Source organism: Stegodyphus dumicola, chromosome 3, assembly GCF_044657685.1.
Source record: "Stegodyphus dumicola isolate Sdum_Otavi_A_Nest chromosome 3, ASM4465768v1".
NCBI classification, from domain to species: domain Eukaryota; kingdom Metazoa; phylum Arthropoda; class Arachnida; order Araneae; family Eresidae; genus Stegodyphus; species Stegodyphus dumicola.
The window spans coordinates 252,647,540-252,791,718 of record NC_140770.1 but is presented as its reverse complement, the minus strand read 5'-3'; the positions used below and the strand labels follow the sequence as shown (position 1 = coordinate 252,791,718).

The following is a 144,179-nucleotide window of genomic DNA, read 5'->3' as shown; positions in this document are numbered from 1 at the left end:
GAGAATAACACATACGTATCTGTTATTACGAGAATAAGTATTGCTAATGTATGCGATAGGGCTTGAAAACTAATTTTGATTCACCTTTCTTTTCTTTATGAATGACGAATATCTGTTTGCCATACACGTGATCAAATAGGGAATAAGTGTTTAATCCGTAAGATTATAAGTATTGATTAACATTTCATATAACTACTTTTAATTGAGGCTTTCTAAGAGCAACCCCCTTAATTTTGACTCGCAGCTTTTAATTTTAGACTAGGATATGAGCATAGAATCTACCTTTAAACAATGGGATTTTTTTTTTTTAAACACTGTGGCATGACAGTGCCTAATAATAATAGTTTTAGCGTCACTAAGAATCATTTTCTGGATTCTCATATTGATTTTTTTCCAAAAGATATTAAAAGCTGCAATTGACGAGTATGAGCAATGCATAATACATACATATATAACGTAAGCATACCATAAAGAAAAATGAACCCCAACAAAAGCTGATCGACTGCTATTAAACTCTAAAGAGCGGTTTATCAGAGGGAAAATGGCAATTAAAATCAATTAAAATTCCATTTAATTGATTTTAATTATTTATTTACTGTATCGATTTATTATTAATTCTAATGGATTGGAATATTTGAATATGAATTAGCTGAATATTTAAGAAAAATATTATGACTGCGAGAATAGGGAAAAAAAAAAACATTTTTTGAATATTTACTTTCTTATAGAATGCAGATAAATTCATTTTTACTCAATGAAAATCAAAATTTAGTAGCTAATTAATCTGTCTTGTATCGAGCCCTTTAGTTCAGTGATCCGTATTAATGTGCGCTTTTTTTAAAAAAAATTTTAATGTTTCAAGAATAATTAGAAAAGGGCATAACTCTCTTCTTACCCTTAAATTCTTCAATAAAAAAACTGCATTTTCAGCTATAACCAAGTGAAATAATTTTCTAAATATAATTCAAAGCATGAAAAATAAGGTACATAAACAGCTTGGAAATGGAACTAGCATTGAGATTCTCTTTAAGAAATATGGTGAAACTTAGCAGAAAGTCTACGAAGTGAAGTAATTCCGTAGAATATTTTCTCTTTATGATTAAATTGCACTCAATTATACTTTATATACGACATGTAAATACTATTTAATGTATATGTGTGGATGTGTGTGTGTGTAGCTCACTAGCGGCTGAGCTGTAAAACCTGGCAGGTCGATCCGGGGTTCGAATCCGGATCGACGGGGATGGCTGTATTGGCGTTTTCGAGGTTTTCCCCACGTGTAACGTGCATAAGAGTCAGTTTTGCTTCGAAAGTTCTCCACGAGGCACCCTTACCCTTAGGCAAATAACAGTCGAATGCTTTGCTATAATCAAAGAAACCAGACCAAACAATAGATATAAGTAGCTTAAAAACTGCTATATTTTACGTATACTTATCAAGTAATATTTCAATATATATAATGATTAAAAGAAAGGAAAAGTAGGATTTTAACTGATTGTATATAATGTAATCCCTATGAAGGCCCTAACAATTCTTTCTCACTTAAAGTCCTAACCCAAAAAGAGAACAAATTAAACTTCAGATACGTATACAATATTGAATCTAATACAAAAAATACAAAATATAAAAATAAATTATATATGTACGAAACCTAACTAACCATTTATATTGATATTACGTAAATATACGTATGGTAATGAACATTGTATAATAAAGATATTTTATACCTTGTTCTATATTTGGTTCCATTTATACATATATACCTATACATAGATATATATAATTTAAGGATTCCATTTAAGGATTATAGTAGTAGTTAATACTACTACATATAAAACACAAAAGTGCATCAATAATGTATCTTTCAGTATTATTTAACTTCCTTCTTAAGAATTTTCTGCATTATAGTTTGCGTTATTTTATTCTAAGTCTCAAATAAAAACAACTATTGTTTATATGTCATTAGAAAATTAACCAAAAAGCAGCGACCACAATGTAATTGAGAAACAGTCCTTAGCCGTGAAAAGGTTGAAAGCCATTCGGTTATGACTATTATCTCACATACTCAGCTACTTCGCATACATGGAACATAGCATTCGAAATGAAAAACTCAATATTTACTACAAATTCATTCGTGTAACAAATATCTGTCTTTCTACACCCATGGCTTTAAAAAAAGATGTTATTTATCTTACAGTTTATCATTAAGTAATACATTTTCAATGTACCAAATTGCATTCATTCGAAGAATTCAATTTGTATTTTCCTCTGTATAAAACTGAATGTAGAGAAGTTAGATGTTTAAACGACCCCCAAGACCCCGAGCAAGATTACTCCCTACTTTTCAGCCCCCCTGTGAAAAAAGGGGTTCTAAATTTACGACCTGACCGCATATAAGGGTATTTCGATCTAAGTCGTTAAAATATTCGTTGTATGTAACTGTATTCTTATCAAAAGTATTCGAGATATCAAGCAAAAGCATAATATCAAATGGAAGTAAAATATACGCATGAAATTAGAACCGCATTCCCTCTCCTTGCTTTTTTATTTCCCAATTCATCATTTACATTTGATAATTCTTGACTTTTACTCTGCTCCTTTTTTGTACGAATATGGTAGGTCTTTAAACTTTTTTGAGACATATATTTTTTCTAAGTTTTGAGTTCTATTGCTACAATAACTGATAACTGATACAGCAGAGTCCCTCAAACTCGACAACTTTTTAGAAACATTTCTAAGATCCATTCCGGACCAAACAGAGCAAATATTATGTACACTACATATAATTATTATTCATGCGTATATCTTTCCTGTTCTGTTCAAAGATTTGAGTGTTCTTTTTCTGTAATTTTTGCCGTTTTCAGCATTGTGCCATTATTTCTTACGTTCTTTTGTTTTCACTGCTATAGAAAAATTACATAAATGTTTATTTTTAAATTTTTTCTAACAATTTACTTTGTAAAATAATGTAAAAAATTTATACATAATGCAATCCTTAAGTAAATTTTCATAAATTAACAAATTTCGTCATTTATTGAAAATGCGCACGTAAAAAAAAAGGCAATTCCCGCCCCCCGTCCTATTGCCTCAGTAAGTTTCGAAGTCGCGCAAATTTCACAGAGCGACCACTACAGATTAATGGGCAAGAGTAGATTTTTTTAAAATTCATATATTGTCTCTAGGATCATAATATTCGAATTCTAAAGTTTTATTTATTTATTTATTTATTTATTTATTTATTTTAGTTAAAACATTATAAAAATAATATCGCGCGCATCGGGTTAAATAATTGCAAGGGTTAAATATTAAGAGTTCTGGAAAACCTACACCTCATTCCGTAAAACTCAACTTTTCGGAAACTCAACAGTCTCTCAGTCCATATTATGTCGAGCTTGCGAGACTCTACTGTAGTAGCAAAAATTTTTGAAACTTCATCTTACGAAATGATGATATTAATCTAATTCTTATAAAATATACCAAGCTTTTTAATGGATCTGAAAGTCCATTGATAAAATTCTATATATTACAAGCTTTACCACCTGCAATCCACCGCTCTGCCAACTGAGCTATCGACAGACTTATATTACTATCTGCTTGAATTTTAAAAACCAGTACCCACAGTGGCAAGTGGTTAAGACTGTTCAATGCTGGTAGTTCAAGTCTGATTCGATTCTAGGCAAACGGCCTAGCTGCATGGTTACGTTTCGTGGTTTTATCTAAGTGTAACATAAATACGAGCAACTTAGATAAGTCCGTCATGAAGGCATGCCTTTCTTTGACAGAAAGCTCTTGTGTGCTCTGCCACATTCATATAACTTAATCTGAAAAACCAATCGCATCCTTTAAATTTGTGCTTTCTTTATAACTTCGAAGGCCAGCATCAATATAAAAGCAAAATTTTACATTTCCTCTTCAGTCAGTTCCCCCTATCAGACCTTTGAGTATAATTTAAGGTTGTATGAGTAACCAAGATTTATGGCATTTTCATATAGAACGTGACATGACTATTCCAAAAGCTTTTTGACCACGTGGTTATTTATTTTTATCCACTTTACTGCTTTTAGTTCAGATATATTTGAAAGTAGTTGCAATAATGATGCAGCATATGGCCTATAACCTTTTTATTTATATTCCGTTTACAGGGGATCAGCAGACCCTCCGCAAGTGGTATTTCTGAATGTGACAAGAATGGAAAAAACTAGTACTTCGTGTTCGGGTTCATTTTCCGTTATCTTCAACAAATTCTCTAATCTCACGAAGAAACATTTTTCAGGATCAATCCGTGAAACATTTCAAATTGGACTGAAAACTGGACTGAATCAATTTATTGAAAAAATGTACTCATCAAGAAATAAGGGATAATTAAATGCTGTTTCTATTGCAGGATAAACATTTATATGTTTTTTGTTTTATGATATATTTTATGGTTTATTTCATTAGAAATAAATAAAACTCTTGTATAGAAGTATAGAAGGTTTCATTCTAAAATTTATTAAGTGTTAAAGTTTTCAAAGTGCTCTGCCTTTCTCATTCGCCAAGTTTTTCATATTCCCACCACTCCCTCCTGAAACAAGCAAAACTATTCCACTGTTATGATGTTTTATTTATTATTAAATCATTAAGAGTTTACAGTTACTCACAGAAGTATTCGAGCATTTTACATTTAAAAAAAGAATGGCAAAACTTTAAATCCAATAATCTGAAACTATAAAACATGTCTTTAAGTATACATTTATGCAATCTTCGCTTTATACTATATACTCCCCCCCCCAGAGAATAAGTTATAAAGCTGAAAAACTAATACTTTCTCTTTCGATCAGAAAAGTCATGCTGAAAAATTTCTTGAAAAGATAAAAAGATAGAATATTTATTATTTTATTTAAAAAATTATACTCAATATTTTTTTAATCGATTAGGTTTTAAAACACAGAATAATCTTTTAGGCATAAATTCAACTATATGTTTGTTTCTTAAATCTGGCTATTTTTCTCTAATGACTTAATATTATGAATTTCGGTTGCTGCTTTGAAGACATATTTTGATTCCAAATTTTAAGTTCCATTTCTTGCCGAGGAAATATTCTGAGTATTTCAAGGCAAATAAACAGCAATAAGAATAACTTATCCATAGTAGTAGCCCTTAAGTTAGTTGTTATTTTTGTGTAACGTAAATATGAGCCCATTTCCCTCAGAAAGTTTTCCATGAAGACATTTGTAGGGTCATTAGAATTTTTCCGAAGTTGAGAAACTGAAGAAATCCGCAATGCCTTCACCGGAATTCGAACTCCAGACCTTCCAAATATGCGATGAATGTGCTTCAGTTACACCACGAAGGCATGCAGAAAGGAGCGAGAAAATTCCTTGTATACTCCCCCTTTTAAAGGGCGACTGGGGATGGAAATAAGGGTACCCAGTCGCCAAATTCTCGTGGTGAAGAATCATCATCCACCACCTTTTAGTTTTTTGTGACATTAGGATTTCTTTGCACGTCCTGTGGAGATATTAAGATTTCTTTTGAAGCAGGAGTATATGGAAAATGAGCAATGCCCTCGTCGGGACTCGAACCTGGACCTCTCAAATACGCGTCGAGTGTGCTATAGTTACACCATGGAGGCATGCAGGGAGGCGGAAGAAAATACCTGATAGCACGAATGGCTCTTTAGGCAGATAAAGAAGTCCGTTTTTGTCTTTTTTGTTGATTAGGTCTTTATTATTGTACACTAATTTCTATTTAAACACGATTTTGAACTTATGCGCTGCTTCTGGATCAGCTAACAATCAATCTTAAATAATAATATTCCTCTAAGATCACGCTACATTGAATTTTAAACTTCTCAATCTTGAAACTTTAAAAACTTAATCTCCTTCATAATCAGCTAAATAAAGAATTTTCTGCTGAAGAATTTCACCTGTTATTAGTGTTCAATCCTTAGAATTCTATTGTTGAATATACCATACGTAAATTCCTGACATGAAAATTCGTGGCTGATTTCATAGATTTCCGATTTGTTACTTCACTTCAGAAATGATGATTGTTCAATTCGGTTGTCTGAATTCTTGATATCCGGAGTTGTAGATCAATCTACGCCATTAAGTGTGCCAGCTAATCATTCATTCTTTTCCTAAAAATGTTCATGATTTCAATATTTTAAATAGATAAAATACGTTTAGGCATTATAAGTGAAAGCTTTTATAAAGAATATTGGAAACATTTTGCCGCTCCATACGTTCGCACTAGTTGCACCACTCTAGTGCAAACACTCCCTGATTATGACCTGTACTTCTGTGCTGGTTTCAGGAGTCCAACCATTTACACTTAGCTCCGTAATAAATTCCGATTTAAAAAGCCTAGTAATTTCATTAGATTCAAATCGTCTGTAGATGTAATATACATCGTTTCATTTTGAAAAATCACAGTTCTAGAATATTTGGAAGGTCTTTTTCAAAACTCATTGTATTCCTTCTTGACCAAATAACGATTTTATGTTAATAATTTTGAGGTTGAATAATTTAATTTTCAATATCCTCCGAAGTCATTTTCGTTTCAATTTCCGAATCTAAGGTAACCGATTTATTTATTTTTTCAAGTAAATATTTATATAAATCCTCGATTAATTCAAATTTTTCCTTTTGTGGCTCATTATTTACTTAATTCGTTTCGGTTTGGTTAGCAGTTTATTATTTAACTGCGGATCGTGTATTTTACAAATTTTCAAGTACGCTCTTCATTTTTGAAATTAAAGCACAGACTGTCGATTAATTCAGTTTTCAATGATCCCGGGTTTTGGCAACATGAAGAAAATGTGCAATAATCCGTTAGATTAACCTGCATCACAAATACTAACAATCGGAGCGTTTCCAATGCAACATTTATCTTGAAGAATACTTGGACATTGGATGTCTTATTCTGTCATTTAGCTGCATTAAGGAACTCTTACAAGCAATCTGAAATAGTCCCACTCAGAGCCTGATGTAAAAGGCAGTTTAGAAAAGTGAAATACCTAAAGAGCAATTTGAAATAAGAGAGAAAGACTTTTTCTCTCTGTGAAAGCACTAGGCTATCTAAGGTGGAAAAATTTAACCCTCGCAGATGAAATAGAGAAGCGTCTGAGCGTGATAAGACAGCATCAAGTGATGTCTCACTCATTTCATCTGACTTGAAAAAAAATTGACATTTCATCTCTTTCAAAGATTTCAACTAATGAAAATGATAATTTCAGTTTTTATATCAGCCATTTCGTCTTCTTGAACTTGTCGGCAATTTATAAAATGTTAGCAAGAAGACTATTGAGTCATTTATCCGAAAATATGTCCATCGTGATCTATTGGATCGAAACAAACACTCAGGGGAAGTTCTGTTCTAAGATGTATTTCTATACTTAGGAGCAGTGCAAGCCAAGAGTTAGTCAAACCTCGGGAGGCTTTTTTCTTTACGTTCTTTTTACGAATTTTAGGATATAATTTGCAGTTTTTGAAGGAAGCTACATATTTCGGTTTGTCACTTTTAGTTATTCGGTTTTTCCCTTATTTCGTTTTTTTTTTTTATATATATATATATAATACATGATCAGGTTTCTTTTCCTGATCTCTACCGTTTAATTATTTAAATTCAGATTCGTAATGGTTTTTTGGTTGTAGATTTTTATTCCTGCATCAGTTTGGCTTATCGAGGCGAAGAACATAGGAAGCATCTTTTTGGAGTTTTGAAGTTTTGAAGTTTTGAGTTTACCTTGAAAATGTTATCAAATTTTGTCAACAGGGAAACCCTTGTCGCAAAGCGTTTTCATAATTTCTCCTAAATCAGTCTCAGCAAGGAGACCATGGACCTGCCTTGATTGAAGGTGCCGTATTGGATATCAAACTGAATCAGCTCACTAATGCCTAGTCCTGCAAGGAGCTGATGACAAAATTGATCGAAATTGCATACCTCTAGTGAAGTAGTGGGAGTTCTAGCGAAGTAATGGGACAGACAATCTGGAGCAATATCTCCTTCTTCTATTCTGGCATAAGTTCTGGATCGACGTTCCCCGTTTCTGTTCTCCCTTCTTTTCTCCGTTCCTAGAAATGTTTGTCCTGTGTTTCTTCAGTTTCTAATTAGTGGAAAATTGATTTGATATCTCTGGTTCAGTAAATTTAATGGGAAAGGTAGTGGCTTGACGGATTTCTCTGGCGAGATTCAATCTTCGTCGGATGTGGTAAGGCAGAAGTAAGGCAATGGGAGTAGGTTCATAAATTTTAACAGTCTTGTCTGTACCTCTACAAGAACCTTCATCTCTTGGAAAGAAAAACCATCACACTTCACCAGTAGCGCAATGAGGGCATCTCCTCTTTCAGTCTCGCAATTACGGGACGTCTCGCAAGTACGAACTGTAACCTGCAATCCTTCAAATTCTGTAAACCACGTCCAAAAAATAATGGTGAGGTTCAGGATGAACTTCACTTAAAAGAAATTTACATGGCGAACATTAATTTGAAAATGCTCGGGAAGAAGCTTTTTAATAAAATCAGAGGCAAATCTTTATAAAAGGCATGATTCAATAAATGTGTGTCACACACCGATGCCAGATCTCGAATTTAACGCCCGACCAACATTCAAAGCCAACTCCTCACATATAAACAAAATATGATGTCACAGTCTGAAAACTTAATAAAACATTAAAGTCATCTTTTGCAAACTTTAGAACGCAGAATTAGAACACTTGTATTTAACATTTTAAACAGCTGAAAAATATGTTAATTCTAAAATTCGCAAGACAGTGAAGATTTTTTTTAATAAACTGTTTTGAAACCCCTGAGCCCCGTATGTTAAGCAAAACTTGTTGCTCTTTTCTTCCCCCCTCCCAAAGAGAGAAAATATTACCTTTCAATGGAAGAAATGTATATAAGCCGCATAGCGTAGTCATTGGGATTGCGTAGTTCATATAGTAGTGAGGATAAAGCATTCTTCGACCTTCAGCATTTACCACTTTTTGAGCAATTGTTGTGTGAACAAAAAGCTTGGGTATCTTTGAATCAGAAAAGTATTTCATCTTTCGTTGTTCCCTCTGTTCAAGATGATTCTGCTAGTTCAACATCTTCAGACAGTTCAAGGTTTGGGAAAGAGTCCGCAAAGCCTCTGGACTGTATAATGATTATTTCTTTTCTGTTCTTGAAAAAGATGGAAAGTTGATTAGCACTAGAGAAGAAATATTGGATGCTTTAGGTGATACATTTGCTGCTGTATCTGGCACTAGCAATTACTCAAAAGAGTTTCTGCCCACAAAGATGCGCTTGGAAAAGATTCAAATCGACTTTTCAAATCCTAATGCAGAATATTATAATAAAGTTCTCACCATGTTTGAAATAAGAAATGTAATATCTCGCACTGATAGGACTTGCCCTGGTTCTTATGGCATAAGTTATCTGATGATAAAGCACCTGTCCTGTGAATCTCTAGTGGTCCTTCTTGCTCTGTATAATAAGATATGGAAGAAACAAATTTTTCCTACTGCCTGGTGCAGGGCCTTTGTTATCCCTATAGTAAAACCCGGCAAGGACCCGAAAAATTCTTTAAATTATCGCCCCATTGCGCTCACTAGCTGCCTTTGCAAGATTATGGAAAAAATGGTAAATCACCGTCTCACCTACTATCTGGAGACTAATCATTCCCTATGGCCTTACCAAAGTGGTTTCCGTAAGAGAAGATCTTTACTTGATAATGCCCTGTTTATAGAAACCGCAGTACGCAATGCATTTGTGAAAAGAAATCATGTGGTTTCAATCTTCTTTGACATGGAAAAGGCGTACGATAGGACTTGGCGGAATGGAACTCTTCATGACCTTTGCAGCACTGGATTGTGAGGTAATCTACCCATCTTTATTCAAAACTTTTTGAAGGACCGCACTTTCCAAGTCAAGATTGGGTCGTTGCTCTCTCAAGTAGTTGTTCAACAAGAAGGTGTACCACAAGGTTCAGTGCTCAGTGTCACTCTTTTCAGCCTGAAAATTAATTCCATTTTAAGAGAACTTCCTCCCACAGTGCACGGTTCCCTGTATGTTGATGATCTGATGATCTATTGTCAAGGTCAAGATACGAGATACATTGAGAGACAACTACAAATTGCTCTTAATAGAATCATAAAGTGGTCCAACAAGAATGGTTTTAAATTTTCTAGCCAGAAGATAGTCTGCGTGCACTTCTGTCGCAAAAGAAATTTACATCCTGATCAAGAGCTGCATCTTAACGGCTCTTTGATCCGTGTTGAGCCAGAAGCAAAATTCTTAGGAGTTATCATAGACAGAAAGCTCACTTTCCTTCCGCATATCCTACATCTAAAGAATAAATGTGCTAAAGCTCTCAACATACTGAAAGTCCTGGCCAATACCTCATGGGGAGCAGAACGTTGTTCTATGCTTCGCCTTTATAGAGCTTTAATCCGTTCCAAACTTGACTATGGCTGTGTTATCTACGGATCAGCAAGACCTTCTGTGCTCCTGAAATTGGATCCAGTCCACCATCAAGCGCTACGGATTTGCTGTGGAGCCTTCAGAACATCTCCAGTCCAAAGTTTATATGTCATCTGTTTTGAACCTTCTTTGGAATTCAGACGCAAGCAGTTGTCCATTGATCTTCATTATAAAGTAATGTCACAGGCCGAACATCCTGTCCGACTCATGACATCTGATCAGTACTGGCATCTTTACCATGCCCGTCCTTCATGTATCCCACCTTTTGATCTTCGCATTCACTAACTGATTTAAGAATTTAACCTAAATGATCTGCATCCCAAAAGCTTTGACCTTTTCGGTATTGTTCCCTGGCAAGAAGTGAACATTCACCTACTTAACATTTTTGGAGAACTAAAGAAGTGCAGTACCAATGATATCCATTACCAACAAATTTTCCTAGAACATAGAAGCAGTTATTCTCTAACTACAAAGCAATTTTTACTGATGGCTCAAAGAATCATGACCACGTCGGGGCAGCTTTTGTTTGTGATAAAGAAATAAAGAGTAGTAAACTTCATAAGGCTGCATCTGTCTTTACTGCGGAAACTTTTGCCATTTTGAAAGCTTTAATCTTTATCTCTAGGCAGAATAGCAGAAAGTTCATTATCTACTCTGACTCTTTGAGTGCTCTCGAATCAATAAATAAAAATACCAGCCACCCTATGGTCTTAGAAATTTTAAAGTTCCACCTCCGTTTGAGAAACGCAGGTTATTATATAGCGTACTGCTGTGTGCCTGGACACGCTGGCGTCAAAGGCAATGAACTCGCCGATATTGCAGCAAAATCTGCTGATATTACCTCAGAAAACGATGTACCTTTTACGGTTATACGGAATTACATTAAAACAAAGTTCTTGTTCAGGTGGTAAGAATTCTGGGAATGCCAAACTGTGAAAAAATTAAGGCAGGTAAAACCCAATTTGGAGTACTGAGAGTCGAGAGGGAATCGGAAGGAGGATGTACTACTGACTCGCTTGCGAATTGATCATTGCAGACTGACACATCAGTACCTCTTGAAAGGAGATAATGAGCCTATTTGTGGCACTTGCAACGTTCCTATTTCAGTCAATCATATTTTAACCTGCTGTCCTGCTTTTAGTCAGAAACGTGAATTTTATTTTAACTCTACGAATGTTAACTCAACAGATCTCATTGGAAGAAACCCTCACATCAACCTCATAAGTTTTTTAAAAGACATCTCCTTTTATAATATGTTTTGAACTACATTTTATCCTGCTCTACCTGTTGTTTTAGCTTTTTTCAGTCACTTCTGCCTGGACATTTTAAAGTCATTTCTCCATGCCTTCATCAGTATTTCACGTTCATTTCATCAATTCACTTGATAGTTGTTTATGCATCTTGAATTTTACTCACCATTTATCTGGTGCATAATAACCCTCGAGGTTTTATGCCATTTAAAAAACCAACCAACCAACCATCAGTTTGGCGCCCTTTGGATTCTGCGCCAGGGGACAGATGCCCCCTTTGCCCCCGTCTAGCTACGCCCCTGCTGTAAAAGTTCCATATAGTTGATCTAAGTCGTTAAAATATTCGTTGTATGTAACTTTATTCTTATCAAAAGTATACGAGATATCAACCAAAGCATAATATCAAATGGAAGTAAAATATACGCATGAAGTTAGAACCGCATTCGCTCTCCTTGCTTTTTTATTTCCCAATTCATCATTTACATTTGATCTAGAATAATAAAAAAGGCCAGTCTGTGACATATATCGTAAAATATTTCCTAACAACGTATTCTTATCTTAATTATGGGAGGGGCTTCCCACAGTGGGCCAGTGGGTTTTCAGTAGTCGTCTTATAAGGTATTTCTCCCGCTTTTTTAGCATGCAATCGTAGTGTAGTGGTCTGCACGCTGGGCGCGTTTTCTAGAGATCCGTGGTTCGATTCCCGCCGAAGGTATTGCTCCTTCTTTACTCCTTCCCGTTTTAAAAATAGGCTAATTACTCTACAGTGGCGCCCGAACTAAAAGGGTGGTGGATGATGATTCTCCACACCCAGGATTTGGCGACTAGGTCCTCTAAACCCCAGTCGCCCTTTAAAAGGGGGAGTATATAAGGTATTTCTCCCGTCTCCTTAGCTTCGTACTATAGTGGTCAGAGCGCTGGGCGGGTATTCCAGAGGTCCGTGGTTCGACTCGCAGCGAGGGCGTTGCTCGTTTTTCATCACTCCTGCTTTAAAAATAACCTAATGACTCTACAGTCTCGGAGAATCAGCTGTAAAATTCTGTTGTTTCGTGAGAATTTTGCCTCTGATTGTAACCGAAAAGAAAATTTTGTTATTTAATTTTATTTGCGAAAGAATTAAACTTACAGTGATAATATACAGGAAGACTTCAGTATCTGATTAATTAAATTTAGCATATGAATGGATGTTAGATAATTTACAGAACTTCGGAAAATGAATTCTTTTTTCCTTTCTTACGTGAGCGAATTTTGCATTTGAAACACATTGGACGATTTTAGGAACCATTCCTATAGTTGCGATCCTAATGTCCGCTTAGGAAGTTCGCATACTGTAAGTACTGTTGTTTCAGCGTGTAATATTTAATATTTTATATTAATATTAATATTAATTTTCAGGTAATAATATTTTACATTTCTAACAAAAGTGCCATACTAGCTTTTCTGCAAACCTTTTGAGCACAGGAGTATGAACTGAATTATTAATTTATGGCAAAGCGCACTTGCATAAAGAAAGGTGTGCCTCCGTGAAGGATTTTTTAAGACAAGCTGGTTCGTATTCCCGTTGCTCATGGAGAAAACCATAAAAACTCATTTGGCCAGCAATTTCGCCGGGATTTGAACTAGAGGTGAGATAGCAGTGTTCAGCGATTTTACCCCACTACAGTTGGTGGGCTGATTTTAGGAGTATATTTGTTTGTTTCACAGTTTCTCCATAATTATAATCTTTCTAGTCATACTCATATTAATATCGTAAAATGTTTTGAGCATACGAATATCGTTACAGATCAGAAAAGGTGAAAGTAAAACCAAATTTGCAATTAAGTATGGAACTAGAATGTTATTGATTTCAGATATAAATCATTATTCAGAATGAATTCAGAATAAAATAGGCCTTTTAATTTATTTGCAATTTTTTAAAAAATAACATGAGTGAAAAAACAGCTCTCTCATTTGCATTAGACTGAATAATGTTTGAAAGACAATCCGATTATGCGGGATTTTTCAGATTATTATAACGTACTTTGGATAGGTAGAGTTACTTTAGATCATTAGAGTTCAATTATACTTGCTGAAAGTGGAAACACTCAGGAATATTATCAAAAAGAACTAAATTTTCCTTAGTACGTAAGTAATAGAAGCAAAATAATTTAAAATGTTTTCAACAAGAATGCAAATAATGAAACTTTCGAACAATGCGATAACGACGTTCAAGTACATGTGAGTTTAACCTGAAGAATGGGAAGATGGGAATTCCCCTTCTTAACAATGTAGTCATTCTAAAGTCGATCATAAAAATCACATAACAGAGGTTTACATATTTGGCGACTTTTCACTCCTTCAGCGATTTTCAGCGCCGAATAAAATTCCACCGGCTTAAATGGTAGAGTTACAAACTTTCAATTTACAACTCATTTATACGTAAAATTCAGTCATTGTTTTAATTTCATCATCTTTACTTTTGTAATCGTTATACGTTCTGTAAAACTGATTAGGCCAAAGGAGCGTTGGCTCTGAAGGGCTATTAATTTCGTTTTGGTATTTTGCGTCGATTCATTATAAACGGCGAATCACTTTTGAAATTGTTGCCACAAAACATTATCGCCCTGTGTTATATTTAAAGAAATTAAATAATGAAGAATCAGCATAAATATATGTATGTTTATCGCATTGTGATAAAACAGCGGTATCTAGAGTCATCAAATTTTGCATAACGTACGTCTCCACCCGAATATGGGCATCTGAAAAGCCAAATTTGGAATTTGGAATTTGTTTAATTATCTATTTTATATTTTATAAAGCACTTTTTAGTCTTTGATTAAGAAAGTCAACGATTTTAAAGCCAGCAATGGCAACAGTCATGGAGCAACAGTATTCGGGGGGGGGGGAGAACACATTTTTATCTCCAGCGCGCGAAACTGTGTATCGGAAATTCTGAAGATATGCTCTTTTAAATAATTTGCGATATTGCTGTTCAGTAAACTTGTTCAGTGAGCATGATACAAAGTGTAGGGTTCTAAATACTACTTACGCTATTGCATTTAAAGTACTGTACTTGCCCGTATATATATTAAAATTCATTATAATGATCAGTAATAAGAGTTTTATACTTAAAAATTGTGCGTTTTATACGCCGGCAAATACGGCAAATCTTCTTAGTTGATTGCAGAAAAGACCTACCAAATCTCACGCTGTAGATAAAAAAAACGGTTTCGTTTCCTTCATTGCACCTTTGGCAAAGATTTGGCGAGGGATTTGAATTTTTTCTTTTTTTTTTCTTTTCTTTTTTTTTTTTCCATAGCCAGAAAAGAAGTTTCGGTTATATTTAACCCTTTATCTACGGAAGAAGAAGATCATTTCTCATCTCTGTTGCAATACTATTCAAGGCGGGAAGCTGTTCTTCAGTTGTAAGTTATTATTTTCTTCTCATCAGATTAAATTATTCATTATAATACATTTTTGAATTCAGTTTTTAAGTTTTAAACTAAATTAGCGTAACAACTCTACTGCAAGAAAATTCATTACTTTCGGAAGTGTTTTACTTGGAACTTGCGATGGTAAAATGTGTATACGAACGTATGTTTTCACGTCTTATATTGAGAATACGAAACGTATGTTTTCATGCCTTATACTCATTTTATCAAATAGTTTAGAATTTAAATATTAGTAATAAGAAAATTATTTATTATCGCTACAAAAGTTATATTCTGAGCTGTAACGTAACATCTTTCAAAATGTCCAAAGACTTTTCTACTTAAAAAGAACTAAGTTTTAAAGTTCTAATAATCCAAAAATTTCATAAAGCATGAATAATACACTCTTTAGTAGTAAAACATACGCTTTTGCATCAGATTAAACTATGTATTTGTACACTTTAAAAGACAATCGGTTGCATAAAATTAATATCCCATAATAATATAATAATATGCACATAACAGAATAAATAAATAAATAAATAAATAAATAAAATAAAATAAAATAAAAAACAAAAAAAAAACTTCGAAACTGAAAACTAGAAAATTCAGATTGTCTAATATCTTGAAGGGTTAACATAAAAATGCTTAAAACATTAAAAAAATCTGAAAGATTTCAGATTTTAACTGTCGCCCAAAAAAGTTTGTTGAGGTTTTTTACGCTCTCGCTGAGCTCGCAGTTTACCAGTCTGTTGTTTCACTAACTCCTAATAACCTCCTCTTTTTTGGGAAAGGGGGTCTTTTTAGCTTCATTATTAAGCATTATTTACTTCGTACTTAAGTTGTATACATTATAACAGCAATATTGCCAAAATAAAAATATGAAAGTTTACAGATTTTAAATTACGTCCAAAGGGCCGTCTTTGTAACGTTTTTTGTGGTACCTTTATTTATTAAATATCATGTTCTTTGCACTTAAACCATAAAATTCAATTCAACAGCAATATTGCAAAATAATTTTAAAATCAGCATATCTGCAGAATTTTCGATACATAGTATCTTGCGCTGGAGGTTAAAATGTTTTTTTATTCCATACAGTGTTGCCATTGCTCGCCTTGAAATCGTTGAGTTTGTTAATCAAAAAATCGGTAAAGTTTTACAAAATATGAAATTAATAATAAAACAAATTCCTAAATTTGAAATTTGGAATTTGTTCAGATACCCATATTCGCAGTAGGATTACATCATTCAAAATTGGATGGCTCTAGGTACCGTCGTTTTATCACAATCCGAGAAACATACATACATTTATGCAGATTTTTCCTTATTTAATTTCTTCAAATATAATACAGGGCGATAGCATTTGGTGGCAACGATTTGAAAAGGGATACAGCCTTTTAAAATTTTCAGAGCAAAATCGCAATACGAAAGCAATAATCCTTCAGGGACAAAGCCCCCTTAGGACTAAATATTAAAGCAGCGTAGCAGAATACGTTAGAATTCAAAATACAGCGTTACATGTAGGCATTACATTGTTTTTACCACAAAGGACGTTAGCCCAGAAGGGCTATTGATTTCGTTTTGGCATTTTGCGCTGGTTCACTATAAATGTTGGTTCACTTTCAAGTTGTTGCCACCGAATACTATCACCCAGTGTTATATTTAAAGAAATTAAATAATAAAGAATCTATATAAATTCATGTGTGTTTCTAACATTGTGATAAAACAACGGTACCTAGAGCCATCGAATTCTGAATAACGTAATTTTCAACCGAATAAGGGCATCTGGAAGCTCCAATTTGGAATTTGAAATTTCTTTTATTATCGATTTCATATTTTGTAACACTTTAACGAATTTTTGACTAACAAACTCGACGATTTCAAAGCGAGCAATGACAACAATGTACGGAAAAAAGAAACAGTAAAACAACAGGTAACACGCAAAACGTTAAAAAAAGTCCCTTTGAGCGTAATATAAAAACTGAAGACTTTCAGATTTTTTTTTTCAGTCTTTTCGAAGTGTATCATATCAATGTTCAATTTTTACTAAGATGGCATTACAAAACTTTGTCTTTTAATTATTAACGTTCTGTGTGAATACTTTATTAGTTAAATATCAGGCTCTTAACGCTTACGCCACATAAATTCGATTCAACGGCAAAATCACAAAATATTTAAGAACAGGATATTTTTTAGCATTTCCGATTGACAGTCTCGCACGATGGAGATAAAAACACTTTTTTCGGGTGCAGGGCTGCCACTGCTTTAAAATCGTTGTTAAACAGAAATTCGTTAAAATTTTACTAATTATGAAATAGATAATAAAAAAAATTCAAAATTCAAGCTTCTAGGTGCCCACGTTCGGGTGGAGGACAATGTTGTTCAAAACTGTATGGCTCTAGGTGCCGTCGTTTTTTCACAATGCGAGGTGTAGATTCTTCATTATTCAATTTCTTTCAAGTGCGATAATATTTGAAAATTTATATACCGTTTATAGTGATACAACACAAAATGCTCTTTCAAGGTTAGCATCCCAATCGTGATTAAAGTCTTTTTTGGGCAAAAAGATATGCAACAATTTTTTTAAACGAAACCTACTCAAATATTTCTTTTTTGTTCATACAGAAACATAGTACCAGTGCCAACTTATAAAACCAAATCTCTTGCTGTTGAATAAAATTCTAAACCAAATAAAAAAACTTGACTAGAACTTTATTTTAAATTTATTTTTGAAACTATTTTTGAATACATTGTTTGTTTTCGCAATTTTTTTAAATATAAATAAATATAAATGAAAAATATCAAAATACTATAAATGCATATTTCATTTTCGAATACATACATACATACTTATAGCACATTGTATGTATGCATATTTAATGAATTTAGAATATCGTTGATGGCACAGATTTTGAAGCCTGCTATAGAAATACTGAAAATCGTGATGCTGGAATATGAAGCAGTATTTATCTAACGTGATACACACATGTCACAAACACCCTCAAACTAGTTTCGATTTCGGTATCATTTTGATTTGCTAATTAATACACTGGGTGAAGGCTTGTGTAAGTTATTTCCATCAGAGCGTTATGTAAAAAATCATATGAAAGTCTGTTAATTTTGAAAACGACAGAATTTAGAAATGTGTATACTCTTTTTTAGATTATAAAGAATTACTGCTCTTTAGAACAGAAATGGGAAATATTCAAATTAAAATGATGAGTTATGGGGCTATTGCAAAGTTAAATTAGAATTTTGATTTACACATTTTTTATCTTACACATTTCTCCTTTTCAGAAAGAAAAAGAGTTAGCCACAAGAAAGCCTAGCAAATGTAGAAAAATATAATTTGAAAAATACACATAATAAAAATACATAATTTTTGTTATCTTATATTTTTTAGCCCAAAGGGCCAATTTGGCCAGAAGGGCTATTAATTTCGTTTTGGCATTTTGCGTCAGTTCGCTATAAATGTCAGTTCACCTTTTCAAATTGTTGCCACCAAATATTAGAGCCTTGCATTATATCTAAAGAAATTAAATTCTAAATCTGCATGAATGTATGTAGATCTCTCGCACTGTGAAAAAACAAAGGTACATGGAGACATCAAATTTTCAATAACATAGTCTTCCATTCGAATATGGGACCTGGAAGCCTAAATTTGGAATTTGTTTTATTATTTATTTCATATTTTGTCAACATTAAAGAATTTTTGATTCCACCATTTCAAAGCGAGCAACGGTAACACTTTGCCGGGGAGCGTAATGACAAACCGCACATTGAGTTGATCAATATGTTAACGAATTTCGCTTAGTGCGCATGCTCGGTGGCGTACCACTGGCGTGGGAGGAAAACACTGGCGACTAAGCATAAGCACAAGTCTGTTCGTCATGTAGATCTTAACGACTGTTTATAATACTATGGAAATTTGTTTCTGTTTATTGCATTTGCTTCTGTTTCATTTCAGTTTGGTTTATTTTGTGCATAAACATTACATTTAATATCAGTTATTTATAATAATTTCTTTGACTTTAATTCAGTGATTTAAACTGGATTTATTCCTTAATTTGTTAAAATATATACGAATGAAACGTATGGCAAATACTCGATCGCTTTTATTCCTCAGAAGTATAATAAAAAAACATTCAGCTAATACATTTTGCAATGTTTCCTGTTTTGTAATTCTTCTTAAACGAAAATTTGCTAATTTACAATCGACATTCACACTCTAAGTAATGAAACAACTTACAAACTAACAAGTTTTAAAACCCCGAACTGTTTACGCCCAGATAACACAATATCAACAATATACCGTATTTATCTTCTTTTAAAATTCCTCCAAATTCCCCTCTCGGCATGCAGAGAGTGCAAAATTCGTTTAACATTCATTAACTAAAAGTACAGTTTGCCATTACGCTGCCGGGGGAGGAGGGAACTTTTATCTCCAGCGCGCGAGACTGTGTACCGGAAATTCTAAAGATACGCTCTTTTAAATATTTTATGATATTGCTGTTGAATTGAATTTTATGGTTTAAGGGCGAAGAACATGATATGTAATAAGTAAAGGTAACACACAAAACGTTAAAAAACGCCCCTTTGGACATATCAAATCTGAAAGCTTTCAATTTTTTTTTTCCAAGGGCCCCCCCCCCCGCATCTGTCCCCGGGCGCAGAATCCAATGGGTGCCAAACTGATGTTACGACATTTTAGAATTTCCATCCTTGGCAAGCAGTAGGAGGCGCGAAACCTTCAGTTGTCCCTAGGCGCTGAAAACCCTAGCTACGACTCTGGCGAATTCGCTACAGTCAGCAAGAGCAGTTTTCTAAGCAAAAACTTAAAGCAACAACAAACAAACTAAAATCATCGAATTGAGAGGTTTTCCTCCTTTTTATAAGATTTTTACATCGCGCGCGAGAATTTTCTGAAACTTTCTCGAAATTAAAAAGAGATACTTATTTATTAAATGTTAAATGCACTTGTTCATGTATTTTTAATTTTCCAACTTAGCTTTCCTTTAACATTCGTCACGCGCTGCACTTCACGGGGAATAAAACAATTTAATTTATAATTCAACTAACATTAGCTATTTAAATACCAAATTCGTAACACTGCCCCCTTCCCAAGGACTACACGTCCCGAGCAGTACAATCCCTGGACAGGAAGCCAAACTTACAACTATGGCATAAATGCAATAAACAACATGAACACTAAATGCAATAATTAACTTAAACAAATTAGATGTTATCAAATACTAATTACAAATCACATCAAATACACATTTAGAAACAAAAAGGACCATGGTCTTACACTATTTATAATTATTTACACTACGTACTATGGCCATAGTAATGAGCTAACCTGTCGTAATGAACGACTTTAGGTTTAGAGTTCGAAGACTTGCGGATCCGAACCACGAAGTCGTTCAGTCTGTTTAGGACTGTGTGCGGACCATCCCAAGGTGACTGTAATTTCCGACAGATTCCTTTTCGTCTAATCGGGTTCCACAACCACACCTTGTCTCCTTCGTTGAATAGAGCCAGTTTCCCTTAGAAAGTCCTCCACGAAGGCATCCCTCCTCTTAGGCAGATAGCCCTAGTGTGTTTTGCCATAATTAAATACACACCTTCGTTGAATCTGTGTCCAGTAGCTCTCTTGTCGTATCTGATCTTCTCTTTCTCCTTCGCCAAGTTGACTCGCTTTCGTGCAGAACGGTGCCTCACTTCAAACCGGGCTTGGACGTCTTATATGTATTCTTCAGGCGATGAAGGCGTATCCGTAGGGCGAACAAACAGGCTGCCCTGTCACAAGGCATACGAAGGTCTCGACCGAAGAGCATCTGGGATGGAGAATAACCGGTAGTCTATGTTTCTCTCCGACTCTAGAATGATTTCGGTAGCTTTCTGAGTAGGGTCTTTCACATAATACGCCGGCGTTTCCAGGCGATGAATCCTTTTGAGTATGGATAGTCATGTCCTCAGATGCTGAGAACAGCTTGTTGTTTTTGAAGTCTAAGGAAAAATTGTATTTCCTTAAAAAATCCAATCCGAGTATGCACGGATCTGTAATATCCACCACATATGCCGCGTGATGATAGGCGGCACTTCCAAACGTGATGTTCAGGTTTAACTTCCCAACTATGTCGATCTTATCACCAGACGCAGTCTCACAAGATGGCGTCGAAATAAGTTTATCTTTAAACTGTTGAGCTAAATCCTTCCGAATGATGGTAACATTAGCTCCTGTGTCAGTGATCATATTGCAAGGAACTCCATTGATATTCCCATTAATGGACAATCCGTTACTGTTGCCACTCACTGTAGAAATCTTAAGCGCTTTAAAACAGGGTTTTCATTATCTGGCAACCTCCGTTCCTCGATATGGCCATTCATTTGTTTCTTGCGTCGTTGCTGGGAAATGATCTTATTTTCCGTACCCTGGGGTTTTCTGCAATTCTTTCGTTCTTGGCCTTTAGCTCCACAGTAAGCACTTTGGTTTCTTGTCATACCTTTTTCGTCCCATGATATTTAATTGTCTGTTTAACTCACCTTTCTTATTTTCTGTGCTTTGGGGTGTTCTTCATTTCCATCGTATGTGGCCTTCAATACCGCAGTTCCAGCACTTTAGGGTAGGTTTCTTCTCACCAATATTCTGTCTCAAGGCATTCACTGGTCTTGTCAAATCATCCGTTTTATTATCCGTGCCCTGGGGTATTCTGCAATGCAATCATATATGCCCTTCAGCCCCATATTTCCAACACCTTAGAGCCACCTTGTTCTCACTCCTACTCCGTATCAAAGAGTCGACTTGTCTGGATAAATCATCTAAACGAGCCATGAACTGATCCACTAGCTCGTGGACTCGCACAGCTCTAACTCGGTAGCAATCTCTACGAGTTGCTTGCTGGGCTGCCTCGAATTTCATGGCGTACACTAGAGCGCTTTTTAAATCCCGCCATTCGTAGAGCCTTCTGTATTTCGCGATCACGGATGCCATCGATAAAATACTGCAGGGACAGGATTTCCCTTGTTTCTGTCGGGCACTCCGCAAAGGCGAGGTGGAACAGCCTTTCAACATCTGTGGCGAGTTCCTGGAGTGTTTCGGTGGGCTTCTGCTGACGGGATTTTAGTTGAAGCCTGCTATAGTCTTTTAAACACTTTTCTCCGAAGCGCAGCTCCAATGCGCCAGATAGAGCTTCAAAGTCTAATCTCCGGTTTTCGGAAAGAGTCTGCAGGATATCCGCTGCGTCTGCTCTCAGAGAAGTGGCGAGATGACAGGCCTTAGTCTGAGAATCCCATCCGTTCGCTTCTGCCACTATTGAAAATTGGGTCTTATACACTTGCCAGGATGTCTTTCCATCATATGTGGATAACTTCAGAGCGGGACGAGTAGGCACCGGTAAGAATTTAAAACCATCACTATTGCTCCCTGCCGTCGCTACGAATTTCTTTAAAGTATCCATTTCTTTGGCAACTGCAGAAACTCTCTCATCAATTTGTTGTTTAACGGAACAAACTCTTCCTTCTATTTCTTCTTTGACAGAATCAACTCTGTAACCTATTTGTTGTTCCACGACCGAAACTCCGTCTTCTATTTGCTCTTTCACAGAAGAAACGTTTTCTTCAATTTGTCCAACTTTAGTTTCAACCGCGTCTACTCTGCCTTCCATAGCCTCAAATTTATTTTCTATTATGCAAGTAATTTCTCTTTTCATCTCTTCTTGTATTGCTTCAATCTTTTCCTGTCCTGCTTGCATTTCTTCCTTAAACGAAGCAAAGGCTGATACCAAAAATTGTTGCGTCCGTACGGGTTCGTTATGAAATGAATGCACAAGTCCGATGAAAAATGAAGAAAATTTATTATTATAAAAAAATTAAACCAAAATGCTTAAATTTTCTCAGATATTCGAGCAATATTACAATATCTCACAGTAGTTATCTTTTAATTACTCAAACGTTCAAGAGAACTTAATTCAAAACAGCTAAAGAAAGCTAATCCGCGAATTCGCTACAGTCAACAAGAGCAGTTTTCTAAACAAACTCTTAAAGCAACAACAAACAAACTAAAATTATCGAATCGAAATCGAAATCGAGTGAATGGTTAGGCGGCATTTAGTAGCCTCTGCTACTTTAACCATCTCTGTTGAAGATATGCCCTAAGGCGTTGGGAAGAATTAAAAATTAAGGTGATTTACACCGCACCGACAAAGGTGAAGCAGGAACATGTGCTAATGCACGTGAGTTGGTCAAGTAGACTTTGGAGAAGGAGGGTTCAAGCATCTGGGCCGCCGTACAAGCTGTGATGTATCTTCACTAGTATGAAGAAAGATGATACTTCGAGGGCAGTCACGTGGGTGGTCACCCACCCAAGTACTGACCCCGAGCTCTGTTGCTGTAAACAGGGGAACCTGTGTGTTGAAAAAGTGAAAAGAAATCGTAAACACAGTGAAATTCCCTCAAATGCTTCTAAGCTGGTGATTACTCTTCACTTCAAATTACTCTTCAGCAAATCTCATCAGTGTCATGGCTGCTTTGAACCCGGCAGTAAACTTCTCAGCCGTGGTTTTTGCAGCGCGGATCTTCTCAACGTGCTCAATCATACTGTTCAGAAATTTTTTTATTTTAGGATCTTGGATCCAGTTTATGATATCCTTGTACTCTGTGGGTGGGTTTTCCAATTTTTTCTTTACTCTATCACTGTAGAGAGGTTTCATCTGGGTTTTACTGGTGTCTTCCTCTGTTTCGATGAATTTCGGAAAATCTGCTGGCGTAGGGATCTTAGCTGCTGGCTTCGCCTGCTGCTTCTTTGCTTCATATCGCTTCTTGTACACGGGGCAAACCCTGTATGAACTTACATGCGGTAGTGAACAGAAGATGCACTTAGGTTTTTCTTCTGGCTTTAGAGGGCAGTCTTTACTTCTATGGTGCTGTCCACACTTGCAGCATCGCTCGGGATTTGAGCAAAGATGTTGCGAATGTCCATATTCTTGACATCTATAGCATTGAATTACGCGTTTTTTCGGGGCAAACTTCTCGATCTTGACATTAACACTTAACATATTGTTGAGTCCATGAATTGCACGTCCTTCCTACGTTTTCTTCAGCTCCAACAGGAAAATCGGAAGTTTCTCGATAGCGTCTCCTCTTCGTCTGGAAAACTGCTTGACTTTACTTATCGGGAATTTCCTTCTCTCCAGATCTGCCTGGATTATTTCTTCCTTCATCGTCGATGGGAAGCCCTTAAGAACAACCTTAATAGGTTTTTCGCTGAGTAACTGGAAAGTATGAAAGGATATATTTCTTTTCTGCAAAACCAGAGTTGCTTTTCTGTAATCGTCTACTGACTTTAAATTAACATATAGTAGTTTTATTTTCAAATTGGCTTCGAATTCTTCATTGCAGGTATTGACAAGGATTTCATGAATTTTAGGCCAATCCACTTCGCTTTGCTGGAAAACTATTGGGGGTGGAGTTTCCTCTTTTTCGGCTCCTCCTTCTTCTTCCATACCTTCTACTTCACTTAGCTGCTCAAATCGATTTTCCGTCGCAACTTCCGTTGGAGCTTCGTTTTCTGATACTTTCGCGGTTTTCTTAGGAGAAATCCACTCTTGTTCCCTGCTGTCTGTTCCTCTTTCAGTTATCTGCCCTGGATAAAATTTTTTCGTGAATGTCTCTACATCCATCTCACCTTTAGTTCTTTTATGAAAGTAATTGCAAATTACGTCAAATCCAAATTTCGCAATCTGGTCCCGGATTTCTTCTTCAGAACATGACTTGAATTTTGGGATGTCCTCATCATTTCCCATTGATAAATCTTCTGGTGTCTGTTCATCAGTAGCTTCTCCATTTGGTGTTTGAATGTCTCTTTTTTCCTTACCAAGTTTAACATCTTTCTTCTTATTTGGTTGTTCGCTTTCTGGCGAAAAAAGGCGAAAACTATGTATCTGACATAGTTTTCGCCTTTTTTGCTTTACTTTTCTTTTCTTTGGCCATAAGGATGAAATCCTCTTTCTTCAATGGATAGGTATTGTTGGTTTTGGACGAACGCTCGCTTCGGTAGTACTCTTCATCAGAACTATCGAGTGGTGACCTATAAAAGGACATTTTTGTTTTTCAGTTTCGCAAATCAATGACTTATTTATAGACACAAAAATTTTTGACAACAGCATACGTTTAGAATTCCCAGTAGACTGATTATCGAATTGAGAGGTTTTCCTCCTTTTTATCAGATTTTTTACATTGCTCGCGAGAATTTTCTGCGGAGCTTTCTCAAAATCAAAAAGAGATATTTATTTATTAAATGTTAAATGCACGTGCTCCTGCACTTCACGTGGAATAAAACAATTTAATTTATAATTCAACTAACATTAGCTATTTAAATACCAAATCCGTAACAGTATGAAACGATTGTTACATGTTTCACACATTTCCTAGGCATTCTATAGAATGCCAAATGGCAAACCGGCAAGGTATGAAATTCATTACCGATTTGTTTCGAAGAATCGAAACTACTTACCATAAGTTAATAAATGATGTAAAAAGCCAAAATGACTACTAAGAAGGAACCATTGGACTACTGGCTGCTGAATCGCTAAGATCTGATGCTTGTGGCAAACTAAAGTAACATTGAAAGCGTCAGTACTTCATGAAATTTGACCGACGACGTGACAGAATGTTGAAAAAACTTTAAACCAAATGCAAAAACGTTACACCTAATGATATTGGACTGTACCACTACCTTTGTGACACCTGCCAGAAAAAATAAAAAGGTACTAAAAAGGACATTCTTTGTGAAACTTATGATTGTTTCTAATTTAATTTCCGTTGTCAGGTAAATCTTATTGATTCCCAGTCTCAGCCAGATAGAAAATACAAATTTATTACATTGTATCAAGATCATCTCACTATTTTTTTTACATATTTCAAATAACAGTTTTTTAATGCCACTCTTTCATTAATTTTTCAAAATAGCATTTGTAGTTTTGATGAATAAACGTCTTTTAAATAATCTTATCGTAACCTTTTTTTCATACTTCACCTAAAGAGCATTTGTCACTCTATAGAATGTCTAGGTAGTATATACAATGCCTAGGGAAAGTATATAACAATTCTCATATTTCATACTTTACCTAAAAGAGTCCAGCATTATATTCAGTGCCTAGGCATTCTATAGAATGCCTAGGCACTGAATAATAAGTTTCATACTTTGTCGCTAACATCAATATGTAAGACTATTTTTTATTTATTTATTTGAAAGGGAGCATCTGAAGGATTTGTATCAATTCTTTTTGCTTTACTTTTTAAAGTCGTCGGATTATAACGTAACATTTGTTTGTCCATTCGATTTACATAACTGGAGTGGAGGAAAAAAAGAAAAGAAAAGAAGTTAAAAAAAAAAACGGTACTTTTCCGTTTTGCCGGCGCAAACGATAAAGTCGCCAATAATGGTTTAACTGATGCCAGACGGAATATCTTCGCTGGTAACCTTTTACGCCTCAGTTTCAAAACAAGTTGAAGCCATTTCTTATCAGATTGTTTCTTTCAATACTGGCATACAATAATATAGAATTTTTGCACGATATTTAAATTTTATTCCCTAAGACAATTCACGGTAATTAAGTCAATTAGAACGCAATTACACCGCTCATCCGAAGGCGAAATCAAGTGTTAAATTCATCAATTCTAATGAGAATGCACTAGCGAAGTAAAGCACTGCGGTTTTACATAATTTCTGAGTAAGCTATTCGTACGAATTGAAATAATTCTTGCATTTAAACTTGTATTCCAAATTAAGATTTAACTTGAAATTAATGTAGATAATTACTGAGAGAATTAGATTTTAGTAGTGTAGTTTACGTGAGATGAGATCACTTGGGGTCACGTGATACGAACCGGCGAATCAGGATTTTGAACCATGAAATCATAGTAAATTCTTAAATTAATGTCTTTTTACAAATTTATTGTCTTTATTTATTGGCTTTTTACAAAATTTTAAACCATATTAAAATGTTTATGCCTTCAAAATTAAAAAAAAATTCTTAGAATTAACATTTTTTATGTGTATACTGTATGTTGTCGCCAACAAAGTCTGCTTGGCGAGATTTGCGCCGGCGAAACGGAAAAGTACCAAAAAACCATACCACGGTGTTGTATCTCAAATCAAACTATAATTTAAACAATATTAGGCATTTTCTAAGATTTTGCAAATATCAAAATTTCCCATGAATGTCCAGTAAATATACAAATAGCATAAAACACTTTATTTTTTTATCCTTTTCTATGTTATGTCATGATAGCTCATATTATTATAAAATAAAATTATGTGTATTCTATGAGATGTATATAATAAAATTACTGTGAAGAAGTCAAGATATAATTTGACTTTATTCAAAACCAAGAATGTGGTAACATTTCAAGCAAGTTTTTCTTTTAAAACTACGGTTTTTTAGATTCGTGATTGTGACATTGTGCCAAAAAAAATATTTCTGCGTGCGTACCGGTTCGTAATTGACTGAATGCACAACTCCAATAAAAGGTTAATAAAATTTATTCTTATCAAAAGAAATATAACAGAATGCTGCATTTTTCCTTAAAGATATTCGTACAATATTATAATATCACACAATATAATCAGTAACTATAACTTTAAACTACTAAAACGTTAAATAGAACGCAATCCGCAGCGCAGAAAAAGCTAATCCGCTCAACAATAATTACAGCGGCTACGTAAATAACTAACAACTGAGATGAGATGTTCTCTGTCTGGCTTTTTATATCTTTAAATCGGTCGCGAGAGACTCTGGTAATTTCTGCTTCTCAAGATTTCTGGAAAGCAAAAGAATAGAATTACGATTACAGCTAATATAGTAATCAATTACATTTATTCAGTTTAAATATAAATTACCGAGATAAACTTTTATTCAGCGTTAAATGCTCGTCCTCCTGTATATTTTATTTTCCGTCGTAGCTTCCTCTTAAAATATGTCTTCTGCTGCATTGCACGAGAAAATAAAACAATTTTAATTATAATTCTACTAAAATTATCTAACTAAATACAAAATTCGTAACAATGTACAAATTTCAGATACAAGATGCATAATAGAAAGGCTTAGCATCTCTTTATGAGTTAGTTACTTGAGTTATTTCTTCGTATCTTGCAATTGTTTTCCCTTCAAACATTAGAGTACATCTTAAGATACGAAATTTTAAGTTTATTTAAAGAATTTAAGAAATTATTTATTATTTATTATTAATTATTTTAAGAAATTTTAAATTTAAAGAAACGAATGTTTCGCGAAATTACCTGATTCTCCTCCCTCTCGCGACTGTTCCGTGATTTTCGCACTTTTCTTCCGCGATATAATTATAGTTCTAATTATTATTAATGTTCCTCCATGAAATATTTTGTAATTACCGTATTTGCCGGCGTATATAACGCATCCACTTTTTGTACACATTTTTGAAGGATAAAACTTTATTACTGATTATTATAATGACTTTACGGTATTTTAAATACAAATACAAAGTAAGAATTTCTGAAAATACTCAATCTATCTGGGAAAGAACACCTTCTAATCTCCTTCGTCAAAACCCATATACTCATCTCCAGAGCTAAATGAAGAGTCACCTGAAACCTCTTCTAAATCAGCATCTGAGTCCTCATACAACAAACTGTCCTCTGTACCGTCCAGTACATTAGTGCCACACTTCTTAAATGATTTAACCACTGTCTCTGTTTTCACAGCATCCCATGAAGCTTGACCCATTCACAAACAACGTATCGAAGCAATAAGTATTGACGTATAAGACACAGTATGGGCATATAAGACGCATCCCGTTTTTCAGACCTATTTTTAAAGAAAAAAGTTCGTCTTATACGCCGGCAAATACGGTATATTCTGTGTTACCATAGTTTGAAATGCAGATGTTGTTACATTAAAATATAATAAGCAGTGTAATAAAAATGGTAAAATATAAATGAAATGTTCAATTGCAGCTTCAATTATAAATTGCAATTGTAGCTATAAGTATGGAATGCGATAAAACTTGTCAGTTTTTAGCTATTGATATTAGTACATTAAATTGTATGGAATAATAACATTACATCTAGTTTTGTTTTTATTCAAAAACCCGGCAATAATTGAAATTTGGAATATTTAATTATAAAAAGTGTGGTCAGTTTAAAGCGAGCCTTATTTGATGGACAATGACAAAGTGCGCCATCAATATCTCTACCTTTAGAATAAATATTTTGCACTATTGCGCTCTAAGGGCTGTACGCATTGGACTCCAACTTGCACAAAAGCCAGACGCCATTAAACTTCCTGTGTATTGATATTTGTTAGTAACAAGGAATAAAAGTAAAAAATAATTTAATCAATATATAACAGTGTAAAGTGCATAAGAACATTCTGCCCAAAATGAGCAAAATAACATTTGAAAAGCTAGTTTTTAAGATTTGGTACTTACCCTAATGGCAGGACAAATGCCATGTCAGCCATATTTTTTTGCTACTATCCTTCATACACTTACCTCCTCCTGATTGGCTTGATTTAGCCTCAGTCACTTGATTCTTTCGTGATTTTCTCTAGTGAAAATCCTATGATGGTGGCACAAATCCAATGTTTTGGAGACTGGGAAGTAATGGCGTTATACCTTGACTTGGGCTGGATTCCATCGGAGCAGGCTGAATGCACTGACGTTGCAACATACACTTTGACATACACGTTGCTTTCCCCGTGTTGATTACACTTTGGTGGCTTTCCCCATGAGTAATGTGGATACGAGTCGGTTTCTGTCAGTCAAACAATCATCATGTCATCCACGAAATCAAGTCATCCACGAAGGCACCTCCCATTAAGCATATGGCCTTAGCGTGCCTCGTCATAATCAAACAATACCCATATAATTGCTTAATTTCCTTTGTGCTACTTAGGTTACAAGAAGTTTTTATGTAACTTTCACTTGGAAAGCTCAAATTTTTATTCTACAGAGTAGAAACCTGTAACAGCTATCATCGTAGCTGCCTTTGAAACTTTCGACCGGTATCAAAATCTGATTACCAGCATTTTCAGACATAGAATAAGTAAATACTGAACAGTCTTCTCCAATACAACAGCCGAATGTGATGTGGACTTCATGTTCGAATAATGTCCCCTCTATATATGCTTGGGTGCGAATCAAAATACTACATATTTTTTTAAGCAAGAAGTGTTTTTTTTTTTTTTTTTTTTTTTTTTTTTTTCCTGGATCTGCAATGTGTAAAAATAAATATTTATGTTTTTTATATAGTCTTGTATTATACGAAAAATTTCTGTTAATACAAGTGATATATATATATATATATTTTTTTTTTCCATGAAGCTTTACGTACTGTTAGCGGAGCTCCATCTAGGTAGATTTCGCGTCAACGTGTATGTTTGGCACTAAATGCCGCCTCTTTAACAGAAAAAAGAATATTTTGTTAATTACATATCTTTTCATTATTCACAACATTTCTGATACTTTTCTACTTTTTTCTGATTTAAAATTATGAGTTTTTTTTGTTTTTCCCCCTAGGAACTACAAGCCCTTTTTATTTAGCTGTTTTACCTCATTATTGAAATAACGATGAAATTTCAGCTGTTTTTGTCTTTGTTTCTCTTCTTGGCTTCGTCAAGCATTGTCAGTTCACAATTTGGTGAGTAGTCAAGTTTCAGATCATAGCGCGATTTTAGTTTTTGTAAATTTGTTTAGCACGATACTACTACTAATAATAATAGAAATAATAAATCCTATACAGAAAAATTTAGTTCTCATTTTTAATTTTTAAAAAAAGCTGAAAGCTTTCAGATTTTACATTACGGTTTTTTTAACGTTTTTTTATATTACCTTTATTTATTAAATATCATGTTCTTCGCACTTAAACGATAAAATTCAGTTCAAGAGCAATATTGCAAAATAATTTTAAAATTAGCATATCTGTAGAATTTCCGATACACAGTCTCGCGCGCTGGAGTTTTTTTTTTTTTTTTTCCCGTATAGTGTTGCCATTGCTCGCTTTGAGATCATTGAGTTTGTTAATCAAAAACTCGTTAAAGTTTTACAAAATATGAAATACATAATAAAACAAATTCCTGATTTCCAATTCGGGCTTTCGTTCAGTTTGTTAATCAAAAATTCGTTAAAGTGTTACAAAATATGAAATCGATAATAAAACAAATTCCAAATTAGGGCTGCCAGATGCCCATTTTTGGTGGAGAATTATGTTATTCAAAATTTAGTGGCTCTGGGTACCGTTGTTTTATAACAATGCGAAAAACATAGATACATTTATGCAGGTTATTCATTATTTAATTTCGGTACTTACGTATTAACGCAACCAGGCCAAAATTCGCATAAATTGCGAAATTTGGCAACCCTACTTACGGCAACCCTACGTGTTATAGGTAGTTTTGTAAAAAGAGCATGTGTAGATTCACAAAATTTTCCTGCATTTTCGTGCAAATTTTTGTAATTTATGAGAAAATAGCAGTGTACACGGATAAAGTGAAGAGTGTGCGCAATGCCATTTTTGTGCAATTCTGGGATGTTTTTTTAAGTAAAAATAAGTCGACGTGTACATGGTTATGACGAATACGGTTTTTAATCAGTGCTAAAAGCAATAGCCAAAAGATTTCCGCCGAAAAAATAATTCTGCAACTTATTCAAATTCGAAACCGGAAGGGTTTAATTGCTATTTTATATTTTAAAACAAAATAATATATAAAACTGTATTAAAATTATCTGTAATTAATAAATGCATATTTTCTTTCTATTCATCCTTTTTTACTCAAACTTACAAATAGCGTCAAAACTTACGAATAGCGTCAACCTGGTTGCGATAATACGTAAGTACCTTAATTTCTTTAAATATAACACAGGGCGATAATATTTGGTGGCAACAATTTGAAAAGTGAAACTGACATTTAAAGTTTTCGACGCAAAATGCCAAATTGAAATTAATAGCCCTTCTATGTTAAAGCCCTTTGAGCTAAAAATCTTTAGAAGTCTATTATAAAATCGTTAGATTTTTTCACGTTGTTTATTATAATTAATCAATGTGTCAGAGTAATTATAGCTTTTTTTTATTAATTTGTAGCAGAATCTCTAAATTCTATAAATATTTTTACTATAATCACCAGAATTTTTTTAATAGTGTTTCTTTCTTAATCCTTAATGCTGATCAAAATATGATCGCTCAAAGATTCTCTTTCCAGGCATCAAAATTAACATCAAGAGCACTAATGTCGGAGGATCCGAGCATCAAATCCATCTATCCCTTGCAGGCCGAGAATAAAAGAAAGTTGAGGGAGAGTCTTATTTAAAAAAATATTTAGCATTAAAACCACCAGGAATAATAAATACTCGTAGTAACATATAATTTAAAAATATCCTCCAATATCAGTAAATGTGGCTCCAATTACTCAGCCGGCGAGAAACAGATAGAAATCAAACTCAAAGCCAAATGTTCTTTATAGTTACTTATGCCACCCTCACAGTCTGTGACAACACCCACAAAATATTTTATATTCAGGTCTTGATTATGATGGCGTTCTACCTCACACACTTCTACAACTGTTTTTAACACGCTCAATTTTGTCATCTATGGAATATGGCTCCTGAAAGAATATAATATCTGTTAGCTTTAATCATCAATAGCAGATACCTAATATGTGGCCACCAAGCAATGATTTAAATTAGTGTTTAAAATGTTCATTTCAAATACTGAGGAATAAAATTAAAATATAGAACAAGAAAAAATAGAATGCATAGAACTAGGGGCTCAACAGTCTTTCCTGAACCAAAATATAGCATTATTTAAAAACATATGTCGTTTAAAACAAAATTAAAATCAAATTCTGAAACGCCTAAAAATAGTTAAAATCACTAAAATCTTCAAATCTAATTGTAAAAATTTTATAAAAATCGCTTTACGTTTACATACACTACAACTTGAAAATGCCTCGTGGGCGATGTCATATCGTGCATTTAAGTTAGCATTACTGATTGACTCAAAACAATTCTTCTCCCCTACACAAATTTCTATCATGATCATCCCCACAAAAAGGGCATCTCATATTATGTTCTCAATATAATAAAATGTGCCTATTTCTGCCATTTTATACAATTTTATGGGAGAATGAAAAGTTTAACTTTGAGTACTGTTCATCTGATTCTTACACCTTGCTTCACAAATCAAGGTTCGTACGGTCTTTAAGAGTCCTTAAGTTTTTTGGAATCGATTTTTGGTCTTTAAAAGTCCTTAATTTCGACGAAATTCGGCAGGAGGTCCTTAATTTTAATCATCTGAAATTTCTGTCTGTTTTTATGACTGCCATTCTGAATGTGAATTAGCATTTTGGACAAACATTTTTGACGATTCATTGACAAATTGAATGGGTGAATAGGTTCATGGGTTATAATTTGCTGCTATTTCTAATATAAACGGTGGAATACTCAAGTTTCTGAGAAAGAAGTGAAGCATAAGCATTTCAAAATTAGGTACTTTTCCATTTTGCCGGCGCAGGTGATAAAGTCACCAATAATGGTACAGCTGATGCCAAACGGAATATCCGAAAGCCGCCGATCTTCAGGGAACTTTGATTATCCTCGCTGGTAATCTTTTACGTCTCATTTTCAAAACAAGTCGCAGACATTTCTTATCAGATTGATTGTTTCTTTCAATACTGACATACAATTACACAGAATGTTTACGAGATAGTTCAGTTTTATGCCCTAAGGCCATTCGCGTAATTAAGTCAATTAGGATGCAATCACACTGCCCACCCGAAGGCGAAAATATAGAAAAGGCAAAATCAAGGGTTAAAATTCATCAATTCTGATAAGAATACACTAGCGAAGTAAACACACAAAATTTTACATAATTTCTGAGTAAGCTATTCGTACGAATTGAAATAATTCGTGCATTTAAACTTGTATTCCAAATTAAGATTTAACTTGAAATTAATGTAGATAATTACCAGGGGCGTAGCTAGAGTTTCCAGCGCCCGGGGTCAACTGAAGAATTTGCGCCCCTTTCTGTGTGCCAAGAATGGAAAACATTTCCTTAAAATATTTCGTAGCATTAATTTGGCGCCCCCTGGATGCTGCGCCCGGGGACAGATGTCCCCCCTTGCCCCACCCTAGCTACGCCACTGATAATTACTGAGAGAATTAGATTTTTGTAGCGTAATTTACGTGAGATGAGATCACTTGGGTTCACGTGATATGAACCGTCGAATCAGGATGTTGAACCATGAAAGCATAGTAAATTACTAATTCAGAAGTCAAACAACAAAAATCAGCGTTATATTTTTAAAATTTTCACAGGACTAGTTTCGATGGTTTTACCGAACCACCATCCTCAGCTGCAAAACCGCAAATGAACAAGATAGGAAATAATTCCTATCTTGATATTCCTATCTATAATTATTCCTATCTATAATCGACGTGTTATTGTGTCTTAAGCATAGTAAATTCTTAAATTAATGTCTTTTTACAAATTTATTGTCTTTATTTATGGGCTTTTTACAAAATTTTAAACGATATTTAAATATTTATGCCTTCAAAATAAAAAATTCTTAGAACTAACATTTGTTAAGATTTTTTATGTGTATACTGCATGTTGTTCCCAGTCTTTGTCTGCTTGGTGAGATTTGCGCCGACAAAACGGAAAAGTATTTTTTTTTTTTTATTATTTTTTTATTATTATTATTATTATTATTATTAAGAGCTTTTAAACAATATTTTGCGTTTGGGAATGTGAATTCTTTATTAGACGGTTCCAAATTTGGCGACTTATCAATATTTTGGCGATTTTAAGATCAATTTCTATAGAAAACTTTTAATTCGGAAATCTGGGAATTTTTCGACGATATGTTTTTTAAATATTATAACTTTGATCAATTTCATTAAAATAATGCTAATACATTGAAACTGTATTCAAGAAATAACATTTAAATTAAACATTTTTATTTTTCGCTATCATATAAAGTGACATTACTTTCGATTTTGGCGACTTATTATACAATGTTTTGAATCTCAAAAATAAACAAGGTAATAAATGCTTTCCGCTTTAGCACAATTTATGAACAAATTCTTAGCAAAAGCAAAATAGCTATGTAATTAATTAAAACTGCCTTCGTTGTAATTTTTTTCATTGTGAAATTTTTTCTTATGTAGTTGTCTCAATATGCATCAGTTTTCTGTATGAAATTAATTTTATACTTTTTCCTCTGATTTTTTAAAAAAATATTTCAGCCTTTTTGCTGTTACAGAATTGGTTGGGGTAATTTTTCTTCAGGATTTTAGACTCTGCAACTTGCAATGTTTAGAAGGATTTTAAGGCAAGATTTACGGACCCACGAATCTAGAAGATTCCAGACAAATGTCTTCATGGTATTAACACGTAATGGATGTATTTTACAGAAAGTTTATGATAAACTTTTACTTTTGGGATAATTTTCTGAAAAACAAGGAAAACATAATATTTAAATGTTTTGCTTCTGGTACTAGATTTTTTTTCTTAATATGTTTATCTTCCCATTGTTGTCTCTACTTTTCACTAGATACAGGCATGGAAAATATCAAAAATGCTTCTAATCGTATCACATGGAAAGGCATTTATAGAAAGGAATTTTTTTTTAATAAAGAAATTGAAAACTGACAATTTAAAAGCTTAATCTTATATGTCTCAATGCATCGTCAGTGGCGTAGCTAGGGTGGAGCAAGGGGGGACATCTGTCCCCAGGCGCAGCATCCATGGGATGCCAAATTGATGTTATAAAATTTTAGAATGAAATGTTTTTCATTCTTGGCATACAGGAGGAGGCGCAAAATCTTCAATTGTCCCCGGACGCTAAAAAACCTTAGCTACAGCTTTGTGCATCATACAAAGGGCTGGCGCTACGCAATTTCCTACCTGATGCAATCTTTCTGGATCCTAAATTCTAAAATTTTGAAATTTCTTGATTTTGTTGCTCGGTGTGTCACTAAATTCTAAAAATTATGCTACATCGGCTCTGTAACTGGCCCATACCGTATATCATTTTATATTTATTCTGAATGTTCACATCACTAAAGAAATAAAATCAGCACCTTTTCCTATAAAATCTATGTGCATTTACTTTTTTAGAATAACAGAAATATTTAATTAAATCCAAAAATTCTAAAATGAAGACGAAACGTATTGAAAAAAGAAACCGAATATATAAAGAGAAAGAAAATTATTCTTCAAAGATATGTACAGTTGTTATTATGTAAATTAAGCAGTTGTGTATAATTTCAGCCTTTGCTATAATTTCTCCTTTCCATTTCCTCACCAGAATGAAAATCACCTAGATAATTTTTAAACTAAGGTTTTGGAGTTGTAAGACAGAATTTGTTTCTTGCCTCCGCTTGCACCCTGAATTAATTCCTACCAGCTCTGATAATTTGTAATTATTCGTTTTTGCGTTATCGCTGCCGATACTTGAATTTGTTACGCGATAACTAGGTTACGACGAGTTACAAGTTTGTTAAGGCGTATTACTACTGAGCCAGCTTAGATTAAAATTAAATTGTCCGGTCTTTGACCGTTAGTCCACATTTTTAGTTTGAATTTGACTTTTACTGTTTAATTGGATCACCATAAGCTGTAGTTTATTTTGCTAGCGTAAGAACATGCCTTTATGTTCTAAGGTTTTATTAAAAAAGAGGTTAATTATTTTTAAACCTTTATCTGACTTTGTAGTTACCTTTAGACATAGCAATAATTTGCTTCATGTCTGTCAGGGGTTTGGGACTATTTAACGTTTACCAGATCAAGTAAAACCTCACAGGTACTTTATTAAGAGATTGCCAAGTTAGGAGATAAAACATGAGAAACTAGTGTAGCCAAGTTAGGAGATAAAACATGAGAAACTGTGGTTTGCATATTGAAACAAATTTCTTATTGTTATAAAAGATGCTTTTAAAGAGAAGGAAACTGATATAATAGCCAGAATGTCTGGAATGGCTTCAAATTAAAAAAAAAAGACGCTCACATATTTTGCCGAGTACTGTTGCTACAAAACGTAAATGTTTTGTAGCTTTTAATGTGTATCGTTTAAGAATCATCTTAATGTCGTTTAAGAATCAATGTCATAAATAACATGTATTTTAAATTGTAACATGTTAATCGATTGTGATTTTAATAGTGCTTTTTTAACAAATATTTTTAAAAAATAAATTTAATAGTAGCCATGTAAATCTATAATGACTAAGTACCCTTATCTAACTAGCTAATGTAATTATTTGTAACTGCCTGAATTTAACGTGAAACTTAATTCTTTACATCTAGTGAGACTTAAATTAATACAAAACAGCTTATCACCTCTAATGCTTTAGTTGCTTATTGGAACCTTAAAATATATTAACTGGGTTACAACCCCAGAACTCTACACGAAGTTATGACACAAATTGCGTCTGACAAGCCTGAACACAACTAACTTTCAAAACTTGACAAGTGGGCCTACAATAAGGCTTTTGTTTTGTCAGCAGGCCTCTCTCTAGGCAAGCAGTAGCGGTGGCAACAGCCAGTCTTCTGTAAGGAGTCATGCTGATTATGATTTTCTTCTCATTTTAACCTATGCCGTTTGACATAAAATCTACCCGCTATTTACTAAACCTCTAAACTGAGCAAGTACGTGACAAAATGAGACATAAAAGAAAAATATCAACATAAAGCTAAATTAGTAAAATGTAAATAAAATGTCACTAACCTTCTATCAAATATGTCCAACTATTATAAAGGTAAAATATTTAATGCTACCTGATAAATTTAATAAAGTTTATTTTATTCACAGATTTGATTTATAATTATGTTTATTAAATTATGTTTAACAATAATGCATTCTACTTGTGGATCTATTTTATTCTTAGGACAGTATCACGTAAGTGAAGTTCAGGCATGGCTAGTATCTTTAATTGAATTTATTCAATTCCCATTTGTTGATGGGTCCTTAATGTTTTTCATTAATGCTCCTTAAAAGTACTTAATTTCCATGTGTACGAACCCTGACAAATATTACATAGCATGTCAAAGAAATCTTAAAATTGCAGTGTAAGAAATCCAGAGGGCTAAATCTTGTGTATCGCTTCCGAATTAGGATCTCCCCATCGGTAAAGTCATCAGCCATATAATAAACAATGAAGTTCGGTTTTAAAAAATATTTTACACTTCACATTTCATGTTGCTTTCAAATCGTTTATGAGTTTCTATTTCCCGCTTTAGGCAGTCCGCTTCCACATGAACGTAAAGTTTCAATACCACTTCACCATTTTTCTTTTTGCAAAAATCTCTTGGAGCTACTCCAAGATCTACCAGAGAGATTCCTTTATCCAAAGACTATATACATAAATATCTTGAGAGACTGGTCTAATTAAAATCTCCAATTTTCTGCAAACCCAGACAGTGTGACAAGATTGTCTGGATTCTCAATATTTAATCCAGTTAAAATACAATTTACTGTTTTCACTCAAATATATTCTTAAAGTTACTCCATCTCATTCATTTCTCCGTAATTCGAACGAAAGTTTACTTCAGTTATCTTCAACTTACGTTCAGCAGTAATTTTATCTAGGCATGTGGACAAAAATACGAAAGCATCCAAGTAATCATTATTACCATTTTCAACTTTCATTTTCTCAAGAAAGGAATACATCTGTTAAACAGGACAGATAATAGAGTTGCTCCGAGAGTTTCCTGAAGTATCCACATTTCCCCTTGGCATTCCTCCAAAGATAAAGGTATCAATTCCGCATTCATCCATTTTCAATATCCCCTACTGTAAACTCTATCAAAATAAATTAACATAAGATAAAGAGTGTTTAAAATCTAATCCAGGTGTTGAAATATATACATATGCAATAAAATATAGAATTTTACTTCCATTCAATACATTCACCAAGCCCGAATAAAATTTACATTAAACATAATTTAAAAACTACAAAACATATATAAAAATATTAAAAACCACACACCATACTTAAAAAGAGAAATGCACAATAAAATATATACAACTAATTAGAAAGGAACGTACTGCACATAAATATAAAAATTGTCCAAAAGTCGTAATAAATTGTTGCATTCAAAAAGGAAAGGGACCTTTGCTCTGCTGGACTCGAAGATCTTCAAATCAATGCTTCAAAAAACTTAGGACTCAAAACCGAAGTTCTCAGTACAACAACCGCCTCGTTAGGCTTCGTAGTTACCAGAACGAAATGTGCTCATTTATTCAAAAATATGTTATTTAAATTCGAACAAACACTAAAACTAGTAAAAAAGAAACTGATTTCACGTCTATTTTAATCAAATTCTGAAATTCGATGTTCCTATGTAACACGCAGCACATTCAACAGTTACCGAACTTTAAAGCTGTTAATTCCTTTCTTCAACTTCAGTCCAATATGGAGGCCCCATATTGAATTGGCGTCGTCGATGATCCAGACAGCTCGCCTATGTAACAATCGGGATCATCGTCGATGATCTAGACAGCTCGCCTCTTTTTAATGACGAAAAACTAGTTGATTCCCAGGCAGGTGGAAATTATGTTGCGCTTTTGATGTAACGACTATTTCGAATGCTACACTCTGGAGCCATTTCTTCGTACTTTTTATCATCGAGCTTAATGTATTACGATAGTTAAATTGGGGAAAAAATCATAAAAGTTTATAATCGTTTAAAAAGTTTATATCAGTTTAAAAAGGGCCGTAGGTCGCAAATTAAAAAAAAAAATGGGCATGGGATGTTGGTTACTGATATAAGATAAAGAATGCAGCCTCACGCAGTTTTGATGTACAGCAACGGTTTTCTAATAAACTCCTCTTATATAAATCTATACTTCAACCAGCATTACTCTATGCTAGTCCTGTCTGGGGCCACGCTGCCAAAACTCACCTTCAACACATCCAAGTTCTTCAAATCAAAGCACTCAGATCATCAACGCGGCTTGGTTCATTCCAAATTCTTATTCGTGATCTCAAAGTAGATACAATTCAAGATTATATTCAAAAACTTGCCAGAAATTTCTTCTAGTCAGTTCTCACTCATCCTAACAACTGCATCTAGAATACGTTTAAACTTAGATGTTCTCCATTTCCCAGAGAAAAGCACAAATATCTATCTGACATTCTCCATCCTTAACATTTTTTACTTATACTAGATTCTTCAGTTCACTGATTTGGACCTTCAACCAGACACTCACCTTTTTCGTCGACTGATGGCGGCGACCTGACTTTTACTTTCGTCTTTTTGTTTTACTGATGTTGTTCACGTGATACAGAGTAAAAGGAGGCGTTGCTTCCTGAAACTCAAATTCATTATATGTTCTTAGTAGTAGCAACGGTTTTCAGATTACCACGCGTCTCCGAACACCGCAGGCTCTCATTTCCGGGAATAGAATAGGGAATGAATTACAAATGCTTCATAGCTTTAACGGGTGACTCCCTGTATTGTCCGAACGAAATGTTAAAAAAGCTTGTAACTTTTCAAACATAAACCCTCAAAAAAGTTATAATTATGTGGTTGTGAATGGTTCATCACAATATCAGCTATTTTATAACAAGTTTGTACTTGTTATAAAATAAATAAAAAACATTAAGTTCTCATTTTTTATTGAAATTAACCTTCTGATTTTTAGTTTTTTACCTCTTCCATTTTGGAGCCTTTGTTATTTAAAAGTTTGTTTGTTCTAGTATTTTAACTTTTTATAAAAAGGAATTTATTACTATTGTTATTGCTGGAAGTAGAACAAAATAGCAAGTATAAAACTGGAGAGAATATTATGATATGTAAGAATTTGTTATCATGTATGATATTGGTAATTTCTTTTAATCTTCTCTTCCTAACTAGATGACTGTTTACCAGATATGTGTAGTGATGAAGGACCAGATATACAACCTTACCTGGATTTGCTTTATGTACTTGAAAATAACATTAATTTTACATTAAGTTTGCCAAACAGCAGTTGGTGGATGGTGAAATTCTACAATGGCAATATAACGAGGGATGAATTTGATTACGAATGCGCTTGCCCACTGCGTAAACAGGATGATCAAGTCTTCATCACTTTTCATCTTCAAAATATGTTAGATATATGGTACAACTGGGAAATTGGCTCCAGTACTTTTAAATTGCAGGGCACTATTCAAATTACATCTTGTATCGATGACTTGAAAATCCATTTATTGGATGAGTAAGTTCTTTTTGACACATTTAAGTAACAAAAATAACGTACTGTGATAGAGTCGAAACTCAAAGCAACTTGAAGCAAACTTTAATGTACGCAACCCTTAAAAAAATGTCAGTATTAAAAAAAAAAGCCGTGTATGTTTACAACTCTCTTATGATTAAAATGAAAGGATTTGCAGTAATAAATTAAACTAGGTCATTTTCATTAAAACATAACCAAAATATTAAGAATATGAAAGAGAAATGTTTACTAAATTTTCCTTTGATTTAAAATAAAACAATCTGGCAAGCGTTTGAAAGAAGTGAAGAATTTTATTCAAAAGAATCACACGAGAATATTTTTGGGAAAGCTTTTTGTTAACATTTTCTATGTTTGATCTGAAAAAAATATTTGGATTTTACGGAGTTTTCCCAATTAATAATGCTTCAAATTGCGTAAATGTTTCTAAATTTATTTCATTGCGGACAATAAATACGAATTTTATATGTTAGAAAAAGGAAAGAGAAATTTATGCATCGGTATTTATGGAAAAGTAGTTATAATAATGTATGAATATTCTACATACTTTATCAGGACTACTATTCCTCCTTAACTGCTTTGCTAACATGATGTATCCTGAATGGGAACAGGGAGCTTACTGGAAGCTATGTTCTGTGGAACTGTAAAATAGATGACTAAGATGCGAAGGGTTTAACAACCCTTTATTCTCCACGATATTACAGGCGCTCCCGCACTTCGGGATACAAAGACCAACCATTTATGGTCTGAACGTAAAAATATAAGAAATACTATCTAACTAAATTTAAATAAGAGCTAACTTTGAATACTTTATACAGATGACTAACACTAAGGTTGGTCTTTTAGTTTATTACGTATGTAGATCGCAGACTGCGGAAAACTAGAATACGTTTTAAATATCGAGACGACTAAACCTCTGGCTTTAAAGGCGAACAGCCAATGATTGAAAGCTCGCGTGGAATGCAGTGGCAAGGAGGCTCATTTTCTCTCCATGTATCTCAGTTCTTGGCGAAAATACACAACTTAAATACTTAAGCGTTAGCAAGTACAATTTGTATAAACATATTCACGCCTTTATTCTGGCCGGAAGTGGAAAATAAGAGAGGACAGTAAAGTTTTAAAATTAAATAAACGTTAGTAACACTTAAGATCCTTACAACTTAATTAAACGAAAATAACACACTGCTGGTCATTAAAATTGCAGCACCAGGAAGGAATGATCTGACTAACGTCAAACTCGCATGAAAGGAAAAAGAAGTTGGGATATGCAAATGATTAGTAGTTCAGCGCATTTAGACGACGCAGGAGGAAGAAAAAACATCTGAAGTACTGCGTAAAAAAAACAACTGTGTAGTAGATTTCTCATTCGGAAAGTGCTTTATAAAGTTGGAGTTTGCTCAGAATATCGTGTTATGCCTCGAATAAGAAGAGGAAATGCTTACCAGCAAGTTTCGAAATTCGATACAGGCAGGATCGTTGCCTATCCAAAAGTTCAGATTATCATTCCGTGATATCGCCAGTCGCACTAGTCGATATGCAACCACTGTCATGTGACTATGGAATCAATGGATTGCTGAGGGCAGGATCTCAACTCCTTCCCATGACTAACGCCAGAGAGGAACAGACAAATTATGAGGTCAGTCCTGCAGGACCGTACGACCACATCAGGGACCGTCAGGAAATGGCACGCTCAGTATCAGCTCATAAGATGCATCGACGTTTGCCGCAGCGTGGACTATCAGCAGGGTGACCATTATTTCGGCTTTCCTTGACAATGCAACACAGAGAAAGACTGCAACTCTGGTGCGCCAAACGACAAAGCTGGGTACAGGAATGGCACAATGTCGTCTTTTCAAACAAATCCCGATTCTACGTGCAGTATTCTGATGGCCGTATACGTGTCTGGAATGACCGACGAAACCGCACATCACCTGCTTGCATTCGATATCGGCATAGGGGCCCTGCACCTGGTGTGATGGTTTGGGCAGCCGTACACGACACGCACATCTCTAGTTTGGATCGACGGTAATTTGAACGCAGATGGGTTCATTTCTGACATCTTACGTCCAGTGGTTCTGCCCTATCTTCGAGGCCCCCCAAACGCCATGTTCCAACAAGATAATGCAAAACCACATGTTGCACGTCGGATTCTGACCTGCCTCGATACACAGAGTACGCGATTGCTGCCCTGGCCTGCAGGGTCTCCAGGTCTGTCACCCATTGAAAACATCTGGTCATGGGTTGCTGAGAGACTGGCCCGCCACCCATCTGCAGCTAATACGGTTGAAGAAGTGTGACATAGACTTGAAGCAGCATGGATGACTTGCCCATTTCTGTCATCCAAGCACAGCCTGACTCCATGCCTAATGGTATGGGGGGGTCGTTTTAGCTGGCAGAGTTGGCAATTGTTTCTACTAATTTCACACCCTTGTAAACCTCCTAAAATGCTCATAAATTTAATCATTTTGTCTTCATACCATACTGTTTACGTGCAATAAATATCCTTTTTCTATTTGCTCTCCAGGCCCACCAGCGGCCGAGGGGTAAAGACGCTGAACACTGGTAGTTCAGTCCGAGGTTCGAATTCCTGGCTGGCTGCATGGGCATTTTCGTGGTTTCCCCCCATGTGTAACGTGTATAAGAGCCAGTTTCCCTTAGAAAGTCCTCCACGAAGGCATCCCTCCCTTTAGGCATGTAGCCCTCGTGAGCTTTTCCATAATTGAATAATCCCAATCCCTCTATTTTCTCTCCTTCATGGTGTTGCAATTTTAACGGCCAGCAGTGTAGTTGGACTTACTAAATTTCAGCTTTTATGTACAAATTTATTTCGATGGTCAAGAATTCATCGATATGCATTTAAATATTGATTTTAAGTACGAATATCAAATATATTAAGTTTAAATGTTGATATACCCATAAAAAATAAATTAATTTTAGATAGTAAGCATGGATAAGATATGTTTTTGAGGTCTTCATATGTTTAATTACACATCAAAATGAATAGTTGGATGAATTAAAATTTTGTCTTTATGTAAAAAAAATTATTTCGATGATTAAGAATTCATTGTTAATTCGATTTAATATTCATTTTACTTACGAATGTCAATATACTTGTATTAAGGTTAGATAGTTTAAGTGTAAATGTTGATATTCCCACCTAAAATAAATTATTTGTAGATAATAAAATAAGTTTTCGTTGTCTGCGTATTTACTGCATTGACTAGGCAAAGTAATAAGGATAGCTATGACATTAATTTGATATAAACCCTTCGATGCACATGGAACATGGATGTTTTCCTTCAATATGGAATGCACCCAAATTCCATGCATACTGTATCTTGCTATGTAATTATGTAAACCAACTCATGTAAATGGGTAGAAACTTAATTTGAGTTATTTTGACCACGGATGGTCTATCTGAAATATCGCTGATACAGTATTATATTAGCTAAGTGTTTGGGATGTTAGGAATTTCGATATCAACCATTTCAATGGCTATCCGTTTACCAGAGAAGCACGTTCGGGGCTTCAAAAAGCAAATGTCGTGTACAAGCCTTATAACAAACTTGTCAGCATAGATTTTCCAAGTTTAAAGAGTAGATGTACAAATTACAGAGAGCTGCAATGGCGAAGTTCGCCAAAAAGTCATTGAGCACACTATACGACCAGTGCTGCACTCCTTTGGCTGCAGGAGCCAATGCCCTGTACATATTCCACTGTGGATTGTTCATCATCATCTTGAAAGAGGTTTCGCCTGATGTTAACTCTGTTAAAACTGCTTACTTTGAAATAGACTTTTCAAGGCTTTTTGAAACTCTCCCATTTTAGATCGTAACACGAGTCGTCATCAGCGCACAGAACTTATTTCTCCATTTCATTTGAGAATGTAGTTCAAGTTAACCTTCATTCGTGCACTTTTCACGAAGCGAAATATGGTGGACGGAAATGAAATGGAAAGAAGGCTCGACCATCTGGGCCACAAGTGCTGTTACTATGATCACCAGGCAAGCCGGAAAGGCAAAAATTACCCTGTAGTGCATACTCTAAAATAACAGAGCAGTAAATCTTACTCTCAGCTATACCAAATAAACGACAGAGATCTATCGAATGATGTCATGGAACCATCCTGCTAGTTTCGTTTTACTTCAAGATCGTCATTGTGTTCCTGATTGTACAATACCACATAAAGGAAAATGCAGGCGTATCAAATAAGGTTTCTATGACTTGCCTCCTATTAAGTGCTGATCTTGCTGTCAAGTCTAACTTTACATCGTGAAGGCTTTAAAAATTAAAAAACAGGCAATGATTTTTGAATGCATTTAAAGCAAATTACCATCCGTGTTTCAATAACCTTTTTCAGAAAAGGTACTAGCAATGAAATCAGATGAAAATATAGATAAATTGCCTTTATTTATCGTATAGTTCTTTTTTAATTGGTTCTGTATTATCTTTTATTAAGCTCATAAATAAACTATGTTAACATGTACTGGTGAAGTTGTGTATAATGCGAGTGCACAATCTTTTAGTTCAGTGCATGAAAAACTGAAGACGTACTTCTGCATTATAAAATAACGATTATGAAGTATTCTTCATATAATTTATAAAATTCCCCATTATATTGTGCTTATTACGAACACTAATGGGCAAATTTGTTTTCATTCATATACGTTCTTTTTATTGTTTCATTCATTTCATATCTTTCATTCGTGAATGTAGTTTCATTCATGATTTCATTCATGGAAATATTTCATAACTTAATCCTAATACACCTCTAAAATTCCTTTAGAGAAGTTTTTGTTTCACTAAAATTTTTATGCTAGGTTTTGTAGGGCCATTTTCAACTGTTTATTAATAAAACCATCAGTGTGTAGAGTTATTAGGATTTTTTTGAAGTAGGAGGCCTGAAAAATGACCACCTTTTACTTCGGTCGCCACTGTAGCGTCATTAAGATTTTTGAAGCAGGAAACACGAAAAATGAGCCGGGACTCAAACCTGGACCTCTCAAGTGCACGCCGAGTGTTGCTATCGTTACACCACGAACGCATGCAGAAATTATGGAGAAGATGCCTTATAAGTTTAATAATAAAAATGATTTTGATAAAATATTGATCTAAACTTACTCAGAAATTTTATCTCATAAGTTAGAAGTCAAAGTTGTATAAATAAATTTGAATTGTAGAAAATGATTTACAAAGGGAAAAAAAAAAGATGTTTGCATATAAAATATCTTCACATTTAGTATTAACTATAGAGCTTTTTTTTTAATAAGTAATTGCAAACTGGTTGGATCTTTGCAAAATTCTCAGATCTCAAATTCGGGACTTTCGCTTTGTGAACCGATATACTATCTATTACACTTCAAGAAGAATGCTTTAATCGTTTTCATCTCAAGCGCCTAAAAATAACTCGGAGAAACTTTAAGATCCTCAGATGAATGATCATGATGATGAATTAGAGCCAATGAATTTTTAATGTTTGGCGTAGTTATAGAGAAGCAGATGAGTTCAGAACAAGGTATTGTAGGATTCAGCGACTGAAAATATTTGTCCAGTCAGTCAGTCACCAGTTAACTAATCAATCACCTTTGACAATTAATTCACAAGATGTACGAATGTGTCACATAATGTCTTTGACATGTGTCACATAAGGTAGAGGCTCACCAGCGACCGAGCTGTAATGTCATTGAACACTGGTAGTTCGATCCGATGTTGGAATCCCGCGAACGGGCTGGCTGCATGTGCGTTTTCGCAGTTTGTCCCATGTGTAACGTATATACGAACCAGTTTCCTTAGAAAGTCATCCACGAAGGCATCTCCCCCTTAGGCACATAGTTCTCGTGGCTTTGCCGTGATCATATAAACCAAACCAAACCATAAGATAGAACAAAATGCCAAATCATAATCTGAAGGAAAACTTAAATCGGATAACTATACAAGAGTGGGCCACTTAAATGTATCGCAATACAGTTCAACAATCATTTGAACAATGAGAGATTAGTAGCAAAAATGTACTTTTTATCAGTGTTAAAATTCTTATTCATCATTATTATCGTCCCAAAGCACAAACAAATTGCTCAAATTCGTACGCAAAATTTTTACTTTTATCTTCTTTATGTGCTATTAGTGTTCATATTAAATTTCTGATGCACCAATAGTTGGTCCGTGTGAACTACATAATTCAGATATTGAACATGAGTGATTTGTATTCTCCAGAGACTGAGTAGTAGTCTGAGAATTAATAAAGATCACGTTATTTTCTTGCCTCGTATTCAAGGTCTTAGCAGCAAGGAATTTTGTAAAGATCTCCTCATCTATCACAAAATTTTTCTACAATTTCTTTCAGCTAAAAGAACTAACATAAAATTGCATAACCTGCATTTCCCACGTTAGTATTCCATTTTTATACTGCAGATTCATCAGTATAAAAATGTAGCTGTAAAATCTTAGTATACGGTACGGTCTTGGCGCGATTTTGAAAATTGTCGCCAAAATCAAAATCACTCGTTTACTTCTCATCATAAATACCGCGTTTACAGCTCATCATATTTCATAATGACCAAATTTTCATAATGTGCATAATTCACAAGTGCACATCAATATCGCCACTGAGGGAAGAGTTTCAATAATGGACCAATGAGCTTCTATTGCTCTTGTGACGCTAAATCTTTGAAACTGTGGATGCGCATGCTCTTGTTTACGTTTTGTTTCGCAGTTATATATGTGTGGCGTATAAATGCTGCTACCATTTTAGTAGAAAATCTCATAGTGCTTTCATTTTATAATTTTGTTTAATCTTCACCATTTCTCTTTCGTGAAACTTATCATGCGCTGATATTCGGATTAATGTTCCTGGCATATTATGGCTCTTTACATCGAGAAAATTATTCAAGGTGCAATTAGCATCGAATATTATTCGTTTACTAACACCTGTGGATTAAGCGAATTCAAGTGTACAATTTTTTTACTGAGCTAAGAATAACTGGAAGTGTTACAATGAATCTAGTATTTTCTTATCTCAGTGCTTGCATTCCTTTGTTTTTGAAAGTGTAAGATCCAAAACATATATTGAGAATGATCTAATTATACATATTATTAACATTAAAAGTTTCTACGAATAGATTAAAAATATTCGTTGTGAATAAGATACGTCCATTCGGTCTGTATTTCTTGCGCAAACCGTACGTTTAAGAGTGAACAGTTATTAATGTGAAAATTAACGCACTAAGTATATAGGAATTGAAATTAGGAAAATTGACTTTGAATAAAACTGTGCATTGGCTTTTATTATAAAACACATTTTTCGTATCGACTGCAATAAAAATTGCTAAGACGGCTATTATTTACATATATAATTATGCTTGTATTTAATATAACTTCGCGATGAAAATTTTCACAAGAAATTAATTAAGAAGCACTAATTATTTCCTACAGGAAATTGCTTGTTAAAACATTTACAACCACCTTGCTTAAAGCGCGGCAAAGGTCATGTAAAATGCCAGAAATATTACTAGAAGCCCATTGGTCCATTCTACAGGGTGATGCTAAATTGTTTATAAAAATTAAGAGGGGTGATAGTACTCATCTAGAGGAGCAATAATTACCATAGTTCATAGGATCGCATTCCACTCTGAGAAGCAGAGAAGAGGAATATTAGAATTTCAACCTGAACTTAAATAGTGTTGGGAGAGCGAATGAACGAGACCAAAAGTTACACAATCAGTTTAGTGAAAAAGTCACAGAGAGTGCAAAAAACCGAAAACTTGCCGTAGGAGAGTTAAGTCGAGGTCAGACTTAGATGACAAACACTCAGATGCATATCATTGGTTGGCAAAGTCTCAACCTCGCAAACGATTGCAGCAAGTTAATTATCTAATCATGGGCTGAATATTATCAACTAACTCCACTCCAGCTGTATGCCGATATTAACATGAAAAGTTCATGCTGTGCTCCGGCTGTCAGAACTTCGTGTCTCAAAGAAGAGAGCTTCAAGTAGAATGAGCGTAGCAGAGTAAATTCAAGAGGACAGGATAGAAGATGGCGAAGGTGAAAAAAACTGCTACCTATACTAGATATCAAGATAGCAGTTTCCCCCCAATAGATAATTCCCCCTAATAATTTAGATAATTAACTTTTTGCAATTATTTGCGAGGCTGAGACCTTGCCAACCAAAGATGTGCATTTGAGTGTTTGCCATCAGAGTCTGAACTCGAATTAACTCTCGAAAGCCATTTTTTCGGTTTTATCCGTTTTTTGCACTCTCTGTGAGTTTTTCACTAAACTGATTGTGCAACTTTTGGTCTCGTTCATTCGCTCTTTCAACACTGTTGTAAGTTCAGGTTGGAATTCTAATATTCCTCTTCTCTGCTTCTCACAGTGGAATGCGACCCTATGTTCTATGGTAATTATTGCTCATCTGGATGAGTACTATCAACCCTCTTAATTTGTAAAAACAATTCAGAATCACCCTGTAGAAGCCTCGGTGGCTCTACAGATGTGCGCTTACGAAATATGTGTACCCCATACGAAAATTCAACCAAATGTAGCCTTTCAGAAAATGCTTATCTGTCCCAAATGATATTTCTCATTCCAAAAGATTTCAAATGTGTTTTAGAATAATGATTTTACATGAAAGAAGTGCTGAAAATTTACTTTGGCAGGTTTCAAACCATCCACAGTGAGTGTGTTGAGAAACGATTGTCTAGTAATATCTGGCATATCAAGTTAAGTACTGATATTATACAACCTAAACAAGCGTTTTTTATCTGTTCGTAGCATATTTTTCAAGTAATGATAATTTCTTCTCGACAATTTTCTGTCTTTTTTCCTCTGATGAGGCAAAGTTTCAATACCAGCCTTTTCTATTGGTTGCACTGGAATGTATTTGCTGCTCTTGTAATTAAACTAAAAGTACAGTTTTATGTAACATCGAATTTAGATAAAGTATTCTCAGAAAGTTCAGACAAAGGTTCAGATGCATAATAATCAATAAATCGGACAAGACACATATGCTTTAATTACAGCCAATATAAAACTCTTTTCCGTTATCTTCTTTAATCATGTGTATTATGTGTTATTTCAAAAAATTACAAAAATGCATCTATTATCACTGTCACTCTGAAAAACATTGATTTAAAATCGATTTCTTTTTAGGTATGGGGGATACAAGATAAAAGAAGTTGAAGTAGAAACCCAACGGATTTTTAGCGTCATTATTTATGGTGCATTTTCCGATTACTTCGACAAGTTGCCGCAGGAATATTATGAAATGATTGTACAAGCATCGTCAGTTCCTGCGAAGAAAATTATCGAGGAGACGTACTTTAAAGCCTTTTCGCAACTATTGAAGAAGAGGTACCGCAGAAAAAATAATACAACAAAATTAATTAACGTTATTACCAAAGAGAGTGCATCGCAGAGTAAAAAACACCAAAAATTGTGAGTAATATCATTTGAATTGCATCATTCACAGTTCTTATCAATTGTATTTTGAACATTTTTATTTCTGTAATAAAGGTGTGTTGTTTTCCAAATGATCAGATTCAATTTATTTAACTGTCTCATCACCGATAATTTTGAACTACAATCTACATTCTTTTTTCGAATAATATTCCATCATGAAACAAAAAAATATGTTTACAAATATTCTAATAACAAAAAATATGTTTACAAATATTCTAATAACAAAAAATATGTTTACAAATATTCTAATAACAAAAAGATATGTTTACAAAAAATACAAATATTCTCTATTCGTATAACGTAAAAAATTAATTAATTTAAAATTTAATTGATTTTTAAAATTAAATTAATTAATTGATTAAAAATTTAATTAATTAAAAAATAAAATTAATTAAAAATTTAATTACTTTAATTTAAAATTAATAAATTTTAATGTTTCTTACTGAATATAGTTAAGAATCCGAAAGAAAAGAAGGCAATTTAAGCAGATTTCATCCCATTAAAGGAAGAGTCATAGCAGTTTGTTTTGTTACTCACTTCTTACGTTTTGGAAGCGCCAAGAATTTGTATATTTCAATGACCATTTTCTGTAGGACAAAAGAAAAAAAAAAAGAATCATTTCTGTTTATCGGATGAATTAAAATAATAAATTCTCTTGTGTTAGTTACTGTCATATAATTTTCTGTTTTTGGAGCATTTTAGAACAACGGTTCTCAACCGGTGGTAGGCGTACCACTGATGGTACGCAAGAGAAAAATAGGTGGTAAGCAAAGGAGTACAGTATTTTTAAAGTGTTAAATTCAAAAATTAAATATTCCAACATGCTGTTAAAGATTTTTCTCTAACACTCTTAAATTTATGCGATCTGAGCTTTTTCAAGGACTTCAGCAAAATATTTTCACAAATAATTCTTTTAGTTCTACAAATATTATTTTAACCTTAGATATAACAAAATTTGTCATAAATGATGTTTTTCAAAGGAATAATAGAAATGGATGTTGTATTTAATAGGAAAATAAAAATAAGTTCCTATAAAAAGATAATAGTAACTAATTAATTCTTTTAGAGTTGATCGATTTATTAGGATATCTTTACTTACGTCGCCACCATTTCCGGGGTCATTTACTCAATTTTTAATTAGACAAATGTTTTTACGTCGATTTTTTGTCTCTAACAGCAGGTATTTTGTCTTCTTTTTGCTTTGTATACTGCATTTCTACGCGATTTGAGAATACCGTCTTTTTTTGGGGGGGGGGAGAACTCATAATATATTGTGCATTTAAATAATTGTGAAAAAATAATAAAACAACTTTTTCAAAATGGAAAGAAAAATTATTAGGACTGACTAAACGGAAAAGTGATGATTCACAGGTGATGGACCCAAGATAATCTACTAGCAATAAGAATATTGAAAAGAAAATAAAAATTGTTTATAGAAAATATAATGAAAGTTATTGCACCCTTTGGGTTTTCTTGGGATGGAGATGAAATGGACCAAAATCTCAATGTGTTATTTTTGTGCAACTATTATCCAATCAAAGTGCGAAACCATCGTTTCTTAAAATACATCTTGAATCTAAGCATGCCAATTTGTGGTTTGCAAAATACCGAAAAGAAAAGTTATTTGAAGTGAAATGTGATTGAGATCATATTTTTTCAAAGATTTTAAACTGGCTCATTAATTGCAAAATCGTTCCTTAAACTTATTAACAACGCTCTAATAAATACAATAAAAAAAAACTTGGGGAAAACATTCAAAAGTGTAGAAGAAATGCATTTTAATTGTTAAATTTAAAAAAAAAATTGCTGGCAAAATTTTTTTTTCAGCTTAAAATCATTTTATCTTTCAAAAGGATTTAGTAATATTCATGAAAAGTAGATGAACGTTCTTAAATAAAAAAAATCATTCAAAAGGTACCGAGCTCCCTTGTCGCGTTGAAGCCGAAATGCGCGTCTGGGCGCCTTAACTTTAATTTTAATTTGAACCGTATTTTTCGAAAACCCAGTATCAAATAACCTTGTCTGTACTTGTTTATAAACTTTCGTATCGCGTACCATATAATTTTTTTATCTCCAGATATCTATCAACGCGACTGTTTCGCTGACAGTCCAGAGAGAAGTCAGTTGCAAGTCAGACATGTTGTTTACTAAAATTAAGAGAACCGCGCATTCGCGCAGTGCAGTATGAAAAATCTTCCCAATTGTTCTGCTCCAGAGAGGTAGGAGCATTCTACCAACCTACCTCCTACCTCCAGTTCCTAGAGGCAGTCAATGCTTGTTCGCCATGTGAATGGAACACATTGGAAGAACCCCCTCCCCCCGGGCGAATTTGCTCTTGTGAACGGAGCTTTGGTGAACGGATTTAATTCTTGACTCTTTAATTTCGAACCGCGTTGCATCCTCAAAGGCAGAATTCAGTTCGTTATTTTTAAAGTCCAAGGAAAGATTGTTTTTCCTTAGGAAGTCTAAACCGAGTGTGCAAGTCCGAATAATGTCTACCACATATGTCGTTGCAATGGTAGGCGACACTTCCAAACATTATATTTAACATTTAAATTTCCATCGTTGTCGATTCTGTCATCGGACACAGTCTGGAGGGTAAAGCATAGTGACGTCCAGATGAGTTTCCTTCCAGTCGTTGAGCCAGATCTTTTCGGATCATGGTGACATTGATCCCAGTATCGGTAGTCACATTGCAAGGAAATCCATTTATCTGTCCCATAATGAAGCTTCCATTACTGATGAAATTCATTATCGAAATTTGAAATGGGCCTTCTCAATACCTAGCAAACTTCACTCCGCAAGACAGTCACTAAATTGTGTCCTGCTTCCTTGCTCGGGAGCGGTCTTCCGTGTTCGTACGTGACTTTCACAACAGTTCCAGCACTTTAGGATGAGTTTTTTTGCCACTTTAAGGCATTAAATTGACTGTTTAAATCGTCTAGCAGTCCCTTGATCCTCTGGTTCCTGGGCTAGAGTAGCTCTGGCTGGGTGCCGGTCTCTACGAGTTGCTTGCTGGGTTGTCTCGTATTTCATGGGGTACACTAAAGCGCTTTTTAGGCCCTTGGCATCTGCCATTCGCAGGGCTTTCCGTATCTCAGGATATAAGATGCCATCAACGAAATACTTCATGGATAAGATTTCTCTTGTTTCTGTTGAGCAGTGCAAAAACGGCGAGGTGAGACAACCTTTCAATGTCCGTGGCTAGCTCCTGGAGTGTTTCCGCGAGCGTGTGTTGGAGAGATTTTAATTGACGCCTGCCATAATTTTTTAAACAATTCTCTTCAAATCGGAGCTCCAAAGCGCCATACAGAACTTCGAAATCTAGACTCTGGTTTTCGGGCAGAGTTTGAAGGATATTTGTTGCGCCTGCTCTCACAGAAGCGGCGAGATGGTAGGCCTTAGTTTTGGAATCCTATCCATTTGCTAGGAGAACTGAGTCTTGTAAATTTGCTAGGAGTTTTTACATCATATGTGGATAGCTTTATATAGGATCGATAACACACAGGTAGGAATTTAAAGCCGTCAGAAAACTTCCCAGCTGTCGCTATGAATTTCCTCAAGCTGTCAACTCCCTTGGCAACAGAAGAAATTCTGTCAGTGATTTGTTGCTCTACAGAAGATTCGATTTCTTGTTCGACAGAGAAAACTCTTTCTTCCGTTACTTTATTTTCAACTCTATTCTGTCTTTCATAGCTTCAAATTTGTTCTTTTTTTATGGCAGTAAGTTCTCTTTTCATTTTTTCTTGACTTGCTTCAATCTTTCCTTGACCTGCTTTCACCCTTTTTCTAACGGACTTGATGCTCCCTTCCATCTTTTCTTGGAATGTAGCAAAGATCATCATGAAATGCTTTATTTGTTTTTCCATGATTCTTGTCTCTGATACTCAGTCTCACTTCTGAAACAAAAAATTGTTGCCCGAGTGCAGGTTCGTCATTTATTGAATGTACACAGAACTGATAACAGCTTGATAAAATTTATATTGACTTAAGAAACACTTTACTATTCTGGAACTTTTCAGAAAAGTACTTGGACATATCATCTCAGTATGATAGAGCATAGTCAGAAGCTGCTACTTCAAGCTACTAAGAACGTTGAATAAAAGTCTCAAATTAGAAAGCTCGCACAGTGATCTCTCAATACTCTCAGCTAAATTCTAAACTCTAATCTGAACTAAAGCTTTTAACTGCTGTTCTGTCTGATCTTATATAAGTTTCCCTTGTAACTGAGTAATTTCTAGTACCTTCTGTTTCTGGAAACACAATTACAGTTACATAGGTATTGCGAACCAAAATGTAGCCAAGCTTGTTTGCGTTTAGGGATAAAATATAGTTGGCAAAACCATCGCCAGCTTGGTGCTATGTCGCCTTTTATCTCAATATTAAATGGACTTACCGTTTAACTCTGTTTTTCCGGTGAAGCTTCGCACTCTTAAGTCCTTGTAACCTGGACGCCTATTCTATGATCACTGGGATCTGTCTACATCTGAAGCGAACAATATTGGCTCTAAAAAAAAAAAAAAAAAAAAACGGTATAGACAGCCATCACAACTTATCGGAAAAAGCCATTCTGTGGTCTTCAATTAGTGGGCGGGTGGGTCCATTTAACTTTACTGAAAGGGAATAAGACTTCAAGGAGCTTTAGACCAATCGCAGTACAGACGAGTGACGAAATTTATAGCGCGCGCTGGCTGAAGTTCTAGGAATATTGTCCTATTATTTCACTAACTCACACGCTGCATTTGTAATTCGAAAAAAATTGCACAAAGGAAAATCCCGTTTTTTAATGGGAAAGTTAACGCAGGTATTTAGAGCTAAGAAATAAAGAGTGATATGGGATATCACTAAAGCAATGGTAAATAGATAAGAGTAAATGAATTAAGCTTACTTCAAATCCTTTTTAAAATAAACAATTTTAATCATTTAAATTTATAATATGATTAATTTGCATTACAATCTAATAGCAAACTAGTGGTTTTTTTTTTTTTTTTTTTATGTTTTTTTATGTTTACATTAAAACTGTTTTCCCGGAATTTATTTTACAGTTACTATTGGAAAAATATTTTTTTAAATAAGAAATTAGAAAGACAATATTTCTTTCTTAATATTTCTTCCCTTTTTTTATTTTCTTTTTCTATGAAAATTATTTCTTTCAGGAAAAGAAATAAAATTCATTCACTATTACAGTATGACCGATTACTGCTGCATTCAACTATCAACACACGCATCAAAATGCTTTATTTTAAATAATTTATTCTATAATTAATATGAAAGAAAATATTTTTTCAATATAAAATATATAACCAAAATTATAATTCGTTTTGCAATTTTTGTCACACAATTACTAATAGATTTTTTTAAATATTACATTGCTGTTATTTTAATTTTGTATATATATGAGAACTGCTCAGTTTAAATATTCTTCCTTCTCAAAAGATTTTATTTTGTGAAAATAATTAAAAGATGGTAATATTTTCACAATGCAAGTACTAAAGTAAAAGTAATCAGTGTAGGTCTCCTGCAGTTGAAGTCCTTGTCAAACCAGCGTTTCGACACATTTTAAATAGAAAACTAATAATAATCAATATCGCTTTTACAATATAAAAATGAGAATGCTATAAACAGTATTTTTTTTTTTTTTTTTTTTTTTTTAAGTTTGCTAAGAAACAATGATTTTTAATACTATAATAGGTTACAAAAGTACTATTCCATGAACAAACCCTCAGTCTTACAGCATTGTTACTTTATAGCATAATACAATAATAATGCAGTATAATTCTGCTAACAAGCCCACCAGCCACCGAGCGGTAGAGTCGCTGAACGCAGGTAGTTTGATCCGAGGTACGAATCCCGCGAACGAGCTGGCCGGCGTTTTCGTGGCTTTTCCCATGTGTAACATGTATACGAGCCAGTTAAAAGTCCTCACTTAGAAACTAATTTTAAAACGTAATAAAATTACACACACGCACACACACACACACAAAAAAAAAAAAAAAAAAAAAAAAAAAAAAAAAATCTGAAAGCTTTCAGATTTTATGTTACTCCCAAAGGGCCATTTTTTTAACGTTTTGTGTGTTACCTTTATTTATTAAATATCATGTTTTTTGCACTTGAACCATAAAATTCAATTCAACAGCAATATCATATAATTTTTAAAAAGCATATCTTTAGAATTTCAGATACATAGTCACGTGCGCTAGAGATGAAAATGTTTTTTTCCTTTTTTTTTCTTCCCCCCCCCATACAATGTTGCCATTGCTCGCTTTGAAATCGTTGGGTTTCTTAATCAAAAACTCATAAATGCTTTACAAAATATGATATATGAAATGGATAATAATACAAATTCCCAGTTCAAATTTTGGGCTTCCAAATGCCCATATTAGGATAGAGGATTACGTTATTCAGAATTTCATGGCTCTAGGTACCGTTGTTTTATCACAGTGCGAGAAACATTCATACATTCTGCAGATTCCTCATTATTTAATTTCTTTAAATATAATAGAGTGCGATAATACTTGGTGGCAACGATTTGAAAAGTGAAACGACATTTATCGTGAAACGCCACAAAATGGCAAAACGAAATAAATAGCCCCTCTGGGGCTAAAACTTATTTTTAAAAGTATGACACTAGAAGTAGTACAGCTACTGAAAAAATATTATAAAGCTATTTTATAGTTATATATATATATATAATTTTTATTTTACAGTAGTGTGAATTTCGCGTAATAATGAACGACATTCCTTTTTGTGTTCACAGTATTATTCGTAAGGTATTCAACTGTTAGATTTTAAAGTAAACGTAATTTTTGCTGTACATAAATCGAGTAGAAGCTTATCGGATGTCTATATTTGTATTAAATGAAGCAGGTTTATGTGCTTGATAAACTTATTATCTTCTACATTTTTAAAGCATATAATTACAATTTATATCTATAAATTCAGGAATAGTATAACCTTTCTTTCAGTATGCGTTCTTGTTTTCTGAATGTGGCTCCAAATACTCTCTCAATTCATCGCAAATTAAAATAACTATAAATTTTGGCAATCTGAAATACGCAATGAAAACATCTTTTGGCAGAGCAAAAGCATCAACATATTTTCTATAGATTTGCCACCGATTCAGAGATCTAAGACCGTATTCTTCGTTTAAATATGAAAAAATCAGCGGCGAAAACACATACAATGCCATTGTCTACTTAGTACGTTAACTGCACAACCCTGATTGACGACGTGGCAACACTTTTTCACGCGCTTTCGACAACTTCCGTACTCAGAGAATATAGGATGTCGAGCAGCCCTGTTTTTTACTAGCAGCGACATCTGGCGGCCCACAACTTGCTGTCGACTCTCGTAGCATAGAATAACTGCTATTACTTGCACTTTGATAATTTATCTTGCCTCACCTATAAGGATATCGTCAGGACTTTGACTCAATACTTTTCGGATTCTTATTCTCCAATGCACATCACTCCTAGGCCAAGACATGTTCTCTTTACTACCTGGTTTTCTGCTCCTACTTGAACCACGTGACTTATTGGTCAGTCTCTCTGCTTCCAACTTAAAGACCTCCTATTTTGCCCGCCCAGACATTTCATTCTTAGGTGCCGCCCGTATGGGCAAATCTCATCGAGCCGGTAACATCGCGCTCCGCGCTATAATTCCGGCAGTACCGGACTAGACTGGACTACTTCATTCCTTTTTCTACCTTTTGCCATGCAAACATCTCTACGCTGCTATCCTCTCCCTCGTTCTTTATCTAAGGTGATGTAACGTGTATGTAAAAATTATTGTAATTGGTTATGATCAAAAATATATTGGCTATAAAGAAATAATTTTGATGTTCCTAAAAATTAAAATGGTGATAAACCGAAATTAGTTTTTGTCAACATCTCCCTCCTGCCTTTTCCACTCAACCATCACGACTACGCCGTAAAATATCACATACATATCAAAAAGAAATATAAACTTTTTGTTGTTGTTGTTGTTGTTAGAAATGTTTAGAACACATCAGTTCGCAATAACCGGATCTGTTCTCTTCTTCGCTTTACAATATCACAACTTTGTTTAATTTTTATTCAAATCAGGAATACGATGGAAGCATAATTTAAATTTCAGATTCCTTGCAAGCTCGTGAATTACACTGTGACATACACCATAACACGTGGTCTGCACTTTTTTTTAATTCATACATAACATCCGCAAAAATTAACAGTAAATGTTTAATTATTTTTTGATCGTAACGTGCTTTAAAAACTACGTAGTATTGACAAACAAAATACCATTTTGTATGCTTCCACTTTTTAGTTACTAGATAGTGTATCAGAGGACTGGAATCGCGAATACTTCCTTTACTTAAAATTTACTAAGAAAGTAAAGTGTCTCTGCCGAAAATCCATTTGTCTACAATTGATCAAGGCATACATTCTAGAACCAAATAGTTATAGAATACGGCGCGGGTGGGATCAAGGCATACATTCTATAACCAAATAGTTATAGAATACGGCGCGGGTGGGATCAGAAGGTTACACAAGATCTATAAAGACCATATATTTGTAACTGTGTTTGATAATTGCACTGTGAATATTTCTTTTATGATGCTATCTTACACAGCATTTTGATTTCTTTATACTTTATTATAAAATATCTCACACTCCATGACCCAATTTTGCATCATATGTCGACATGTTTTCAATGTTTGACCAAGGCCAGTTGGTCTAGTTGGTCTTGGTCTGACACGGCTACACTCTAAAAAAAAGATATATAAGAAATGCGCTCAGATATATATGTTCTGCTTTACCACTCAGCAATACTTGAGCGAATTTTGTGGCATGGGCTATGCTTTCACGTTATTTTATTAAATTTCTTTAGAGTATGGTCACTTTTATCTGGTTGCAGGTGTAGTCCCTCCTTTTATTTTTTGTTTATTATTACTATCTTCAAAATATATTGAACTCAAATTCTCTACATTGATTATATATCCTTTATGAAAATGAATAAATAAGCAAAATATTGTATAAGATAATTTAATCAACGTTATATAACATTACAGAACTAATTCTAGAATGGCTACTATGTGAAAGGCTATCAAATACTGCATTTTTAAGTAAATAATAGAAGATGTTTCTGTCGTAGTTGTATGAGAACTGAATAATACAAGATTATAGTATAGTTAGTAATATAAGAATGTCTGAAATAATATTTTCACAAGCCTACACGTAATGTTTCAATACTTGTGTTTTCAAAGCAGAAAAAGTTTTAAAGTAATTCACATCCAGAACTAAGTGTCAAAAGTAGCTAGTTAACTGATACATATGTAGATCATATGATCAGGAATATTAATACATATATGAAATCGGATCCAAAAGTAATTGCCTTGCGTTTGTGTCAGGAATGCACATTACTTTTAATGATAATTTAGCAATATGACAGAACCAAACTAGCAAGAGTTACCAAACAAACACAAACATATCAAAGCCCGCTTTTCCCCTGTTATGAATTTGGTATTTAAAAAGCCAATGTTAGTTCAATTATAAATTAAATGGTTTTATTTCTCGCGCAGTGCAGCGCGTGACGAATATTAAAAGAAAGCTAAGCCGGAAAAATTAAAAATACAAGAGCGCGTGCGTTAAATAATTAAATATCTCTTTTTGATTTCGAGAAAGTGCTGGAAAATTCTAGCGCGTGATTTTAAAATCTTATAAAAGGAGGAAAACATCTCAGTTTGTAGCAGTTGTTTAGTTTGTTGTTGTTTAGAAAACTACTGTTGTTGATTGTAGCGAATTCGCGGATTAGCGTTCTTTAGCTGTTTTGAATTACGTTCTATTGGACATTTGAGTAGTTAAAAAATAACTACTGTGAGATATTGTAATACTGCATGATAATTTGAGAAAATTTAAGCATTTTTGTTGTGATAATAATAAATTTTTGTTCATTTTGCATCGGACTTGTGCATTCATTTCATAACGAACCCGTACGCACGCAACAATTTTTGGTGTCAGAAGTGGGATTTGAATGCCAATAACAAGAGCGATGGAAGAACAATTCAGGCAAATGATGACTGCATTTGCTGCTTTCCAAGAAAAGATGGAAGGAGCCGTCAACTCCGTTAAGGAAGATATAAAAGCTGTACAAGAGAAAATGGATGCTGGTCAAATATCCGTTAAGGAAGAAATGAAATTGGGACAGGAATGTGTTAAGGAAGAGATGAAATCCCTTAAAGACGAGATGAAAGCAGGTCAGGACGAAATGAAAAGAGAAATTACCTGCGTAATAGAAAATAAATTTGAGGCTATGGAAGGCAGAATAGACGCGGTTGAAACTAAAGTTGGACTAATAGAAGAAAGAGTTTCTTCGGTAAAAGAACAAGTAGAAGAAAGAATTTCTTCTGTAAAAGAACATATAGAAGAGAGAGTTTCTGCCGTCGAACAACAAATTGACGATAGGGTTTCTGCTGCCGTCGCCAAAGAAGTTGACAGCCTAAAGAAGTGCATAGCGACGGTAGGAAACAATTCTGAAGGTTTTAAATTTTTATCGATGCCTGCTCGTTCCGTTCTGAAACTATCTACATATGATGGGAAGACCTCCTGGCAGGTGTATAGGACACAATTTTCTACCGTTGCGGATGCGAATGGATGGGATTCCCAAGCTAAGGCCTGTCATCTCGCCGCTTCTCTGAGAGCAGACGCAGCGGATATCCTGCAGACGCTTCCCGAAAATCAAAGGCTAGATATCGAAGCTCTATCCGGCGCTTTGGAGCTGCGCTTCGGCGAGAAATGTTTAAAAGACTACAGCAGGCTCCAATTAAAATCTCGTCAACAGAAGCCTACCGAAACACTTCAGGAGCTCGCCGCGGATGTTGAAAGGCTGTCCCATCTCGCCTTTTCGGAATGTCCGACAGAAACAAGGGAAATCCTGTCGCTGCAATATTTCGTCGATGGCATCCGGGACCCTGAAATACAGAAAGCTCTTCGAATGGCAGATGTAAAGGACATAAAAAGCGCTCTGTTGTACGCCATGAAGTTCGAGGCAGCCCAGCAAGCAACTAATAGAGATCGCTACCCAGTTAGAGCTGTGCGAGTCCATGAGCCAGTGGATCAACTGATGGCTCGTTTAGATGATTTAGCCAGACAAGTCGACGCTTTGATACGGAGTAGGAGGGAGAAGAAAGTGGCTCTAAGGTGTTGGAGATGTGGTAGTGAAGGTCACCTAAGACGGAATTGCAGAACACCCCAGGGTACGGAATATAAAGCAGATGATTTTACCAGACAAGTCAGTGGCTTGAGACGGAACATAAGTGAAAAGAAACTAATTCTAAAATGCTGGAACTGCGGAGTTGAAGGCCACATACGAAGAAATTGCAGAACATCCCGAAGTACGGAAAATAAGACCATTTCCCAGCAACGACGCAGTAAACAAATTAATGACCATATCAAGGAACGGAGGTTGCCAGATAATGAAAAACCCTGTTTTAAAGCGCTTAAGATCTCTATAGTGAGTGGCAACAATAACGGACTGTCCATCAATGGCAATATCGATGGAGTTCCTTGCAATATGATCATTGACACAGGAGCTAATGTTACCATCATTAGGAAAGATTTAGCTGAACAGTTTAAAGATAAACTTATTTGGACGCCATCCTGTGTTACCCTTCAGACTGCGTCTGGTGACAAGATCGACATAACTGGGAAGTTAAACGTAAACATCACGTTTGGAAGTGCCGCCTACCATCACACGGCATATGTGGCGGATATTACAGATCCATGCATACTCGGATTGGACTTTTTAAGGAAATACAATTTTTCCTTAGATTTCAAAAACAATAAGCTGCTTTCAGCATCTGATGGCATGACTATCCATCCTCAAAAGGGATCCTCGCCTGAAAATGTCGACGCCTTGTCCGAAAGATCGAGCTCGGGAAGCTGCCGAAATCATACCAGGGTCGAAAAGAAACTCAAGACTACCAGCTATTCTCCATCCCAGAAGCTCTTCGGTCGAGACCTTCGTCTGCCTTGTGACCGCCTGTTTAGTCGCCCTACGGATGCGCCTTCATCGCCTGAGGAACACATCCAAGATGCCCAGGCCCGGTTTGAGGGGATGCACCGTTCTGCACGAAAGCGAGTCAACTTGGCGACGGAGAAAATGAAGATCAGATGCGACACAAGAGCTACTAGACAGAGATCCAACAAAGGAGACAAGGTGTGGTTGTGGAACCCAATTCAACGAAAAGGACTGAGTCCTAAATTACAGTCACCTTCGGATGGTCCATATACAGTGCTGAACACGAATGACGTCGTGGTTCGGATCCGTGAGTCTTCGAACTCTTACGACAGGTTAGCTTATTACTATGGCCATAGTACATAATGTAAATAATTGTAAATAGTATAAGACCATGGTCCATTTTGTTTTTAAATGTGTATTTGATTTGTATTTGATAGCATTTGATTTGTTTTATGTATTGCATTTATTGTTCATGTTGTTTATTATTGTAATGAAATGCTTATTAATGCATTTATGCCACAGTTGTAAGTTTAGCTTCCTGTCCAGGGATTGTACTGCCCGGGACGTGCAGTCCTTGGGAAGGGGGCAGTGTTACGAATTTGGTATTTAAAAAGCCAATGTTAGTTCAATTATAAATTAAATGGTTTTATTTCTCGCGCAGTGCAGCACGTGACGAATATTAAAAGAAAGCTAAGCCGGAAAAATTAAAAATACAAGAGCGCGTGCGTTAAATAATTAAATATCTCTTTTTGATTTCGAGAAAGTGCTGGAAAATTCTAGCGCGTGATTTTAAAATCTTATAAAAGGAGGAAAACATCTCAGTTTGTAGCAGTTGTTTAGTTTGTTGTTGTTTAGAAAACTACTGTTGTTGATTGTAGCGAATTCGCGGATTAGCGTTCTTTAGCTGTTTTGAATTACGTTCTATTGGACATTTGAGTAGTTAAAAAATAACTACTGTGAGATATTGTAATACTGCATGATAATTTGAGAAAATTTAAGCATTTTTGTTGTGATAATAATAAATTTTTGTTCATTTTGCATCGGACTTGTGCATTCATTTCATAACGAATCCGTACGCACGCAACACCCCATATACTATTTTCCATTTTGCCTAACTCCTATCCCTCATATGATATTTACTTCAGTTGGCATAATGAAATGTCGCCCATACGTCCCTTAACCAACCAAATGTTAAAGGAACCAAGATGGCGCAACTAAGGCTGTTCTCCGAAGAATATCCAAATATTCTTTTAACAGCTGTGGGGGTAGAATGATTGGTTGATATAACTGGATGACGCAGATCAAAGCATAAGTGGATTGTGTACTTTTGGACAGAATAAACTTTACAGTGTCGCACAAATTCCTGAACATCTAGTTTCAGAAAAATTCTTTATTCCTATTTCAGATACAAAAACGATTTCTTTCTTCCAGCCATTTAAATTCTTCAGTATTTTGACAATTCTTTGAATCTAGTAGTACTGATCGAACCACCCAGCTCAATATTTTTCGTAGGCATGATGTAAGCATTCACCCGTGGCGTAGCTACGATTCCAGCGCCCGGGGACAACTGAAGAATTTGCGCCCCTTTAATGTGTGCCAAATAGGAAAACATTCCATTAAAAAATCCCGTAGCATCAATTTGGCGCCTCCTGGATGCTGCGCCCGGGGACAAATGTCCCCCCTTGCCCCACCCTAGCTACGCCACTGGCATTCACTTACGAGTTTCGAATAATAGTTTTGATTGTCGAGAAGCACACTTATAACTTTTGTTATATGCCAGACAAAACTGATATTTTGGTTAAAATGACGGGATGACCGGGAAATGCAGAAAAAGGGTACTTTGTCATTACTAAACAATACACGGGCCTCAGCCTAGTCGTAGAACAAACAGCTAATATTTACGAGAATAGAAATTAAATGACTCGAATAGAAATTTTGGATTAAAGTTTTCACAGTTTCTTAGATCTGAGCTGTATATTATATTCTGCGATACAAATCAGCTGAAACAAGCAATTTACGAAACTTCCGGTAGCGCCATATTGTTAGTTTGACGGAACTGTGTTGTGTAGGCTGAGTACTGTGTTGCGAAGTGCTTTAAGGAAATAAAGCGGCATTACGAACTTTTGTTGGTAATTTAATTTTATTATATTTTCTGAAGAGATTTTGAATAGATTAGTGTAATACGTACATATCATCGTACAATCTTTCAGCGGTATTATTATTATTATTTTTTTAATTTGTGGAAAAGGAATGCGATTGGTATGCGGTTATGATGCATACTTCTATTGTATTAGCTGTGTTTTCTCAGTAGCTTAGCTTTGTTGGAATTTTGTTTGTAAATGGTGTTCTGATTTATTTATACATTTGTGAAGCGATCTGATTACTTTGAAATTTGATATCTAATTATTTCCACCGGAAATTCATTTTATATCAGTTTTGGGCGTGTGTACCAAAACAAAAGTTGTCATTGTGCATTAAAAAAAAAAAAAATTCTGATAATTATCTTAATATATGAATTTTCAGATTTTATTATACACTAATATTAAGTTTTAATTTTAGCTTTTATAAAACTGGAGTTCGTAAGTAGTGTAAAATGACAGCGGATCTTAATTTAAGCTCTGTAAATTTGAAATGGGATCCCAAGAACTTAGAAATTCGGACAAGAACCGTAGAGAAAACTTTAGAACCTTTAGTTATTCAGGTGAGTTAAAATTATATTGGTAGTCTCTGCTTTTGACCTCCCTGTTTTTTAAAGTAATTTATTAATAAAATGAATAATTATGATTATGATAATACCTGTAATCATCGACTTGCTCTCATATTGCTTTGATAGTTATTTTGATAATAGATTAATAATTTAAATTGCAAACAAAGTGATAGAATTGTAATTTTCCTGAAGTTGTTTCTTAAGAAATGAGACATTTCGACATCTTGCTTTTTATGTTAATCTTTGAATCTGATTTCATTACACTCTTCAATGTGAAAATGAATAATGTGTTTTGTGTTTGATTTCTGTTTTTATCATTTTCTGGCAGTTATGTCCAATTTGTTAAGTCTACTAAATTTAGAATAATATTTTTCTGCAATGCTTAGCGAGTGTATTTTTAAAAATCTATTGTGTATTAGAGTCTGTATCAGTTTGTATGAGATTTTAGTTTTATTATTTATTTATTTGCTATATTTGTTAAAGTGGCTGCCATTTTTAGTCAAAATTGGCAAACTTCCTCCTCCAGTTTGTTATGGCAGATTTAAAGCATTGCACACAGTGCCACTTTTGAAGAAAGTACAATTTCTTTGGCTCTAGTCAGTGCTGCCATGGAAGCCCAACTGAATCCTCCTGCCACAGGATTTCGAGGGCCCACCCTATTACTTCTGAGCAGTTTCACGTACTCTTGAAATCTCTCTTCAAAGTTCTTTGCAAATTTCCCTCACGGTACTCGTTTGCTATCAGTATTTAGCCTTAGGTGGAGTTTACCCCCCCGATTAGGATTGCACTCCCAAGCAACCCAACTCCCAGGAGATCGCATCCGAAGGAGACCTAGCAGCTATGGGCCTCGCACCCACTCTGGGTAACAGCCCTGGTCAGGAGGACTTGCTGCAGAGTCAACCTCCTGAATGCTCACTCCTATACGCCACATTTTCCAACACCCTAAGGGTGCGGAATTCGGCGCTGGGCTAATCCTGGTTCGCTCGCCACTACTAAGGGAATCCCTGTTGGTTTCTTTTCCTCTGCTTATTTATATGCTTAAATTCAACGGGTCGTCTAGTCTGATCTGAGGTCAATCAATATATGTTTTATTTCGTGCCCGTGTTATACACGAATTCATTAGAGTATACACCCTTCAATCAAGCCATTTTGCACAACTTTTACCACTTCTTTTTTAACTGATGGAAATTATCTATTTTTCGTTAAAAATTTTCTGTAAATGAAAAGTTAAACCATAACTCTAATACTGGCTGATCTTTTATATGGAATTTATATAAAATTTTATGTATTCTGCAAAATTTGTTAACAACTAATACCATTGAACTTGACTAATAAGTGAAAAATTAATCCATAACTATTGTAGTGGTTAATCTTCCATTTGACCTTTTTTTATCATCAAGTCGGAGTGAAGTATTTCTGACCAGCATGTCATAAACACTAAGAATGTAATATATGGATGGAAAATGAACCATATGTATATCTTCTCAACAAAAAGTTAAGGGTAAAATCCTAGTAGACAGTGCAGCCTTGGCGCGATTTTGAAAATTATCGCTAACACCAAAAAATTACCAAAAGAACGTCTATGTATATATAGTGATAGTATACTATACACTATATGCATAGTATATACTATGTATAACTATATATATTCTTTGAATACCCGTTTACTACTCATCGTATATGTCCCGTTTTTACTGCTCATCATAAAAGTCGCCAAAAGTAGCCAAATCCCGTGTGCACCGGATACTAGGATTAAACCAAAGTTAAGTATTTGGCCATACTTCATGCTTGTATGATCTTGCACTTTTTTGAGAGTTGAATCAGTGAACTACTATTTTCATATGAAATTCTAAATGTTAACATTGTAATACTGTATTTCTTCACATATCCCCTCTTTTTTTTACTAATTTTATTGTTCAGAAATTGAGAGAGGAAAATGTGTGAATAATATAATTTCTGAAGGACACGGTTACTGTAAGAATATAACGAATGAAAAGTAGTGTTGAATAAGCTATAGGTAACTATCATAATACTCTTTCCCTAAAAGAAACCTACATTCCAACAAAAATACTAGGGCTAATCTTTGGAATATGGTAACAGGTAGTTTGGCGACATTTTGGTAAGGCGATAAAGGTTACTAGCTAGGACTTTAGCAGTGTACATGGATAAAGTCAAGAGTGTGCGCAATGCCATTTTTGTGCAATTCTGGGATGTTTTTTAAGCGAAAATAGGTCGACGTGTACATGGATGATACCGTGTATGTGCAATTCTTACAAACGCGGCAAGCAGTGGGCGATTCTGCACTTTCTCCCAATTTCGCACCTAATCTTCGTCATGATTAAGCATTTTTGTTCCATAAAAGTTCTAGTATAAGCATACTTCGGCTAGCAGATTGTTGGAAAAAATGTTGAGTAAAAAAAAAAAGCCTTTACTTAGCGAAAACAAAAAGGTGTCCAAAACAAAACTAGCAGGTTGCTGTAGCAGGGCTGGTCGCCACATTTTCGTTAAAAAACCGCCAAGTTACCATAATCCAAAGATTAACCAATACTAGTAATGACATGTGATCAGATATTTTCATTTATATTTCCTTGTAACTGAAATCTTGCCTGTTCTAATTTTTGTCTCGGCTATTCTTTGGGCTTGAAATCATCTATTAATAATTAGAGAATGTAAATGAGTAGCTGACTTAGCAAAATTGTAGACTGAATGTCAGTTAGCTTTACTGTAATTGGTTCGTCATTGTACACGACTGGCATAAAATTTAACAGTTACAAGGTAGGGGCTCAGCACGAGCTTTGCTAGTAGTTTGCAAGGGTTTATCTTTGTAACTAAGATGAAAACGATCACTACGTGGATGAATCTATTTCAAGATTTAAGGGAAGTTGTTCTCTGAACACTTTGAGGAAGAAGAAAATTATGCAAATATTTTTGAAGTTTTCAGAGTATAGTTGCTAAAAATGTGAGGAAACATGATTCTAATATTATATTATTGGCATTATATGACGGATTGTGTTTGTGTATTCATTTTTTGCAAAGAAACTGCGAATGTTAAATAATTAAGTAACTCAGGTAAGCTAATCAATCACATTTTACAAGCTCCATGATGTGATCCGATCATGTGCATAATAGGTAAAGAAGTTGATAGCAATTACGGCTAGCATTTTGAAGGTGATAACTCTGCATTCCAGATGCAGAGAAAAACTCTTAAGTCAGACACTTCCGATGAGTTAGTGAGATATTGAATACTCGCTGTATAACCACCGAGGAAACCAGGTGTTAAGGGCTTGGTAGGCGTGTAGTAACATCAGGAGTAGACGTTTCTAATAGGCTGAAAGTAAGGCATTAACAAAAAATAATTCTGGATTGACAGGAACGGGAAAGAATTGTACCAAATGGAGTATTAAATAAAATTTATAAAAAGTTGTAACAATGTATTTAACTTGATTATATATTTATAGTACAGTCAAAAGTCGTTAATCCGGACTCGTCGGGACTTCGGCGATTCCAGATTATCATTTTTTCCAGATTATAGATCATCAGTTTAAATCTGGTAAGATGGCATGCAGAAATTATAAAATTAAAAATATAAAACCGTAATTTATGAAATAAAGAACAATTATGATCTAAAGAGTATCAAAATTTACAAAAAAAAAAAAAGCTTAATATTTATTTGATTACTTTATTAAACATTTCTTTCAATGTAAGTTGTTTAAGTTGCTTCATTTTTTATGTGATAATACATTTTCTTTAATTCTATAAACAGACATAATTTCTTGTTCAGTTACAAAGTTCCGCTGTTCAAGTCCTATAATTGCTGTGTCGAGAATACCGACTAATTTGTCAAACGAAATTTTTTCGTTTTCAATAACCTCTGTCACTTTCTTCGCTATCGGAAGCGAATTATAATGACAAGGAATTTGATTTAAATCATATCAAAGACGGAGTACATCGAGATGAAATACTACATTTAGTAAGGAATTATAAGCCAAATAAAATAAAAACATCTGCCCTGAAGATAAGGATAGTGCTGACAGATCAACTTCCAATTCATTGCGCACCCGCAGCGTTAAAGATAAACAAAGTTAGAAAAACAAACGTTAAAGTTTAGATAAACAAAGAATATGCCTTTATCAATTTTTTTGCAGCAATTCCACTTTTTGTTTAATGGACTTCGAAACATACTTTCGCTTTGTAGATCCTTTACATATTAGTAAATATATATCAGAAAGTTTATTTGACATAATTGAAAGTTCAAGTTTACTTTTATAAACTTACTCTAACAGTGTGCAAAAAATAATAAGCCGAATCCAATTCAAAGATTAAGGATAAACGTATTTTGTGCACGCGCATATTTGCAGCCGTAAAGGTCTTACGCGCATGCGTCAATGAGACGCATGCGCAGAAAGTTTGTAGCTTTGAGGTCCGTATTATAGATCATTCCAGATTATGGGTGTCCGAATTAACAACTTTTGACTGTATTGTGATTTATAGTATTAATAGTAATGTAGTGGAGTTATGCATGCGTGTAATGTATGCTCTACGCATGTGCGCATTGAAAGAAATGTTTATAATAAAATGAGCAAATAAATATTAAACTTTTTTTTTTTTTTTTTTGTAAAATTTGATACCCTTTAGATCATAATTGCTCTCTATTTCATAATTTATGGTTTTATATTTTTAATTGTATAATTTCTGCATGCCATCGTACCAGATTTAAATTGATGATCTATAATCCGGAATCGCCGTAGTCCCAATGAGTCCGGATTACGGACTTTGTACCGTATAATTTTTGTTGGCTGCTCCTTTGACTTTTTAACCTTTTAACTGTCAAGTTATTTTGATGATTTGGTTGCATAAATTGTCAGTTTTTTCTTTATTCCAAAAATGAAATGCTTGCCTCTCAATATAAAAAAAAAAAAAGCCACACACTCTGAACTTTACCCTCTATCCTTTGAAACCTTCAGTAAAGTGCTGCCATCTGATGAATTGAAACCGAAACAAACTTCTCACGATATATAATAATCGGGTATAACAATACAATGCACTCAAACAAAAAATTAGTCCGAGTAATACTCGGGCGTGACATTTTGGAATACCAGTGCTGTCCCCGGGATTATTTCGGGCATGACAGTTAAAAGGTTAAGTGAATATAGATCAATGTGTACATGGACAAAGTCAAGGCAATGCACAATGCCTGGTTTGTTCAATTCTCTGATTTTTTTTTAAGTGAAAATAGGTTGATGTGTTCATGGATACCGAGTTTGTCCAGTTCCTTGACTTGTTATTTTGGATAAAAATCGGCGCTACAGAAATCCAAAATCACAAGCCAAAAAATTGCACAAACTCGGTGTCCGTGTACCACCAAAAATCTCCAGTTATCTCCAAGGGGCATCCGTAAGGATATTTTTACCCCTCTTCCTCTAACTGAGTTAACAACGACTCTCGCAGCATATCTTGGTAGATGCACCCATTAATCGATTTTTCCGAGAAGGGGGAAAAAAAAAAAAAAAGACCAAAAACATAACTGTTGGAAATAGTGCAGAAAATGTTTACCTTTGGAGAATCAAGCTCATGTCCCATTACACTATGTGGATTTTCCGTGCCCAAAAATCATAAATTATGGTGATTAAATTTGCCAGAAACGTGAAGAGTAATTTCATTAATAAATGCAGGTCTATTCGCAAAACCATCTACTCCAACTTATCTAGCAAATTCTCATAGAAAGCTTTATGCAACTTTTTGTCAAAGTTTTTAACGCTTACACCATCTGAAAGGTGTACGTCTGGGACTGTAGACATAACGCACGCCACACTGTTACATGAGGCATACTGAGTTCAAAACTCGCATGATGCATTGATTTAGTGGGACTTTAAGAAACATTCCATGAATTTTTTCAACTGTCTTGGTTTGGGCTGATTTTCTTACACAAGCAGCCAGTGTCCATGAAACTGCTTCACCCACCATTCGAAGTTGTTACAACGCAGTGGTTCTTTACCAAATTTCACATTAAAATGTTTTTGAATGATGACAGACACCAATGCTGTGCTATATTCCAAAATGCTTCTCCGCATTGTGCTTTCTCCTGATGGACGGCACCATTTTGATTAACAAAGCCTGTAGCAACGGTTTTGAAACCGTAAGTTTTTTTGCTCTGTTACCAGATAAAACTTGTGTGATTGTAGTTTCAGATTCAATTTGTTTTGTCTTATTAAATCAATTGTAGTATTTCTACTGTGCTATTCTTTTTGTCCCGTTCAATATGAAACACCCTGTATATTGACAAATGTGAAGGCTTTTTTTTTTTTTTTTTTTATACAATAGTATTGTGAGTATTCAAATTAAAACTTTCAATTAAGTTATGGAAATGAATCATAATTTATGAAGTGGTACTGCAATTTTGTTTTCTTAATCTTTTATCAGGATGATAATCTGCCACTCTCTTTTTTGCATTAATATCTGTCTTAATTACATGTCTGAAGCTTCACTTTTTGTCTGTCACAGTATATGAATTGTAAACTTGTAATTGTGGAACTGCAGGTGCATCCATTCTGTGTTTTATTCAGTAAATTATAAAAAACAATAAATGTATATGGGAATATCCACTATTTGTTATTAAAAGAAATAAGCACTCTTAAAGCAAACAAACAAAACAAAGTGATTATGATCATCATGTGTTCTACATCATGCAGAAAATCTTTATGTGTGTGTTTGTGTATATAGTATAAACAGGTTGAATCTGAACAAGTGGGCAAAACTTTAGAGGGTGATAAAGGCAGCCATACAAGCAAATGTATGGTTAGTACCCAAATGGCGAGCTGCTAGGTGGCATTGTAAGTGGTATAAAAGGGTTGGTCCTCACACTCAGCAGCATTTTCTACTGTGGTTTGCCGAGAGGATGGTTGGTTTATATATGGACCATGAAATGGCCAGTATGCATTTCATGTATGGTGCAGCAGACGGGAATGTGAGTGAGGTACAGAGACTTTACCAGGACAGCTTCTGATAAGACACCCTTTAAATCGGAAAACATTCGAACATTTGCATTGCCAGCTATGTAAAACAGGATTCTTCGCAACAGCCAAGCAAGACACAGTGTAGCAAAGGAGCGTCAGGACACCACAACTTGAAGAAAACATTCTGCGAAGGGTGAAAGATCAACTGAGAGCGATACCACGCGAGCGATTTCCCGTACTGTAAACGTGTGCCAAATCACAGTTTGCCATGTGCCACAGGAGGAAGGAATGCAGAAGGTAAAAGTGCTGTCACCAGTGGACCATCAGACACATGTCGATTTCACATGTTGGTACCTCCATCAGAATGCAGAGCAGCTGGATTCTGGTGTGCATGTTCTGTTTACAGAGGAGTGCACCCATGAGGGTGTTTTTGATACCTACAACTCACACACATGGTATCTATGCACACACATGCCATATTTTCTTATTCATCCAGCGGCGGCTCTCCTTAAATGTTTGAACAAGGATCCAGGATTGCAGGAATGCTCTCAACATATTTATTCTATATTTAGAACATTGTGCTCCATTAGACCTTTAGCTGATATTTACACACACACACACACACATATATATATATATCACAGACAAAAAGAACTAATACAGTACAAAGTCTCTAATCCGGACGTCCATTATCCCGAATGATCTATAATCCAGACCTCAGAGCCACAAACTTACGCATGCGCATAATGCATTTACGAATGCACATTTGATACGCGCATCCGCTACGCAAGTGCATATAGCCAGTAAAGCGTTTACCCATGCGCGCTTCCGATAGTGAAGAAAGTAACAGAGGACATTATTGAAAACAAAAAAATTTCGATTGACAAATTAGTTGGTATTCTCGACACAGCAATTACAGGACAACAGTGGAACTTTGTAACTGAACAAGAAATTATGTCTGTTTATAGAATTAAAGAGAAAGTATTAGCACAAAAAACGAAACAACTTAAGTTGATAGAAATGTTTACTAAAGTAAACAAATAAATATTAAGCTTTTTTTTTTTTTTTTTGTAAATTTTTATACCCTTTAGATCATAATTGCTCTTTATTTCATAAATTACGGTTTTATATTTTTAATTGTATAATTTCTGCATGCCATCTTACCAGATTTAAATTGATAATCAATAATCTGGAAAAAACCCTAATCCGGAATCGCCAAAATATCGACGAATCCGGATTACGGACTTTGTACTGTATAAGTCAAACAATAAAGTTAGATGTACACTTCTAGAAAGTTGATCATACTGCAGAGATTCAGAATATTGTAGATGCTCAGTGAAGTAATTTGGAAGAATGTTAAAGTTTTTGAGCTGGTAAAATTGATAAAAAATAGGAGAAAATTGTGCAGTTAACCCGGGAGAGATCGCGCGGGGCACTGAGTCACCCCATGCGTCGAAAATCAACAATCCAGACCGGAAACATTTCATGTTAATGAATCATCCTTCTAGTATCCTCCTGTCTGACACTCCCCTTGGAATGTGTATTGTTATTTTTACTTGTTTTTCCTTTCTCCCAGAGAAGCAATCGTTTCTTGGAATGCATGAGAGAACGGGGTGATTCAGTCACCCCGTGCGACCGTCATTGCTTCGAAATTTTTCATTAGGAGCAGTTTAGCTTGTTCTAGCTTCGTGCTTTGAGTGTTTTCGTTACTTGTCTGTTGGATTAATTTGATAGATAATGGCTTACAAACGTAAATTTACAGAATATGAAAAAGAGATGGAACGTTTGAGAACTCTATTAGATGAAGTAGAGTCTTCTGACGAAGAAATTGATCAAGATAGTGAAAATGAATCTGATGAAGAAATATACAGTTCTCACGACAGCGAAAGTGAATTTGAGCAGAAAGATGAAGACGACAAAAATCCTGATTTAGAAAAAAATACTTTTTTTAGCAAAAACAAGACAGTTTGGCAAAAAGGAAAACCAAATCAAAAAGTGAAAACATCTTCTCAAAATATAATAACTCATTTACCAGGATTAAAAGATACTGCAGGCAGTATAACGGAGTCTCTAGGAAGTTGGGAATTGTTTTTCAATGCTAAAATGATACGATCCATTGCAGAGTGCACAAATATTTATATTGAAAAAATATCCGTAAATTACACCAGAGAGCGAGATGTCAAAACGACAAATGACGTGGAAGTTAGAGCACTTTTTGTGCTTTTATATCTGTGCGGCTTGCATAAATCGTCAAATACGAATGCGCAAGATTTGTGGGCTACTGATGACCAGGCATTGAAATTTTACGGAACACAATGTCGTATAAAAGATTTATATTTCTTCTCAGGTGTCTACGGTTATACAATGTGACCGATTGTGAATCTCGGAAAAAAGTGGACAAACTGGCGGCTGTAAGAGAATTTTTTGCCAATTTCAATGAAAATTCCCAAAAGGCTTACATTATTGGTGAATACGTCACAATCGACGAAAAATTAGGAACCCTGAAGAGAAACAAGGCTGAAATTCCCACCGAGTTTGTCGAAACAAAAAGTAGGAAAGTTTATTCTTCTATATTTGAGTTCCAAAAGAACATGACATTAGTATCGTATGTGCCTAAAAAATCAAAATGTGTAGTTTTGTTATCTACAATGCACCGCGATGATGCCATTGATGAAAGTGATGATACGAAGAAACCAGAAATAATTCACTTTTATAATGCAACAAAAGGTGGAGTTGACAAAGTTGATGAAATGTCATCATTATATTCGATAGCTCGAAAAACTAACAGATGGCCGATGGTCATTTTTTATTGCGTATTGAACGTCGCTGCAATAAATGCCCGAGTTGCCTTACTGTCAACAAAAACCCCTCCCTTACAATATAGAAATAGGAGAAAATTCGTAAAAAATTTAGCATTATCTCTTATACAGCCCCACATAGAGATAAGAAAAAATATGCCAATACTTCCTAAAGTGTTTCGTGAAAGCATCAAAAATGCCACTTCTAATGGATCAGAGGAAGGTCCATCAAAGAAACCAAAACTCAACAAAGGCCGATGTGCTATGTGTCCAAGGTCTAAAGACAATAAAACTACAATTTCTTGCAAAACATGTGATAATTTTTCATGTAAAATGCATTCTTTCTCTGTTTGCCAGAGGTGTATGCTGATTCATTATCCCTGATTAGGTATGTATTTATTTTGAATGGAATTTTTTCTTAAATATTAAAATAAGTTTTTTTAAGTAAAGACGTATAGTTTCTTAATGAAATATTGCAATTATTGTTTATAATCAAATGGTTTTTATAAAATTTATAGCACATATTCCTAATAAAACTGATTGGGGTGACCCAGTCACCCCGCGCGATCTCTATTGTCAGTGACGGGTGCGCGCCTTCTGCCGGGTTAAATAACGTATAAATCACTACGTGTATTTGAATTTCAGTATAAGTCATCTGAACGGATCAATCATTTTGAACATTGATAAAAAATAGGAGAAAATTGTGCAGTTAAATAACGTATAAATCACTACGTGTATTTGAATTTCAGTATAAGTCATCTGAACGGATCAATCATTTTGAACACTAGTGTACAGTTTAATATTATATTTATCCATTTTCTTATATTAAGGCATAAAAATGTATATAACTGAGTTACTTATTGCTTTGTAAACCTTCTTTTACATGCAGCTGTTGAATCCAATAAAGGTAAGTGTTGTTTCACTGATAGAATTCAATATTTGAATCTATTCAGATTATTATGTTTCCCTGATTGTTATCTAAATATTCATAAACTTTTTAGGTTACGACATTAGTTAACACTAAAGGTCCATCTAAAAAGAAAAAAGGCCGATCAAAACGTGCTCATATATTAGTAGCAGCTGTTGAGAAGGCAACTGAAAATTTTATTACTAAAGGAGAAGAAATAGCACGGGAAAATCCCGACATTCAACCAGAAATGCTCTTAGCTGTAGATGAGGTTAGGAAGACAGGAGAAATAATGAGCAAATCATCGAGAGAGTTTGCGGAAGATCCTTGTTCTTCAGTAAAGAGGGGTACTATGGTTAGAGCTGCAAGGAATCTTCTCTGTGCTGTTACTCGACTCCTTATATTGGCTGATATGGTGGATGTTCATAGGCTTTTAAAATCACTGCGATCGGTATGCATTTTATTATTATTAGCTTTTTATTTGTTGGTTTCACCAACAGTTTTTCTTATATGTGTTGAAGTTTAGTGTATTTGTATTTTAATTTAGTTACAGTTCATTTCTGAAGGAAAGTAAGGTTTGATACATTTATGGTATTTATTTGATAAATTAATAATTATTTTAATTTATAGTTAAAATTACCAGAATTCTAGTTATGTATCATCGGTTAACACTGAATTTTGATTTTCCCATTTAGTGCTCTAAATATACTGCATTGAATGGAAAAATCAATGCTGTATTCTTTTCCCCTTAATATTTCATGTTTCTAGATACTTAAATTCCTGGACTTAAAAATTCATTTTTGGAGGTTTGATAACATTTCTTCACATATTTGGGTAAATAAATAAAGATTAATATTTGGCTGAATAAAATTGGAAAGATTTTATGTGACTGTATCGTGCATTTTTTTTTAAAGTTTTATTTCACTAAATTGTCATGATTTGTCATTAGCAAGTATTCATTTATTTTTATTACTATTTTATGCTTTAAGTTTTATTCAATAATAAATTTGATGTTATTGGGTTCTCTTAATTAGTTTCATTAAATTTTAAAAACATTGAGTTCTCTTAAGTCTGGGTAAAGAAAAATTTCTGATATTTCAAACTAAAAGCTTGCTGTCATTGTTTAGTTTATTTATGCTTCCCCCCCCCAAAAAAATTTTTTTTTTTAAACTGCAAATGAAATTCCATTTAAGTAACAGTTTTTAATTGCTATTTCAAATAAATTTATGTTTCTTTTTATAGCTATTTAAATAAATAAAATATTTCAACATATTTTCGTGAGTAATTTTTATCTTGCTTGATTTTTTTATTTCTTGGTTTATGAATGTTTTACAGTAGTGATCTTTTAGGGGGAAAAGTCTTTTCTAAATAGTATTGAAAATTAAATAATTAATTTTGTATATATGTGCTTGTTTTTTATGGCACTTTAAAGTTTATGTTACATTTCTGTTTCACATTCCCTGTTTTTTGGCTTTTAGTATATCAACTAATGAAGATAAGATTAGTCCTAAAAGAGGTTTGTATTAGACTGTCCTACAGAATATAAAAGTCTTTCAATACATATTTTAATACTTCTGCATACATATATATGTACATAATGATTAAAAAATAGCTAGCGAAAATGTGAAAGTAGGTTGAGGAAATCAAAATAAGCAGATTTTGTAATGGAGTGAGTGTGCAGAAATGGTGCATTGAGTTGGTACTGGCTGTAGTGTAAGGTAAAAGCATTCTGTTGGGTTAAATCATCATTCTCCATATGAATTCTGAGTATTATATGTTGTTAACATGACACAGAAGTCATTGACAGGCAATTTATATATGCAGCAGCAGCAAAAGTGGAGCACCTACTTAAGGAGGTACAGAAAACATTTTCTAAGTACTTCTCAGCAGCTGTTCTGCTTCCATCTGCAGTCCCATGCATAAAAGTAATATCAGTGAGCTCCACATTCATGTAGTAATGCATGTCAAACAGAATTCACATGGGGTGTGATAATTTATACCAGCAGAATGTTTTTACCTACTGTTTAGCATTATTCCTTTCCTGTTTTGCACATCATTCCAGTTGATTTTCAAACTCTTTCAATGTGTTCTCCATTGTTTGGGGCATTTCATTATAATGGCCTTAACCTCTAATAATGACCTCATAATTAAGGTCATATGTTACAGAATTTAGCTACCTGCATAAAGAAGCTTAGAAGTGTTGTTATGAAAGACAGAGCTGATCAGAAAATTAACTCCCATAATATTCCTAAGTTTTTTTAAGTGGGAAATTTGTAAAAGATCATGTTTATCACGGAAAATCATAAGCTAGACTCAAGCTTTCAGAAATATTCTGTCTTTTTATAGTTGAAATTACTTAGCATATTCAAAGTCACAATGCTCTTTTCTTTTTTTTTTTTTTAGCTTATTCAAAGTCACAATGCCTTTTTTTTAAAGGTTCTCAGTTATGATTCTTTGGATGAAGAGAGTGAAGATCATTTATCTATATTGATTATTTATCTATATCATTCATGTCAGCTATCTTCTCAAGATTTTTTTAGCAACTATATTAACTTTTAAATGACCATTTCCTTTTTCTGAAGATGTTTTGCAAAGAATGTGAACGTTACATTATACACAGTTCCTTGCTTTAAGTTTTGGTTTAATTTTGTTTATTAATTATGGCAAATCACTCGAGGGCTATCTGCTTAAGGGGAGAGACGTCTTCATGAAGGACTTTCTAAGGGAAACTGTTTGGTATACACATTACACATAGGCTGCTGCATGAAAATGCCCATGCAGCTAGCCTGTTCAGCGGGATTTGAATCTTGGAACAAACTACCATTATTCAGCAACTTGACAGCTTGGCTGCTCATATTCATTCCTTGCTTTACAATTTATCATGTGCAGACAAATTTTAAATGGTTATAATGGTTTAAAAGTAAATAAATTTATTTTACTATATTCTTGTGAAACAATTTTGTGTAATAGTGTATTTTTAAATTTGTGTGAAATTTTCAAGGTTTAGAGAATTTAAGCAATATTAACAGAAGATATATATTAATAAAAAATGTATGGTTTACTTAAATCTATATATGTATATACTTACCCCCAATAAGTAAAATAGCCATTAATCTAATCAAATAAGTATAAAATAATGTAAATGCAGTAATAGGGTGAGAAAAGAGAAATCTGGCAATTTAAAATTCCTAAATCATTTGGAGAGGGGAAGTAGAATTTGCCCCAAAGTGAAGGTCCTGAAATGAAGTACAAAAGTTCCCTTAAGGGTGAAGTTTGGATCATATAATTTGTCATCTGACAGAGTGATGCATTCATCTGTTATGTTTTTAAGCAAATAGTGAAGTGCACTATGAGCAATGGCTTAAAAGGTTGAGCAGCAAATTATGCTGTAGTGTTGCATTTAAACATGGGATTGGGGATCGTTAAAACAGTAATGCACGAAATACCGGGGAGTACATTTAAAGAGACTGAAAATTGAGTGGAATGATATATGTACCACTAAACAAGCTGTGCAGAATTTATTTAAAATTTAACGCATATGCCAAAAAAATGTTTGTACAATTTGGTGTAATCCGAATGAGCATGTTCATCACTATTGTCTCCAGAATTCACTGAGACCACCCCTTGCATATCAGAAGTTTGTAATCTGATGACAACTTTAATTTAATGAGGGTGAACTAATTTGCAAAATTAAGGAAAGCTTTTAACATGTTAAAATTATAAAGTTTACTTATATCTCTTAAATATATATATATATATTAAGGGGTGTATGTGTATTAAATAAATATAGTAATTTCAAATAAACCTGATTTTAAATTTCAGATTAGTATAAAACGGTGCAAACAATCAGTGTACAAAATTGACATAAGTAAATTAAATAGTCTTGTGGTAAATTTAAGTTAATTTCAAGGAAAGAAAAATGTTTAAAAATATTAGGTAAAATAAAGCTGAACAAAAACAAGTATTAATAAATAATCATTGAAAAGATTAAAAAAGTGAGAAAACAATTTTTTTATATAAAAAACTTCTTACAAAAATAAAAATAGATTTTATGTTGTATCTTGAGAAATGTAATAGAAAATTAGCCCGTGCCTGAGCTAACCATTGTACATTAATAGTGCAACCCTGAATTAAAAAAATTACTTGGCCTAAATTTAAAAATATATTTAATTATCAATATAAAGCAGAAGTAAACTCAAGAACAACAACAATAACAACAACAAAAAAGTGAGGAATATAGTTTGAAAAGTGGTTTTAAAGTTTTTAAATTTTGAAATGTGGGTGCAAACAAAAACTATAATATGGAAAAGGCAAACAAAATCTGACAGTAGAATATAGTCAACAATATACCAAGAAACTATATTTCTTATTGAGGATATCAATAAATAAATAATAGAAATTATTGAGTATAAACTGTACAAATCAGTAAAATAAACTTAGATAGAATTTTTAATTGTAATTAAATTGAATAACTAACCCCCCCCAAAAGGGGGAAAAATCCCTAAAAACAATTTAACCAGAGTATATTTATTGTGTAGAGAATTTAGTGCCCGCTTAAATCAAGCTAAGTATTTAATATTCTGTATGTAACATACTAATTACATATATATATATAATTAAAACTATTTTAGTTAGAAATGTGGAGGATGCAAATTTTTTTGCCTTAATGGTTTCTTGATGTCTTCTTGATGAGAATGAGGCTATACCAGCAATGCTGCTCTGTTTTTACAAAATTAGTAAGAAAAATGTGTTGAGAATTACAGATAGATTTCTATTGAAAAATGAAATAAGTTTGAAAAGTTAAAAGAAAATATGATTTATGTGTCCTGTCGTTCATATGTCTTTAAATTGAAATAAGAAAAGAAAAGTAAGAAAATATTACAGAAATATAATTATTACAAAATTGGAAGACTTTTGTCTATACACATATACATATGACTATACACACGTTTCTATATATATATAGAAATAAAATAATTTTTAAAAGGAAAATTTATAATCCTTCCAAGATTTTTTTGCGAGAGATTTTAATTGGTTTCAGTGTTTCCTCCTCTTGATGATGTGGCACTGAAATTGATTGAATTCCTTCTCTTTCATTTTCTTTTTTATTCATTAATTTGTTTTTATTTGTTTGAAGAATTTTAGTTTTGGTGTTTGCTAAATATTTTTTTACATTTATAGGATTTTTTTAATTTATTGCTTATGAATTTCAGCTTTTGGTCTTTATGAAAAATTGGTTCTAAATTTCTTTATCTGTATGTGTGTTTATGATGTATGCGTTGACATGTATTATATCTGATATATATTTCTAATTATTTGTTTCGTGTTAATTTTAAATGACATTAGTTTTAACAAAATTTCTCAGGTTGAAGATGATTTAGATAAAGTTAAAAATGCATCTAGCCAGTCTGAATTGATGAAATCATTCCAAGATTTTGGTAAAAACACTGCTGAATTAATTCAACAAGCTGCAAAAAGGCAGGCTGTAAGTATAAATTTTTAAACTATTCAAAGTTAATTAATATGTTTGTGGAATAAAAGTTGAAAAAATCTTTTGTACTTAGGAATTAAAAGATCCTAGATTAAGGGATGACTTAGCTGCAGCAAGAGCTGTTTTAAAGAAGAATAGTATGATGCTTTTAACTGCTTCTAAGGTTAGTATATTTTAAGATGTTTTATATTGAGATTGAATAGTTGTTAATTTTTCTTATATTTTCTAAATGTTCTTTTCAATTTTTTTATTCATTTTCATTTATCCATACTTTTTTTAGATTCTGATGCTTTTCAGTTGTTGAGTTGTTTAGTAATAATTTTTTATGTTTTAAATTCAGAAAACCAAAAGTCCACATGGATTCAGATCTAGAGTTATTCAGATATTAGAACTTTGCAGATTTTATGTCATACATAAATAATTAAGCATAATAAAAGTATGAACCATAATAAATAAAAGCAAGTTTTAAAAAATCACATAAAATATTTGTTCACTTTTTCAATAAAGTAATTAAATACATTATAACTGTATATGAAAAGAAAATAAGGGATTAAAAATCAATTATTTTTTTCATTTTTCATACATCTGTTTCTGTAAACAGATGTATGAAAAATGTAAAACTGTATGCGGGACCTGCAGTAGAGGGTTGCAAAAATTTTTAGTAGTTTTGATATTTCTTTAACTTTTTATAATAATTTTACAGTTACCATATGTTTTTACACAAAGATAATTCAATACAGACAAAGAAAACGTTTCAACTCATTCTTTTTATAATATAAACAATCATTTTCCTTGCTTTGCATGTAACGCTGTCATTTTGTCTGTTACTTTATAACGTTGCGCGCCTCCAACTTGCACGCAACCAAGAGGTGACTGTGAAAGCTGTATAAAACACAGAGTCTTGTAAAGGGTTTAAGTCCCTTTTTATTCAACGTAATAAATTACAATTGCGTCCTCTTGACGCTTACAGACGGTGCCAACTCAGCAGTCAAATAAAAATAATAACCTGAAAAGAAACTAAAGACAAGATTCTAACTACGAGGCTCTCACTAACTCACCGCGTTTTACAATACCGCTGCTAATTCAGCAGACTTGAAGCTCACTGGAACGATTAACACTACTTCCCTCCAAGCACATAGGCCGAAACGCGGGGTCCTTCAAATTCTCGCTAACTACCTCCGCGCTCGCTAAGTAAGAATATCACACACCGAACTCGTTTCCTTCTATTTAAATCATAATACTTCCGCTGATAATTTGAATCCTTGCGCGTTCTACTAAAATTTACATATTCTGGCATTGGCAGTTCCAGGGGAAAGTAAGGCTTGACAGGAAAGATAGTTTAAACTTAAAATAAATGTTAGTTAAAACAAATATAAACCCTACAACTTATTTAAAATTTGCACATTGTTCTATGGCTTAAAATTAGAAATTAAAGTTTATGACCTAAAATTGCAATAGTATATTACAGTACACATAAAAAAATTGACATTTTCACTTGCGCAGGTGTCGGATTTGCGCAATACTTATGGGGTTCCATAAAATTTTTGTAAGTATTATGGGGTCCTGTGGGTCTCGAAAAAAATCTCGGTGATAAAAACGGGTTGCAACTGAAAAAAGTTTAAGAAACCTTGGTTTACAGTAATTAATTTTGAAATTTTGGGATGTTTTACTTTGAAGCCACCCACCTTCTCCTGAAATCGTACAGATTCATTAATCATTTCCTAAATAGCTACACAGATTAGTTTTTTGAGGAAGGTGTTATTGTTTGCAGGAAAATCTTTAGTTTATTTGAAGCTTACAGTTCTGATGTAACAAAATTGTTTTTAGTTCTAATTATAAGTTAAAATTTCTAAACTTTTCTGTTAATGGGGCAACAGTCATCACCAAACGTAAATGGTGTCATGAAATGTATTGGAAATCCTGAGGATACACTCAAGACACATCATTACTCAAAAATATAACTGAATGAATATTTGAGAAAAATATAAAGTTTTGCAAAGCAAATAATTCATCAAACTAGTTTTGAGTTCACATTTTTTTTTTCTCTCTTGCCTTGATTATTACCTGTAGCACTATTGTAATGCTGTGTTAGAATTTAATGACAGATTCTACATATTTGACAGTTGCTAAATTGTAAACTCCATGTAGATTCCTTCATCAAAATCTCACGTAGAAAGTATATGGATCAAGACATGGTGACTAATAATGAGTGATGACGTTTTGAATTTTAAAATTGTCGTCGTTGCTATGCTTGTATAATTTTTTTTTTAATATTACATTTTAGGTGCTGCTGCATTAATCAAAGAGTTGCGTAACTGCCAACTACTGCAGCTGTTCATAAGATAGAAGTAATCTTCAGTTATGAGTACAGTTTTAGTATCATTTTTTTCCCAGGATAAGTATTTGGCAGGTTTTAAAAGCAATGATGAATAGAATATAGTAGTTTGCTTCAATATTAGCCCTACCAATGGACTGGGGTCCATAAATAGGTAGACTGATTGAGACGGCCTTGGCCAGCAGTAGGCTGTAGTGTTCCAGAAGAAGAAGTGGACTGATAGTTCATCCTGGGTTCGAACCCAAGTGAATGGGGGGGATGCACAGCTGGCTTTCATAGTTTTCCTCATATGTAGTATGAATATGTGTCTGTTCCCTTAAAATGTCTTCTGCAAAGATGTTGCTTCTTTTTGGCAGATAACCCACATGTGCTTTGTCATGATCAAATAATCTACCATTATTTCATGTTCAGTATTATATGATGAAATCTGTTAATGTCCAAAATCATCATTTCTGTTTCACTGTTGACATCTAAGAGATTAAATTTCAGGCATTTATGGATTTGCAGTCTTCTACTGTTTAGGGGCGTTCATTTTTGCTTATAAAACACATTATACTTTATATAAAAATAATATATAAAATTACTAATTGAACTAATTTCAGTGTAGATAGGCATAGTATATCCATTATGATATATAATTTAATTACCAATGCTTTGCTAAAATTTTAAATGTTCATTATTTATTAGATATGAAAATGTGTAATGTTTTTTACAGCTAAGTAACTTTTATACGGAAAACATTTGCCTTATTTGTGCTACAGATACAATTAAAATACAATCAGAATCTCCATTGAAGGCATTCTGGAAAAAAAAAAAAAAAGAATAAGATTAATTATCAGTATTTGTCCATGCAGTACAAATATTAAAAACATTCTCAGTTTTGTCAAAATATTCTTAATTATTTAGAAAGAGGGTATAAAATTTGGCTTTATATAATTTTAATTTAATAAAAGTTTTATTCAAGGTAGAAATGTAAGTGTAGGTAATTCTAAGTTAATTTTCATTGTCTGTCTGTCTTATGAGCTAAAATTTAACATATTGTTCTATTTAAATTGTGCTTATTCAAACTTCTGTGAAGTCTTCTAAAAAGTTATCCTATTTAAATACCTGCAGCTAAGGCTGTTTTAGTTCGCGCTGATGAAGTAGACAGAAGTGCCAACAGAACTGAGTATGCTGTATAGTTTTTAAGTATGTGAATTTACATGTAAATATTTGATTTGATTAGTTTTCCTTCTGATCGGTTTAGATGTTATGTTATACCAAAAGTTTTTAATCCGTGTGCTTTCAAAAGCTTTATTTCAATCTTCAATCAAAAGCATAAAAAATACTATATACAGCAATAAAATTTATGTAAATAAATATCAAAATCACTTCTCATATATATTCCAAAGCACTATATTTTTTTTATTCTTAGACAGTATAGATTTTAGAGTACATTGTGAAATTTCAGTAACTCCAGAATATATAACTCTAAGCAAATAAAATAAAGGAAATGAAACTTAAACACCCAATAAGCAACTTTTATCTTTTCATCCGTAAAATGGTTGTGTTAATGTTTAAGTACCAGAAATGCAGAATGTGAATGACTGATTTTCTGATATTGTTTTAGGAAAACCATGTTCTTAAAAAGTTATGCTGTATGTATCACTGGCTTGGCAAAAAATGCCTTCTTTTTAATATTATGTATTTGATGCACTCAAAGTTTATTCCCCATAACCTCTGCTTGCTAATGAACTCAATTATTTGAGATCAATTGCCATTGACCGAGGATGTTCTCCTGTGGTCATTGATAAACGCTTTTAAAATATTTGCTTGCCATCAAAGAAGACATTCCACTACCAGATATATGAAATTAATAATCTTGCCGTGCTTACATTTTATCCTTCTGTCAGTTATAAAGTTGCACGGATTCTTTAGAAGTTCAATTTTCATGCCATTTTTTTGCCTATCAATAAAATCCATGGTTTGAGTCTGAAAGATTCTATTTCTGACTTTAATTCTTGGGGAATTTATAGCGTATCGTGTCAGTATGGCTTGAAATACATTGGCCAAACTAAAAGAACATTAAAGTTTCTTATGAAGGAATGCGATTCTTATGTCCAAAAAGGCGAAATTAACAAATCTTGTATAATAATTGTTAATAATTGTTGGACATTTGATCATAATTTTGATATCGGGTCTGCAAATATATAATTCAGAAAGCTTCTTCAATTGCTGAATTGGATTTTCTTGAGGCTTTTCTTATTCACAAAGATTTATATTGTTTAGTTAATGACTTTAATTCCAATCCAGTCCTTGCTGACACTTTTAAAATTCTATTAACTTAGTTTTTAAATTTTGTTAATATTTTTGCTGATAGATAGCACTACCTTCTCTTTCCCTTTACTTTAGAGTATAATAAATACAACCGTTATGCCCATTGCTTTCGAATCTTCTAGATTTCTTTGCTCCTGATAAAGCAAGACCTATACCTGTTAACCCTCGAAATCGATTGAGATCTTGCCACTCAAGGTTGTTGTATTACTAATTATATGTTGTATAATTGAATTCACCTGACTTCCTGACTTGTATATAAATAGTATGCTCAAGTTTATAATATTTTATAATTCCTGTAGTTTGGATAGACATTGATAATAGAGTTGAAATTTTTTTAATCTGTTAGATTAAAAATGAAGAAAAAAACTTTAACAAGGATAACAGTTGGGATTTCCTATGTTCATTCTTAATACTAGAGATTGGACAGATTCTAAATTTTCTCAAATTTGAATCTGAATCTTGGAAGATTCTAAAATTTAGATTCAAATCCTTCACATAGAAATAATAAGATGAAAACTTAATGTAAAAGTTTTAAATTAAAATACACTTTTAGTGAAAAATCAGTTTTTATTCTGTGCATTATGTATATAGTCAATGGATATTTTTATTTTTTATTTTAATTTTGTAAATATCTTTGCTTATGTTTATCTACATTCTCATTATGTGTTATAGTTTTCATCTGAATTGTAAAATGTATGCAAATTTTCTGTAGGTTTATGTTCGTCATCCAGAATTATCTGCAGCTAAAGAAAATCGAGACTACATTTTCCGTCAGGTATGTGAAGCTGTTAACACAATTAGTGATGTTGCTCAAGGAAAATCTACAAGTGGAGCATTAGGTCAACCTCCATATGATGGCCCAGGAGAGTTAGCTGCTGCTTTAGACGAATTTGATGTAAGTTTTCTTTTAATTATTTTTTCCACTAAGTTTTAGGTGTGGATTTTAATAATCTGTAGCTGATGTTTTGTTTTAATGTATATTTTTTCTTCTGATTTAATATTCTCTTAAGAATTTTCTTAAACATCTAACAAAGTTTTAATAATGTTGGTAGCAAGAAGTGTATAAAAAGATTAGAGCATTTATGAGCTTTTAAAATTAATTTTGTATATCTAGGAGCGAATACTGATTGATCCTCTAATGTACAACGAAGTTCGTACGCGTCCTGCCCTTGAGGAACGACTTGAAAGTATCATCAGTGGTGCTGCTTTGATGGCTGATTCTTCGTGTACAAGAGATGAACGCAGAGAGCGAATAGTTGCAGAGTGTAATGCTGTTCGTCAAGCTCTTCAAGATCTGTTGTCAGAATATATGTCAAATGTAAGTATTTTATATTGTTTACACAGTGATGAAACAGTATGTTGGTTATGAGAAAAAATAGAATTTTAGATGTTTTGATTATAATAATTAGCTATTCTAAATGCTATTTATTATCTTTGATGCAGAAGGTAAATTTTTTTTTTTTCCAACTATTCTGTATTCAATAAAAGTTCTGTCCATCATTGAAAATGTAACTTTAACTCTGGAGACTTGACTAAGTCAACTTTCACAGCCTTTATTAAGAAGCCAGTTGTGAGAATAGTAATGATGAAATAAATGTTAGTAATTCTGTTATTATTATGTACTAAAATAAATGCATTGCATAAAACTATTATACAAAATTGATTTTGCTGCTTTAAAGAGCTGGGCTATGATATCGCAGCCCATTAAGTATATAATCACAAGTTAGTACCTAAAACTGAAAATTGAATTTAGTAATAAAAAAAAATTCAAACAACTGAGATCTTGCTATGTGATTTCTGGTTAGTTGTAATTTTGATTAACCTTTTCGCTATAGATATAGTCCACTTCATGGAAGAAATAATGTGGAGACAGTGCCCCATCCTGCACTAAACAAATATGAGTGAATGGTCATTCTTGATATGGGAGCATAACACTAGTTCTTATTACAACATTACTTCTTACACATTTCAAAGATGTTGATTAAGATTTGAGACAATTTAGGCAGACATATTTGTCCTTCTTCAGTCACCCCTGTTTCTTCATAAAATACTATAAATAATGCCATTTCAAAGCTTCAGTGTTGCTGATGGTACACAGGAAATTACAGCCATTTGAAAGTATAGCAGTGGTTTTCATTTTTTATGCTTATGTGTGGCTTCTGGAAATTTATATATAACAGGCATGCATCTTGTTTGTTAGTAAAATGATACTTTTCAGTTAGAAGTAGTATAAAAAAAAATACTTTGCTGGAAAGACTGAAGAGTTGCTAGGTGTTTTCACCTATTTCATGTATTGTCAAAATGTGTGATGAGCATATGAAATTTAAATATGAAGCCATTTGCAAAGGAATAAAAAAATTCCAAAAGATACTTTTAATCATGTTTATTATTTTAGAAAAGCAATTTTACTGTAGTTAATAGGCACTTCAAGGCAGTCATGACCCTCTGTTCTTATTTACAATAATAGTGTGTGTCATCTTTACCACACAGAGCAGATAAGATTTTAATAAATTAGAAAACTGGGCCCTCTTCAGCAGTAATCATTACCATGGTTATGAGGCTACCCGAAAGAGAAAAATGACATTGAAATACTATTCTGAAGTAACAGATTATAATTAAAATTAGAGAAGCAGTCATATAGCATTTTAATGCTTAAAAATTAAATACTTTGTAGAAGTGAATCGAATTTATTTAGAAGCCATACAATTTTGCACTGAGATATTTATTATATTACACAGAAGTATTATTTTCAGACAATTTTCTAGTTTTTATATAAATCCCAAGGGATGATGAAGAAAGATTAAATGTTAACTCACAGGATGAGAAATACTAGCAGGTTTAATTAGAAGTCATTTAAACGATGTTGTGATCTTTTGTAATAGATAATAATCAGTTAGTCTGTAAATAATACATAGAATTTCAAATGTCTTCTTCCCCTCTTTTTAACTATTATTCAATTTCTGGAGCAGACTGTAAAAGTTATTAATTAAATATATTATAAACTATACAAAATATATATTGTATTAAAAATAAGGTCAAAGTTATAAAGAGGTATACACAGCTGCATAGATAGATATTTCTCCCTCAAGATTAATAACATTTGGCAACTTCTCAGAAATAAGAAATCAGCTGTTATTAAAAAAAAGAAATATAAATCATTTCTTAAATGTATAAGAATTTTAATAATTAATTATTATAGTTATTAAGAAATCTATATAATTTCTTTCTTAATTTCTAGCATTTCATTAAGGAGTAAGTATCAGTTTTTGAAAGCCATAAATACTGTACTAGATACCACCCTCCATCCCCCCCCCAAGTTCCCTGTCCTTTACCACTTAATGTCCATTGATATTTTTTTCTCTTGATTTCTGTTGATTTCATTTCTGAAATACTCTTTTAAAACAGTTTTGAAAACAAATACAGAAGAGGATAGTTGTATTTATTGCATCTTAAAAGACTAAAAAAAACAGAATTAAAAAAAAAAAAAAAGATTTAAAAAAAGAAAATATCGTAAAAGACCAAACACCAGGCATAAAACTAAAAAATGGCATTTAGCTTAGGCAGAGCATATCTACTTTGGGAATGCACATGTATTCACATGAATTCAATCAAGAAAGATGGATATTGAGACTTCTTAAAAATATGTATTTTTATATGCATGAATATCTGCATATAATGCAATCTTAGTTTGAAACATTGTTAAAATTACCTATAAGGTCTGGTAGTTTTCCCATTGATGAGCAATTGAATGACAGTCAGTAAGTAGTCTCCAGACTATATGGTTAAAGCGTAAACATTATTCTATATGGTGCTTTCTTTGATTATTTCTAAAAACTGGAAATTATTTTTAATATAATTTTTTCAATTCTTTATTTTAATATGCAGGTTATCATTGCAGTTTTGTGGAACCATAATATTTAAAATTCTTAAATGTAATGCTAGAAATATGTTTTCAGGCTGGAAGAAAAGATATGTCTGAACCATTGGACAAAGCACTCGATCACATGACACGAAAGACCAAAGATTTAAGACGACAGTTGCGAAAAGCTGTTGTCGATCATGTATCTGATTCATTCCTGGAAACAAATGTGCCTCTTCTGGTTCTTATAGAAGCAGCAAAGAATGGTAATGAAAGAGAAGTAGAGCAATATTCTCAAGTATTTACAGAACATGCAAACAAATTAGTTGAAGTAAGTAAAGAAATTAGTTTGAATTTTTCTTCTCAAAGTTTTGGATGTGTTCATTTTGTTTTATATACTATGTGTGTGAAATTTTACTTTCTTAAGAAAATTACTTATAATTCTTAAAATTAATAAAATTTACACTTTGTATATTTTTATAAAAAGGTAATGTAAAATGTTGAACTTCAGTTTCTAACTTGTCATGCTGTTCTGCTACTTACATTTATTTTGCTATTTAGATGTGGGAAATATATTTTTTTAAAGTTTAGAGTATAATTATTCATGTTTATAATAATTAATCATTGCACTTAAAAGTACGGGTATCTCTTACTTTACAAAATTTTACTTGAAAGGCGTACATTGAAAGAAAAATTTCACTTTTTCACTATTTATGAAGTGATTAAGACCAGTATAGCTTTGATTTTGAAAGTGCTTGCAGTATATGTAGTTTTGTTATATATTTTATGTGCTAATAAAAATAAGAACTGTAAACTAAGACGAGGTATGTTAGTCCAAGCAATGGGTTCATGTCATATTTTTGGCACACATTGCCATTTTAAATGTAGTAGTCTGTTAAATGCAAAGAATGTTAAAATAATAGAAGATAATTTTGATTTTTGTCTTTTCTGGTCTGTTATAGCCAAATTTCTGACAGCACAAGCTAATGTTCTGTTGTCACTGTCAATTACTACTAAACTTTCAAATATTCTAAAATGTAAAAGGTTAATCTCTGTTTACTCTTTTATTTCTAATGTTAAAGGTCATGTATGCATCATTCCATTTTTGCATTTAGTATTACTTTATTTTTTATGTATTTCTTGGTATGATAAGCTTTTTAAGAGCCTGTGAATGTTCAAAATCTTTTGTCATGTAAATTATTTATTTATTTATTTTGTCTCATGGCATTTCTCTAACAAAAAGTTATAATGTTTTGTAACATGGAAATGCTTTACTTTAATAAAACAGATGTATTTCATGGTTACACTTTTTAGATAACATTTTGTACATATAAAAGCTGCTCTAATTCTTATCTTTTTACTCTGTTTACAGTATTGCTTTTGTAAGAAAATTCGTGATTTACTCCACTGTGATTATGCGTACTTGGTACACTTTCAGTAATATTTTCCCAATACATTATATCTTTCCCTCTTTAATCATAAGTGTGACATGTTAGTTCTGAGCTGCTATTCATGATTTTCTATACGGTTCGGGTCATCATCTTTTAACTCACTACATATCCCTGTTCTCAAGCCAAGTTAGAATGCATATATGACCATATGCATGTGTATGAGAGGAAGTATATGCAGTATATCATTATCTAGAATGACTTAGGAGTAATTCTGAAAATTTTCACGATTGTTCTTTGTTAGCAGAATGATTATATTCTAATACCATAGCTTCAGGAATTAATTTTACTAAAATTGTAAAAAGAATTCCACCATAATTATTTAAATCTTCTCCAGCTATTTCAAGACTTCAAATCTGAATAGTAATGGTAGCATGTAATTGTCTCATTTCCTCAAAAATAATTTCACAGGCCTTAAGCCTAACAGTTGTTTGCATGTGAACATACAGTAATTTTGGTTTTATCAAATTATTCTATTAAGAGTTTAACAGCTAAATAATAATTATTTTGCATTAATGTTAGCCCTTGTGTGTGCTTTTGTGCAGAATCCTGTAAGAAAAATTTTAAATTGTTAAATTTGTCAATTTTTGATAATTGTTTATTCTTATGAATTGCACTTCCAAATCCCTGCTATTTTTGTATTTGCTGTTGAAAGATACTGTTTTTATTTTGGCAGTTTGACGTTAGGATAATTAGTAACTATCCCGTCTTCAAAAATTCTAGAGGATTCAATGTAGGCATCAATTTTACTTTTGTTTTCATGTGTGCACTTAAAGTACGTTTGTAGTTTTGATTTGAAAACTAGACTAGATTTGAAAACTTTTTGTGGTATTTGTGGCTTGTTCAAACATCAGCTTCAAGCATTTCTGAATCACTTGTAATGCTTTCTATGGTAGAATCTAGGTGTTAGATCTGATTAGCTTTCTTTTCTAACTGATGCTTTAAATTAGCTGTCTTCAACCTTTCACACCCGAGGGCCACATCAATAAATTCACAAAGGTCCACAAGCCACATCAATAAATTCACAAAGATCCGCGGGCCACACGTTTGTCAGAAAATTTATATAAAAAAGGGAGGTTTGTTTTACAAGACTACAATTAATTCTAAGCGAAGAGATAGTGTTACAGATTTGTAATATATACATTGGTTCTAAAAAGTCAAGTGGAAACCGAATTTAAATGTTTTGCAACATTTTTTAACTATGGCAAAAAAAGTATAAAGATGATTGTACAGAACGATGTTGCAAAATGCATTTACATTGCAAAATGCATTATTAAAAAAAAATAAATGCATTACTGGTGGGGATTGTAGTTACTTTAGTTTAATGCAAAATTTGACATTGTTTATTCTTGATTAAAGTTTCAGTATCCAGTTTAATCTGTGTTGTTGCAATCCATAAAAAGCTGTTGACATATGCAGGTACTGCCAAAGATAGAAGACATGAAGAGTGCATGTTTACGAATTCCTGGATACTTGTCTTTGGTCACGTCCTTCAAATAAAAATCAATTAATGTAGGATTTTCAAGAAACTTGCATTTTTATTGCAGAGTCACTTTGTAAATCTATAAATTCTAATTGAAGTTCAGGTGGAACACTTCCAACGTCTACTGAAAATGGTTAGGAGAAAATTCTGATAAAAATTTCATTTTCACGAAAATCTGCTTTTGAATACCTCTTTCAAATTTGAAATGCATTGTACAAAATTATTTGAATTCCATGTTGTAAAGTTCTTCACACACTCCATCAATTTTGGAAAGTGAGTGGAATTCTTATTTAGCAACTGACTTGCAGACAGGATTAATTTTGTCTCAAAAGCTTTCATAAAATAATACAGATTGTGAACAAGTAGATCTTTTTCCAGTAAGCAGTAGTTCAAATCATTGAGATCATTTTCAGAAACTTTTATTTCATATAATATCAGGCATGTCAATAAAATGCTTTAAATATCAAGAATAAGAGAACAAAAAGTTTTTTTTACGACAAAAAGCTGACAAGGCAATTTTTCTTGAAACCAAAATTTCTTAAAATTCTTCAATGCTTCCTCAAATTCAAATGTGGGGCCACTAAAATGCCTTCAGCGGGCCACGGGTTGAAGACCCCTACTTTAAATCATCCAGATCATAATCAGTATCGTCTCTTTAATGTGTTACTTATTTTACTCATACATTATAGTTGAAGAAGTTGGAAAAAGCTTTTTTTTATACTCTCTAACATCTCTAATTCACTAGGTTGTGCCATTTTCAATTTCTAAGTGTTCAATCAACAATCTGTTGAAATAAAATAGACAGTTCTTATGTGGTTCTTGATCTGATGAGCTTTAGGGACAGTAATTTGAACCTATTTTAGATATTAATCCTTTAACATAATCAGGGACAACTTAACATCTTAGCTACATTCTAAACATTAGCAAAATTTTAAAACATTTGGGGCGTATCATTCCCACCAATTGTCTAAAGTGTGCAGCAATATATATAGTTTCATATGTTTTCTCATTTTATTATGTTTGCATGTAGCTCTCATGTTCCAAAATAATAAGTTATCTCTCTGTTGAATATTATGTTTCTTATCCTTTTAGAAATTAGATTCTAGTAAAATATGTTAAGTCTGCCTAGTCTGTTCATAAAATTTGTGGATTAATATTGTTTACCGGGCAACACTTACACAGTACCAAAAGCGTGACAGTCAGAATGTTCTTATCCTTTATTTGAGTTTTATTTTTCTAAGGCATATAATGAAAAATTGAACTAATAGAAAGATACTTTCTGATTATGCACATTCCCATTTCATCACTAGGTTGAATTGCCATGTTTTTGGCATATTTTAAAGCATTCACACAATAATAACCAATCCACACATATGCATACTAGACGTGGATTTACATGCTATTTATTTGATCATCATTACTGTATAATATATACTGTAAATATTAGCTATATTGATTTTTCAGTTTTTTTCTTGTAAAGTTTTTTAGTTTCTCATAACATGCTCTGTTCTGTTATTTATGAACAGAACAATACCTGTGGCCTAATTCACAAAATCACTAGTGAGTTGGTGACTTTTCATGAGGGGTAGAGAGAATGAAAAAGGGCCAAAAAAGAAAATCAGTGTGTAAAGGAGATTTTTTTTTCTTTATGAAGAACAGTGTGTTAGTGAGTTACTGCGAAGTTTCTCAATAAACTTGAGAAAAATAGAAATTAAATTTGCCAAGCGATGAAACAGATTTTTAGAAGTGTGTAATGCTTCGTTCTAGCATATGCATCATTGTAGTGAGTTAAAGCTTGCCAAGAAGTGTGAGAAGGTATAACTGAATGATATGATAGAAGATAATGTTCAACTGATTCATTTTCTGTTGTGTGTGAAATTCAAGTATAAAAATAACATTTTTAATAAGGAGATTTTAAATGGTGTGTGTTATTTTCAGGTAGCCAATCTTGCATGTTCCATGTCCAACAATGAAGATGGTGTAAAAATGGTTCGTTTTGCTGCTGCACAAATTGGCAATCTCTGTCCTCAGGTTTGTGATATTATTTTTTCTATTTAATGTTCTGTCAGACCAAAACTTACCAGTTTATATGTGTTTTCCTTATGTGTATCTCATTAATGTCTTTGAAGATGTGGCAATCTTAATTAGATGAAATGATAGAAGTGTACACTTAAAAGTTGTAAAAGATGTTCTTAATCAAATAAAATTACCCTTCATTTTAAAGAACATTCTTCAAATGAAATTCTGCTTCATTTTTTGTTACAAGCATTTAGGAATGTAATTATTTATAGTTTAAATATCTAGTTCGTATTTTATCAAAAGACTGCAAGATAAAAAAAAATGTATCTGTAAAATCTCTGCCAGTCAAATTTTGCATAATTTTAAACTTTGACAAATTTCTGTTCCATTTAGACTGGGGAGGTGGTTATCAGGGGTGACCGTAGCACAGCTCGCAAGCTATGGCCTCCGAGTCATATGCCGGTGGTACGACTCATGTGCGAATAAAATAACTGTATGAAATATGGTGAACTTAAACTAATCTATAGCCAAACATAATTATTTTATTTCATTTCTTGTTAAGAAACTTAATAATGTTGTTCAAAAACATAAGCAAAATAAATAAATAAATAAAATAAAATAAAAATGAAAGTAAAATAAAAATATTGTACTCTAAAAATAAAAATAATTTTATCAAATAGTTTTGAAGTCTTTGGAAGTTAGATTTGCTTATGAATGCTTTACCAGATGGACGGATTAATGCTTATAGATGGAAAGGTCTGCCAAATTTCTGAATCATTAGTAATGGTAGAAATTAATTTGGAGTGGTCTGTGAATGGAACAGGAAATGCATGTAATGCATCAGAAACATTTAAGATCATACAGAATTTGATACAATTTAGCAATGATTTAGAATTCATTTTGACGTTCAAATTGATGAAAAAAATTTTTGTGTGGTATTTTTGACTTTTTACGATTATATTTTTTAATTAAAACGGATTTAATTTCTGCTCGATTAAAACTTATTTTACTTCTTGCCTTGTGTAAGAGAAGCAGAATGCAGTGGTTTATATTAATATGTGAGAGTTGACTGTAGTAAGGTGTTGCAAATAATTTAATTGAAGAAATGAGCTTGAACGAAATGAAATTTCTTTTAATTACTTTCACATGACACCTCATCAATTCGATGATGAACTTCTAGGGTTAATTGAACTATTTATTCAAAAGCAGAAGACTAATTTTTGTCAGAATATCCCAGAAACGAATCGTTTGGACTATAGGAATAGGATATCCCAGGAAAGGATTGTTGTATATATCTAATTTATTTATGAATTTTGTTGAATAATTAAAAAATCCTAATTGCATGATTCTATTCTGGAGAGTAAATTTTTCATGTAGTAAAATACCATAAATGTATTTGCATGATGTGTGAACTTTTCCTTAGATAAACTTCCCTTAATTGGTTTAAATAATGCAATAAAAAAGTATATTTTGTTTAAATATATGTAGGATTTACAGCATTACTAAATTAAATGTCACACTTAAAAAAAGCAGTTATTTTTAAGTTAATAAACATAAATTTTTTAAAAAAATATTTTAGTTTTTGCCTTATTTTTTACTTTAAATGCAACTGTAATTACTTCAATTAGTCATTCATATATTAATGAACAGCCACTATCTAAAGGTTTATTTTATAAGGTCACTTTTATCTAAAACTCATTGAAGTAACTGCATTTTATATAATACTTCTTTGTTTGCGTTAAAAATTGAATTCCATAATTAGCAAATTTGCTAATGCTCATGCAAAAGTTTTTTAAATTAATGAAAAATTATCATCAAGATTAAACCTGTCGAAAAGTGGTCATGCATGTTAAGAAAAATAAACATGAAGCCATTAAAATGCATAGAAGTATTCCATGAAATCAGATACATGCTAGCGAGCTTCTTTTCTGTATAAGTAACAGTTTTTAAAATTTTTTAAACAAATGGTTTACTCGTCACTACTCGTTTAAAATTTAGAACTTACTAAGTTTTTAATTAGATGAAACGGCAACTTTATATTAATACCAGTATCGCTTTTGCTAGTCTCATGTCAGCCGAAATAGAATCAGATCACAGTAGTCAGATCTTCTTATGAATTATACCAAAGGCTCGTTGTCAAAAGAAGGATAATGCACACAATGCCGTGTGAAAATTAGGTTTGTATGAATGATGAATGAAATGAAAAATAAATGCAAGTTCTTGTGTCACCCCCCCCAAAAAAAAGTCGCGGTAGATTAAAAAAAAAAAAAAGTATACTGTACCATCATCAAACGTAGGAAGCAAGGCTTGAACCCACAATACAAGCCCCTAGTGAGAGCTGAATTTTTACTTGAGCATGTTACATTCCCGCTAAGGTACCTTGCGGGTAAGCGTCGTTTTCACACTTCACTTTCAGGAAACTGAAAAAGCATCTGGGCTGCTCTGAAACTAGCTATAACATTTTCTGTAACTATTTTTTTTTAAATACCAATTCCATTACACCACTCTGGTGGCGCTTGAATCAAAGTCTTTTGAAACATTGGCTTCTTGACACTTAAGAAGCCAACGTTTCATCCACTAGGCAACACAAGCAACCTTAAACTAATGTAGATATTTTTTTAAAAAATTCAGAATCTGGGATTTCGAAATCCATTACTATTTTCTTGCAACAATCTATTGCTTCAGATTATTCTGTAAAATTATCAACAATATATCACTTATGGTTGATTATTAAAGTTTATTGCTACTAATAAATTTGAGAATTTTTCTTTAAATAATTTATAAAGCTATTTATTCTATTAGCATATGCATTATTTATATTTTATCTTAAATTTTTATTAAGATTAGTCCATTTGAGTTTTTTTTTTTTCATCAAGAATTTCTAGTGCAATAATTTAAAAACCATGGTATAAACTGAACGTTTGAAACGAGATGCCTGAAACTGACGCATCAAAAAGTTGAAATTAAGTCAACTCACACGGTCTCCGGCCATCCGGCAAAATGCCACCTCTGAACTCGCTGATTGGTTAACGCTTTATGCGTGACCGCATTGGTGTGAACGCAGCTTAACAGGGATGGCCAAACTTTGTTTCAGCATTCTAGGAAAAAATATAAAATAAAAGACTCTAGGTTGTAATGAAGGCATTTTGAGGAAATTTACATTTATTTATGGAATTTTTGTAGTTGTAGAAAATGTTTAAGAATTTGAAAATATATCAGCTTTTATGTCTGAAATGTATTCTTCCACCCTTCCCCTTAAAATAATCTTGCATAATTTTAAATTAAGGCCTTTGAGATTTAAATTGCTAACAAATGAGATGACTGCTTTTATAATTTTACGCAGGAAATTTATTCTTGTATTCATTTGGCATTTCTGCTATGAATTTGATATTTTATGTGCTTAAATATTTGGAGTTTTCACATATATGGTATTCAGTCTTTCCCTATGCTTTCCATGTAGTCAAGCATTTACTGTATATAAACAATTGATTATTTATTTAATGCACTTATACAGGGTGAACAAAATGGCATTAAGGTCATTGCATGTATTGTTGTATATAGATTGTCATAGACTGAGCATTATTAAATGTAAGATAATGTAATGTTTAATGCACTCTTGACACAAGAATACAAGGACAGCTTATGTCATACAGAATGCTCACCTATAAGAAATGAATTTAGTTCACATGTTTTATACATCATATGTAATGCACATAACAATCTTTGAGAATTGTAATAGGAACCATTTAAAAACATATTATACTAAGCTAATGGAAGTGCACTAGAATACATGATTAATTCTTGCAAAAAATAGCTAGGCAAACATAAGATTAAAATACCAGTATCTAAGTATAAGTATGCAGCGTCTTATACTTATCAGTTATTAATCATTTTGAAATTAATAGTGTGACAAAGTATTATGCTTGAAAATTTGTACCAATCAAGTTCTGTTACTCATATAGTTAGTTACTGCAACACATGTTTACTGTACTATTTTAGGTTATAAATGCTGCTAGAATTTTAGCTGCCCGTCCTCGATCTAAAGTTGCTCAGGAGAATATGGATGCATTTAAAGAAGCCTGGGAAAACCAAGTGAGAATTCTAACTGAAGCTGTTGATGACATAACTACTATTGATGATTTCTTAGCTGTGTCTGGTAATAATTTTAAAATCACTTTTTCCCTAAGCATCAGTACTGCTGTATTAGTAACAGAATAAAAATAATATAGAATGATAAGTGCTGATGTTTGAATTAACTATGTGATAATGCATTTATCGGTAAACTTGTGAAATCTATGGTGTATAAACTATTATAAATTCATGCTTGAAACTAAATCTTGTAACTTTCCTCTTTTTGGTATTGAAATAATGCGTAATAAATTTAATTTCAGCCGTCTATTTTATCAGAATGTATCTATTTATTTGCCTTTTCCCCAAGCTAAATTTCACCATTGCATAAACAAAAGTAAATACTGCTTCTTACTGTTTTAGGTTTTTTGAGCTTTTTCTTTCATTTTCTCTTGCTCAGGATTTTAGTCATGCTAGGATTTGGAATATTTGATGTACATTGAAAAATCTGCACTCTGTTAATTTTTTTGTTATTTATAATATTTATTAATATCCATCACAATGAATTTTTTATGAAAAATTTTTATACTGTGTGTTTATTTTATTTGTATTTATTGGTCTTTATTTTAATATAAAATAATTCTCCTGCGTGTAAACATGAAAAGATAAAATTATATACCAATATTTAGCAGTTTATGTTTGTTACAAAAGTTTATTTTTTGTTCGCCAGATACAGTTTGAGATTTGATTTTTGTCACTTCTGTGTTATTCAGCATCCCAGGTTATCTGACACTGTTCATTAGTCCTATTAATGTCAGGCAATTGAGAATCTAGTCGATCATCTGAAAAGTTCTGCAGTTTTTCAAATTAACACACATTTTTACTTCCTTGTACGAAGTAAAAAGGAAGTAAAAATGTGTGTTGTTGTAATCACAAAAAGTTTCAGGCAGCATATTTCAACGAAAATATCCATTTTGACTGCTATTGAATGAAATTTAACGATGTTTTTCCGTGGTATCTGTACGTAAGAACAGAATAAAAGAGTCATTTCCTCCTAAAAAAATATAAAACTCCTTTAAAATAAATTCTGAAGAGAATTTTTCGTGGCATCTGTACGAACCTCGCATAACTCAAAAACAAGTAGCCTCAGAATGTTGAAATTTTGTGTATATGACTGCTATAACATGTAGATGTGCACCTTGTATTTTGGTTGCAATCGGACGCACTAAACGCATATAAATATATTTATATATATATCCACTCTGTCACCCGGCTCAGTGATCTCAGTTTCTTTACTCTTATATGTTTGTAAATTCTACATTTTTTGCTTTAAAATTGATTAAATTTTGTCGTTTTTATCTTCCGGTTAAGGTTTTTGTGGATTTAGTAAATCTGTATGCAATATTTTTAGAATTATCAACAATTTTAAAGTTCTTTAAGTGCCGCTAAGCCTAATAATGTTTTTGATGGCGGCCATTGCTTGTTTACATTTGAAACAGCAGACTAGTGGATTTGTTGCCAATCTAGAGAAACTTAGCTTCGCAACAACAAAAATAACGCCTTCATTTATTATTGCCATCCTTTCTGGATTTTTTTCAAGGAAATAAGTGTTTAAGATTTACTTCATAATTTTTAATATAGATATTTTGAGTCTTTTGTATTTTTGCCATCTCGCGGAGTGAGAACTGAATTAATTGAATGAGAAATACTCCATCGTCTGTGAAAAACCGTTTCTTTTTTGTTTTGTTTGCTTAATTTCTTTTATACATCATTCTAGCTTTATTATAGTATTTGAATAGAACATGTGGCAACGATTAGATAATTCTTTAAATGATATAAATTTTATGCATTCTGAGTTATAATATGAACGAAATATAATACTGTTAAGTGAATCTAGCACCAGAGTGTCGCTATGGTAAACAAATACTAGAGTGAATTTTAAAGAAAGCATTTATTCTATTGTGGTTTATGCGCTGTCGGCGAAGTAGATTTAATTCAATCCAATAAGTTTAAATGAAATGCAAGAAAAAATGCATATAATTTAATATTCCATACAAGGAAGTCATGTGGTGTACACATCAGATTTTTTTTTGATTATTTTAATGCTGCTAAGGAGTTACCAAGATTGGAGCAAATATGTTTCCACTCATGTTGCATAATTTTTCTTTCAGTACAGCATTAAGAACAGAGAACCCAAAATTTCATTTTTGTTATATTATACTCTTTCGTTATAAAAAAGGAAAAATTGCTAATCAAGCTGTTTATGAAATTTGTGCTGTGTGTCATTAAAGGGCTTTTTTTGGATCACACAGTTCAAAAGTGGATTGAGAAGTTGAAAGGCAGACATTTCATCCTCCAAGATGAAGCCTGCTATCGATGACAATCCTCTGTAAAAATAATCTATGTATAAAAAGAAGCCATTGCTAAAAATCTATATTATGTAGTTCAGGAACTAACAGACAAAATAAATATCCCCAGATGTACAGTACGTGATCATTTGAAGAAGATAAAGATATGCAAACCACTACAATGTATGGGTACTCGATGCTTTAACAAGGCAGAATATGCTCGCTTGAGTTTCAGCATGTGACTGTGCTGTGAAAAAAAAAAAAAAAGAGCTTCTCTCTCTGTCTCTCTTTTTACACTGGTGTGCAAAAATTAAGGACGAAGTCGAAAAATTAGCATATCAGCTGAACGAAGAGGCAGAGCGGACAGAAAGACCAATCAGGAGATTAAGTCAGGGGATGTACGGTAGCACATGCATAGATATGCAGGTAGACGTAATGGGGGAGTGTCTGAGTAGTATAAAGCATGTTGTCGGTGTTAGATCAGTATTTCTGGCAAAGAGATTGCACGCCGTATAGTAGTTAAAATCACACCGAGTTGCTGCCTCAGCGAGAAATGGCGAATAATGAATCTGTTAGACGATATCTGGATGCTTTTACCCGAGGTCGAATCATTGGGAAGTTGGAGGAAGGCCGCAGTGTGACAAGTGTGGCTGCAGAGTTCGGAATTGCTCACAGCATCGTTTCACGACTTTGGAGACAATTTCAAACTACAAGGACAGCTATCCGGGGGTTTAGTAATGGTCGTCCACGAGGAACCACACCCGCAGATAACCGGTATATTGCCTTAGACCAGAAGAAACAGGCGGCAGACAGCGGGAAAAATCGCTAGACACAGGCGAGTGGACGACCGATATCGCGTTTTACCGTGGTCAGAAGACTGCACGGTGGTGGTCTGTTTGCACTACGCCCTGTACGGTGTGTACCTCTAATGCCTGCCCATCGGAGAAGGCGTTCTCTGTGGTGCCGGGAACACCGGAATTGGAGAGACAATGAAAGGGGACGAGTACTCTTCACAGATGAGAGCAGATTCAGTCTGAGTAGCGATTCTCATCGCATACTCATCTGGAGAGAGTGGGGAAGCTGCAATCATCCCTCGAACATCATTGAAAGGGACAGGTATGGAGGTGGCGGTGTTCTCGTTTGGGGAGGCATCATGCTTGGTAGTCGTACAGACCTTCACATCTTCGATGCAGGTTCAGTCAACGGGACCCGTTATTGTAACGAGATTCTTCTTCCATATGTGCGTCTTTTTAGAGGCGTTATGGGTCCGCAGTTCCTTTTCATGGACGACAATGCACCATGTCATCGCACAGTAGCTGCCGAACAGCTCTTAGAGAGTGAGGATATTGAACATATGGATTGGCCGGCACAATCTCCGGATCTAAATCCCATCGAGCATGTATGGGATTTTCTAGGCAGACGCTTGGCAGCTCATACCTTACCACCGGTAACGATTCCAGAGCTTCGATTGGTGCTGCAAAACGAATGGGCAGCAATGCCTCAACAACTCATTGACACCCTCATTCTCAGCATGGGCAGACACTGTGAAACCTGCCTAGCAGTCAGGGTCTTTAATAGGGGAGATCATATCCCCTATTAAAGACCGGATGTTTCTTGCTGGACACCCATCACAGGGATGTTTCGGCCTTCAGTCGCATTGCGCTCCATGCTACTTTTTCAATAAAGCTTCTTTTTATCCCTCTGATTTCTCTTTTAGTAAGTGTTGCTTACATTACTCATGTCCTTACGTATTGGGGATCTTATGGTATTAAATGTGTTGATTTGGAAAGCTTTTGTACAAAGTTATATTGAAAAAAACCGTCTCATCCTTAATTTTTGCACACCAGTGTAGTCCAAAGGGGCTTTGTCCCTGAAGGACTATTGTTTTCATTTTGCATTGAATCACTATGAACGGCGAATCACTTTTCTGACTGTTGCCACCAAATGTTAGAGTCCTGTATTATATTTGAAGAAATTAAATAATGAAAAATCTGCATAAATAATGTATATTTCTCACATTGTGATAAAACAACGGTACCTAGAGACACCAAATTTTGAATAACGTAGTCCTCCACTCGAAAATGAGCATCCAGAAGCCCAAATTTGGAATTTGTTTTATTATCTATTTCATATTTTGCAAAACGTTAAGGAAAGTTTTAGTAACAAACTCAATATTTAAAAGCGAGGAATGGCAACACTCTATGGGGGGAGGACTTTTTATCTCCAGCACACGGAACTGTGTATTGGAAATTCTAAAGATATGCTCATTTTGAAATTATTTTGCGACATTGCTATTGAACTTAATTTTATGGTTTAAGTGCAAAGAAGTATTTAATAAATAAAGGTAACACACAAAACGTTAAAAAAACACCCCTTGTTTTGTAAAAAAACACTCAGTATTGTTTTCTGTATGGTGGATCTACACAGGAATTGGCCCTCCAAATCAAACAACAAATTCAGAAAATTACTGTTTCAAAATGGCAATTTTAAAAATGGAAGTTTGAAACAAAGCACCCACAACTAATCAAAGTGTTGCTTTCCGTCATAACAATGCTCAGCCTCACATTCTGATGAATGTGAAACAAAGATTAATTGAATAATATGACTGGAATAATTTGTCATGTCCTGTAGTCACTAATCTTTGTTCTCTTGGATTTTCATCTCTTCAAGTCACTTCAAAATTTTCTGAGCAGTCTGAGCTCACTTTATTCACTATCACACAGCACCTTAATGGCTTCTTATGAATAAACCTAATGACTTTAAAAAAATTATTTTCTTGCTGCGGGAGAGATGGCAAAATGGCACAGAATGGTGCTTTTGTGTTTCATTCAAAATTTCTTGTTTTGTACTGCTTCATTTGTATTTTCGTAAAACTGCAGAACTTTCAGGATGACCCATTACTTTAATGCTAGTTCCTCCCCTCCACTTCCTCAAAATTTCACATTAAGAATTGTGAATCTTGCATTAGACAGAAATGAATAATGAATTATCATATCACTAAACATTGGTGGTACTTCAACTGTTATTTAATTTGAATTCATCTAAAATTTATAACTAAGAAAAAAATAAGGCAGTACTTTTTAGAAGCATTTTCAAATAAGAATGTGGTTTCATTGCAAGTTTTTATACTGTTTCATCTAGTTACCTAAAGTGGACTACTATTCTTAGAATTGTTTAATTTCTGAATTTTAAGGAATGGATAACTTCTTAACTTCTAAACATATTGCTGGTTGTCTGAAGTACACTTTTTTTATTCCAGAAAATCACATCTTAGAAGATGTAAATAAATGTGTTCTCGCATTGCAAGAAGGAGATGCTGATACTTTGGACAGAACAGCAGGTGCCATTCGTGGGCGTTCTGCTAGAGTCTGTAATGTAGTTGCGGCTGAAATGGATAATTATGAACCTGGAATTTATACTGAAGGTGTACTGAAAGCCGTAGCAGTTCTCAGAGATCAAGGTAATTTAAGACACAATAACACGCCGAATAAATACTAATTCAGAAGACAAACAACAAAAATCAGCGTTATATTTACAAAATTTCCACAGAAATTTAAAATTACAAAATTTCCACAGAAAACTAACTGTGGGAAATTTTGTAAATATAACGCTGATTTTTGTTGTTTGTCTTCTGAATTAGTATCAAGGTAATTGTAAAATTATATTAGATGTGCATGTAATACTTGACATTTATATACCTTAAGCAATTTAATTGTTATTTTTAAGCAAAGTTCTTTGGTACCTCTGTATTATACAAATACCTTATTGTAGTTTGGTGATATTTTACAGAAGAAAGGCAAATATAACTTATAATTGTGAAACCTTATTTTATACGTATTATTACTTATATGTCTTATATTTTTATTAGATATTTATATGAAAAATCAATCAATATACTTACATACAAACAGGTTCTCATCTCTTTTCCTGGGATAAAATTGTATGGTGATCAGTTCTAGTTGTTTCTTTTAACAGCTTTGTTGCAAGATGCTGTGTTCCTGCAAAAATTCCATAAAAAAATTCTTCTGTTACAGGCATTTGCCTGTAACAGAAGAATTTTTTTAACTTAAGAATAAAACTCGCATATTTTAAGAATAATTTAAGAATAAAACTCGCATATTTTAAAATTGAGTTAAGGTAAAAAATATCACAAACTGTGTTAAAATAAACCTGTTGTAACTTGAAATACAACAAAGCATGATAATGGCAATATTGCTTCTTGAAATTGGAAGATTATCCTGCACTTGGTTGCCACAGTTTGAACCAATTTGGTTGTTTTGTGATTTCTGCTAAGGTGACTGTGCTAATATATGTAAGTACCATTTTGTTGTGTACTTACTGACTTTTCACTGTATGCAAGAAATGCAGAGATGAAATAAGCAGTGGTTAAATGATTTCACAAAGTGCTGGCCAAGGGATATCTAAGCAGACTAATTAAAAATGTCTGGATTTATGTCCAGAAATTAAATGTCTGGATTTATGTCCAGAAATTAAATGTTTTAATTACTGGATTTTGTCCAGTAATTAAAAATTTCTGTCTATTTAATGTCATTTTGGTGATAGAGGAGAGAATTTTTTGTTAATTTGAGAAGGGAAGTAATTCATACTTAATTTGCTTAAATACTTAAATTTGAAATTTGTGAGGCACTTTGTCCCCTTTTTAAATTTGGGTATTCCTTAGCTTTGGAATTGCTATAAAATTAGTTGATTACATAATGTGACGATTTCAGTTATTTTAAGTTAAGAATTATTTTTTAAAACAAAGGAGGATGAATTACCATTTTGGAGAGGTTATTTTTTTTAATCATTTATACTAAGTTGACTTTGTAAAAGTATATAAGAAGTTGTATATACTTTTCCAAACAAAAAATATTTTCATTTTTGTTGTTTGAAAGTGTAGGTGATCACTTTAAGCTTGTTGTGTTATGCTGCTTAATTACATTTTTTTTTTTTTTTTTAATTTCTTCTGACTTTTGAATGTCCTGTCTGCAATAAAAAATAAAACCTAATATATAGTAGACTTCCAATATCTGCAAATGCCTGTTATCTGCATTCAGTTTTCAGTGTAAAACAAAATTTCAATTTTCAGAGAATTTTATATGGCAAAGTTAAAGGCAGTTTTTTTAATGTGTGTCTGAAAACAAACTTAAAACATTTACAACATATTTGATTTGAAGAAACAAATTTATCTCTCTGAAATTATTTAGCATTTTCTGCCCCCACATTCACCAGACTGTTTTTAATGTCAATCATGAATCTTAGCAAATTTTTCACTTTAAATGAGTTTTTATCTTAAAATACAAAATCTACAATCTCTTAATATTAAATTTATGTGATTAGTTTTAGAATTAAATGACATGTTTCAAGAATTTGTGCACAAGTTTTAGGTCATTGTGTTCAAACGTAGATGCCCTTTGCAGCTGGTTTGTTTACACTCCAAACAACAATGGCAGATAGGAATATAGTAGTTAGTGAGACTGGCTGCCATATTGTTGGGCACAATGAACCTTAGAACTGTCATTGGTATACTTTTGTATAGAAATAAAGCTGGAACTATACAACTAATGGTGGAATTCTGGAGTCTTCTGCACATACCTGTACCAAGGCTTATACATTCTGAAAAAAAGGCCTTTGTGAATTTTTTTTATGTTAAAAATAGAAAATATGCTTTTAAAAAAAGGTCATGGCCAGCTCAAAGAACAGAAAAACTGTTTTTTAATAAATCCAAAATTTCAGTTTTAGCACTTTTTGCAATATTATATTTCTAGTTGCATAATGTAGAGCATAACGCCAGAATTCATGTTGGAATTAAATTTACAGAAATCTTTACTGTTGGGAATTTTGCAAACAGCATACATATTAATTTTTACTTCCTTGTATGAAGTAAAAAGGAAGTATTGTAATCGCGAAAAGTTTCAGGCAGCATATTTCAACGAAAATATCCATTTTGACCTCTATTGAATGAAATTTAACAATTTTTTTGTGTGATATCTGTATGTAAGGACAGAATAAAAGACTCTTTTTCTCCCAAAAAATTATAAAACTGCTTTAAAATGAATTCTGAAGAGAATTTTTCGTTATGTCTGTACGAACGTATGTATATACATACATGCGTATCTCGCATAACTAAAAAACGAGTAGCCTCAGAACGTTGAAATTTTGTATATAGAACTGCTATAACATCTAGATGTGCACCTCATATTTTGGTTGCAATCGGCCGCACCAAACGTACATATATATATATATTCACTCTGTTACCCGGCTCATTGATCTCAGTTTCTTTACTCTTATATGTTTGTAAATTGTATATTTTTTGCTTTAAAAATGATTGAATTATGTTGTTCTTATCTTCCGGTTAAGGTTTTTATGCCTTTAGTAAATCTGTATGCAATATTTTTAGAATTATCAACAATTTTAAAGTTCTTTAAGTGCCGCTAAGCCTAATAATGTTTTTGATGGCGGCCATTGCTTGTTTACATTTGAAACAGCAGAGTAGTGGATTTGTTGCCAATCTAGAGAAACGTATCTTTGCAACAACAAAGATAACACCTTCATTTATTATTGCGAATTAAATCATGCTTAATCTTTTCTGGAATTTTTTCGAGGAAATAAGTGTTTAAGATTTACTTCATAATTTTTAATACAGATATTTTGAGTTTTTATATATTTTTGCCTTGTCACGAAGTGAGAACTGAATTAATTGAATGAGAAATACTCCATCGTCTGTGAAAAACCATTTCTTTTTTGTTTTGTTTTCTTAATTTCTTTCATACATCATTCTAGCTTTATTATAGTATTTGAATAGAACATGTGGCAACGATTAGATAATTCTTTAAATGATATAAATTTTATGCATTCTGAGTTATAATATGAACTAAATATAATACTGTTAAGTGAATCTAGCGCCAGAGTGTCGCTATGGTAAACAAATACTAGAGTGAATTTTAAAGAATGCATTTCTTCTATTATGGTTTATGCGCTGTCGGCGAAGTAGATTTAATTCAATCCAATAAGTTTAAATTAAATGCAAGAAAAAATGCGTATAATTTAATATTCCGTACAAGGAAGTCATGCGGTGTACACATCAGATTTTTTTCTATTGTTTAAGAGGGTAAAAATTACTTTTTACTTCCACAAAGGAATCCATATCTGTCTAATATGCTTAATAACATTTTCTTTGTATGTAAGTAAGTATACTTTAAAATATAATTGTTATATAAAAATATAACATATTGTTATGTGTTTTTTTTTTTTTTTTTTTCTGACACCAGTTGTTACGTTATTTTCTTCCTTCACGTTCGTACGGGGTTCATGTGGATTTGGAGTGAATAACAACGACACTCGAAACACACTTTAGCCGGTTTTAACCATTTGACTGCTACACGGCGCAAAAGCACTGCATTCATTAGTCTCGAAAACCGTGACTGTGCTGCGAGTTTCAGTGTGTCTTTGTTGCTCCGTGGGTGTGAACGTACGTAGTCTGACTTTACGTGTACTTTGTAATATGAGTGCATTCTAAGATAACTAATTGCATCACGGTTTTCGAGACAAATGAATGCAGCATTTTTGCTCCGCTTAGCAGTCAAATGGTTAATCAGGACAGCTTCAAAATCTCGTTTACAGTCGTCGAACCGTTATAAACACAATGACACAATTAGCGACACAGCTTTCAGGTTATCAAGCTATCACGGTGGAGACAGCTTCACTGCAATGCACTAGTGTACAGCTCTCGACTCTTCTTGCTTGTTCTCGAAAATCTACATACTGTCGAGACTCTCCATGCTACAACTCATGATGCACTCAACAACACACAAAGCACAGCTCCTGACTCTTCTCGGTTCAGTCATTCCCGGAGCTCAACATGTTCTCTTGACAATGCACTAACCGCGATATACAAAGAGATTCTTTCGATGCACTCAACAACCCACTTGGCACTCGCTGCCCGGCTGTCAGCTCGATTGACTCCGCATGGACTGACTAACTCTCCATGAACCAGCAGGTTTATGTAGTTTTCGGCTTGTGTTCGAGAACATTCTAGGCTAAACCGGTAAGAATTCATTCCAGAAGGTTCTCCATCCGTCCATGGCATATCGCCAATTTTGTCGCCAAATGTGGCAACTCTAAACTTGCTTTGTGGGGAAGCTATCTCACCACGCCTGGACATTTTGTAACACTGCTTCCTCCCAAGGACTGCACGTCCCGGGTAGTACAACCCTTGGTCAGAAGCATATTTCAATACAAACAAAAGGTAATAACACAAAAAAATTACATAACTAAAGAAACAATATTTACACTATGTACAAGTTATATATGTAAATTAAACACATAACAATTTCAAATAATACAAATTATTAAAGTTCTGAATGAATTTCAGTTTGTCTTTTCATTTATACCTGTGCCAAATACTTTTCTACTGGAATTCTCAGATGTATGCTGGTTTTGCATATCACAGTCGGGAGATTCAGTTCTTTCAGACTACAGGAAAATCTAAAGCCACTCTGTTTACCACTGTGTAGTTCATTCACAGCATGCGTACAGTTTACCTCAGTAATTTTAGCAGATGCTACATGCTTATTTACCTCTGTTTCCTGAAAGCCAGTTTCAATGTTTGTACCAGGGTCATGAATAAAATCCGATCCTTTACAAGCAGAAGTATCCAGGTTTAGAAGCAAGTCCTCAAATCCTTGTCCACTATGAGACACACACCCAGTTTGTGAAGTGGGTGAATTTTCTTCCAATACTGGAGTGCACTGCTTAAGCTGCACTTCAGCATCTCCCATCTCTGCATCATATGCATTGTCAGATGGTTCAACACTTACTGCCTGTGACTTCGTAACTTCACTATCAGTTTTAACAAACTTAACAGTCGCATTTTCACTTTTATCCACTTCAGACACTTGTGAATCAAAAGCTTCTTTCCCATCTTTTATTTCTTCATGTTTTCGTTGTTTTCCTTTAATCCCATTAGATTTTTCACACATCATTTCTTGATCTTTTTCAGGCAGTTCATTAGCTACTTCCTTTGATTCTTCAGATGCCACTTCTCTCATTTCCACATCGTCTTTTATGGCTCCAGTTTCTTCTGTAAGCTCCCCTTTCATCTGTCGGAGTTGCTCTCTCACCTTTCCTTGGCCGACATTTATTTCTTCTCATTGGGTTTTCTTCTCTTCCAGTCTGGCTTTCATCTCCTTCTGTCTGGCTTTGATCTCAGGTGTCATCTCTTTATATCCAGCTTTTATCTCATCATATCCGGCTTTTAACTTTTTCAGTTCAGCTTTCACCTCTTCCTGTCTGTTTTCTCTGCCATGGCTTTTCTCCGAAGGCGGGTCACGGGCATTCACTCGCAAATCGCATTTCTGTTACCAGTTGTAACGTTTTTTTTTTTTTTTTCTGACACCAGTTACGTTATTTTCTTCCTTCACGTTTGTATGGGGTTCATATGGATTTGGAGTGAATAATGATGACACTTGATGAAGTATCGAAACACACTTTATTGGCTGGTATTAATCAGGATAGCTCCAAAATCTCGTTTACAGTCATCGAACTGTTATAAACACACTGACACGATCAGCGACACAGCTTTCAGGTTATCAAGCTATCACGGTGGAGACAGCTTCACTGCAAAGTACCAGAGTACAGCTCCTGACTCTGCTTGGTCGTTCTGGAGACTCTCCACTCTACTACTCGCAATGCAGTCGACGACACACAGAGCACAGCTCCTGGCTCTTCTTGGTTCAGTCGTTCCCGGAGCTCAAAACTTTCTCTCGACATTGCACTAACCGGGATATATGAAGAGTCTCTTTCAATGCACTCAACGACCCGCTCGCCACTCGCTGCCCAGCTGTCAACTCGATCGACTCCACATGGACTAACTATCTTGCACTCACTCTCCGCCGCGTACCAGTAGGGTTTATGTAGTTTTTGGCTTGTGTGTGAGAACATTCTGAGCTAAACCATTAAGATTTCGTTACAGAAGGTTCTGCATCCGTCCATGGAAAATCACCAATTTTGTCGCCAATTGGACTATTTCTCGCCATATGTGGCAACCCTGCATTCCCTTGCCATTTTATGGCAACTCTAAACCTGCTTTGTGGGGAAGCTATCTCACCGCACCTGGACCTTTCAGTAAATCAGATGAAATAATTCGTAACGTTGATTGATTAGCCTCGAATTTTCTTGCAACCTAATGCTTATTTTAGGTTGTATTTTTTATGTTGCTATTTATATGTATGTTTGTTTTAATTTTTTCTTTCTTTTAATTTAAATTAAGCGGTAAAAACTTACTTTGAGATGATTTTTTATGTTATATTACTTTGAAATCAGAAATGAAGTTTGGTATGATTTTCTGCTGATATGGATTTGAGCAAAACAGTTTTTAGAAATCAGAAACTTTGTGTTCCATAATGAAGTTGCTATCATTAATATTTTCTGTTTTACATCTGTATTTTTTTATGCCTTGTTGTTTTTGACTAGGATGATATCTTTTAAGTTTAAACATCTGAAATATAATTAAGACACAATAACACGCCGAACAAATACTAATTCAGAAGTCAAACAACAAACATCAGCATTATATTTTCAAATTTTCACAGGACTAGTTTCGATGGTTTTACCGAACCACCATCCTCAGCTGCAAAAGCACAATGAGCGTTGCTCTTTTGCAGCTGAGGATGGTTCTGAATTAGTATCTGAAAATATCTTAAACTGGCATCTGCAAGGTGGAATAAAAAAGATTTGATTGCAGCATTCATCATTTAAATATTATCTATTGCTTAGTAATTATTTCTTGCACTCGAAAATTTTTGTGTGCTGAAGTATTACTTATTTCACCCTATGAGTGACCATCATTTCCTTTGCCATAGTTATGCCCAATTTCGCATCAAGAGTCGAAATAGCTGTTGAAGCTCTTAGTTCCAGTCCACCAAAAGAAGTAGATGAAAATGAATTTATTGATGCTTCTCGTCTTGTGTACGATGGTGTTAGAGACATCAGAAGAGCTGTACTTATGAACAGGGTAATTTGATTACAGTTGTTAATGTGTGAGTGCTTTAGTATAATTTTATATTTTATCACCTAATTACATTTAAAAACTTCTCTTTTTTAGTCTGCAGAAGAACTGGATTCAGAAACAGAAATCGAATTTGAAGCAAACACTTCTGAAACAAAAAGCAAATGTGAGTTGTTTCCATAAGTATATAACTTTGAGAATGCTTTCTAGAGCAAGATTTTTGTATTTTTAAAATTTCATTAATATGTCAGTGCTGCGACATCTAAACCAAGTAGCAGAATTTATTTAATTTTGATTAAGTTAAATACTTAATTCATCCTTATTTAAATATTGCAAATTTGTTACCAGTTATTACTTCAATAGCAATTTTAGTAATCTGTTTTTATTTTTAATGGTTATATGAGAAAAAGGATATTTTAATAAGATTTATATATGAAAGCAAAATTATCAAAAAAAAAAAAAAAAAAAAAAACACAGATAGGCTTTTATTTTTTATTTTATTTATTTATTTGTTAGAACTTAGTAAACTTTGTTGATTAGTCTAATTATATTTATCCTTTATGATCAGTATGCATTGATTGGTTCAGATTTTATTATTAAGTATGGTAAATAAAATCTCTCGTAACCGGCAGTATCAAAATAACAGCATTTTTTAAGATCCTAAATTTAAATCCAAAATTTATACCTATAAAATTTTTAAAAAAATAAAATAAAATAATGTGCTAACAATCTGAAGACATAAATATGGAAAATATTTGTGTATGTTTCTGCTGCCCACATAGCAAGTTTTAAGTAATAAGTTACACGGTATATAGAAGATGAATACTGATCCCTTTGAAGGTAGTGTCATGATTTTCAAAAACAATGCACATTGAAAGACACCATATTTACTATGAAACAATATAAAGAATATTACTTTGCACTGTCACTGGCTAAATGATGGATTATTATCATGTTCATAAATGATGAGTAAAGTGACCAAAAAAGATTCTGTTGATACACTGCTAGCCACCCGCATTGCAACACCAAGAAAGACGAGATATCACAACAAAATTTATTTAGTAGATAACATGTTGACCAAGTATCAAATGATTAAATTCATAGTCTTCTGTGAAGTGTAGTTCCTTCTAGAATCAGTAGCCAGAGTAGCCGCCCATTGTTGGAGATCACCGCTGCCACACGTCTCGGCATTGATTCAAAGAGACTTTGGATGTGTACTTAAGGTACAGCAGACCAAGCGCTGTTCAGCATCCTCTCTCAACGGTGTCTCCAGACTCGAATCCGACCATCTTGGTGTTGCATACAGAAGCGTGACTCTTCAGTAAAGACAATTTCATTCCTTTCTGCCGTCATATCCTTCTTTCATCGCACCATTGGCGGCGGAGACATCTGTGGTTCTGCGTCAAGGGTAGACGAAACAATGGACGTCTTGCGGACAGACCACTCGGCTGTAAACGCTATCGAATGGTACACGCAGGCATTGGGGGCTGTGTTACAGACTGAAGTGCTGTGCTATGGTTCTTGATGTGACTGAGCGATCAGTCACTGCCATGCGCACAATGTTTCTGTCATCACGTGAAGTGCTGCACTGAGGTAGATGCGATCGAACACGTCAGTGCATCGTACCCTCCTGCATCCAACGGTCACATGTCCGCATTACAGTTGTTTGGTTTAGTCCAACACGACTACCGATTTCCCTGAAAGATAATCCACACTCTCGAAAGGCCACTATCCTTCCTCTGTTAAACTCGGATACTTGATCAAACGATGATCGCTGTTTACTAGGAGGCATAATTGATCGTTTTTTTTTTTTGAAAAAACCACAAGAAAAACACAATTGCCGAACTTGAAATCGGCGAAAACTCCAAGCCTTAAATAGCGCTTTGAAGTGGCACCAAAGGCAAGTGTGATGTGTGTCTGCACTGAAATTCTAATCATTTGCATATCTCACCTCAGCTAATGGATGTTGTAAATTTCATGTTATTTGCATGCTTCCTTCAGGGTGTTGCATTTACGGTGACCAGCAGTGTATTAAAACAGATCCAGTGCATGTTACTGACATCTTGTTGTGAAGAGAATGTGCAGGTGTAAATGGATGATGTAAACAATTCTATTCAAGTCAGATTTTTTAAGATGATATTGAAATATTCATATGTGCATTGAGAGGGGAAAAAGATGGTGAAGATGATATACAGAGTTAGGAAAGTTACGTAGATGGAAGATGACAAAAGATTGCAGGTTTTCATAGGATTTCTGATGAAAGTGTTCATCTGTGTCAGTAAATGATATTACAAAACTTTATTATGTGTATTTTAAAACTATGTTGACAATTTTGTAAACAGATAAACATAACGTCACTAAGAAACTCTTAATTTTTATGTGGTTTTATGTATGGTAATGTTAAAATGTTGTTTAATTTTGGTTTCCCCAAACTTATAATTATGTACACTGTGCCAAAAAAAAGGGGGGACAGTTCTATGTCTCTCGTTCTACTGGGCCAATTGATGAAATTCAAATTGTGTTTTCCATGTCTCGAAAGCGGGACTTGGAATATATATTAGATTTATATATAGCATTATTCTAACATTGGTATTTTGACACAAATTTGCACTTTTTCTGAAATGACATGCCAGTTTTTTTTTTTTTTTTTTTTTTTTTCTCATATTTCGATTCTAAGACTCAAATCATGCCAAACTGCCAAGTTTTGTAAAAATTGCATGAGTAGTTTTTAAAAAATAAGCTCTCAAAATTTTAGCTCCTCAATGTTAATTTAATTTGATATGTATTTATTAATATTTCTTTTTTTTATTAAACTTACTTGATACCTTCTTCCAGAATTTAAAATTCCAAATAAAATTTGCCTATTTTTTATGATTTATTTTTAAAATTTGTATTTTGAAGTAATTTTTATAAATTTTTTGAAAAAAAATTGGATTATAACCTATAAAATATTTAACATCACCTTAAAATAGATGTATTTCTAAAATTCTATTTTTATCTGCAAAAAATTACTTTTTTTTTTATTAAAAATTTCCTAAGATATATGTGAATTTACATTTTGGCGTATTTAATAACAAGCAATAATAACAACAATGTGGTTTACGCACTTCGCTAAAATTATTTGAAAGAATGAATAATGGACCTTTTCTCCTCTTGTGCATCAATGAAAAAAAGGAAAGTAAGTAGGTTTCTGTAAATTAAGAATTCTGCCTAGTGAATTATTCTTGACGCAAACTGAAATAATTGCACCAATATAAATCTTTAAATTTCTCACCACAAATTACAAAATTTAATATCTAGGCCTAATTTGAGTCATAGAATCGAAGTACAAAAAAATATGTGTTATTTTGCTGTATATAAATGTAAATATATGTCCCAAGTTATGCTTTCGAGACATGAAAAACTCAATTTGAATTTCTTCACTTGGCCCAGTAGAATGGGAGATATAGAACTACCCCCTTTAATTCATGATCTGGAAATCTGGGTGCATAATTCTGTAATTTTTACATTAAGACCTAACAAACATATTTTTTAAATGCCTTCTTCCTTTTTTTAAAGAACTTGGAATCTTGTTATTGAAGTAAATAATATACTGTTGTGACCTGAATATATTGTTTTTCCTTTCTGGAATGGAGAAATATTTATTCACAAGCACATGTAGCAAGACTTTATTCTAATACTTTAGAATAAAATTTGCAAATCATTTCTTCATCTAATGCTTTCAACAGAGAATGCAACTTTTTAACTGCTTATCCATGTCTTAACACCATAGTGTGGAATAAATGAATTATTATTAAATGAAGCTTCTGAACTTATGAAGTGCACTAATTTGCATTATACTTTTTAATTAGTGAGCAAATTCACATGAAGTAATAATTATAATTAGTGTTCAATCTGAAATATATGAACTTAAAATATTTTCTCCTCCTATATCTTTTTGATGTTGACAAATTTAAGTAAAAAATAATGTAATTATTTTTCTCTATTTTATGCAGCTAGTGCACATACTGATTTTGATGAATATCCTGAAATTAGTGGCATAAATAACACCAGAGTAAGTATATGTCATAAATTCTATATGAATTATAAATTGGTATTTTAATGTCAGTATTATTTTAGAATTTGTATTGAATGAAAGTGTCACTGTATTTAAAATTGGAAGCTTTTATTAAAATTTGAATGCACAGAAATGAGATGCAATCATTCAATTATTTATTTTTGATGTCAAATCAATTTCATTACCAAATTTCAGGACGCTTATCGATACATTTCTGAAGAAGACAAACAGAAAATTGCTGCTCAAGTAGAGAACTTCCGCACCGAAAAAAGTAAATTTGACAGAGAAGTTGCAAAATGGGATGACACTGGAAATGATGTCATCGTATTAGCCAAGCAGATGTGCATGATTATGATGGAAATGACAGATTTTACAAGGTATGAATTCTTTTTGGGGGAATTAACTTACTTAAATGTGAATATTAAAATTTTTTTCTAAGCTTAATCTATGTTGGGGATGCAAAATTATAAAGTACAGCCACTAATATTTAGCAGAATTGCACACCAAGATTTATTCATGCTCAAGGTATAATTCATGTCCATACTTACCAGTACTTTTTTCTTAATACCATAACATTTTGGAGTCCATTGGTGCTTTTGCTAAGAAAAAAGAGGTAATCGAGAACAACTAATTTTCAAATCCTCATTTACTCAGTGCACTGATGTTAAATAATTTTGCTGGAAAATAAATTGTTTTATTAATTCTAATGATAAAATTAGCAAGTTGCCTTTTGTTACTAAAATATTTGTTTATGAGAATACATTTAAATAATAATTTGAGCTTAATTTATGCAAATTGTTTCAAGTAATTAAAAGTGTCTTATCATGATTTGTTTCCTATTCTAGTATGAGTGTATTTAGTTTTGTAGTTTTTTAAAATGTAAATTGGAGAATAAATGTTTTAGAAGAAGTTGTTCTCCATTACATAGGTATTCTATATCGATTTTTAAAACTCTTATTATTATTCCACAGAGGAAAAGGTCCTTTGAAAACTACAATGGATGTAATAAATGCTGCTAAGAAGATATCCGAATATGGTACAAAATTAGACAAATTAGCTCGTCAAATTGCTGATCAGGTAATTTTGTATACATTTTATTTATTTGTCTTTTTTTTTTTTCTAAATGTTTTAAGCATATGTAAAATAAGGAATGTTTGAAATAAAATCCAGCATTAATTTATTATGTAGAATAAGTTTGTACGCATTCCAACTGCAGCTTAATAATTTAAACGTCTCTTATATTTCAATATTTTTGCTTTATTGTATTTTTCTCTTTCTCTGTATATAAGTTTCATGGTTTGGTTTTGCACTTGATTTATTTATGCTATCTGAATTTAAATGATATTGTAGATTAGTTCGAAAATTAAATCTTTTATATGTTTGCACATTTTTTTAATTGTTTTAACTTTAAATTTGCTTTTTTACGTATATACATGTTTGTTAAATTTAATAATTAAATTTGTATTTAAATTCAATTTATTCTTTTGAAACTATATATATATATATATATATATATGTACACACACACACATAAAACAAGGAATATATATGTACACACACACACATAAAACAAGGAATAGGTAAGGCAAAATTTTAACTATAATTTGTAATAGGCCATTAAATCTCCTATTTAATTTATTTCCACTTTCCCTTAGTTCTTTCTAAACTGTCATATCAAAATTAATCCCTGCCATATGGTTCTTATATAATGCTTATGATGCATATACTTATGTAATTCTTCAGTCAATAATAACATTAAAATTTCAAAATAACCTTTATTAATCAATAGAAACAAAGGAGAATCATAGTTTTAGTATTCCTAACCTTGCATCATTACATAACCTCTGCATTTCATATCTTGGTTGCTGATTGTATGCTGCTTCATTTTTATTACTATATATAATTTCTTTAATATGGGAAAAACAAAGTGTTACGATGCTTCAGAATATCCCATGAACAAGAAATAGAACGTGCTAAATCAGCTACATTGTATTTATTTGATTGAATATCTTTATTCACTGTCTTTTACATCGGTGGTCTCAAACTCAGATTACATCTCAGCCAAATGCTCTGAAAGCAGCTGACGGACTATAACATTTTATACAAAACAAAAATTAATAAGTAAAATAAGTTTTAAATTTCACTAACTGAATAGTTATCAAAACATACATAAACAATAACAACACAAAGGGGAAAATTCTACTTTATGTCTGAAGTTTAAAGGTTGGTACTTGCAAGTAATTTCTGTTAGTTATTCTTGTCTTTCAGAGGTATTGACAGTTAAATGTTAATTTTTAGACTTGACATTTATTTCAGATAATTCTAGCATATGGAGTTAATCTCTAAATAATTTACATTTAAATTTAACCAGAATTTTCAGATTACAGAAGCACCACCAGGTATCAGCTGGCAAACTAAATATACTGACCATACCAGTGTGGAAAATTCTATACAACAGTACTCTAATCACATGGCCTGATGTACAAGCATATAATGACAGTGACAAAGCACTACCCTATTCATTCTCTCTTTTTTCCCTTCAATAGCTGTCTTGCATGTAAGCTCATAAGGCCATATCCTTATGCCTCTAAAACTATTATCACCATATTTATAATAAATATATAATTAAAATTTATTCGTGGGCTGCATAAAATTGCTTTGGAACTACTGAGACTACTGTTCTGCATCATCAAACATCAGATTTCTTTATTGCTTCCATATATAAATTAATATTATTATGTATTTATTTACTGAAGCATCCTATCATTTAGTGTCCTGAATCCAGTACTAAAAAAGATCTATTAGCTTACCTTCAAAGGATAGCTCTGTATTGTCATCAGTTGAATATAACTAGTAAAGTGAAAGCCGATGTGCAAAACATCTCCGGCAGCCTTATTGTATCTGGTGTAAGTATAATTATTTCAATTAATAAATTTTCATTTTACTTGTGAATATCCTTAAACATTTAGATTTTGCATTGCCAGCTTTGAATTTTCTGAATGATGCAGAATTTTTCACAGTAAGAGTTAGAAGATTTTGCAAACAACATTCCCTGATTATTGAGACTTGCACAAATGTTTTTACTTTTTGTGCATGCTGTCAGTTGCAGATTATTAACTAACAAAACATTCCTAGTGGTCCAATTAACATGCTATACATCTGTATTTTTTCCCCCCATGCAGTTATAAGAAAAATTAGAGGATACTCTACAAAGGTCTCGTTCATTGCGATTCTGCCTTCAAATGAATAATATTTTGGTGATCTATGCATGATTTATAAGTGAAATAGAGAAATTTGTTCTTAAAAGTTCATTGTTAGCCCCAAGGAGCATTAGCCTAGAAGGGCTATTAGTCTCGAAACAGCATTTTGCATTGAATCACTCTTATCATTATTAATTTAAATATTATTGCTCTGTATTAAATTTAAAGAAATTAAAAAATGAATAGAGTGCATGAATGTGTGTATATATTTCACATTATGAAAAAATGGCAGTGCCTAGAGCCATCAGATTTTGAATAACATAATCCTTCCCCGAAACATGGGCACCTCTTAATTCATTATCTTTTTAACATATAAAAGTTTGTAGCTTTTGCATTCAAATGATAAGCTTGATGCAATAATATTCACTGTATGATGTTTAACAGGGTGAGGAGAAAGGAAGTAAATAAAAAGCTAAAAATGAGTATGAAAGAACTTCAGCGATTTAATTGAATAACATGGTATTAGCTGTGTGATAAAATTTTTCATTATTGACATTTTCTGTAACCATACTGACTTAAATTTGTACAGGAGTGTATTTAAATTATTAAAAGTCACAGTAGCTTCTTGCTCACCGTAGCCTGATCCCATTATATTCATTTTCATTAAAATAGTATTATATATTGTATAGTAGAGGTAACCAACTTAGGGCTGTGGACCTTATTTGATTCATGAGGTTCTTTAGTATACATTGTCTGCGCATTTTTATATACACTGTTCTAAATTTTGTTGAACAGGTAATTTATGTTATATTTTAATTTGTAGGAAGTTTTCCTGTGTAGGTAAAAATTCAGCACTGATTTTTAAAATCAGAACCTCAAGAAAAATACATCATTAGGAGTAGATCTAGTTGGAAAATTCTACCAATTCTGGTGCACATTTATTAGATTATATGGAAAAGTTATGGCTGTCATAGAAAGGTATCAGAAATATTCTTATTTTATGTAAAATGAAAAGTTGATCATCACAAAATGTAAACAATTAAGATGGCTTACAAACAAAGGAATCTGCCCTGTGACTTGGTTTCACTGATGAAGGCTTGTTCCTCAGAAGTGCCATTAAGAAACTGGAAAATGTATTGTGTATAAACTGTAGCACTGTATTCTGTAATCAAAAAGGCAAAATTTGCCTATCAGTAACTTCTGACAGATCTCTCCAGCTGCATATTGCCTTGATATATACAGGAACTGGGTATGAGTGTGCCACTTGTCAAAGAGTTTTAACTTGCAGTTGTTAATTACTTTGTGACTGCTAATGGTATGAACTGCTAGTATTTTGATGGCTAGTGGGAGTAACTTTTAAAGAATTAGCTAGATGAAATTCCACCAAACATACATCATTTTATACTAGTGAATCCATGCTTTGGCTGAGAACTAAGTTGTTTAGCCATCTCGATTTAAGTTCATATAGTCTTTGTAATGAAACAGAAGCATCAATTTTCGTTGTTTGTGTAATGATGGAGCTCAACCATGCATCTACCTTGTAGGAGAGACTGATATCAGTTGACAGATGTCCAATGGTTGAAGCTGTTCACCATGCCTGTAAACTACAGGTAGAAGATAAGTTTTATTTATATACTTGAAAGGCCAGTATAAGCTTATGCACAGTTATATATTCATCAACTCTGATCAACTGCAAGAAGACATTCTGAATGGTTATATTACGTTTTCATATTTTATTTGAGCTGTATATGTATCATCATATTCCTGCATTTAATAGAATTTTATTTTTTATGCTTTATTTGGTATTATTTAATTGAATTGTATCATCTTTGCTCTATGCCATTTCAGCGTATGAAAATTTTTGCAGGAGCATTTCACATTCACAAATGATAGAAATTTGTATTTTTAAATTTTGAATGAATAATTTGTCATAAGACCTGCTATGCCAACACTTAACTTGAATTTGCCTTTCATATTCACCTGTTGTTAAAGGTGTCGTGTGATAAATCTAATGTACAAATATTTCGCTAAAATTTCGTTTGTCCAACTTTGAACAGTATGAGAAATAAGTTGCTTGATTTTATCCATGCAAAGAATGTGTTTATCATATAAATGTAGTTTAATTGTGTATACTATTTTTTAATCTCAAATGCAAAATATGTATCTTTGTGCACATAATATTTTTTTCCTTTGACTTTCCAGCTGGATAGTGCAACGTCACTAATTCAGGCAGCAAAGAATTTAATGAATGCTGTTGTCCTTACAGTTAAAGCCTCCTACGTGGCATCTACTAAGGTAATTTATATAGCTATCATAAAATGATGTAGTATGTTTGTGATTTTATGAAATCTATATATTTTTACGATTAATTGTGGTGATATGAAATGCTTTTAAATCTTGTAATATTATGCTTATGTAGTAGATGAAATTACATTTATGTTCTAAATAAAATTCCTTTTCTTTCTTTTCTTTTCTTTTTTTTTTTTTTTTTTTTAGTATCCACGAAGTGTTCAAGTTGCCGTAAGTATTATTATTGCTATTTATTCAAACATGTAGTAATTAAAAATGAGAGTTTCTTTAATTATTTGATCTTCCAAATTCTTTATGTTCTAGGTTTTTATTTTAAATTGACTATTTTTGCTTTATATTTTAAAGTAATAAAATTTTAAAATAATTTTTAATATGAAAATGCTCCTCCTTTTTTTCCTGTATTTTCAATGGAATTGGGAAATTATGTGCATTAGAATAACAAATTTTCTGTGGTTCTCTCATTAAATAAATTTGAATTCTGACTAAAATTAAGACTTGTACAAATTGTGCTAGTGAAAGTGATCCTATCATTGCATATATAGTAAATATTGTAATCTCGATAAACATAATTTGGTAAGTTTTTCCTTTTTAATTTGTTCAAATTTTATATGAAGTATTGAAAAGTTAATTAGTTTTTGTATGCAGTTCTTATTTGATTAGAATTAAGTAAAATAGAAAGTAATCATCCTTGCATCTTTTTACACGCTGGAAAGCATGCGATTAGTGAAAGTTAGAAAACATAATTTATTTCAAAATGTAATTTAAAGCTCAAGGTAAACAAATATTACTTTATTTGAATATTTGTATACTTGTTATTAAAAATAAATGTTTAAATTTTTAACTTGTATAAAACTATGGGGAAAGGACTTTCGGAAAAATAGGTGGTTTTGTGCGAGTGTCGTGAGTGAACATAAATAAATGTAATAAGTGTCTGAAAAAGGTTGTTAATATAACTATGTCAGGAAATTATCAGGCCAAATATAATGAAATCTTCTGTAAATATTTATGAAATTCAGGTTTAAAAAATTTAGTAATTGCATAAAAAACTTAATGAGTCAATCCAGTTAACAGTAGATTTTTTAAAGCAGATGAATGTGTTTTTTAACAGTTATCAGTTGGAGGAGCGAAGCTACCGTATTAAAGCTTTTATCAAAATATCCTTAAAACTTCACATATTAGCGGACAAGGCTGTTGGAACACTGGTAGGTTGACCCAGTCTCAAACTCTGCCAAATAAGCTGGCTAGGTGCTTTAATAGTTTTCCCCATTGTAACAAGCTAGTTTCCCTTAGAAGGTTTTGTATAAAGACATCCCATTATTTAGACAGCCTCACTGTACTGTGTCAAAATTTAATAAATTAAATTCTGAAAGCCGTGCCCTTAGATGGCCAAGTGGATTCAGTGGCCACTGAACTAACTTTGCTGACCACTGAACTTTCCTTCGTTCGAATCCCGGCAAACAGGCTGCTGCATGACATTTTCATGGTTTTCTTCATATGAAATATAAATAGAAGCCAGGTTTCCTTAAAAAGTCCTCTTCCAAAGCATTCTTTCCTTGACAGATAGCTGCTGTGTGCTTTTTCTGAATTAAAATCTACAACCAATCTTCAAATTTTAGTACAGTGTTATTAAAAAAGCAATAAATCACATTTAAGTTTCATATTGAAACAAAATTATTAATGATATAGTCAAAATACTTATGGGGTTTAGTATTGTATGGTAAATTTATGAATGCTCTATATATGAGTCCTTTGTCACTCTGCAGATATAGTTTTACCACATCAAATGCAACCTTGGCTGGCATTTTGCCAAAACACTTAGGATCATCCAGAAGGGTGTTAATTACATGCTGTGGGGTGAGGAGGTCACATGAGAAATCTCTGTTTACTGAAAAGAAGGAATTTACTAACCAAGGAAGAAAGTCCCTGTGTCATTGGGTGATCCTGCCATCAGTTGTCTTTCATACCTTTATTTCATATATGCAGAAATAAACATGAAGAATGGCATTGATGTGCAACACTTGACACCAAAAATATTAAACTTTTTTTTTTTTTCATAACATATGAATTTCATAACATATGTGAACAGTGCCTATTTCATTGCTTACTTTTAAAAATAAGATCCCTAAAAGTAATGGAACTATAATTATTATCAGAAATATTATTTCTGTAGTTAAAAAAAAAAAAAAAAAATTAAAGAGAATATTTACCCCCATTTGAATGTGGTCTTCCCTGATCGTAGTTGATTTAATGTAATATTGCCAATATTGTGATCTTTTATGCAATAATTATTGTTCCTTTTCTTTTTTTCTTTTTCTTTTTCTTTTTTTTTCTTTTTCTTTTTTTTTTTTCTAAAATGAATTTGTTCGTCCCTCACTTCAGCTGTGTTTAATAAGACATATAGATTTTAGCCCAAAAAATATAATAATTATTTATTATAACTTTTATAAATAAATAAATAACTATTGTAATAATTTTATTGTATTATTATTATAAATGACTGTCTCTTTTTTGTAGTTTATATTAATGCACATATATTTTAGTTCAAAGAGCTAAAAGATATATAATAAATATTAATTATTGTGTAGTTATAATAATATAATTCATTGTAATGAAAATTATGCAATAAAACAAAGAAAATTGAAAGGGAAAGTTGGGATTATAATTTCATCCCTATGAAAGTTCTAACCATTTTTTCCTTGATAAAAGTCGCAACCCAAAAGCAATACAGGTAAAGTTAAAAAAATAAAAAACTTCATAATATAAATATGTTTGTGCTCATGGTCCCATCTAGCATGATTAAACTATTTATCAGTATTATTTTCTAATTCTTTCTAAACAGACACGACCTCATCAGCACTTAAATATATCAATGTGTACTGTCTGTCTATGGCAAGAACAGCTCACGCCACAGTGTCTGGCGGGTGGCAGGAGACCACTGGGTGAGCAGCTGTGCCGCCATGAAGACTTTCAGCTTCTGGCGGGTGGCAGCTACTATAGCAACAGGGCTAGTATATTTTAAATAGGGCCGAACCAAGAGTTGCTTTATTGTTATTTTATTTTTGGCGACTGTTGGCTGAAGGGAAAAGAGTTTCTTCCTCTTAAACATTTAACCGTGGAGGCTTTCCATAATCGTATAAACAAAACAAACCACTGGTAATTAAGGTAAAAGCAGTTTTGATTTTAATTCACCTTTGCTTCCTTTCACCATTAAATTGACCACCGTTTGGTTTAGTTTGAAGGTATGCGAAAAGAAGAAATGTTCGCAAAAAGTATTTATTGAGAGCATGGGTATGTAAATAAACGCTTTTACTTTCAGATGATTCCACATTTAATGATAAAATTTTTAGTCATTATTAAAGCACAAGCAATAAATTAACAGAAAATTTTGAAATAAAAACATAGCTGAACGTCATTTAAAGACTGAAGAAATTGCTTTGAATGTTCACAGTAGATTAGCTAGAGGGGAGAACTATAAAAATTTAATTTATTTTATATTTATGAAGTGCGTCTATACTATATTACAGAGAATGGGGCAATCAAGTAGATTTCTAAGATGTCATCTATGATTTTGCAAGTAAACAAATAATAATAATAAAAAAACAAAATAATAGTATGATTTTTTTAAATAAATTTAAATTTTCTTAAAAAATAAGCACGGATTTTAAAATTTATTTCCCTACAAGTTATTTTGATGTATTTTTACTCATTGTACATCTAGACTCTAGATTCTAGAGGGATGCCAAATTCAGCGACTTGTACCTCACACAGCAAAATCAAAGACCGTTTCTTGACTGCAAAAGCTTTATTTACGCGATCGAATTTTCATTTTCGGAAATTGGATTCGGGGTTGACGCAGAGGATCAACGAGCATTTTACTTGAAACTAAAACAAAATGTGAATCATCTTTAAATGCGCCAAGGTGGCAAACTAAGCAGTAAATCTTCAAGACACCCCCTGCAGAAAATGGGTCAGGGCTCGTTTCTACGACAACTGACAGCTGTAGACAAACTGGCGAGAGATGTTCTTGCCATAGACACACAGTAATGTCTGTTGTGATGTTTCATTTTAGTTTGAGGTTTCTTCCTATATAAGGAAACCTCAGAATCCACACTCTTGAAGGTCATTGTGCCAATGGAAGTTTATCTTTTGATCTCCAATGTTATGATACATTTTCAATCCCACAATGTTAAATTTTCTCGTGGTGGAATCCTGGGGAAAGAAATTTATTCTTGTACTATAACAGAAATTATGTGTCTACTGTTCTAATGGTTTTGAGTATGCATGACATTGAAAGTTTCTCTTTCTTTTATTGTAATCCTGTATTATATTAATAGGTGTGATTAGACTTCTCTTTTGATAGTGTGGGGGGGAAACACCTTTTAGGAGGTCTCTAACTATAGATATAATATCATAGATGAAGCACTTAATCAGTATAAATGTTATTGGAAGTGTTTGTTTTCATACCTGCGTAAGACTAAAGCCCACATTGATGTGCATCAGAGCTATAGCAAGAGTATATCAAGTAAGGCAACTTGCTTCAGGTAAAAAGCTTGTAGGGATAAGAACAAATTAAAATGTAATGAATTCACTAGTGATGGCAAAGTAATCAATAAATAAATATAGGTAAATAGATAAATTTATGTAGATGTGCTGTTTTAAGATCTGCATCATGGATAGTTTTTGATGAAAAGATTGCCTTCTTGATGATGAGGTTTAGCTTTCTCAGAATTTGAGCACTTAATCAGCAGATGCTCGAAGAGTTGTATTTTTCAGCAGCATTTTTAACCCCTTCGAGCCGGGTAGTGAAAATGCGCGCTTATCGCGGAGGCCGGCAGTGTCTTCCGCGAGCGTCTCTCCAGGGTTGGGGGCTTTTTTGCTACTAAGCCTTAAATCCATGAAATTTCCGAAGTATCAACGCATTGTTTAATAATGCTCTATAGAGTATTTAAACGGCTTATGCTTTATAGATATTTATATATATATACTTTAATTACCTTATTTCTTGTTTAAATGCATATTTTACACATTTTATTTTAATTACTCACCATTTTATGACTTAAAATTATACATCTGAAAACTAAATATATTACTTAAACTTCTCTTTTCGTATGAAAAATTTTAAAACAAGGATCTACACACAGTCCTATGTTACATTCCTTGAACTCGTAATAACTCATTTGCCATTTTGGAGGATTTTTCCGGGAATGTGAACAAACGAAGCATCGTCGTCTCATTTTCTTATCAGTCTCTTCTGAACAAAGTTTTGGAAAATGTCTTTCAGTTAATCTTTCAGAATCAATATCTGAAATATTTTGCATCATTTCTGCTATTTCATGCTCTGTTAAACATTTTCGACGCTTCGACATTGAAACGGTAAAAAACAGAAAGAATTCACGTCTAACAAGTTCTAATTATTTTCTAAAAACTGAACTGTAAACCAAAATACACAATGCTTTAGCGCATATAAAACTTCTACTTACAATAAACAACTACCACGTGCGAATAAAGTGCGATTTAAAGAGACGTCATAAATCACGCCATTCGGAAACATTTAGTTCCCCGTTTGTTTATATAATCAAAAACACGTGTATGTGAGTCATGCTTCTCTCATTTCGAGTAGAAGGTCTAATGTACATGTATCTGAAACCATATGGACATACAGTGCCATCTTGTGGCAGAAATTATAGTTTGAAAAACGTTCCAAGGTACTGGCACAAATACGTGACAGTCGGTAGTAAACGCAACAATGCTCTGGCATGCCTGCGTGTCAGCCGGTAGATAAGTGTGTTCGTTGCTGGCACGTATACGTGACAGTCGGCGCGAAGGGGTTAAAGTTTAGTTGTATGCAGTCAGATTAGGCTATAAAAAACTCATCTGATAGTAGATGAAAATTTTGACCATGTCTAGTTTCCTGTACTATAATATTAGTTTAGAAAGCTGTAGCAAACAACCAAATGTATGAAAATCAGACATAATGAGCTCTGTCTGTAACTGAATTTTTCTAAACTGCTTTTCATAATTTTTTTTCTTCGTTTCTTTTGTAGGCTTGGTGAAATATTTCTAAGTTTTGATTATTAAATTTAAATACCAGAAAGTATAGATATCTTTGAATCAAGAATAAAGATTTTACCGTGTCAGATCTTTTTTATACTTTATATATATATAATCCAGATAATAGTGAGAGTATTCTTATTAATTGAAGACAATCTACTCATCAGACAAAAGGCACTTCTAAAATAATAATATATTTTAATTCACATTTGCACATTACTAACTAATTATATATGAAACACACAGATGAGAAGTAATCAGTTGCACCTACCACTCAGTCATCCATTACTAGTTCTAAAAAAGTTCTGCTTTTGAGGCGACTTGCATGTACGAATCATTTGATTTGTTCAGTGAGGTTGCTTTTTGGGTTCCATATATTAAGTCCATCATGGAGGAATAGAAATGGACTCTTATTGCACTGTGTCTGCAACAGGTTGGCTATAGTGGGATCTTCATTTTCAGTTTTTCTATATGAATTATTGTGTTGCTCTGGGTTGAAATGCATTATCAAAAATTCCTTTATATTTTGTGTTTTAAGAGCATGTTTCACTGACAATGACATGAGCATTATTATTTGAAAAATATAAAATGGATGGAATCAAACTAATTTTTATTAGTGAGACAGTTTACCTAAATTCATGTAGAGAATTCAGGGTTTGGCAATTTATTCTGATAAAAAATTTTGATGCAAGGAAAATGTTGCTAGCATTAAGATGTAGAAACAAGGATTCATTATTCACAAAAAGCTGCAATTTGTCAGTATCTGAATAAAAGCTACAGACAAAGGTAAATTAATTCACCAAATAATTTGCAGGGGCTAAATTTCTGGTGCTTGGATGGCTTGTCAGACAAAAAATTATCAATTAATCTGAAAATGTTTTAGTTAAGTCTCAAGATACAAGAAAAAGTGTTTGTCATTTTAAATGGAGCCAAACATAGACATCTGATGAATGGAATAGTTCAAAAGCAAAATGCATTAAAATGCAAAAGCCAAACGCATGTCTTCGTTTTGCAAGTTTTGCATCCGAATTGTTTGAGAAAGAGCTGCAGAAGTGGTGTGAGGAACTCTGAACCAAATGTAAGGACTTCTACTCTTGATTTGACAGGTGTGCTGTAGACGCTGATATCAAAAGTTTACTGTGCACTGAGACATTTTCCTTTCAACTTGTATCATGTAGTAGTTTGTGCACTAGAGAGTGATTAGAACTTGAATTATCCTAACAGAAAGAAAATGATTTTACATATTTTGGAGGAGTTACATTGAAGATGTAGCTTATGTTTCCCTTCTTGATGCAATGATAATTTCAAAAAAAGTCATGGTAGCTTGTTATAGAATTCATTATTCAAAATTATTTTAAGCACCATGATCTAACAAAGTTTATTTAAAAGAAGCGCAACTAGACAAGATTTCTAAAAATGCTACAGCATCCTCTGAATATGAGACGGAGCTTTTTCAAACATGGCATGTTTATGATGTTTACATGCAGAGATGTGATTTGGTATTGTGGCAGAAATTAAACTTAAAAATGTAGATATTGAAGTTTCTACATATGATATTGATGAAGAAATGGAACACACAGTAAACCTACTACCCCTTATTAAGCATAAATTAACATTAACAATAAGTTTTCTAATTTAAATTGTAGAACTAAGAATGATTTTTTGGCTTCATTTTTTTAAACAAAACTATGAATAAAAATTTTTTGTGGTCTCTGTCTTAGCAGGACTGTAGATTATTTTCATGCTGAATACATAATAACACCATTGAATTCACTATTGAACATGTTTAATTATTAAGGCAGTTCACTTTTTAATGCAAAAACTTATTATTGATCATTATAAATTTGTATTTTAGAGATATGAACAGGTCTATTGTATTGGAAAGGGTTATTATGATGTTTGTTCTAAGTAATTTGCCATGTATGATGATTATTACATGATGAAGCTGAAAAAGGATTGGCTTTATTAGATTATAAGCAAACACACTAAGGCTATTTTTACCTGAGGGCAGAAATTCTTTTTAAATTAATAGCTATAGATTGTAATTATAATTAACCCCTGATCCCCCCAAAAATTAGAATAACAATTCATGTCTCTTATTGCTAGTGCTGATCCTCCCCCTCTCGCATGTGTCTACTAAAATTATGTCAGGTACAGCAACCCAGATTTCTGTTTTTTAAGGTTTTTTATAGCAGGGTTTGATTGTGCTTACTATTTCATATTCCTTTCCTCCTCCTTAATTCATAATGTAGTGCACATATTATACATATCTCTTATTCTGTTGTTCATCAAGTTTTTGAGATATAAACAGGTTTACAAATGTACTGCAGACATAGAATTTTATAATCATCAATTACATCTACTCTTTCTTTTCAAACATTTCAGGCATGTGCACCCAAGTCCTTTTGTGGCCTTTAGTATATCATTGAAAACTCAATTTAAATTAGTTGGCTATATGCCAGTACTTAAACCTACTAGTGTTTTCTAGAAATTTTAAAATATCCTTTCTGGAACAAATTATATGGATCAGAACTTTTTCACAACAATCTGCATTTCATATTCTGTTAACATCAGGAATCTTTTTACTAAATTGATATTTTATTTTTAGTTACTATGTACAGATTCAAACATTATGCTCTTCAGTTTGTATTTGAAATATTAAAACTTCAGACATAAACATATCTGTCAATTTTTATTGTATAAAAATTAATCTTTTTTGTATTTTTGTTTTTTAATGAATATATGTTTACACAATTGATTTTTTACATTTAAAAATACCAAAAAGACCAACAATTTTGAAAATAAAGGCCACATAAGGACTACATACACCTAGCCAATGTATAGTATTTTCTAAATAAATTGATTAAATATTTCTGGTAATTATATGAGTTACTGTAATTTTGTTTTTACTGAAAAGACATTTTAGAGTTATATATATATATGTGTGTATTTTTCTATAGTCACCTATAGTCGTATGGAAAATGAAAGCTCCCGAGAAGAAACCTCTTGTACGCAGGGAGAAACCAGAGGAAGTCAGGGCTAAAGTTAGGAAAGGCTCTCAAAAGAAACACATTGCTCCCATCAAAGCATTAAGTGAATTCCAGAGTCCAGCTGAGAGTGTGTGATTTCAAGACATACAACTAAGAGATCAGTGCCTACGGCCTCATTTTTATACCTTGCCCAAGTGTGGGATGAGGAGTCGGAAAATTCTGCTCTCTCTCTACCCCTTATTTGACTTCTTTCATTAACCTCTAGTGTCTTTACTCCTTTGCCCTGCTGCTCAGAAAGTTTACACTTGTTCCTCCCTCTTTTCTTTAAAAGTAAAGAAAAGGATGCTTCTTTCTGACTTAATGAAAGAAAAATTAAGTGATTAAATGATGTTCACTTTTTATTTAAATGTTTATATGTTGTCAGAAATTTGATTGACGAATTAAGTATCACAAAAATAATCATAGCTTTTGTGCTGCCTCACTTGTGTTATTTTTAGATTTCAAGTCTGATTAATTGCTATGAAACATGGAGTACTAAAACTGTTACATTTTTATTTTGTAATAAAACTTTCAGAATGTTCTCTCATAATAGAAAACTTGGCAGTTTCAATAATAGGAATCTGAGACTGGACCAGAAAATTTGAATTGTAAATGCTTCATATAGCATCTTCCAAATGTAATTTAAATTCTAGTCATTTCATTTTCTTGGTAAAAATTTGATTCTTTGGTTTAGATTTGCATAGTTTTTTCTGGTAATATACATTTATGCATTATCAGATAAAATTTCTGTGCAATATTAAGATAATAAATGGAATTAAATTGTTTTTGTGTATAGTATTTTATACATTATCAGATAAAAAATTTTGTGCAGTATCAAAAGATAATAAATGGAATATTTAAGTTGTTTTTGGAAGGTATGTGCTCTAAATAAGTTTTAATATAATGGGGATAAATGAATGTTTCCATATTTTTGGGGGGTTTCTTTTGTGGTTTTTGTAATGGCATTATATGTATTATTATTATTTTAGAATATGTGTTGTACTGAGATAATAGTTATGTGTCTCTATTTGCCTTTGTTTTTTTTTAGAAGCATTAAATGTGTTACATGTAAACTGGCAGAGCATAAAGCTAAGACTACTTTTGTAAATTTTTTCATCTCATTAGTCTGTGAATATTTATATTTGTGTAATTTATATATTTTATATATGTTATTATTTTTAGAGAACATTATGAGTTTTAATAGATAGCATTCCTTTTTTTTTTATCTGAATGTAAAAAATTTTGTTTTTGATGCAGTGCATTTAAAAAAAAAAAAAAAAATTCTGTACTCTGCAAAAATTTGGTGATTGTGAAACAATGTGATGTGTTTCTCATGAAGTCTGGTGAATGTGCATGTATTTTCATATGCTGTTCTTTAAACATGAAACATACGATCATTGAAACTATTTGTAGTGTATTGTAACAAATAGCAATAAAAAAATTGTCAATTATGTGAAAAAAATTGTACGTTTAGTATTGTTTAGGAATTATTCACTAAATCTTTTTTGTACTTTGTTTTTATCATATATGCTGTTCAATTTTATAGTTTTATATATGTAGTGTAGACCCATAATATATGTATTTTGTACATTTCTTACATAAAACATTTTTAATTCTTGTGTATAATACTTTGTTTGCTAAATCGGTATCAAAATTTAAACCTTTTTACCTGTATTTATCAATTTTGTTAAGAAGTAGTATCAAAAGATTTATTTGTAACACTTGATGTAAAAAAATATGGTTTTGTAGTTTGTCATTTGACAATGCATAGTGAAATACTTTTTTACATTTTATGTCACGAAAAACAGAAATTCATGTATTTTATTTCATTTTAAATAAAGTATACATGAAAAATCCGTAAATTGAATAGAAAATTTGAGATGTAAACTTAAAGTAAGTTTTCAATAAAAATATAATGACTTCTTTCATCATCATCATTTTTTAAACTGATATATAATTTAAATATTTCATAAAAGTGGAAGTCAAATTTCGATGCCTCTTGTAGAATCAGTCAGACTTATTCTGAGGCAGGAAACATGAAAAATCAGCATTGCCATCACAGAATTCAATTTGGGGCCTCCTGGTTGTTAGCTGTAAGTGCTTCTAGTTATACCATAAGTGCATACGTAAGGGAGGAAAAAATTCCTTGCATAGTGACATTTTTGTGTTTTGTTGTTAGAAACACCCAGAGCAAAGTTCTTTCTGAATTAAATCATATATCGTACATCTACTCGTATGATTGCAAGTGTTGCCAGTAGATGAAAAAACAAATTGACTTCGTTTTAGTCACACACATAGCAAGTTTTTTTAAAAAAATTTCTTGCTTAACAAAATATAAGATCTCTATCTTTCAAATTTAATTGATCTGTAATTGCTTAACACACTGGAAAATTCAAAAGCAATAAATGCATTTTGTAAAAGTTTCAGTCTTTGCATTTAAAATAATATATCTAATCAATATGATATAATAAGTCATCCCTAAAGTTCTGCTTTTTTTTTTTTAATTAAAGCATGATTCCTTCTACAATACCCACTCCTTATTAAAATCACTTTCACTCAAATATGCTATGAACGAAAGTTTGAGTTCATTAACCCTCTGAGCAGCACAGGTTTTTGGATTTGTCATGAAGACCTGTTTTTATGCAGCGTTTATTAGTTAAATTTTTATAATTCCTTATTTTAGCCTCTATTTTCATAAACTTATATTCATTAAGATTATATTATTAAAGAAAGTAAGAAAGAAAATATCTTAATTTATAAGCTAATATGTATCAAGTGACAAAATCTCATGGATGGTCATGCCGCTCAGAGGGTTAAACAGCCACGTTTAACATGATGAGTTCAATATTGCAAATTATGGTTTCAACTATGAACTTACTTAGTAAGATAGTAACTAACAAATCATATAATAATTAATACCTAAATTATTAATTAAAAATTAAGCTATTAGCAAAACTTAAACTTTCACAAAGGATTGCTCTATCCGTATTTGTTTCCCTTTGTTCATCAGTTTTTCAATTGTATTTTCAAGTTCATAAATATGTTAATTATAAATATAATAATTATCTGATTCTCTACCTTTCAATTCAAACGAAGTTCTTAAAAGTTTGCAGTGCTTTTCTTGATTCAGTTGAGGTTGACATGTAATCACTTTCTTCCATATTACTTTAGCTGTCAATTTCATTTTTGCAACTGTTTTAACACTTTCTTGTTAATATCATAAATATGTTTTTACATGCTGCCTTAATATTAGTATCGATTGCAACGTACTTTAAAAACAAATATTCGTAATTTTTCCTGTTGACGTCCGAAATATTAGAAATAAGTTTGCAGTTCCTCTGTGGCTTCTTCTAAACAAAAACCACATTTTCTAACGCAATTTCTGTATTTTGGGAGACTGTACTGAATATAATACAGTCAAAAGTCGTTAATTCGGACACCCATAATCAGGACCTCAAAGCTACAAACTTTCTGCGTCGTGTTGACCCATGCGCGTAAGACTTTTTACGGCTGCGAATATGCGTGTGCGCGTGCGCAAAATACGTTTAACGGACGGTATAAGCTAAGCTAAAATTATCTAATTCAGTTAATGTTGCAGATTGCGTTGTTCTTTAATCTTCGAATTGGATTCGGCTTATTATTTTTTGCAGACTGTTAGAGCAATTTTATAAAAGTAAGCTTGAACTTTCGATTATGTCAAATAGAATTTCTGATATATATTTACTAACATGTAAAGGATCTACAAAGCGAAAGTATGTTTCGAAGTCCATTAAACAAAAAGTGGAATTGCTGCAAAAAAATGGATAAAGGCATATCCTTTGTTTATCTTTAACGCCGCGGCGAAGCAACTTAAACAATTTACATTGAAAGAAATGTTTAATAAAGTAAACAAATAAATATTAAGCTTTTTTTTTTTTTTTTTGTAAATTTTGATACCCTTTAGATCATAATTGTTCTTTATTTCATAAATTACGGTTTCATATTTTTAATTTTATAGTTTCTGCATGCCATCTTACCAGATTTAAACTGATGATCGATAATCCGGAATCGCCGAAGTCCGGATTAACGACTTTTGACTGTATTGTTACGAAATGTACAGGTGCAGTAAGATGGCTTCTCCGCAAAGCAGTTTTAAGGTTACCATAAAATAGCAAGGGAATGCAGTGTTGCCACATTTGGCGAGAAATCGCCCATTTGGCAACAAAATTGGCGATAGACCATGGACGGTTGGGGAACCTTCTGGAACGAACTCTTACCGGTTTAGCCCAGAGTGTTCTCGAACACAAGCCAAAAACTATATAAACCGTGCTGGTCAGTTAATGTGTGCTTTATCGAGAGCACGCGAGTCACAGCCCCTCGTCTGGAGTGTGTCTCGTCTAGTTAGTCCATGTGGAGACGATCGAGTTGACAGCCGGCCGACAAGTGCCGAGTGGATTGTCGTGTGCACCGAAGGAATCTGTTAGTGCATCGTCAAGAGAGCGTGTTGAGCTCCGGGAATGACTGAACCAAAGAGTCAGGAGCTGTGCTCGTGTGCATCGCGAGTTGTAGCGTGGAGAGTCTCGAGAGTACGTGGAGTTCCAAGAACGACCAAGCAGAGTCGGATGCTTTGCAAGAAGCTGTCTCCACCGTTATTGCCTGACAGTGTGAAGGCTGTGTCACTGATCGTTCCAGCGTGTTTATAGTAGATCTTTGATGACTGTAAAAGATTTTTGGAGCTGTCCTGATTAATATTGATAAATAAAGTGTGTTTCGATACTTCATCCATTGTCGTCGTTATTCACTCCAAATCTACAAACCCCGTACGAATGTGAAGGAAGAAAATAACGTAACAACTGGTGTCAGAAGGAAGAAAAACACAACAATATGCATAGCCTCTAGCAAAGATATTGATGTACTTACGATGTGATCTACATGTCTCCTTGGAAGTTTCTTTTCACAAGATTCAATTTTGTTTCTCCTTATTTGAACAACTTCTCTGTAATTACATATGAAAGCTTTTATAATATCTTAGTCTAATGGCTGAATGATAGAAGTAGTATTTGCAGGAAAAAACACTAATCTAACGTTTCTCAGAACAATATCAGAGGAGTGTGCAGTGCAGATATTTTATTAGCTTATTTTTTTCATCATCATTCAATAATTTGTTCAAATCTAGAATCTAATTAATTTATTCAAAATCTAGAATTCCTTTTTCTTCTCAGCAGGAAAGACTGCTTTTATCTGTCAAGTCAGCCTGTCACTTCATGATTGTTGTAGGTATAATCATTGCTTTGCTTTTTCTTCGGCGTACAGCGATCACTTCCGTTTTCCAATCAAAGACTGATAATGTACGAGATAATGCAAGGAAGCATTTCATAATGTTTTCTGAAAACGCCCTGCAAACTTAATGGAAGGTATGCACTTCCGTCACTTATCAGCTGGTGTTCAAGAAAAGAAACTAGTGATCACTTAATCACCACCTATTCTTTAATCCTGAGAAACATTCATTCATTTATAATCAAAGAATTTGTTTCCAATGCCTTGAATCAATTTCAATTAAATTTTGTGCCGCTTGTATTTTTTTAAAAGTGTGAGTAAAACATCTTTTTCCATTTCTCAGCTGAATGATGATCTGTTCCTAGCTTCTCACCATGTAATTTCCGATATAACAATTTTATTTCTCTCTTTCCATCTTATGAGCCATCCATCAGTTGGCACAAAATTTTCTCCTAGTATTTTGGTGCATTCTACAGCTTTTGTGGTCAAAAGAGCTCTAGAAATTGAAACATTTTTTAGTCTCGTAGCTTGAAACCATTCTAGAAGATGTAATAATGTCTCTCGATTTTCCATAGTCTTTGCGTTTCCACGAGACATTTGCATTTCATTTCTGTCTTTAAGTAAACATTGCTGTTTAGGAAATCCCCATTTTAAAAGCTGCCTCTCTTTGACTGCATTTATTAAACGTATCATAATCTTTCAGCAATTTATTTTCTTTCAAGCTTAAATCATTTTGTTTAGGCATTTTCAACATGTTGCAAGTTATACACACAGCAAATAAAAACTTTTCTTTCCAATAATTTGTTCAAATCTAGAATTTTTTCTTCCCAGCAGGAATACTGCACCTTTATCTGTCAAGTTGGCCTGTCGCTTCATGCTTATTGCAGGTACAATTATTGCTTTCTTTTTTTTCTTCGGTCTACAGTGATCACTTCCCTTTTCCAATCAAAGACTGATAATGTATGATAATGCAAGGAAGCATTTTATTATCTATTCGGAGAACATCCTGCAAACTTAATGGGTATATGCACTTCCATCCCTTATCAACTGGTGTTCAAGGAAGGAAAGTGATCACCTTTTCTTTAATTCTAAGAAATATTCATTCATTTACAATCAACGAGCTTTTTCCAATGCCTCTAGAAAACTGCTTTGGATAATCATTAAGATAAAAGTAATCTGTTGCTCTCAGCTCTAGTCCACATAGAGATTTGTAAACAGTGTCTTACAGCAACTAGGGAAGTCTACCCAACACCCAGGAGGTCTTGATTCTAACTTCACTGGCCAAAATTTCTGCAAAATCTGTTAATACCGAAGTCCTACATAATTCAAAGATAAAAAACTACGAATAATTTATTCCAGATCTGAGTTTGGTAAGTGGTTTAGATTAATTTAATAAATGTTTTTCTATTCATTATATTCGTTTTGGTTTCTGAAAATTTGAACAAGGTGGTGGGCACTGTAATTATTTTATTGCTGATATGGAGTGGCTTGATTGATGCAAAATACTTTTTTTTCTGCTCACACTGCATAATCCTAGTGTGGAAATTTCAGCCTCGAAGATATGCACACTCTGGATGACCATCCTGTAAGAAGACGCTATTGCTGAATATGAAAAACGAGATTATAACACCTAACGGAACTATTAGACAAATAATATTTTAAAAGTACACTACGTTATCATTTTTAGAAAATATTACTACCAGTATACTTTTTATAATTTAATATTCATATTAAGTTAGTAGAAACAATTCATATTCATTTTTAATAATTCTAGGCTATAAAAGTTTTGATAATCTTATTAACTAAAAGTGAAATAAATGTTAGCACTCATTAATTAGATGGATAAGTCTGCAGATTCTTACACAACTGTGTTTGGATGTACTAGTAAACCTAAGTCGGAGATTTTCACATATATCAAGTTAATATCAGTACTTTGTTTTTATTTGAGTTAGTGACGTAGAACATACCTTTCTCACACACCGTATGTAGAAGTAAATTGAGATATAAATCTTACAGTATCATTGTACACTTCACTATATTCCATTGTCACTTGTAAAGAAGTTATCACATCTAGTGACGACCCCTGCTAGATGGGACTTTTCTGAGAAACAATATTCTGGTAGCATTGGTTTAAACACGAGGATTCCTATAAAAAACAGCTCTGCTGGAAATGATGTCCCGGCTATGCGGGATATTTTGAAACTTCACGTCTGCAGCTTTGTTCCAGGTAGAGATCAACCAATCAGGTGAAATTTCTGCTTCGATAATCAATTACTGTTTGGCGTTCAAGTCTGTTTAATAAAGAAAAATGGTAACCTAGCTACATAGCTTTTGTGGAAATGTGTGGGTTTGTCCCTTTCGACGTTCAGCTTTGCGTAGCGGAAACATATGTGATAAGGACTTAATGAGGAACACAAGATGTGCCGTGAAATCATATTAGTGCGCTTTAAATTCATTATCTGTTGATAAGACTAGAGTGATAAGTTCAGAGGTAATAAATTCAGTAAAATGTTGGTTTGGGAAGAAAAAATGGTAGATAATTGCCATTTGTAATTTCCCAAACTGAGATTTTCAGTTGTATGTGTAGTAATTTTATTTATTTTATTATTATTATTATTATTATTATTTTTTGGAAATCTAGAACCACGGTTTGACAAATGCTGTCCTATGATATTTGGGTGTCCCATAATTTGACAAAGTAGAATATGCTTGCTCAAATTTGGGCATGCAATTCTTTGCTGGAAAAAAAAAAAAAAAGCTCCTTTTTTGGAATGGCTCATTACTGGGGATGAGAAGCAGATACGAGGGCCATCCAGGAAGTAGATTACGTTTCCGTCTGTGTCCGCTAGGGGCGGGGCTAGCGCGGCCATCTTGGGGTCAGAGCGTTGCGCAGCTCAGTCTGCATCTAGCCGTGCTAGTGAGAGGTTCGTGCCGTGCTCCGTTCAGATACTGTGACGGTTTGAAATGTCTGCGTTAATTGAAAATCCTGCGAGGTGCGCTCAGTAATAAGGTTTCTGACTGCAAAAAACTGTAAACCGATAGAAATCTATCGGCAGCTTCGTGAAGTGTATGGGGACAACATTATCACTGAAGGTGGAGTGCGTCAGTGGGTCATAAGATTTCAAAATGGCCGAACCAATGTTCACGACGAAGATCGAAGTGGGAGACCCAGCATAGTGACCGCCGAACTTCTCGAAAAAGTCGATGCTAAAGTCCGTGAAAATCGAAATTTCACAATAACGGAACTTTCTTTGAGTTTTCCACAAATTTCGCGAAGTTTGTTGCACGAAATCATCAGCGAAAAGCTTGGTTACCACAAGTTTTGTGCAAGATGGATTCCAAAAATCTTGACAGAGGACCACAAAAATCAGCGAATGGCTGCAGCGTTGAACTTTTTGGACGCTTACCATAAGGATGGTGACTCTTTACTCGATCGCATCGTTACTGGTGACGAAACATGGGTGAAACATGTGAACTGTGAAACGAAATTGCAATCAATGCAGTGGGGGCACACAAGTTCTCCCCAAAAACCCAAGAAATGCATGCAAACAATGTCGGCAAGGAAGATGATGGCGACTGTTTTTTGGGACAGAAAAGGTGTAATTTTGGTGGACTTCCTGGAAAGAGGCACTACAATAAACTCTCAAAGGTATTGCCAAACTCTCCAAAAACTCAGAAGAGCAATTCAAAACAAGCGCAGAGGAATGTTGAGCTCTAAGATCTTGTTGATTCACGACAACGCCCGGCCCCACACGGCAAATGTCACTCGTAAAGTTCTTGAATCTTTTAAGTGGGAGTTGTTTCCGCATCCGCCGTACAGTCCCGACCTGGCACCGAGCGACTTCCACCTATTCCCAGCAATGAAGAAGTGGCTGGCTATGCAGCGTTTTGATGACGACGCACAGCTGCAAGAAGAGGTAACGAAGTGGTTGAAGGCGCACGCGGCCGAATTTTTCGACGAAGGAATTTCCAAGCTCGTACATCGCTACGATAAATGCCTTAATTTGTATGGTGACTATGTAGAAAAGTAGTATTTGAGTGTGGCTTTCATCTGTATATAATAAAATTTGTTTCCTATACTTTGTTTATTTTTTTATTCCAAAACGTAATCTACTTTCTGGATAGCCCTCGTATTACACTAGTCATCAAAATTGGTCCGATGTTTGTCACCACTTGAAAAGTATTAACTGGGAAAAAAATTCTTTTTATTAATAGTAACTTACCGAATTTGAAAATGCGTAACATAAATAAATTTCTGATTATTAACACTTATACCTAGAACCGTGAAGTGGGTCAATTTGATCGATAAGAAATATTAATGCCTAAATGATGAAAAACAGATGCATTTTCTCGAAGTAGCTGTAAAGTATACCTGTTTCACCCTCGAATTCCTCAAATGGAGCAACCAGGAGAGAAATAGTGTAGGTTTTCAGTCAAGGTCTTAATGTTTGTTTGGAAATGCGAACTGTGTTCGAATGCATTGGAAAATTACAATGGACATTTCGAAAGATTTTTTGAAGTTGCTTTTATTCTACATTTAGTATAAGGGTAGATAAGATGTCACAACATCATTCAGGACTGTTTAACCCTATTCAGGAAGCTCTGGAACAACAATTATCTGAAAATGATTCAGAAGATGATGATAATGAATAGAGTATTTCGATTTTGAATAGTGAGAATGAATACTTGCCTGCTAATGAAGAAAATGGAAGTGATGATGACTTTGGCATTGCCCTAAAAATCACTGAACCTTCTAATCACAATAATAACAATAATTTATCAGATAAAAAAGAAAACCAATTCTGAAAAAAGACGCATGCATTCAAGGAAATCCGAAAAAGAAATCAGCAGTAACGTTCAAAGATGGGACAGTTTGGAATGTCGTGCAATTAAGAGCAAATGATAAAGGAAGAAAATCAAAGCAAAATATTTTGAAGGAAGTTGGGAGTCTACCACCACATGCTAAACACAATTAGCAAACACAATATATATTTACTAATATGCAAACACAATATATATTTACTAATATGTAAACACAATATATGCATGCAAACACAATATATATTTACTAATATGTAAAGGATCTACAAAGCGAAAGTATGTTTCGAAGTCCATTCAACAAAAAGTGGAATTGCTGCAAAAAATGGATAAAGGCATATCCTTTGTTTATCTAACCATTCCGAAATCTGTTTATCAATTTCACGCTGCTCTGCGTGTGTGGGGGGTGGGGAACGTCGCAGCGCGCAATGAAATGGAAGTTGATCTGTCAGCACTATCCTTATCTTCAGGGGAGATGTTTTTATTTTATTTGGCTTATAATTCCTTAATAAATGTAGTATTTCATCTGGATGTACTCCGTCTTTGATATGATTTAAATCAAATTCCTCGTCATTATAATTCGCTTCCGATAGCGGAAAAAAGTGACACAGAGGTCACTTTCTTCGAAAACAAAAAAATTTCGATTGACAAATTAGTCGGTATTCTCGACACAGCAATTATAGGACTTGAACAGCGGAACTTTGTAACTAAACAAGAAATTATGTCTGTTTATGTTTGTTACCCGTCAAGTGCCTGGAGACTTTTCATAGATGAATGGATATTGAAACATATAAAGAAATGCACTGAAGATAAGCTCATCAACAGATTAATGAAAATAAATAGAATATAGCAATAGAAGAAATAGCTGCTTTTATAGCAATTTCATATGCACGTGGTATATATAGTTAAAAGTCGTTAATTCGGACACCCATAATCCGGACCTCAAAGCTACAAACTTTCCGCGCATGCGTCGCGTGTAAGACTTTTACTGCTGCGAATATGCATGTGCGCATGCGCGTAATACGTTTACGCTTGCGCGTTTAATGTATAACGGACGGTGTAAGCTAAGCTAAAATTATCTAATTCAGTTAATGTTGCAGATTCAGGTTGCAGATTGCAAACCTGAGTATTGTTTACTTACGAGTCCAGATATAGTCTGAACAGTGATTCTAAATGTGTTTTGATCTGGAGAGAGGAGAACTTTGCATGAAATATCCTGTTTCTGCAAACGCAATTCAATGGTTTTGGAAGGAATCATGACAAATTCATGATTCTTCGAATTGGATCCGGCTTATTTTTTGCAGACTGTTAGAGCAATCTTATAAAAGTAAGGTTGAACTTTCGATTATGTCAAATAGAATTTCTGATATATATTTACTAATATGTAAAGGATCTACAAAGCGAAAGTATGTTTCGAAGTCCATTCAACAAAAAGTGGAATTGCTGCAAAAAATGGATAAAGGCATATCCTTTGTTTATCTAACCATTCCGAAATCTGTTTATCAATTTCACGCTGCTCTGCGTGTGTGGGGGGTGGGGAACGTCGCAGCGCGCAATGAAATGGAAGTTGATCTGTCAGCACTATCCTTATCTTCAGGGGAGATGTTTTTATTTTATTTGGCTTATAATTCCTTAATAAATGTAGTATTTCATCTGGATGTACTCCGTCTTTGATATGATTTAAATCAAATTCCTCGTCATTATAATTCGCTTCCGATAGCGGAAAAAAGTGACACAGAGGTCACTTTCTTCGAAAACAAAAAAATTTCGATTGACAAATTAGTCGGTATTCTCGACACAGCAATTATAGGACTTGAACAGCGGAACTTTGTAACTAAACAAGAAATTATGTCTGTTTATAGAATTAAAGAGAAAGTATTATCACATAAAAAACGAAGCAACTTAAACAACTTACATTAAAAGAAATGTTTAATAAAGTAAACAAATAAATATTAAGCTTTTTTTTTTTTTTTTTTGTAAATTTTGATACCCTTTAGATCATAATTGTTCTTTATTTCATAAATTACGGTTTCATATTTTTAATTTTATAATTTCTGCATGCCATCTTACCAGATTTAAACTGATTATCTATAATCCGGAATCGACGAAGTCCCGACGAGTCCGAATTAACGACTTTTGACTGTATTGTGAAAAAGGACTTGAGCTGGTTATCTTGCGGTGAATGAACTGGGGACCACCATTTTTCTGAAATACAATGTCAAGAGACAAATTTCGTAAAATAATGAGATTATAACACTTCAATATAAAATTAACGATATCAAATCGTCTAGAAACAGACAAATTTTCCCTCTTCTCTGATATTTGGAATTGTTTCATTGAAATTTGCCAGACTAACTATACCCAAAATATAACTGTAGATGAACAGTTATTTCCTACAAAAGCTAGGTGTAGGTTTAGTCAATACATGTAAAAAACACCACATAAATTTGGAATCAATTTCTGGTTAGCTGCAGATGTTGACTTAAAATACTTAATAAATGGATTCTCATATCTTGGAAAAGATCTCCAAAGTCCATCCAACGTTTCTCTTTCTGAGCACAGTACTGCAACTATTAAGCCCATATGAAAACACAGGTAGAAATGTCACTACACATAACTTTTTCACAACACTGAAGCTTGCAGAGGCATTGAAATCCAAAACAACCAGCCTTGTAGGAACTGTAATACGCTCAAGAAGAGAAATACAAGTATCTGTAAAAATGTCAAAATCCGCACTTAGTTGACGAACTGAGAGAAAAGGTTTGTTCTCTCTCCCAGGAAGAAAAGATGACATATAGCAACCACCGAAAGCGACGGAAACAAGTTAAGCGTAAATGAGTCCGATACCGAGTTCAAAATGTGAAAATAAAAACCCAAGATATTTGTTCAAAATGCAAAGCACCCATTGTGG

The 144,179-nt window shown here is 33.2% G+C and overlaps 2 protein-coding genes across 4 annotated transcripts; both read left to right on the top strand.

The window, feature by feature from the left end:
• Positions 1 to 14,944: 14,944 nt before the first annotated feature.
• Positions 14,945 to 50,881, top strand: LOC118181204 (uncharacterized). Its single transcript, XM_035350280.2, has 4 exons — positions 14,945 to 15,099; positions 30,661 to 30,781; positions 40,994 to 41,336; positions 50,502 to 50,881. The coding sequence occupies exons 2-4, from the start codon at positions 30,712 to 30,714 to the stop codon at positions 50,788 to 50,790; spliced, it is 702 nt and encodes a 233-aa protein (XP_035206171.1). The 5' UTR covers positions 14,945 to 15,099; positions 30,661 to 30,711; the 3' UTR covers positions 50,791 to 50,881.
• A 13,902-nt stretch (positions 50,882 to 64,783) lies between these two features.
• Positions 64,784 to 133,122, top strand: alpha-Cat (catenin alpha). 3 transcript variants are annotated; one of them, XM_035350281.2, is made up of 21 exons: positions 64,784 to 64,936; positions 65,367 to 65,508; positions 76,155 to 76,172; positions 76,267 to 76,623; positions 81,538 to 81,657; positions 81,737 to 81,826; positions 87,027 to 87,209; positions 87,429 to 87,632; positions 90,271 to 90,504; positions 95,043 to 95,135; positions 99,123 to 99,279; positions 104,799 to 104,999; positions 112,402 to 112,553; positions 112,644 to 112,713; positions 116,543 to 116,601; positions 116,800 to 116,981; positions 117,576 to 117,681; positions 119,376 to 119,510; positions 122,007 to 122,099; positions 122,301 to 122,324; positions 131,126 to 133,122. In XM_035350281.2, exons 2-21 carry the CDS (start codon positions 65,401 to 65,403, stop codon positions 131,288 to 131,290), a joined length of 2,751 nt encoding a protein of 916 aa, XP_035206172.1. In that variant the 5' UTR covers positions 64,784 to 64,936; positions 65,367 to 65,400; the 3' UTR covers positions 131,291 to 133,122. The 3 variants fall into 3 exon arrangements, with proteins under 3 accessions (XP_035206172.1, XP_035206173.1, XP_085670179.1); XM_035350282.2 differs by lacking the exon at positions 76,155 to 76,172; XM_085814053.1 differs by lacking the exon at positions 64,784 to 64,936 and having other exon boundaries at positions 65,355 to 65,508.
• Positions 133,123 to 144,179: the final 11,057 nt, after the last annotated feature.

Bases quoted from the DNA above. Each gene is read 5' to 3' on its own strand.
- LOC118181204 (XM_035350280.2), top strand. From the start codon at position 30,712: ATGAAATTTCAGCTGTTTTTGTCTTTGTTTCTCTTCTTGGCTTCGTCA. The intron at 30,782-40,993 runs GTGAGTAGTCAA...CTTCCTAACTAG, and splicing joins CATTGTCAGTTCACAATTTG to ATGACTGTTTACCAGATATG. The intron at 41,337-50,501 runs GTAAGTTCTTTT...ATTTCTTTTTAG, and splicing joins AAAATCCATTTATTGGATGA to GTATGGGGGATACAAGATAA.
- alpha-Cat (XM_035350281.2), top strand. From the start codon at position 65,401: ATGACAGCGGATCTTAATTTAAGCTCTGTAAATTTGAAATGGGATCCC. The intron at 112,554-112,643 runs GTAATTTGATTA...TCTCTTTTTTAG, and splicing joins GAGCTGTACTTATGAACAGG to TCTGCAGAAGAACTGGATTC. The intron at 122,325-131,125 runs GTAAGTATTATT...ATTTTTCTATAG, and splicing joins CACGAAGTGTTCAAGTTGCC to TCACCTATAGTCGTATGGAA.